The sequence below is a fragment of the Rutilus rutilus genome, assembly GCF_951802725.1.
Source record: "Rutilus rutilus genome assembly, chromosome: 7".
Lineage (NCBI taxonomy): Eukaryota > Metazoa > Chordata > Actinopteri > Cypriniformes > Leuciscidae > Rutilus > Rutilus rutilus.
Window position 1 is genome coordinate 28987636 of NC_140221.1, and position 144179 is coordinate 29131814.

The following is a 144179-nucleotide window of genomic DNA, read 5'->3' on the forward strand; positions in this document are numbered from 1 at the left end:
ACAAGAAATGTATGGACAGACTAGCAGACATCCTACCTAATGAAATCAGTTATAAGTCAAACCTTTATTGCTTTAAAATATATGGGTCACAGCTTCCATCTCAAAGTGCATGTGTATTATAATTATTTATTTTTAGTCTATTAATATCTTACTTTGACATATGACACACACTGGAGTAAATAAATCCTTTTTTGGGGTAAGGGTACATTCAGTCACCCCCAACCCCCCCCCCCCCCCCCCCCCCCATCACCACCACCACCACCCCACCCCACCCCACCCCCACCCCCTTTTTTGAATCAGAAAACATTTCACCTTTTCACCCATGGAAGTTCTTGTAGAAGGCTAATATGGCAGCAATTGGGCTAAACAATAAAATATGTTACAGACCTGATAAGATATATTGTTCAAGAATATAGAAAAACACTGTAAAATATGTCTAATACAGTGAAAACACACAACAAGTGTCAGGTTTTCTTTGTAGAAGAAAGCCAGTAGTGATAAAAATGGCACATTCCCATCCTGCAAAAATCCCTTTGTTATAATTTCTGCAAACATTCAAAGATTGTAGACATTTCTTGGTCTTCAACAGCTACTGTCTAAGCCTCAGCCACATGGAGACTAAAATGATTCAAAACCACATGTTCACCCTTGAGTGGTCAAAGCCAGCAAACAATGCTAATTACCATGCTGTAAACAGAATATCTCATCTGCTGTCTCTCATATCTCTCGTTGTACGTCACTAGATGTTCAGTTTTTGTAAAAATTTTGTAAATGCAGTTGTCACTGCCTTAAATTACTAAACTGTGTTTGTACAGAACAGGATTAAGCATTAAAAGGTGAACTGACAGCTGAATTTAGCTCCAGTGCTTAGATGGCCTTAAAGCTTCCTTCTAGAGGTATAAAGCTACATCCACCAAACTCGGCTCAGACCTTCAGACTGTTCTGACTTGGGTTGCTATATCTTTTCTAACTGATTGGACTTTCGGTTTTCCTAAAATGATGATCAATACTCAGAAAAATCCCATAGACTTACATTGATGGAATGTTCAAGTGAGCCATGGCTGATAAAATTATAATTTAAACACCCGGAAGCCCACTAGACTCAATTAAAAGTACCAAGGGTCAGAGGGTGACCACAACCATCCTCTCACTGGCAACACTCTTTGCCTTCCTCTGTGACTACTAATTACGTAGTTCTGGCATGAAAGTCTGAATTGTACAGGCTAATAGGTCTTTAACTTATTGGTAGCAATCATGTCGTTATTTACATAGCACAGCTGATTGGTTGCTGTTGCATCAGCGGCCAAAGAGCTTGCTGCTCAAACATTAAAATAGTTGGCTATAGCCGGTTCTCAATATGTGTTCTTGTCTGTACTTGTGTTCTTGTGGACTTGTGAAACGTCATCAGTCGCTGCCCAAGTACTGTTCCAATTCAAAGTTCACATCTAGCCAAGTCCAGTTCAAATCCCCGGATGTGTTCTTGATCCGCCCCTTTTACCGAGGATGCATCGAGAGGTGACTTGTACGGATTTGAGACAGCCAGGTATCCCAGAATGCATCTCACACCAACCAGCAAGCCTCAATAGCGGAAATGTAGTTTTAAGAGTATTTCAGGCGAGAATGTAGTTGTTTAAAGCTCAAATCTTTGGTTTATTTATAAAGATAGCGCCTATTTGAAAATTTGATCTGACGTTTTCGGAGTTGTGAGAACCAGGCAATCGGACGCTCGGCGCTCATGTACCCCGCCGAGAACAGCCTTTCCTCGGCTAGTGCTGCTGGCGTTTGCCGCTGGCTCGGATGTCTCTAGTCTAGTGGTTTAACATGAGATATAAATCGTCTTGTGTATATCTAACGGGCGATTTATTTATTTATTTATTTGATTTGTCTCATTAATCTATAATTTGTTCCCTGGCAAAACGTTTTGGCTGAGGGCAAAGTGAAGTTTCATAGCTTTATATATTTAGTCTATTGAACTTTAACGTTGTAGCCTAGAGCAGTGGTTCCCAATTCCAGTCCTCTTGACCCACTGCTCTGCACATTTTGTAGGTCTCTCTTATCTGACACACTCAGTTCAGTTCATGGAGTCTCTCCTAATGAGCTGATGATCTGGTTCAGGTGTGTTAAATAAGGGAGACATACAAAATGTGCAGAGCAGTGGGTCACGAGGACTGGAATTGGGAACCACTGGCCTAGAGAGCTGACTTATGTTTGACTGAATCGTTTGCTAGCTTCTTATACCTTTTAGGCTACTTATACTTTTATAATGGCTATTATTGATCATTAAAACTGACATTTAACAAAAAAGGTTATGTCATTTTATTTTATATATATAAAACATATAAAATATTTTATTATACATATACATTCTCTTCACTGTATGTATATATAAAATAAAATGACACAACCCTGTCTGTTTTTGCTAAATGTCAGTTTTAATGATGATATTATAATGTTTTTTATGTATCATATTTTTTTAAATGAAAACAAAAAGAGTCAGGGTTGTGTTTTATATTTCGTGTTGTTATACATATCAGTGAAGATAATCAATTGCATTGCCTGAACCACATTTGTGTGGCCATTAATATGTTTAAGATTTTTTTTAATGAAAATGAAAAGAGGCAGAGTGGTGGTTTATAACATATTTTGTTTTATTGTAGCCTAAATATATATAAAGAGATAACCGGAGTAGCCAGAGCGAGTTGAGTGACGCTATCAAGTAGGGCCTAATAGTCCAGGCAAAGTAACTCATTTTGGAGCCAAAAATAGAATTAATTGTAAAAGAATTTTTTTCAGCATAGATCTTTTCTATGAGGTGTCCAGAACAACATACTAAAAGTCCTAAGAAATCCTAGTTGAGGAAATATGTTAAATTCTCATCAATCCGAGATGTGTGCCAATAAGGCCAGGCAACAATACACCCCAATGGGGCGCCCAATTTTCAAAAAATAAAATAAAATTTGTAGACTTTGGTCACCAATGAAGTCCATTGTTAGAAAAATTCTTTTACAATTAGTCTGTCCTAAAACGCTACTTTGCCTGGACTACTACGCCGCTGTTCCATTTGCAGAATTATCGGACTTGCGTCCTCGATCCCGTCCTCGGGAGTTCGTTCTCCTGAGTCGAACTTGTCAAGTCCGAAGTTTGCGTAGGCTACTTGGTATTGAGAAACGGCCTATCTCAGCTCTCAGATTCTGTCAATTTTATTACGAAATTCAAACAATAAATACCGTTTTGGCGCTTGTAAATGTGACGTGACAGATCCCTAGCTAGTAAATAAACACTAATGAACAATGTTGAAAGATACAGTTCAACTTACCGAAATGTATATTCCTCATAGCCTACATAATATATCGATCAATCAGTGTTTTTCAACCGTGGAAGGAATCAATAAAACAGCTGGAGAACAAAATGTCACAACATTTACCTCAGGAAAGCCATTTAATGACCATAATATAGCTAGCACGTTAGTTGGCTAGAAAAAAATAACTATTGAGAGTATTTTGCTAAATATGTGTTGCCTACTATATTACATATTTATTAGCCTATATTTTTAATTATATCATTAAAGTTGTTATTTAAAAACGCATTATATTTAATTTGAGTTATTTTTAACCTTAAATAATACTACCAGCTGATAGGGCTCTCAGTATGTTTACAGCATTAGGTGAGGTGTTTTTTTGTTTGTTTTTTTTCTTGAGAAAAATTAACGCCTATCTTGTATACCTAATATTTACCCTAATATTTTATAATTGTACCATGTAAACATTGTAACATGTTGTCACTAAACCTAATCAAATTCATTTTAGGTACTAAAATGTTTTGACAATCACAATACACTTATTGTGATGCAAGATTTTACATAAAAAAAATAACACTCATAACACTCTATACCAACAGATACCTTCCCCTGATCCTGCTGGAAAGCTTACCTCATGCAAGTATACTCAGAGTCATTCCCCTTAGCCTGACCTTTCAGTTAACCAAGCTGTAATTTCAGCCTCCTCAATATGCTTTTCCACATCTTAAGATTCATATCTGGTATTTATATATTTTTAGTTATTTTCTATTAGGACTTTCTTAAATGGAAACATGAGTTTAGATGCTGGAAAATCCCATTTCTATTCCAGCCAGTGAAACACACATGGTCCTTTTGGACTGCTTTAACCCATAGTATGCCCTTTAACCTAATAACAAATGTATGTGTTCTGCTTTAATGTGTTATCAGCTGTTTTTACACCCCCAAGTTTCATCATTTAACCTGAAGTTTAATGTTGAGTAACTGTGTATACGGAAAGTATTTATGAGCAAAGACAAGGGATGGTTGTACTGCTCTGGGTGTCATCAAGACAAACAAGTAGTAAGCTAGTTAGGGAAAGGTTGGTGCCAGTGAGAAGTAGTTTTGTTGACATTTTCTCTTTGGCGGTTCTCTTGAGTGTAATAAGTATTGTCTTTCATGTGTGTCTAGGTCATGGGCTGATAATCATCCCTTTTAAGGTGGAGACAGAAGCTGCGTTTACATGGACCCTAATAATCCGATTGTATTTAAACTAGTCCAAATCCTTCACTGTGGTGCACTTGCGTTTCTCTCTAAAAGCCCAAACTTAACATCCGGATTAGGCAAATAAGTGTGTGTTGTAAAATGTAGTCTACTCTTAAACTGCGGTACATGTTTGATATTAAACAGTGTTATTAAAAGCACATTAAAAAGCGCATTAAAAGCAGATTAAAAAGCACATTTCAGTGTGCGTGTTTCGAGTTGGAGCCCAAATGGATAAGCAAATTGGCTTCGGATACGAGCATACATGCATACACAAAAATGTATTTCAGGAGACTATTCAAGGAAACACAGGTGGTTATGTCTTAAGTAAACTTTCACAGCTGAAAAAGAAAATGTGTATCATTATATTAGATCCCTACATTAGCTCTTAATATGACAGCAGCCTAATATACCTGCTGCAGTCTGTCATTAATGATAATCAAACAACAAATGACAAAGGAAAATAAATCTCTGATCTTGACTGAATAATTTAATAAGGCTCAATCTATATTTGAAGAGTTTGGTTCCAAAACGTGACAAATCCATTTTGATTAATTTGAGTAAAAATGTGTTTTCTTTACCAAGAAAGTGGCAAGATGAAAACCACTATTTATGTTTCAAACTTTCACATAGCATCTTTAGATTATAACAACAATTCAAATCCAGATTTTGATTTTCAAAGATTTATTATAAAAACGGATTCTTTTTTCCCAAAAATGCAATAAATCCATGACACTTTTTTTTTTTTCAAAATGCAATTAATCCATTGAATCAATATAAAAGTTATTTTTCATATTGAAACTGTTAAAAATACACAAAGTAAGTTGATCCACATATGACAGCCTCTGAACTTGGTCAATATAAAAATAAATGTGGAATAAAATATAATTATACATAAATAAGGAATTAAAAGTATCAATAGTAATTTATTTTTGTTTTTTTACATTTCTTCGCATATTTATTTATTTATTTATTTATTTATTTATTTATTTATTTATTTATTTATTTATTATTAAGTCTGATTTGGCATTCCAAACTTATCACATTTATGTATCTATTTATTCATTTATCTATCTATTTATTTATTTATTTATTTATTTATTTATTTATTCATTTTTAATTTCTGCAGGTTTGGTCCTCCATAAAAACAAGCTTTAGTAGACTTGTTATTCATATCAAAGTCCGTTCAGTTGTGTATAAAATCTTCGTTAATACATAGTATCCCTCAGTAAATCAATCTCTAAAATGGCAGGACATTTTGAAACACTGTCTGGAAGCTGAAAACTCTTCTCTTAAAAAATATCCTTGGTTTTATTATAGTAAAATTGTAGTAACCACGTTTTTGGCAGATTTATTACCATTTTAATAACCACAGTTTTACTACAAATAGGCCTTTCATGTTTTTGTCTAGTTTTTTTCTTTGTAGTTAAACCATGGTTATTTTCGTAAGGGTTAACGTGGCTAACTCTATCAAGACCATTAAAGGTACAATATGTAAGATTTTTGTAATAAAATATCCAAAAATCACTTGCACAGTGTGATTTATTTCCTGCAGTTGTGTACTCACAATATCCCAAAAGTTCCCAAAGATGATTAATTTCAGAGAAATCCCAATTTTAAATAATGGCTGTACCTGTCAATGACGTAATATCCGCGTTATCCCTGGTTTCCGCTTGTACTGCCATAGTAACTATGGCGACAGACGTGGACAACTGCATAACGTCTAGCGGCACACTCACGCTGTTGTTGTTTCATTCCAACTTTATGGATCATGGCAAGCAGACTTTGGGACAAAAGGAGAAATAAAACGAGGATCAATATTGGCATGGCGTTTTCGAGATGCAGAGAGCTCCACGTGCGAGACTAACTTCGACTTCACAGAGACGACGCTCTTGCATGTACTTTATTGGACAGGTGAAATGTCCTTATTCCTAGTGATGGCAATTTCAAAACAAAAAGCTTTGAAGCCTTTACAAATCTTTTGTTCTTAACCAATGGTTCGGAGCGTGTATCAAACTGCCAGAGTCACATGATTTCAGTAAATGAGGCTTCATTACGTCATAACTGTTTCGAAACACTTGATGATCTCTGTCAACCCATAAATCAGGAGGAGTCACTGAGAACCAATGAACAAGTGTCTGTGGGTTTTACCTTTGTAGACGTTTTATACATTTGTAGACGTTTTATATATTTGTAGATGTTTTAATTAGACATTAGTATAATTAAAATGAATAATGGTATAGTTAATAGTCTTATTGGCCTGTTTTGCTGAGCCATTCATAGAAAAAAAACTATTTTGATTGTTAAACCCTGACAATTGATAAAATAATTAATTGATAAAAGAACCATCACCTTTTATAATTCTCTGCAGGTGTTTCACATTATGATTACCTCAAAGTCCCCCCCACAACCCGCTATAGTAGTACGGGCCTAGAGGCACGTCACAATATACACTTGATAATCTTATTAGATGATTAGATAATTGCATTTGAAAGATTTTACTTTCAATAAAAAATAGATTTGGAATATATTTGGAAAAGGTGTTTTTATGCATGTTTGGCACGGGTTTCTGTTGCATTTACACTGTTCTGACCACTAGGGGTCACCATGGAGACGGGTGTCGGATTGTTTCGAAGCCTCGGCACAATACGGTATATTTGCTTCAACTGTTTCAGTGTTCCACGAAGCCTCGATCTGCCCACCACTACTTATTCCTTTATATCCACGGGACTCGCGTGTGGTGCTGATATATGTCTCTCATTAACAATCGCAATCTGCTTCATACCACAGTCATGTTAAAAAACATCAATGTATTCACTCATCCATAAACATTATTAGATCCATCGGCATGACGACAAGTTTCATAATTCCGCTTATGCGTCATCAACCTACGCCTTTGTTATTGTAAGAGGTTAGCGACCCCTAGCGGTGAGCTTTAAGAAATCGGATTCAGTAAACTACTGTATTTGTTGATAATGATAGCCTAGAACATGAAGACTAGAACACAGCATGATGAATTGCATATTCTGGCCACATCTGCTTGCCAACACGTAGCTATATAATGCATATAGGTGCAAATTAGGCTTATAAAATAAAAATTTATAGAATGCTTGTGTTCTGATAAAGAAATTAACTTATCTACATTTTGGATGGCCTGGGGGTCATCATAGGCACCCTTTATAATAGGATACTTTTGATCATTGGTTATGAAAATTGCATTGATCCAGATAAACGGACACTGATGACCTAGGTGTAACTGATGCAGCTAAGTCACAGTAAATCATATACATTTACTTTCTAGCCTCTAGTTAGCCTTTCCTGCTCAGCTTCCAGATCATAGTCAGTTGAGGTTTTGCATTGTCCCAGTGGAACATATTCTGAAATGTGTAAATGTAATACTGAGTTAAAAAAAAAAAAAAAAAAAAAATTGTTTTGTGATTTCAGGTCATGTGGAAAGCAGGTGATCATGGCAAACAAGGTATGGGAAGAAGTAACTTAAAAAATTCGTAATGGCCGAGTCTTCTGATTATATGATTGCACTAAAAGTGGCAAAAAAGTTAATCCGTTTATAATGTATATTTTCCCATATTCATTTGATCCTTGTGAGGCCACTGTGGCTGCACAAAGTTTGGTTTTGCTACAGTAAGACCATGATTGTGTTAGATTCCACCCATCTATTGTTTTTTTTTGTTTGTTTTTTTTTTGCTCTGTTTTAAAAACTTTTGATCTGACTCAGCATATACATGGACCCACACACAATCGTGGACACACTCTAGATTTACTCATCAGTAAGGGTCTAAACATTTCATTGATTGTTATTAAGGATGTAGCACTGTCTGATCATTTCTGTATTTTCTTTGATATATTGATCTCTCCTGCCACTGAAGCTAGATCTGTGTCTGTCAAGAAGAGATGCTTAAATGAGAACACTAGTGTACTATTTATGAAGGCTATATCCTTAACACCAAGCATATCTGCAGACTCTGTTGATTTTCTCCTTGATTCTTTTAACTCAAAAGTTAAAAGTGTATTTGATGATATTGCTCCTGTTAAAGTCAGGAAGAAGAGTGGCAGACAAAAAGCACCTTGGAGAAACTCAACAGCAGTGCAAAATCTGAGAAGACAATGCAGAAAAGTAGAGCGCATGTGGCGAAAGACAAAACTTGTAGTCCATTATAACATCTACAAAGACAGCATCCATGCTTTCAATATGGAACTAGGCAAAGCTAGACAGACTTTCTTCTCAAATATTATAAACAGCAATTTAAACAACACACGCACTGTAGAGCACTGTTTGCTACTGTAGAGAGACTGACAAACCCCCCAAGCCAGATTCCCAGTGAAATGCTCTCAGAGAACAAGTGCAGTGAGTTTGCTTCTTTCTTCTCTGAGAAAATCAATTATATCAGAAAGGTGATCAGCACATCCTTGAGTTGCACTGAGGTCAGACAGATCAGACCACCTGAGAAAGTAGTTACTATGTCTGACTTCAAAGAAATTGATGGCAACATTTTGGAAGAAACCGTACAGCACCTTAAAACATCAACCTGCGCTCTTGACACACTTCCCACATCATTTTTCAAAAGTGTGTTAAACAGTTTAGAAGCAGATCTTCTAGAAGTGGTAAATGCTTCACTTCTCTCTGGGAGTTTTCCAAACTCCCTGAAAACTGCAGTTGTCAAGCCCCTCCTGAAAAAGAACAATCTGGATAAGACCATATTAAGCAACTATAGGCCGATCTCAAATCTTCCTTTCTTAGGCAAGATCATTGAAAAAGTTGTCTTCAATCAGCTGAACAAATTCTTATGCTCGAATGGATACTTTGACAATTTTCAATCTGGTTTCCGACCGCACCACAGCACAGAGACAGCGCTCATAAAGATAATAAACGATATTCGCTTAAATACTGATTCAGGCAAATTATCGGTGCTGGTACTACTCGACCTCAGTGCTGCATTTGACACTGTCGATCACAACATACTTCTTGACAGGCTGGAAAACTGGGTGGGGCTTTCTGGGATAGTCCTAAAATGGTTCAGGTCATACTTAGATGGGAGAGGTTATTATGTGAGTATAGGAGACCATAAGTCTGAGTGGACATCCATGACATGCGGAGTCCCTCAAGGCTCAATTCTTGCGCCACTCCTGTTCAACCTGTATATGCTCCCAATGAGCCAAATAATGAGAAAGAACCAAATTGCTTACCACAGCTATGCAGACGACACACAGCTCTACTTAGCCCTATCGCCTAATGACTATAGCCCCATTGACTCCCTGTGCCAATGCATTGATGAAGTCAACAGTTGGATGTGTCAAAACTTTCTTCAGTTAAACAAAGACAAAACTGAAGTCATTGCGTTTGGAAACAAAGATGAAGTTCTCAAGGTGAACACATACCTTCACTCTAGGGGTCAAACAACTAAAAATCAAGTCAGGAATCTTGGTGTGTCACTAGAGTCAGACCTTAGTTTCAGTAGTCATGTCAAAGCAATAACTAAATCAGCATACTATCATCTGAAAAATATTGCAAGAATTAGATGCTTTGTTTCCAGACAAGACTTAGAGAAACTTGTGCATGCTTTCATCACCAGCAGGGTGGATTATTGTAATGGACTCCTCACTGGCCTTCCCAAAAAGACCATAAGACAGTTGCAGCTCATACAGAACGCTGCTGCCAGGATTCTGAGCAGAACCAGAAAATATGAACATATCACACCAGTCCTCAGGTCTTTACACTGGCTCCCAGTTAAATTTAGGATTGATTTTAAAGTATTATTAATGGTATATAAATCATTCAATGGCCTAGGACCTCAATACATTGCAGATATGCTCACTGAATATAAACCCAACAGATCACTCAGATCATTAGGATCATATCAGCTAGAAATACCAAGGGTTCACTCAAAGCATGGCGAGTCCGCTTTTAGCTATTATGCCAGCCGCAGCTGGAACCAGCTTCCAGAGGAGATTAGATGTGCTCCTACAGTAGTCACTTTCAAATCCAGACTCAAAACACATCTGTTTAGCTATGCATTTAATGAATGAGCACTGTGCCAATGTTCGTCCGACTGTTTGTACTGTACTGTATTTTATTTTTTATTTTTTAATTATTTTTATTTCTTTTTATTATTTTAATTTCTTCAATGTAAAGCACTTTGAATTGCCATTGTGTATGTGTGCTATATAAATAAACTTGCCTTGCCTTGCCTCTGTCATTTAGAAACATGGCTTTTCCTATCACTACTATCCTAATGACACATCTCTACCTTTCATTCCAGCCAGATGATCTGACGGTAGCTGCTCGCATCTCAGCCTACCTGATGAAAAATTCTTGCTGGATGAATGACCTTCACCTTCAACTCAACCTTGCCAAGACAGAACTGCTTATGGTTTCAGCCAAACCATCCTTGCTGTGTGATCCTGCTGATTTGCCTTATACAACATCAGAAAGATCCGGCCCCTCCTATCGGAGCTACACATCTCCTTGTCTAAGCTCTTGTTCTATCCAGACTAGACTATTTTAATGTTCTCTTGGCAGGCCTTCCAGCATCAGTCAAACCTCTGCAACTGATCCAGATGCTGCAGCAAAAGTGGTCTTTAAAGGTAGCCCTATATACCTAAACTCACTACTTCAGATCTATGTGTCCTCCAGAAGCTTGTGTTCTGCAAGTGGACGGTGCCTTGTGGTGCCATCATCCCAAAGAGACACAAAATCACTTTCACTGACCTTTACTTTGACTGTTTCCTGCATTTTCAAGAAACTGCTAAAGATCCATCTTTTTCGTAAACACTTGATCCAATGATACTAAATCTTTGTTTTAATAAAAAAAAAAAAACATGCTATGTGTAGGCTACTGTGCTAGACTAACTGGGACTTGTCACTGCACTTGTTGTTGCTATTGTTCTCTTAATTGGTAAGTCACTTTGGAATCCATCTGGAAACTCTGCTGCCAGACTTTTACCATTTTTGAATGTGACATGGAATAGGCATGAAATAACTCTGCACACAGACCCTTAGTGAGTTTGCACTGAACTTCAAGGCTAAAGGTCCTTGCACACTGAGTATTTGTGATTCGGTGGCTCTGAATTGTCAAAACACTATTCAAAATGCTTGCTACGGATGCGAAAAACGCAGAAAATCTAACCTGATCCGGATTTTTTTATGACGGATGAAAGTTTCGGAGGCAGTGTGTAAATGTGATTGACACAACGTGAGGTCGTATTTATTTTTTATGTGCGAAAATTTCTGACTAAATTTAATACAACTAACAATATAATGGGACCCACACAAAAAAAAAGTATTTTAATATCAATTCTAAGTTATTGTTCGTAATTACAATATCAAGGGTCATGTATATATTCAAGGGGTCTTCAAGCTAAATCAACAATGTGAAAGAAATGTAATCAGTAGGACTTAAGAGGACATTGGACTTGCATGATGATGGACTTTGCATGATGGTAAAAATGACCTGATGTTACTTGAGGCCAGGGTAAATGGTAAAGGGGGGTAAAGTGTTTTTAGCTCATCTACCACTTTAGCAAAAACATGTGCTTGGAAAACACTTTTGTTTCTTTAGACATACAGGAAGATACTCATGTTGGTGTTTCGTTTTCTTATATATTGTTTTAATTCATTCATTGTTTTATAAGGCAAAAGAATGGTTTAGGTACTTTATGTACATTGTTGAAAAAACTTCAGCTTATACAACCAATAGTGTGTTATTCACACACACTGTGAATATGATCAGGGAAATGAATTAGCTTGCCTAAATTAAAAGTTTAGTTATGATTTGGATGGAATGACACAATGATAATTTGTAATCCGTTTATTTTGTTGTGTATTTTTGTGATCTGACTGGGTACTGCAGTGACTAGGAACTCTCCAGTGGACTTTCTGTCTGTCTACCAGGTACAGTATAAATACAGCTTGAATATATCTACTTGTGTTATAATGGTGAAGTTACAAATAATGAAAACCATTAACGCACACTTTCATTGGAAGTGTAAGTGAGTAGGGTTCGCCTTTATTCATTTTTGTGGGTGGGAAAATTACAATGTTGTAGCAGCAAAACTTCACAAAAAGAAGACATCAAAAATGTTTTGCATGCAAGCCTGGAAAATGTACACTTGACCAGAATTATATGGACATCCTCTTATAAAAAATGGGTTTGGCTATTATAGAAATAAAAAAACATACTACAGCATTACATTCCAGAGAATTTTGGGCTTTCAACATTGAGGCAACTGTTTGGGATATTTCAGCATGAAGGGTTCACATACTGTCATTTTACAATTGCTTCTTCTGGCTATCATAACAATAACTGCTCAATGGAAAAAAAAACAGGTGTATTTCTACCCAGAGAGATGACCAACAACCTTATCATCTGCACTCACTTATACCAAAATACACACATAATGATGTAAAGACATTATTGAGGATTTTGAAGATATCAAAACATTATCAATAAATAATAATAATAATATAAATAAATGATCAAGTATTATTCAAATGGTTATTTGCAAAATGGATAGTTCCAGTCCTTGATTAATATAATTTGTTGAGCCATGTTTAAAGCCGTTGTAAATTAATCTACAAACATACCTGTGGCCTCATTACATCAGTATTACTGCACCACTGTCTTGTGTTGTGCTGCAGCGTCTGTCCGTTGTTTGGCAACCATTCCACTTCTGAAGAACTACATTGCATGGCGGAAGAATATTTTGTTTATCAATAGCTTTACATTTTTGTGTCTGCTTGTTTATTTTATGAAACCTTGCCAGGTATGCAAAATAACCATTTTATAAAGGCAATAAGCCCAGTGAAGCTGTGATTTACAGTGAATTTAGAACAAAGTGTTTTAGTTGATTTAACAACGACCCTTAGCTGTTCTAAATTCACTGTAAACCATGGCTTCTTGGGGCTTATTGCTTATAACAATGTATTGCTTATTACACCATTACCATTAATGTCCTTTATAGCACAGTTCAAAACATAATTCTTTATGGGGAAAAAAAGAGTTGCAAAAATAGTTCTGCTATTGTTACAAGCCAAGGGACCCTAATCGGGTACTGTTTAAAACCATTTTCCTTAAGAATGAACATACTAATGGCTACTAGTGGAGCACTTACCCTCTTAAAAAAAAAAAAATCCTTTCCTTTTCCCTTAATCCTCCCTTGTCTGGCTTATGCTATTCTGAGCAATGCCTGCACTTTGTATTTTGAGCACTTCTTGCATTGTTTTTGCCTCTTCACGATGACTCACTTAATTTAGTCCTAATTTGTAAGTCGCTTTGGATAAAAGCGTCTGCTAAATGACTAAATGTAAAATGTAAATGTAAATGTAGTGGATGCATGTGTGTGTATTCCTATGGCAGAGGTTAGTTGTCACAGAGGCTATGCACCTTTTTCCTAATAAGCCTACTACTTTTTAGATTATGGGAGGCACTTATGGTTTGGAGAAGTTCACTCAAAAACACTGAAACAAATAATTTCAAATCATAAGGTTGTGCTACAAATAATATTTATCTGTCAGTTGAGGATGACATGGTGTAACAAGAATATCTATGGCAAGAGCGCTTTTACCTTTTTTTCTTTTGTATTCCACTGTAACAGTATGAATAAAGACAACATGTACTGCACATTTGTGGTCTGCTCCCCCGATTTTTTATAAATTTTTTTGCTCTAAGAATCTCTTGATTTTCTCCACAAATCCTCACATCTCCTTCCAGGTTTGTTTTCACAGATGTGTTAAAATATAATCGTCTCCCTTTTCACTTCTGATTTTATGAGCAGTGTTTACTGGAATGCTTCTAAAGCAGGAAACACAATATTTATTGTCTGTCAAAATTACAGAAATCACTGAAATATGATCACTTAATGTTCCAGTTAATGAACATTTTTGATTAAGGCAACATATTTTACAAAATACATAGATATATTACTACAGTTAAATATTTTAAAAATATTTTTAATGTTCGATGGTTGAAGGGTCAGTAGAATAATATCATCTTATTGTACCCAGTTTTTGAAAATGCATATTGCATTCACAGAGCAAACTTTTCACTGATTGTTTACAGTTTAACAGAAGTTACTCCCACAATTTGAGCAGAGTCATGGGACAGAGGACAAGCCCTTCTGCATAAAAGCTTTTTGTCTAGCAATGTTATCTATGTTGGTCTCAAACACCTTTTTGCCACATTTAAACATCTCTTTATTTAAATGTTTTTTTTTTTTTTTTTTTTTTTTGTATCATTCATTGAGTAAACTTGCCTAAAGGCCAGGCAACTTAAGACAATGCTTAACTATATCACTGACCTGAAAAGTTTAACATAAAATTTGTTCTTACATGTCACATTGATTTCTCATACTAACACATAAACACACAGACAAACTTTTCTCATTTGTTTCTTTTGTACAGTACATGTTGTAATTTTATACAAATCAATAACTACAATTTTTGAAGTCCAAAACAACGGCTCATATTTCAAACTTTTCAAAATAAATAAAACAGTACAATATACCCCATAAACTTGTATTGAAGGAGGGGCCAGAGCCAGATCTAATGAATCACTTTGGCCTGGGCTCATTTGACTTGGGCCAGTACTTAATCACATAGCAATCACCCAGCACACTCTAGAAACAGCATAGCAATATGCTAACAACCACTGAAGACACCTTAGCAACTGGATAGTAACACTATTGCAAGCACCCAGAACAAGTTTCAATGCACCACTGACATTTTCTTTGTAGATTTTCCTGAAATTCTAGTTATGTTACTTTTTCCATTTTTGAGCTTTTACTAAATATATTTCCACAATAGACTTACTTGCTTAAATATTGCTAAAACCTTTCATAAATAAAAAACATTAAAAAAAAGTTTGCTGTGTCAACATTCCCCATACACCACTTAAAGGCATTACTCATAAATGGTATATTTTTTCCTGCATGGGCAATAATGATGTTTGTATTCAATAAATGTCATGTTTCTATAAAGAAATTGAAAAAAAACTATATATATATTTTTTTTTTTTTTTAGTACAGTTAGATAAATGTTCAATATTTACTGCCAATTAGTAGTAAAAAAAATATTCTTTTGTAATATTTTTTTTTTCCATCATGCATTCAATACTAATTGGCTTTGAGTAATAAATAAAATAAATGTCATTCCATGCAAAAGTCGGATGTTATTGAAGAAATTAAATCTGCTATGCTTTAAGGTCTTTACCGCATTCAGAGCCATTTCCTTAATGTTTCAAAACTTGCTTGGCATCCTATTTGCACGTTCCTGCAAATGTTGCCAAATGCCAACTGTGACGACTGCCCTGTTGTGCCCTGCAGCTCAGTCTTGTCCGAGCCAAACAGTCTACAGAAACATGTACTATATATATATATACTTGCTCTCTTGGTCATTTCTCTTACAGGACGTGTTATATATGCCTGTGCGATGTAAGTGGCTCAAAGGGAATTCAGAGGGTGGGGTCAAAACTTGTTCAATTATGGTAAATAATCCTATAGAAAAATACAAGGGAAAACATACGTTTAAAAATTAAACGCTATTCTGAATGCTGTCGATGTCAGTAATGGTTACAACCCTGCCTAAAACTAAATTAATATATGGTCACTTTTTTTCTTTATCTCATGAGACAAAAAGTGGAGAAATATATGAGACATTCTCAATGTATGGTAGTGGCAAGATGTTTGTAAGGGACAGTATTTTGAATGACCTGTACATAGTTGAGTATGTAAAGTATATTCAGGCCTACATTGCAATGCCCTCAGAGTGAATGAACTGTATGAAAGTACTGTCAGTAATGTGCCAAAACATTAGAGAAGTATGCAGTAAGGCAGCTTGGCTTCATAGACTCTTTAACATTTAAAACACATTAAGATGAGAGGTTGACAGCTTCACACCTGCTGTGTTTTAAACTGTTTTGGAATAGCTCTCATTGTGTAAATAGTCTGAGTTCAGCAGCTCATAAAGGCTTCTCTACAGCAATAATTGATAGCCACAAACAGCCAACAACTATCAAGCGTCTCATCACTCACAGCCGTAAATACCTTCAGGGGATATAGTGTTTAGCTCAGAAATAAACAGATAAAACAGAACATGATTTACACACAGCATATATTGTTTTGAGTTCTAAAAAATACATTTTACAAATTAAAGAAAAGTGCATTCAATGTTTTAACACGTGAAATGTCAAAACTCATTGATCTGCCCTCATTTAGAGTTGATAAATATAAATAATTTTGCTTTGTTATAATTTCTAACTTTTTAAATCAAAGTTAATATTTTAAATCATCCACAAACTGAATAATTCAGCTGCATAAGGTTGCAATAGAAAGAACAATCTTTTCAATCTACATTTTCTTTAAGCCATAAATGTTTGATTACTTTGTTTATCATGTTTGAAGGAAAAATGTTTAATACTTTTTTTTTTATCAAGACAGCCATCAAGACATCCGTTTGCTTATATTGGTCGTGTTCCATACAAGGTCCTGAATTATGACACTTGGCTGCAGTGACCCCAATCAAACGACTCCTGTCCTGACACGTGAAAAGCGTCTAAACCGGACACCCACATTCCTCTGTCTGGTTTCCGCTGTCAAAGCTACATTTATTTCTGACCATGCCAACTGCTAACATGGACCATAAGGGGAGTTCGAAAAAACAGCTGCAAGCTTAGATCAGCATCAGCACCAACTAATTACCTGGCATAATTTAGTTAACTGCAGTCTTGAGCTTTGTATATTTGTATATTCAATAATTTATTTCAAATAAATTATTAATAGCAAGACGTGTTATGTGACAAATTAGGTCTGAGGCCCTTCACAAATTCACTTTCTTGATAACCAAACTAAAGGTAACGTATAGTTTAATTTAATGGTAGCTTCTTTTTTGTGTATTGAATTAATCAGTTTAAAGATTACTCTTCTTTTCATAGTTTCTAAACTGCTGCAGTTTAAATAATTTACTTTTTATCGACTCATGGGTCATTTAATTTTTTAAATAACAAGGGTGCATGAATTCCGAACAACTGTCTATATTTTAGACTATTATTCTGAATTTTGAATGCAATTTTTATTTGTTCACTTTAACATGAAAATGTTAAAGAAAGTTTAAGGTAGACCCAAAGGGGAAACAAAGACCAGTCATCCTGTTGACTGATACATTTAGATGGCATTTTAGAATAATAGTAAAGACAAAACAAATTGAAGTATGGCTATTATGCAGTGGATTAAAATCACAAAACTAGACTATTTTAAGTAATGGGTCCTTTATGGGTGCTTTTTCTTCACTCTTGTCCAATTAATTATTTAATTATTTATTAAATTAATTTTATATTTGTAATAAGTCTAAATTTCAAGCACTTACTGTAAGTATAAATCTTTAGATCAAAGGGTCATATTATTAGAAACGTGCAGTGTATCAGAACTTTTGGCTGGAACTGTAAAAGAGAATCAAATACAACCTTTCTTTATTTAGAAATCTTAGCGTGATCCCTCGTGTGGTCAACAGGTGTATCTCGATGGCGAATGTTACTCGCTAGCAACCATTTCTAATGGGGAGTAGTCTTCTGCCAAGGGGCGTAATGGGAGCTTAAATAGCAACATTCTCGATCCAAATATGAGGAGGTTGTTTGTCTCATTGGAAACATTACTACACGGAATTGTAATACCTTTAATCCTATAATAAGAATATAACACCCCTCCCTCCCATTTTAACCCATCGTAGACCTACCTGGTTTATGTGTAAAAACTTCCAGACCGCTAAACTTCTGAGGTAAGCCTAGCTCTTAAGCCAAGTTAAGACTTTCTCCAGATGGAGTTGTCCCATATGTTCAAGTTAACATCAAGATATTGATTTGGATTTGAGTAGTGAAAAGGAAATATACAATAGGCCTACACTTCTAATTACATGTATTTGTTAATAATACGTTTCAGTAATATTTTCTTTGAAAAAGGTTTGAATACTTAGTAGAATATTACCAAGTTCTGATCTCCTTGTCGGTGTTTCTGTAAGGAATGTCACCATCTTGTGGTCAATGGAGGGACTGCAAATTTGAATTTATTGTTTTATATTGTGTGAATGTGCGAATGAATTGTTTTATATTGAATGAATTTGCTATCTGCTTTATTAGGGGCCAAGCACCGAAGATGCGTAGGCACCTATTGTATCCGTTCCCGTTCCTATTATTATTATTATTCTGCTCTGGAAGTCTATGGCAGCCCATAGACCCGCTTGCAGGAAACTTATGAAACTTGGCACACTGACAGTCTGATCTGTCAACATAGCAAATTTGGAGTCTCAAAATCAGTCCCTCTAGCGCCACCAACTGTCCAAATTTGCAATCATGTTTATGCTAATAACTTATGCTAAAAAAAAAATTTTCCCCTGATTCCTTTCCTCAAGACGATTCGATTGCACCTTTGACGTCATTTTCCGTCACTCCTCCTAGGCCGTTGCTCCGATTGTCACGAAAATTTAATCAGATCTTCTTCAGACCATGCCGACAAACATTTATGGAATTCATGTTGATTCGTTTTAACCGTTCTCGAATACCGCGCAAACTAATTTTACGTAGCACTTGTGAAAACAGACGTAAGGCTGTATGTCATCACAACCATGACCTGAGGCAACATGGTGCGTTTTGGCGCAGCGCCACCTACTCATCTCCTTAGGTTCCTGAATCCTTGCCAAGTCCAACGTTACCAAATATGCTTGGTTTCACCTTACGGTTTGTGTAGCGTTGTGATTTAGCGCTTAAAACATTTGCCAATATCTTCGAAACCATTAGACCGATCGAGACGAAACCACCGTAGGAAGTTTGGAAACATAGGTTGTTGGCTAAGTACTAATGCCCAAATGTCAAATATCAATAGTAAGTGACAAGAAAATGCAAACAAAGTCAGGTGTGGGTCATTTTTTATGTGTTTATACATATAAATGTCTATAATTCCAAAACGAAATGAGATATTTTCATATGTGACATGTGATATAAAATGCTATACTTTATAAACGTATTAGCTTATCGTTACGAAACTCGGTATGAGTCATCGGTACCATGCCTTGAAGGTACTCAAAAAGTTCCCGGGGCAGCGCCACCTTGTGGTAAAAAAAGTTATAACAAAATGTCTAAAAATGCTAATAACTTTTGAAAGAATTTGCCTTTTATAATGGCACTGGTCTTAATAGATTCCTTGGGTTATGCCGAAAACATAGATACCAATTGCCATAGTCAGCCAAACTTCCTGTCCGCCATCTTTATTTTCTTTTAAAACCTACTTTTTCTAACTTATCCTAGACCGTTTGTCCGATTTTCACCAAAATCTAATCGTATCATCTCCAGACCGTGCCGACTAAAATTTTTGGATTTCGTGTCAATAGACAAAACCGTTTTTGTATACCGCTGCAAGAATTTGAGGCCAAAATGACTATTCAGGCTTTATCTCTGCAATGCCTTGACATATTGACACCAAACTTTGTATGTTTTGCCAGCAGCCATGTCACCCTGTAGCCCAAGACTGGTTGCCCACTGAAGCTAAGCAGGGCTGAGCCTGGTTAGTACCTGGATGGGAGACCTCCTGAGAAAACCAGGTTGCTGCTGGAAGAGGTGTTAGTGAGGCCAGCAGGGGGCGCTCACCCTGTGGTCTGTGTGGGTCCTAATGCCCCAGTATAGTGACGGGGACACTATACTGTCAAAGAGTACCGTCCTTCGGATGAGACGTAAAACCGAGGTCCTGACTCTCTGTGGTCATTAAAAATCCAAGGATTTCTTTCGAAAGAGTAGGGGTGTAACCCCGGCATCCTGGCCAAATTTGCCCAGTGGCCTCTGTCCATCATGGCCTCCTAATCATCCCTATATACTGATTGGCTTCATCACTGTCTCCTCTCCACCAGTAAGCTGGTGTGTGGTGGGCGTTCTGGCGCAATATGGCTGCCATCGCATCATCCAAGTGGATGCTGCACATTGGTGGTGGTTGTTGAGGAGATCCCCCCCTTCTATGTAAAGCGCTTTGAGTGCTGAGAAAAGCGCTATATAAATGTAATGAATTATTATTATTATTATTATTATGTGTCATTATAACGTCACTTTGACCACACCACATACATTTCGTAATTGCGCCACCTATTGGTCGAAAGTGATAATCCATTAAATCATATTTTTAGTTACGTTATATATGATTATTTAGCTATTTTGCCTTAAAACATCTTAAAATGTCTTTAATTGCTCCTTGCTGCAGTTGGTCTGACACTCCCAGCCATGTTGGCATGTCTTATCATCTTCTTGCACTTGGCCCCGATAATTGCTGCTTGCAGCTATATTTATTATTATTATCATTACTGTTGTTATTATTATGTACAATCTTTATTATTAAAGTGATCTTCTGAGCAAGCCATACAAGAACTGAGATTGAGATTTACACAATGTTTTTTTTTTAAATCCTACTTATACATGTTGAAGGGCATAATGAGGTCAGATATCGAACTGTACGCACGTGAAGATGCACAGAAATGCAGATCTTTTGCTGTGTTAATATCAGCAACCAAAATAAATTAATGAATTATTAAAATTCATTCTTATCACTTTTAAGAAACAAATCAATATTTCCCAGCATGCTGTTAGCCAGTCAAAACTTCATAGCATGCTACTAGCCAATCAAAACTTCATTGTGTTTATTTGTTAAAACATCACTTCATTTGTGCAATGGCTTTGTTGGAGAAGAAGCCCTAAAAGACAGTAGGAAAGCATCTCAATGATCACTGATAAAACATTATGAGACACTCATGAATAATAAGGGGAAAGGTCAGAGTTTATAAAAGATAGTAGTTGGTCAGGCCCAAAGAATCTTTTATTACACACCACAAATCTGCCTATACAGTACATGTTTTTGTGAATTAAGAATCAACTGAACCCCTTCTACTAGTTGCTGGAGTGGTGTCTTTCTTAAATGACAGCAAGCCATGAACTCTGTTACACAGAGGTGTTCACATTATAGCTCCACCAGACATGAAGGCTGTCACATGATGCATGAGAATATAAGTTACTTTCTATTTTACTTACAAAAATAAGTTTGCATTCCTCTGCCTTCACTGAACAAGAGTTCCATAGGTCTTTGTTGGCAATGATTGATCAATACATATGTAAACCCTATTTAGGTTATCATATACAAATATTTATATAAAAATTTTACAACACAAATTGCAACATTTTCCCTGTACAAGAGCAGTGATAAGTCCACATTGAATGAATCACAATTCAACAAATTGTGCAAAATAAGGAAAACAAAAACATTCATCAACAGAACTTAAAGGCATTTGGCAATTTGGCGGGTATTTATATCAAAGATAAAGCTTATGTTCAGTATCAATAGCCATGAAAACAAAACTGTATGACCACTTTTATTTGTACACGGCTAAAATCTCGGACAGATTCATGCTCCACTTCACAACCTGAATTTGTCTTTTAAAGTGCATGCAATAATACCAGTAACTCTGACAGAACTGATTCAATGTAATAAGTCCACATCCTGATAAAACTAATGCCAATTAATTTAGGATACTGAACGATGGATACATTTTTTTTTTTTTTTTTTTTTTCTTTCTTCTTTTTCTAAGTAAAAAGAAATAAAGCGTGGGTTCCACAATATGAAATTAATTAAAAGCTCTTAATGTATTCACCATATTTTAAAATCAGACACTGCTTCAAAATCTGCTTCTGCGTAAAGTTTTCATCAACAGTTGTCACATTCTCTGTGATACATACAAAACAGCTAATAGCCACGGTGAAGACGCAGGACACATTCTACAGTCGCAATGTCCTTTGATGACACCAAAGGCATTTCACACTTCATTTCCACCTAACATGATGGGATCGTACTCAACATATCAAAGTGCTTACTTGTACTAAAATATCCTGAATTACTAATTTAATACCAAAAGTGGGACAATGGCATGGAGAAAAGGTCAGTTTGTCTAGATATTTCTTCTTGGTTTATGAGCTCAATGATGCACCACCAAACCACTTTTGAGTTTGTAGCTGTTTAGTTTCTCCTTTTAGAAATACAGTGAAGTTCTCACAGCCGATATGAGTTAAAAGATATTGATCCAGCATGGTCACTGTTTGGATAATCTTGGTAAATCCAACAATCAGGGACAGTGCAGGCACAATGTGTCCAAAGACATCAGTGTTGAACAGTCCCTTTTACCTCTGTTGTATCATCTGGCCTCATCCTTGAGAAAGTCAAACGAGGCCAAGCTTCCGAATCCTAGCCGCGCACTCTCTGAATCAAACATCTCCAGTTCTCGCTCCTGACGCTCAAATAAATGCTTGATTTTTTCGGTCCGTTCCTTATGAAGTGAGGCCAGCTCTTCTTCAATCTGTGAACAGTGTGGGCAGTATTTCAGACAAGATTCCTTCCATTTCATTACTACCAGTTCACAGTTTGACCAGTTATGGCAAAATCTATCCTATATGCATTACAGAGGTTAATAAAAAATAAAAAATAAAATAAAAAAGCAGCTCACCTTCTGTTCCAAGTGAGCCCGGCGCAAAAACGCCTTCTGTTCCAACTTCTGCAACTCACGCTCATGTTGGGCCTCCATCTGTGCCTTGGTTTTGTTCTGGTAGGCATCAAGGAGCTCCATCTCCTGGTGTAGCTGCTGCCTTAAAGCCTGACATTCAGCCTCCTGCTCTTCATCTAAACGTAACTGAGAGAATGATATGCTCCAATTATATATATATATATATATATATATATATATATATATATATATATATATATATATATAAAACACTGAGATTTTCTATACTATTCCATATTGAATAAAAGCAATATTGCAAATAAGCTGCAAAATTACACTTAACAGTGTTCATTTGGACAAATGGTGTAAGTAGGAACTTTGGCTTGGTTTTGGAAATTCAATTTGTAAATCGTATTTTAGCAGTTCCTAGCAGAGCCACTAGAGGGAAACCTCTCAAACGGTTTTAGCCAGAAGCTATAAGGGGAATATTAAAAAAGCATATTTTGACTGCATATGAAAACAGCATTTGTTTAAGAACAATTAAACACTCCATTTCTGTTTCAACAGGTTTTCTCTAATTCCAAAGAAAAAAAATGCATTCCAATTTTTGACACACTCAGTGAAGTCCTGTAGCCTACTGTTTCAAAGTTGTAAATAAAAAAAGATTATTATAATACAATTCTATTTCAGTCTTTCAACTTCAAAATGTTGTATTTAATTCAATGTGTTACATGCTGTTTCTTTGTAATTATTAGTGAAATTTATAATTAAATTTATAAATAGAAAGTAAATCATACACCCTTTTTTTTTGGAAGTATATGTTTCAATACATTTATCAGGTGAAGTTTATAACCTAGGCCACAAACTGACTTCACATTCTGAGGACAAATTGTGTGGTTTGACGTCATTTTCTTCTGCTGCTTGTGTACTTTACCGATTGAGAGGCCATCATCTCATTAATGCTTTGCTCATATTGTTCTGCCAGCTGTGCAAGCTTGCGGGTCTGCTCCTCCTTCAGTGACTTCAGGATGGCTTTGTGGTCACTCTTCGGGGAGACTTCCAGCTGATGGTTCCTCAGAGCTTTGTACTGCTTGTTTTGCACCTTACATGTATCTTGGAATTGCTTTTTGATCTGCATCTCCAATGTCTATAATGAGATGAGATTATTTAGGTATAATTTTTGTTATATAGCACATTTAGTTCTACCCACCATTACAAAATGTTTACCTTAAGGTTCCTGGGCTGCTGTCGGCGTTCCAGTGCATGCTTTCTGTGTAGCTCCCTCTGCCGGCGACTGTTGTACTCCTCCTGGTTCTCCAACTCAGTTTGATGCTGGTGGCGCATCAGCTCAAAGCGTAGCCTTTGTAAGGTATGTAGATGCCGCTGTTCCAGCTCTTGGGTGGACTCATCCTGCCTGATCATCAACGCATGCTCCATTTCTTTTTGTGTCTTTTTCTTGTTAAGTTCCTTTAACACAAAGAGCAAGTCATGTATGAATAATATTTCATTAGTTTGTGTGACATCAACAAAAAAGGATAACGTGTAACAGGTTTCTGATTTGAAATAGCACAAATGCTCTGATCAACACTAAATATCACTATATAAAATCTACACACACACATGCTACCTTTCAAAACTTTGTGGTCAGTTTAAAAAAAAATAAAAAAATAATACTTTTATTCAGCAAAGATGTATTAAATTGATTGTAAATACATTTAAAAGTGACAGTAAAGACTTTTACATTGTTACAAAAGATTTCTGTTCTATTTATCAAAGAATCCTGAAAAAAATTATCATGGTTTCCACAAAAATATTGAGCAACGCAATTCTTTTAAACATTATTAATTAGAAATGTTCCTTAAGCGCCAAATCAGCATAATAGAATGATTTGTGAAGGGTCATTTGACACTGAAGACTGGAGTAATGATGCTGAAAATTCAGCTTTGCCATCACAGGAATAAATTACATTTTAAAATATATTAAAACAGAAAACTGTTATTTTCAAATAAATACCGCCTTGGTGAGGTGAACATAAGAGACTGTAAAACATTAATCTTAAACTTAAACAAGCTTAAACTTTTTTATTTTTTAAATTTAATGTTTAAATGAAACCTCAAAATTCACAAGAGCAAAAGAATGTGCTTGAGACATTCTTTGTGGTGATTCATATTATTTCTTGCCTCCCGCATTTGCTCTTGTTCAAACTCATGCTTCTTGATAAGGCTTCTTCTTTTTAGAGCACGGCAGCTCCTTTCATAAACCAGTCTTTGCTGGTTCAACAGCTGGGCCTCCTCCTCAGCCTGGGAGCGCTGCATTGTTTCCTTATGCCGTGACAAGCGCTCTTGTTTCTCCTCTTTTGGTGTATCAGAGTCTTCATTCATTTCCTAATGTATACAGAAAAAAACAAAAATCTTACTGTATATTTTACAGCAAAATCATGGTAATCGAATATAAGGGCATAAGGGGCAATGGAATTATATACTTGGCTTACACCTATTACAGGTAATATGAAACAATTAGTCTGACATTGTTCAGGGCCCTGTGACAAAGGGACTAACATTGTCTATGGCAGTGGTTCCCAAGCTTTTTAGAGTGGTGTACCCCCTGAGGCATTTAACATCCTTCTGTGTAGCCCCTCTGTTCCACTTAGGCTGGAGTCACACCTTTTCCATTTCACGAGTTCACACTTGCATATAATCAGACAGAAAAAAAGACTATTTGGCGTGCTGTCCGAGGGGAGGTCCCCGACCTCGAATTTGGCCCGAACCCAGAGTGCTCCCCCGTATCCCTGGCTGGGATAGGAACCAGCAAATAGTAAGGAGTGGCGGAGTGATGCATGAAAACTATTGTTTTTTTTAATGAAAATTTTGTATTAGACCACCCCCCAATGTAAGGTTTGTGCCACAGCTGCCCTAAACTAAAATTATTGGTGATTACCGAAATCATTTTTTATTTCTGTAATGGTTAATCCACCAGTATGTGTAAGCTCTTTAGTCACAGTTGGCCAAGTCAAAGTCCGGACTTGAATCCTACAGTGAGGAAAATAAGTATTTGAACACCCTGCTATTTTGCAAGTTCTCCCACTTAGAAATCATGGAGGGGTCTGAAATTGTCATCGTAGGTGCATGTCCAGTGTGAGAGACATAATCTAAAAAAAAAAATCCAGAAATCACAATATATACATATACATACATTCCAATACTAAATAGTAACCGATGCAATAACTATTAACAGTCAGAGATATACGAACTGCCGTTAGGTGGCGTCACGTGAAACGTGAGTGGCAATAATACACGTGTAACAGATTATATTGAATATAAATTGTTCAACTTAATGAAGTACTTAAAGGTGCCTTATGTAAAAATTGAGGTAAAAATATCCAAAAAATGAGCTACATGCATCAAAAGAATGAGAAGAAATAAGGGCGATGATGTCATTAAAAAAATGTCAAGTTATAGTGCTGCAGAGATATCAACCTCAATTAGCATTAGCATTAATAGCCACGGCCCGACAGGTGTCGTAATACCAGTTTCGGCCATGGGAGGCGGTATGCCGGCAACATAACCACCAGCCAAACATGCAATACACGAATAACTCGCACGGCTTGTGGGCGTACTTGAACCTGATGTCAATCGTGTGGAAAGTAGCCTACTGCCCACTACTACATTCAAATAAAATATGATAAAAAAGGAACAGAACCAGAGTAAACATTGGCACTGCTTTCCATCGCTGGAGACAACTAATGGACATGAAAAAAATGAGGTTTGACTTCGAACTTGCAACATTTCGTTTGGATTGGTAAGTAAGATGCTGTTAGTATTTCGTTAGAAGTTTGTTTTATATGTTTGTGTAGATTTTCGGGAAGTTATAACATAGAAATGTATCGAAGGCTGTTCGATAAACGTATATAACGTTCATAAATACAGTATTGTAATATAGTACACATAGCACAATCTCTATTGCTCTTTTTTTCTTGCCAACTACGTGACCTATATTATGTTTATTAAATGGCTTTCCTGAGGTAAATCTGACATAATTGTTCTCCAGCTGTGTTATTGACCTCTTCACGATGATAAAAAACACTGATTGGTCGATATTATGTATGAGGAATACATTTTGGTAAGTTGTAGCCTAACGTTACTGTATCTTTCAGTGTTCGTGATTTTTTTACTATTAGCTAGTAGAGATGATCGGTTCACATGCGCTAGGGATCTGTCGTGTAACATTTACAAGCGCCAAAACGGTATTTAATTGACAGAATCTGAGAGCTGAGATTTTTTTATATCATAACTAACCTGCTCTGTCTAGTCTGTCGGTCTCCGTGTCCTCTTTGCTTCGCGATTTTTCTGTGCGTGAGAAAATTGATGTGTGGGGTGAGAGCGTGTGAAAAGTGTTTGCGTGTGTCTCACGGTGAATGCGTGAGAGTTGGAAGCTCTGGTTATGTTGGCGCTAGCTTGGTCAACATCAGCGAATGCTGTCTGTCAAATTAATGTAATTCAAACTAACAATAAAAATGTAATATGAACAAAACGAATATGAACATATTCACTGGTAAAGGTGAAGGGGAGTAGCTTGAAGATATTCATACTCTAGAGTAGACCAACTCACTTTCTGGAGGTATACTGCCCCCATCTGGTATGGAATGTGGAGTATGAATTTATTTATTTTTACATAAGGCACCTTTAAAGGATTCAAAGTATCAAACGATATAATCCACAATATAGATAAATAATATCAGCACTGGATGCATAACATGTAAATATACATGGAGAGTAATGAAAATAAACAAGGTGATTAGCACAATAACTCTAGCATCGCGTCAGTCAGACATTAGTGATAAATATCAAATATATAACACACAAACACGATCATCTTAATCACTAAATAGCAGATGAAGACAGAAACACTTACTATTCAGCAGTGACGCACCGTCACACACTTGCTTCACCATCGTTCTGTGAATCTGCATAGAGCAGAGCGCTGCTCGTTGCGTGCGCTCAGGGTGTGTTGGAGCGCATCAATATGCGCCAGAGGTGCTTAGACACGATTATACAGTTATCTGCGCTGCCTTTCTTACAGCTGTCCCCAAATGTGTGCAGCACATTTGTTTCTGAATAGGTGATCAGTTCAGTATCCGGGAACAGGCATAAGGGCTTAATCCTCATCTTCATCTGGAACCTCTGGTAGAACAATCAGTCTGGCTACAGGTCTAGTGTAAGTTCTATTGGTTATCCTTACATCCACTGTCCTTATGTGTCCGTCTGCACTGGGGTAAACTTTGGTGACAACACCAACTGACCAGCATGCTCTGGGCAGTTGAGGGTCCATCATCAGTACCACTGATCCTAGGGTCATATCTGTAGGAATGGCATTCCATTTCTGGCGGGTTTGCAGGTTCGGGAGATAGTTCTTAATGAAACTAGACCAAAACTGGTCAGCCAGAATTTGGGAATGTCTCCAGCGGCGTCTGCTCAGGAGTTCAGATTTAGGATAGATCACTTGGGGCAGGGACCCATCCCGCCGCCCCATCAGGAGAACATTGGGCGTCACCGGATCAAGGTCCTTAGGGTTGGACGACACATATCCCAATGGTTTAGCATTCAACATACCTTCTACTTCCAGGAGAACAGTATGTAGCACTTCCTCTGTAATGGCTTGACTGCCGACTACCCGGTACAGCACAGCTTTCACTGAGCGGATTTCCCTCTCCCAAGCTCCGCCGAAGTGGGGTGCACCAGGTGGGTTGAAGTGAAACTCTATCTTGTGTTTGGCAAGCTGGAGTCGGAGTTCTAGGGATAATTCTGCAAGGGCTTCCGCATCTCTCTTTCTCCTCCACGGAAGTTTGTTCCCTGGTCAGAGAACAACTCGGCTGGTGTCCCTCACCTGGGCGATGAATCTCCTCAAGGCCATCAAGAAGGAGTCGGTATCCAGATTGGTGAGGGTCTCTAGATGTACACATCTTGTTGTAAGGCACTTGAAGATAATTCTCCACCTCTTCTCGGTTCGCCTGCCTACCTTCACTACAAAGGGCCCAAAGCAGTCCATGCCTGTCGAGTAGAATGCTGGCTTATACATGCGTAGGCATGCTAGAGGTAAGTCTTGCTTTTCCATCTTGAAGGGCTTGCTTTCCATCTACGAAACTCTGTGCAAGCATGTTGATACTGTCGAACTGCTTCTCGGCCTCGTAAGATCCAAAACTTGCGGCGGATCTCTGCAAACACTCTCTCAGGGCCTGGGTGGCAGAGTCGGGTATCATAGTCTTGAATCAGAAGCTTAGTGGTAGGATGGCAATGATCCAAGATGATGGGATGCACAGAAGCCAGGTCTAAGTCTTCGGATCGGCACAATCTGCCCCCGACCCTAATGAGATCCTCTGTCTCGTCCAGCTCTGGAGACAGGCTAAGTAAACGGCTACTTCGTTGGACTGGTTTCCCATTTCGCAGTAGTCTGAACTCCTCTGCAAAGCTATCCTGTTGTGCCCCTCTCAGGATAAGAATCTCGGCTGTACGGTAGTTGTCAGCATTAGGGTTCTCGCTCTGACCTGCCGCCCTGTGAAGCACCTGCACTGTGGCCTCTAGAAGTTCCTTCCAAGTGGTGTACTGATGCGCATCGGGTATGTGAGGCTCTTCATCAGGTATGGTCGCGACTCCACAGAATACAGACTTGCGAATTTCTGAATGGCACTCCTCCACTACTGTTGCTGGCAGGGTTGGCCATTTATCGGAGCTTTGGAGGAGAAAGGATGGGTAATCTGGAGGGTAATCTGGCTGATTGGCAGAGTAAGTTCTTGCTCCATCCACCTACTGAGTTGGGCTCCTGTGAGGGCAGCACAAAGCTCCAATCTGGGCATTGAATGCAGTCGTTTATGTGCAATTCTTGAACGGGCCACAACAAAGGAGAGAGAAGGGTGACTTTGACTGTCTACTGTCCTCAGGTAAGCGGCAGCTTCATATGCTTGCTCCGAAGCATCGCAGAACACATGTATCTCGTGAGTAATGCTTCTCTCATCCATGGCAGGAGGTCCATATTCTCTGGGAAAGGTGATTCTCGGCAGGACTTGTAACTCTTCCTCCCAGTCTCTCCAGGCTTGTAGCAAATCATGGGGCAGTAGAGGATCGTCCCAGTCTCTGTGTTTGTCCCAAAGCTGTCTCACTAGTATTTTGGCACGGGTGGTATACGGCAGGATAAACCCGAGGGGGTCGTACTGACTGGCTAAGACCCTGTAGATGTTCCGCATGGTAGGAGTATCATAATTTACTGGTCGATGTACTGTACCTCAGTGTGTCTGTGGAACAGAGCCAGCTGAGGCCCAGAGCGGATTCAGGATTATCTATTCGGGCAGGAGTGAACCGAGGAGGAGTTCTAGACTGTCTGATCGGGCTTCTTTCGGTAGATGGCTGATGACCTCTGGCTTATTACTGGCCATTGGCGGAGTTCAAATCCACCAGAGGCTAGAATCTCCCTTAGCTTATCTACCAGTGCTCGGGCTTGGTCAGGGGAGGAGAGGCTTTGCAGACAATTATCGACGTAGAAGCATCTCTCAATGGAAAACGACTGATAACGTGGTGCTGCATGGCATAAGTGGCACACCACAGGCTACACGTGATACCGAAGGGCAGGACTTGCCACTCAAACACTGATGGACTTCGTTCTACTTCCATGTCATGCCAGACAAATCTCAGAAGGGGACGATCTTCAGGGAGCAGGCGGACCTGGTGGAACATGAGTTTCACATCACCACTTATAGCTACAGTGTGTTCCCGGAACCGTAACAGGTCCTAATGTGGGGCCAGGTAACAGCCACTCATTTAGCTTCAGACCTCGGTACTGATAAGAACAGTTGAACACAATGCGGTTCTTATTGTTGTGGGTCACCATGTGATGTGGAATATACCATGATTCCCCTGACTGTGTCAACTCGTGGGAACTCAACTTTTTGACCGTTCCTGCCTGGGTCAGTTTCTGAATTTCGGCATTGTACGCCGTGGCTCGATCTGGGTGTTTAGCGAGGCACTGTTCAGTGTTCCTGGGGCTGGGAATTACCATTTCCTTTGGGGCTTGGAAATGCGGCATATCTTTACGCCTAAGCAGAGGGGTGGCATAACGTAAGACTCCGTTCACTTCAACTTGGGTAGTCTTTGGTTCAAGCATATGAACAGCATATTGGTCTTGTCGGGACCTGGTGACCTCCTTCTCGTTCCTGAAGGGAAGTACGTCAACTTGCCACAGTTTCTCGACGTTCCTGAAGAGCTCTGCCATTTGGGTAAGGGTGGAGGTCAACAAACACTGCTGCGGGTGAATGGACTGCTCGACAAGTCTAGTGGGACCTTGTAATGTCCATCCTAAACGTGTTTTAAGAGCTGCAGGTCCTCCTGGGGGTCCTAAACGTACTGGCTTAATGGGAGTAATTAAATGAGGGTGGTCAGCTCCAATGAGCAGCAAGGGCTGCGCCTGCTCAAATGCCTGTATTGGAAGGCCCACAAGGTGCTTGTACCTCTTCTGCAATTTGTCCATGGGGTAAGAATGAAGTGCAAGACCCAGTTGTTCTGCGGTGAAGGCACCAGTGATGAGGAAGCTGTGCTGAGGCTTATCGGCAGGTGAAATACGGAATGACACCATGGACCCATGAAGGATTTGAATGTCATGTCGTATAGTCCGCAGGGCAAGGTCTTCTGGCTCTCCTCGGAGGCCCAGGTGGCGTACTGCAGCTGGTAAGAGCATAGTCTGTTCTGAGCCATCGTCCAGGATGGCATATGTGCTCAGTGTGTGCTTGCCATGGTGGAGTAGTACTTTAACAACCTTTAATAGCACACGACTGCCATCTACTGGTCTGTCCACATAGAGCACTTCTGAAGGTGTATTCACCAGACAGCTCTCCTCTTTGGTTGGCTTGATCACAGTCTTAGGTGTCATGGAATTAACTTTGTGCAGCACTGGTAAGTGCTTACCTTGACAAATGCTGCAGGGTTTCCGCAGGTTGCACTGCGCAGCTTGGTGGGTTCTAGCACATCGCCAGCACCTTTTATTGGTACGGATCCAATTCCAACTTCAACTCCGATCTAGTCTATCAGATCTCTGCTAAGGTGGCACTAAACAGCTCTTCGCTGCTATGCAAAGGGTCTGCTTGGGAAGCTGGAGGCAGATTTTGCAGTGTCGTAGACCAGACGCGTGGAGCTGATTCTCTACTCCTTTCAGGATGTGTTCTTTTTGGGTACTGTTCAGCTAGCTGAATCCCAGGACCATGTCTGTAAGTGCACGATTCAGCATATGGGTCTTCTTCTGTATAGCCAACATCCCTCAGTGTCTGATGGTCGCTGAAAGGAGAGGGTGTCATCTAGGCTGCTCCCTCCTCATGCGAACATAACTTCTCTTCTTGCCCATGCCTACTGATTCTTGATTCAGATGAATGTTGTGGCGGCAGCAAGTACCCCATCTCATATTCATCATAATGGCGTGGCGGATAAGTTTGACGCTTAGGTCTGGTTGAAACTCTGTCATCCATCTTTTAGAGAGAAATTATCACAGATCCGGCTCGAAGGACCATTTGTTGGGGAGACTTAATAGGACTGTATTCTATTTCTATTGCTGGAACTACTTTTGTGTGGTAATCACTCTCGGGTGTCGGTCAGAACACATGAACCAGACCAATAACTGATTGGATGGTGTTCAATAAACTGTTGCAGTAGGCATGGGCATACAGTCTTCCAATATGTATATTTCAGATGTGAGTGGTTCTAAATGAAAACAAATAAGAATAACATCATTATGAATAAAACAAAATATATACATATACTGTATAACGGCATACAAAAGTCTGAGACCACTAGTGAAAATCCTTTCGCATAATAATTTATTACAGTTTATTTTGATTACAAATTATACAAAAATTTGAACTGCATAGTATGTTCACCTTTTGTTTTAATCACAGCAGCCTCGAGCTGCTTGAACTCCACAAGTTTGTTGATTTGAGATGATACAAAGAGATTCTTGAGCTTCAATGGAAGCAAGAACATCTGATCACCTGTACAAAGGAGTTCAAGTGATCAATGTCACAAATGTGCTTATTTGATAATACTGAAAATACTGAAAAACTTAAGTATTTCCAATTAATTTTTCATCATAATCTTTATTTGTTTTACATTTTTCAAAATTCTAAAACGTTCTGTTAATTTCCAGGTTCAAATGAGATTTTCCATTCCAAATTTTTACTGTGGTCTTCAACTTTTGGACCCCACTGCATGTTCACAGTAGCAACTTACAGAAAAAAATGGACATCTTGTAAACTTTGCATAACCCTCTCTACTATGTGTAAAGTACAGTAGGAGCAAGCACCTCCTTGTCCAGTTGTGCAGCTTGCTTCTTGGCCAGCCGCTCCAGTTCAATGTAAGTGTTATTGGCCTGGGTCTCCACTTCCTTCTGTAGCCGGAGCTTGTGCTCATCCATCTCAGCCTTTAGCCTGTTCTCCAGGGCGATCAGCTGCTTCTGGTGCTGCCGCCGCATGCGCTTATACCCTGACATCTGCTCACGCCGCACAGCTTCCTGCTCATGCTCCTGGATCTGCTCACTGACCTGCAAACACAGTGTGTTGGGGGTCAAAGGTCACGTAAGCCAAGCAAGATTATTTTCTCTTTGCACCTTTTAAACCACAAGGTGTAAGATATTATTTTAAGATAAAGATGTTCATTGTTACCATTTAAGTTACCAATTACTATAGTAGTGCCTTATTAACTGAATTGATCAGTTAAAATTAAGAACTTATAGGCTTCCCCTTACGAATAGTTTATTCAAGTGTTCTATTAGTACACTTCTTTTCAACTAAAAAGAAAGCATACTTTTAGTCTACATTTTATATACTTCTCAAAAATATACTTTACTTCTCAGAAATATACTTAATTACACTTAAGTGTACTTGACTTATACTGAGAGAAAAGTCCAATATTTGGCCTATACTTGTACTCAATCTTTTGATCGAGATATACTTAAAAGTTTAATTATTCAAATTATACTTGACTTGTAGTTGTGTTAACTCTTTTGATTGAGTAGCCTATTAGATATACTTTTTTTTACATAGTTTTTCATATACAGTCTTATGAAACTTACATTGTTTGAAAATATTGATTAAAATATTGATATAAAACAGATATGTTTCTAATTCTGCGTAGGCCTATCTGAATTTTTGGCTAGGCTAGTCCACTGGTAGTGCACATAGGAATTTACTTTAATTATACTTTACTCTTTCTGTAAAAAGAACAGAAAGTTTCCCCATTGACTGAATTTTCCAGCTATCCATGTTTTCACTGTCAAGCTAGGTTTATACTCGACGCGTCCGCACGAGCGCCAAATTACGTCAAATGTTGCGGTGTGGGCGGTCGTGCGCGTTGGGTGCGCAAGACCCTATTTCGCTTGGCATGTGTGCAGCTTTTTTTGTAACAGCGTGGCTCCGCATCCGAAGATGAACGACTTCGAGCCGAATCTGGCCGAGCTCGAACTTTTCACCACACTGGGACCCAGTTTGCACGTCTAAATTAGTTGCTTACAATAGCATAAAAAGTATTTTTAATGAACATAAAGGTCCATGTTTAATAAAAATGTTCACCAAACTTAATGAAATGTTAAGTGAAATTAGAAAATATGTAAGAGATTGTTAATTTAGTTATATTGTATACACATTCTCATATCCATATATTTTGTTTTATTGTCACTAGTAATAATCTCAGGGTTTACTGGGTTTTCCTACACGATTATTTTTGTAGTGTGGTATTGGTGTACTAAAATAAACATTGGCTGCGTTCGAAACCGCATACTCAATGAGTAGGTACTTAATTACAATAAGTACTTACTTAACGAGCGCTAAAAGAGTAGGTACTTTATAGCCTGATCTCATTAAGTATGAATGCGAACAGGACCGGACATCTGCCATGTTGACGTTATCATGTGACCTACGACGCGTTAACACATGCGCAACAACTTATAAGATTTGAAAGACACGTTTAATTAATCTATCTGTAAATATCTTGTTATTTATTAAACTTGCTCATTTTGTGGTCTTTTTGAAGAAACTGCTGCCCATTTATTTTGTGAATACATTTAGGGTTAAGTTCTTATATTTAACCCTACTAATGTGACCCACCGTTTTATCCTTAACGATATTTATTTTTATTGTGAAATAATTGTTTTTATAGTTAATTTCTTTATTTTATATCCAAACATTTTCATCCACAAGCAAAAGTGGCTTACTGCTTTATGTTTTCCTCTTTTTCTTGTTGAATGAATTTAACTCTGGTTTCATCCCTCAGGCCTGGGCCTATAAATAACAAAAAAAGCATTTTTTAAATGTATTATAATCAATTATTTAAGAAAATATATATTAAGATATTCAACCTTGTAGGTTCTTTTTTCCTGTGTATAAAATCTCATATTATGTATGCAAACCCCTGAGATTGATATATATATATATATATATACACACACCTCATAACATCAGTAACTCGACAGCCCTACTTAGAACGGTTTTCCTCAGCGTTTGTAATGTCTACACAGGGGGGCGAAGATTCGTCTTTGGAGAAAACTGTTGACTTTATACTCGAAAAATTTAAGTATCATTAATATTAAAAATTAATATTAACCAAGAATGAATTGCATTGCTATCCCACCCCAAAACATACAATAATAACAACGATAAATGCTGACCAATACTTAATTATATTACTTTTTACTGAAAATGACATAATTCAATAAAACAAACAAAATGTAATGCATGTCATGTGACATAGCTATGCCTGAATAACCTCTACATGTATTGTGTATATAGTGAACATATCTTCATTTTCATTCAAACAATTAATTCAAGCATTAATTAAAACTGAATTATTGAACCCCACATCCTTCTGCCATCTCAACACAGCGGTTCCCATTCTGCGGCTTTATTCTGATGAATCAGCTGACCGCCAGAGGTGAGCCGTTCCTTCGTGCCAGAGGTTGTTGCGTGATGTGTTGTGCTTTACAGTCTGAGGCAATGTGGAGTGCAGGTGGAGTGCAGGTGGAGTGATGGAGGGTCTCGTAAGGACAGGTGGAGTGATTGAGGGCCTCATAAGGGCAGGTGGAGTGATGGAGGGCCTCATAAGGGCAGGTGGAGTGATGGAGGGTCTTGTAAGGGCAGGTGGAGTGATGGTGGGTCTCGTAAGGGCTGGTGGAGTGATGGAGGGTCTCATCCATGGCACCATCTCCAGGATTCAGCTCTGGGCTCTTCATCCTCAGTGCTCACACCAGCCTGCTGACATTTCAGATCCTACAAAAATGCACAAACATAACACAAAAGCAGTAATTTTAACCGCACAATGTCATTTGATTTCAGTATTATTTAGAAGACAAAAATGTTTTTTTTTTCACTCCACCACAAAGCTGTGCAGCAAATGCACAGAAATCAAGAATCAGAAAAGTGCTGTAATAGCTCTGTTTGAAATTACAATAATTAAAATAAACTACAACTTAATATTTAAATAGTTGTTGTTATTCATTTCTGTAGTGTCACTCAAAGCCTTTGATCATGGCAGCATTCAAGCTTCATGTGCCACTCTTCACCGGATAAACACACATCTGTTCATCTGTCCCTGTAACATCCAGACAAGATTCACATTACCTCTGTGATTTATGAGCTCAACACTACATTTACATGTTGAGGTTGTTTTAACTTTTTATCCAACATAAATGTTCCTCAATTTATCAACTACTAATGGACAAATAAAATCGATAACTTATGTTTAGTTACTTTATAGATTTGTTCTACATAATAGCACATCTATTTCATGTTGTGATGTGCTCTTCTGCAATACTTCTTGAAGATTTTCCTGTCAGATGTAAATAGACATTTAAAATAAGCGTCTTTAAGATGTATATGGTTTATGTCAGGGGTCGGCAACTGGCGGCCCGCGGGTCAAAACTGGCCCGCCAGCAGGGCCGTGCACAGGGGGGTGGCCCGGTGGCTAGAGCCACTGCCCCTCTGCCCTCATCAACTGAGGTGCCCCTCTTCCCCACCCCCACCGCTCCGCTCAACGCATTCCTCTGATTCCGCTAATCCGCTCCAGGTTTTCCAGCTCGCTCCGCAGCATCACTCACAGTATATGTGTCTGCGGCGCTCTCTTGAAACTGAGAGTGAACACGACAGGTCACGAAAGCTGTCGCATTAAAAGGCAGGCTATGCAAGCAATTTTTTATTTATGTCGGTAATGTTTTGCTCTTGGTCTTCTACTAGTGCTAACAACTTGTACAACATATCCACGTTCTTAGAATTAGCTGCTTGTCTAATCAAATGATTGTACTCTCGATCAGATTTAATACAAATAACAACATTTTCTGTTGTTGGCACACTTTGTAGACAAGGTAAACTGGGTAAACCAAGCCCTGGGTATTTTTGAGAAAATGAAAGCTCAGACGGGCGAATCTAGAAATCTTCCCCTTATGTCGTCATAAGGGGAAAGGTTACCTCCCCTTTCTCTTCTTTGCTTTGGCCCGCCCATGAGAAAATGAGCTGCGCGAGCGCGATATTGGTTTTTCCTCAAGAGACATCATGGCTTGCAAACGAGCGAAGCATGGCAGTTGCTCAGTGTTTGGATGTACAAATGAACACAAAAGTATTTTTTTAGTTCCTTCATCCGAGCCTCTAAAGAACCAGTGGGTTATGTGAATTTCTGATGTGTTATTGTTCAAGTTCAGACAGATAATCTTTCTCTCAAAGTCGTTCAATACTGTTTATGCATCAGTAAATCAAGCCAGTGACTAAACGATCAACTTCACATCATTTCTCTTAGTAGGGTGAAAATAATCTTATTTAAACTGTGATTAAAATATATACAGAAAGGTGATATTAAAAGACATAAACCGTGATATAAGATTTTGGCCATATTGCCCATCTCTAAGTCATTTATTCCCTGCGTGCGTGACGCGTGACCTGTAAAGTCACGTCCACAAACCTCTTTTGTATTTTTTGGTCACACCACAAAGTGTCACTGTGGCCTCAATCAAAGCTTCAGCACTGCCACTCTTGAGCTTGATTGCTATGTCTGAGGTAAAACACGCCCCCCTCATTAACATACAGAGCAATAAATGTATAAATAACTATATAAATAAATAAGTGTATAAATAAATAAATGTGGAAATGAATAAATGTATAGACATAAATACATATAGGCTGTACATAAATAAATGTGAAAATACATAAACGTGGAAATAAATAAATGCATAAATAAATAAATAAATAAATGAAAAAATAAATAAATGTGGAAAAAATATAATTATACATAAATAAGGAAATAAAAGTATAAATAGTCATTTAATTTAGTTTTTTTACATTTCTTCGCATATTTATTTATTTATGTATGTATTTATTTATTATTAAGTCAGGTTTGGCATTCCATACTTATCACATTTATTTATTTATCTATTTATTTATTCATTTATTCATTTATTTTAGGGCTGGGAATCGATAATTATTTTGTAATAATTAATTGCACAATTTGCTGTAATTAATTGCAATTAATTGCATTTCCCCCAAGCTTGTAATCATCAATATTTTAACTTAGAATCACCTAATTAAATTAAACAACACAGGGAAAAAAAAAAGGAACAGAAAATAGCCCTATATTAAAATAATATTAAACATCAATATCAATAGGCTATATTATTCTTTTTCAATAATCAATCAACATAATCAATTTAACAGATTTAGTTTTTTTTTTTTTTTTTTACTACACTCTAAAAACTGCTGGGTTAAAAAATAACCCAACCTTAACCACACCGCTGGGTCACTATTGGACAGAACACGCGCTGGGTTGGTTTGACCCAAGTGCTTGGTTTTACTATTTAACCCATATTTCTGGGTCATTCATTTGACCCAACCAGTGGGTGAAATTAACCCTCTTGCTGGGTTAAGTCTTACTCATGTGCTGGGTTATTTCTTGTCTCATTGCCTTAATAAAATTAGTAACAAATATTTGTTATATTACGAATGTAAAATAATTATCTCTGTAATACAATAAACCAGAGAGGCCACTGTATATGTGATTTCAATCTCATTTTTATTTGTATTTATTTTATACATTTCTTTAATACTTTTCTTTATCAAATACAAATGTTAATCAATGTCAAAGGTCTGACATGTCCCCCTCGTCTCATCCCTGAGGCACAGAATGTGCAGCAATTCACCAGTCATCTCATTTTGTAAATATTCAACCATGTTGGTCCTCACCTGTTGATTACACAAGTCAAGTCAAGTCATCTTTATTTATATAGCGCTTTTTACAATACAGATTGTATCAAAGCAGCTTCACAGTGATACTGTAACATGAAAATAATACAACAAAGTTTGTTTCTAGAAGAAAATTGCGTCATCATCCACCTTAAGGCAAATCAATAATATTGTTGAATATTAAATGTCCCCAACTAAGCAAGCCAAAAGCCAAGGCGACAGTGGCAAGGAACAAAAACTCCATCAGTGAAAGAACGGAGAAAAAAACCTTGGGAGAAGGCTCAGTCGTTCAGTTCTCCTCTGGCCATCGAGCGAACGGTGTATAATTATGATTCAGGCAGCATTACAGGTCAGAGGTCAGATTGAATAAGAACATTCAGAATATTTATCCAGTTCCGTCTGGTTGGAAGTCGGAGTCATCACACCGGTATGGAGACGAGTTTGTTGAGGATCAGTCGTGTCGATGAGGCCTTCACAGGGCTGATGAGGCTGGCACTTCAGGGATGCGTCATGGATGGGTCCAGGCGCAGGTCCACCTTCTGATCTGGATACGGCCCGGATCCGGCTGACTTCAGTAAACTTTAGAATGAACAGAAAGACAAACATTAGCATAGATGCCATTCTTCTTATTAAATATGAGTACATCAGGTGTTATAGGAAAGTGTCCCTGGTTCCGGCTGACCTATGCAGCCTAATAATCATTTAACTGATTTGAATAATAGAAATGTATAATGTTCTATATGAATGCCAGGTAAAATAGATGCGTTTTAGTCTAGATTTAAACTGATAGAGTGTGTCTGCTTCCCGGACAATCACTTAGAGTGTTGCAATAAAACTGACATGCAAGTTAAGCTTTTTTTGTGGAAGTATCAATTTATTATTGAATATGCAATTAAAATTATTGCAAACATTACCAAATGACCAAATGTGAAAAATAAACAAAATGTGTGTTCAGTATTTGCAAACTGAATTATAGTAATAGTAATAAAAGAGTAATTTGGACAAATATTATCAACATTAAGGCATTAAAATAAAACATTACTTTATTAAAAGTAAAATATTACTGTAATGTTGATAGTGTCTTTAACATTAAAACTCACAAACCCACAAAGTTGCTCGTTAATCTCCTGACTGGCAGCGCTGATGATCGCCTCGTTTAGATGTTACACAATAAAATGAAAGATGACATGCATGGTGGTAGGGTAGGCTATCATGTAAGTGTACATTTTTTAATTCGTTTTAAATATTGACGATCATTCGTTCAACTAAACGGGTATAATTTTCTTCTCAAAACCTGTCCATTTATTTCTCCTTTCCTCAGTCGCTGTTTATAAAGATTGCAAGTCATACATTTACAAAAAAAAAACTAGGCTATATCAAGCTCTTGAAAGACTTTTTTGGCAGAAACGATGGTTCGAGACATTACAGAAGACACACGCAGACTGTGCTGGAACTTACCTCAGTCACTTCATCTGACAAGTATTACTAAAACTACGCCAGCAGACTTTTCACTCACAACTCACTAGCTAGCCTACATTAGAGACTCATTTCCCGCTGATTTTACGTGCGAGCCCTGTGAGGGAAACTGCGCGTATGGATTTCATACAAAACGCTTTTCTCACTTTTAAATACGCAACGTCCACAATGAATAGGCCTACGATAATTACATGATGAATTTAGAATTTAAACGAATTTAAACTAAAAAAGGCTGCATATATAGCTGGTTTAATTTCAACTAAGGATTTAACGATGCGGCATTTTGTCAAAAATTCTAACTGGCTAGCTGTGGCTATTTAATGTTTCACAGAATACGTTACCCCTCACACTTCCACATCAAAGACTGTATGTTGAACAGTGAAATTAGCTTGCTGCTACCACCACAACTTATTAACAATATAGGTAAACATTCATATTAACTTACCATAAAACACTGCGTGCTCCGAGTGGCTTGCTCCTCGAGTCAGAAGTGAAGAATCCAGAAAGTTCTGCAAAGAATGAAAAAAGTAACCAGTTGCTGGGTCAAAATAACCCAACCAGCGGTTTATTTGTGAATGACCCCCTTACAACTCATTTGACCCAGCATGAGCAACCCAATAATGTGTTTACAGTACCCCAAACAACCCAACTTTTTGACCCAGCACAATCAACCCAACAATTTGTTTACAGAAACAACCCAGCATTTTTTTGAGTGTAATTATCAAAATAAAATATAGTCCTACAAAGCTATTATTTCCAGAGCATGTGATCAGAGCAGGTCATTTTACCATTGTTGCCCAGCATGACTATACCAGCTCAGTAGGGCTATTGCAAACAGAAGTCTACTACTGAGAAATTTCATGTTATTTGAGCAGACTTTGCTTTTCCAGTGATCGGTAGGCTACATGATTCGAGCGTTTGGGCCGTTAACGACAGAGCAGAACGCTCAGCGCAAAGACAAAGCGGAACACTGAACAGAGTAGTATGGGCAGCGCGCCAACACACACACACACACACACACAACGGAGAACGCGGCGCACACACGGAGCGGAAAAGACCCGCTCATGAAAGCTGCACAAGAATGAAACCTGATCGCCGAACACGGAGGGGCGGGACGGCATTTTTTCGGCCTTTTCAATAGCAGCCGCAAAATCATTAAAACGAGGCAAAACCAAAAAAGTGCTGCGTTAATTGCGTTTTTTTTTTAAGGCGTTAAACATCTCAAATTAATCGCAAAGATTAACGCGTTAATTCCCCCAGGTTTGGTCTTCCATTAATGCACACTAAACCCACACTAATGCTGCGTCTCAATTCGCCTACTTTTACTACACCCTAAAAGTATGTAGGCTACTATTTTTGTTAAAAAAAAAAAAAAAAAAAAAAGTAAATACTTTTGAGTGTGTAGCAGAAGAGTAGACAAGCTTGGGACTATCTCGTCATAAAATAGCGTCTTTAACAGTTGTTATACAGTCTCTGTCACTTAGTTACACGCATCCTGTCATGTAATCTGACCTGTCAATCATATTGTCAAAGATAAAATACTCCACATTTAATTTAATTTAATTTCCTACTGTATCGGAGAGAAATGCAGTAGCACGTTGATCTGCAGTCCCGGGTCTTTCATGCGGAGACTCTCCTAGTCATAATGCATCTAAAAGTTAATGGCCAAATAACGGATCTTTATAAAAGTTCACGTTGTTGTTGCAGATGAAATAACACGGATAACATTACATAAATAGTTTTTATCAGCTTAACCCTATGGGGTCGACATACGCGTCAGCGCGTTTTGCTGGATTTTTTTTTTTTTTTTTTTTTTTACATAGCAGCAAAATAGACTTTAAATAGGCCTACTCCGTCATTTATGGTCATACAGACTTAATAAATGTGAAAAAATAAACTGTAAAATTACTACTTTTGTACCGAAACAAAACATTGTGTTTCTGTAAAATAAAGAGAATAAACAGGGTATGCTTTCTGCCTCTCGGTCTCGTGAACTTTTTTTCTGGAGCACATCTCTAAACTTAAACAAAATTCAGCGAATACTAGTGACACTAGTCACACAGACATGAGCAATATATCTTTGTGAGCATTTAACTTTCTGCTATTAAATTATCTATTTCAAAACGAAAACAAATATTCTGTTTATGTAATCTGTATGAAAAGAGAGAGATGTCATTCTGATGGCAACTCATTATCTGCTAATGTGAATGTAACCGTGCTACACTCTAAACGTGAACTAACACTGTGCTAGGTTCGAAAGGAGCTAAGTGATATAAACTGTACCCATAAAAGGAAGTAGCAGACCAGGTAAGTAGTAACCAGTAACTTTTACTCACATTAAGTTGCAAATAACAGTTGAAACACAATTGCATAACATGTATATGAAAAATAAAAAAATGGGCCCTTTAAAACAAATGAGTCTCTGGTTTTGTCCTTTTGTAGTCGTTAAAGTCTGTTTTGTGATCACTTTCTGTATTAGTCAGTCCTGTCAATAGTTCGATGTCAAAAGTGTGTGTCACCAGTTCTGTGACAGTTTCTCTTTTTAAAAGGAAATTTGCACTTGGATGAAAGAGTGGGTACCAGCTCAGGCGACTGATACTTTCCTACCACCAGGGGAAACGTTCGATGAGTTGGTCTGCGACTCTGCGTCTCTTCACGATCACACTGGGAGGCTCGCCATCGATAGAAAAGGATCTTCCAAGTAGTTTCACTCTGTCCATAAGACCTGACCTGTTTTTTTTTAAACAGGAAATTTAAAATAATGTTCTATATATGTTGTACAACAGTCATACTAAAGCATAACAACCACGTAACATTAAGCATCACATGCTGCATAATACTAAATGATCACCTGTTCAGGTCTATTTATCACACTTTAGTTCAACTTCAAATCTCAACTCAATATCTAGAATATAACATGCACAACCTTATACTTAATAACAGTTGATAATAAATCAACAAAAATGGCATACTCTTAACTCCCTGGATTAGAGAAAAACTGTAAACAATACAGGTGCTACATAAGTTAAGTTGCAACACATAGCTGTAGTTGCAACATTAATACTCTAATTAGAGTACCCTTTTTTAGAACAAAAATGTTTTATCTACTCACAGCAGAATTTAAACATTAAAGTTTAACATTTCCACTCACAACATTAAAATAAAATCATCATAGAAACATATAGTATTTTTTATAACATTCCCTTCAATAGAAATGCTGTGTAATTCACTCAACTATTCCTTAAAACAAAACAAATGAACATAAAAACAGCTGTGTTCAGGTAACTTAAATATCAGCTTACTATTTCTGTACTCTTTGTATCACAGTTAGCAAGCAATATCAACATCATGCAGTTCACTAGCTTACCGAGACAAATACAGGTGGAAAACGGGGTTTTCCAAACTCTCGGTTGCTCCTCCTTATTCTGTCTTCTGTGTTGATTCTTTAGCTTGCTAATACACTCACTTTTATCACTCTGTTATCTTTAAATCTGTAAATTTCCTCTCGTTTCCCGTCGCCATCAATCGTGTTCGTCTTCTCTCTTTCTTTCACATACTCGCGCGCATGGTCGAATCACGCAATTTGCCTCGTGACCTGTCAATCATGGTCAGCTAGGGGAGGAACTATCACTCCTGATTGGCTGATTTCTTCCTAATGAGATATTACACTATTTTGGCTGTTTTTTTCTTAAAGGGATATTAAGCTATTTTGGCAGATTTTTTCCTAAAGAGATATTACACTATTTTAATTCCATTTTAAAGTAATTTTAACCCTGTATTGCCACTGGGTTACACACTCCCCTCCTTAACTGACATGAGTCCCTTCATGTTCTCTTTTTTTCTAATGATTACTTTCAAACGTTTCAACTAAAGCTCGATTAAATCCCTCTAAAATGGTCTGGGCAAAAGAAATCAAGGGACTGCCAAGTTGAGGGTAAGTAAATTTCCTAGGTGCTCTTCTGGAACGTTCTGACCTACGAGGAGGTTCACTGGCTATCTCATTGATGTCATTGTCTGTTTCAACAGTAGAACTTGGGTCACTGGTTGTATCTGTTTGGGGGCCATTCTTTTGAGACTGACATTGCGAATCCTCTCTTCCCATTGCAAGTTGCTCATGTAGGTACTCCTCTAGATGTTGTACTGATAGTTCCTTTTCCATTTGGGATGTGTTGATCTCATTTACTCTCTCTGTTTCCATATCTCCATCCATTTTTTCAGTTCTTTCCTCAGGTTCAACTGCAACAGGTAAGTTCTCTTCAGGTTCAACTGCAACAGGTAAGTTTTCCTCAGGTTCAACTGCAACAGGTAAGTTTTCCTCAGGCTCCAAATACATGGAACTTCTCTCCACAGAATTAGGACCGTTTCCAGCAGAGGACACGTCAGGTAAGGTTCCAGGTAAGGTTTGTTGTTCCATGCCAGGTAGGGTTTCAGAATCAACAGGTAAGTATTCAGCTCCAGCACGTGTGCTTCTCCTGCGAGCTGCCTCACCATTTTCCTTAAGCATATCCATGACTTTAAACAGTGTTGTCTCTACCTCAGAGACTTTGATGGGGTAAAATTGAGGCTCAATATCATCATCATCATCCTCTGAACAGATAAGTTGTTCACTTGGTTGGGGAAGTATCTGCTTTGTTCTGAGCCTACGTGCTGGTTTTGGCTCAACTACTTCTTCCTCTTCTTCGGAAAGGAAACCACAAGGTAGGAGCAGATCACGATGTAATGTGCGTGTTGGCCCATCCTGACCTTCAGGACACACTACATAGACGGGTAAGTCTCCTGCTCTCTTTTGCACAATATAGACTTTTGACTCCCACCGGTCAGCCAGTTTGTGCTTTTGGCGAAGTCGAAGATTTCGCACAAGAACTCTGTCTCCTGCCTCAAGTGTGGATTCTCTTACTCGCACATCAAACCTCTGTTTGTTCTTATCAGCCACTTTTTTCGCGTTTTTAGTTGCAAGCTGATAACTTTCCCTCAATTGAGACTTGAGATTTTTCACATACTGGGAATGTGAAGTAGATGAACTGTCTTTGACTGGTAACCCAAATGCGATGTCTATGGGTAATCTGGGCTGCCGCCCAAACATCAATTCATAAGGTGAAAACCCTGTGGCATCGTTTCTCGTGCAATTGTATGCATGAGTGAGTGGTTTGACATGCTCACGCCACTTCGTCTTCTCCTTTTCCTGCAAGGTTCCCAGCATGCTCAGCAATGTGCGATTAAATCGCTCTACTGGGTTTCCTCTGGGATGATACGGACTTGTCCTCACTTTACGGATGCCGGCCAAAGCACAGAGCTCTTTGATGGTTCGCGACTCGAAATCACGCCCCTGATCGCTATGGAGACGTTCTGGGAACCCATAGTGACTGAGGAACTGCTCCCATAGACATTTGGCGACTGTGCTAGCCTTTTGATCTCTCGTTGGAATGGCTACTGCATACCGTGTAAAGTGGTCGGTGATGACCAGGATATCTTTGGTGTTATGACTATCCGGTTCCAAAGACAAAAAGTCCATACAAACCAGTTCCATTGGCCTGCTGGTGTGGATATTGACCAGAGGTGCAGCTTTCTCTGGCTGACTTTTCCTCTTGACACATCTCTCACAGTTTTTGATCTTTGTTTCAATATCAGAAGCCATTTTTGGCCAATAGAACCTTGACCTAACCAGCTCAAAAGTACGTTCAATACCCATATGTCCCATCTGGTTATGGAGACTGGTAAGTACTGATGACCTTAACACATGTGGCAGAACAAGTTGGAAAACTGGTCTATTGTCACACTGTCGTCTCCTGTACAATAGTTCATCCTTCAATTCAAGACGACTCATCTCCCTGAGCATCAGCTGAAACTCTGGTGACTCAGTCTTGCGACTGGTAGGTACAGGTTCTTGGGACTTAATTAATTTTATGATGTTACTGATAACTGGGTCTTCTCTTTGTAGTGTTGCAAGCTCGTCTGTGCTGTACTTTGGGACTGTAAGAAAACCTTGGAATCCCTCCTCCTCAAACTCAGTAGGAATGGCCTCTGAGTGGATAGCTAGAGACTCCACTAAGCAAGGATTAGTGGAGTCTTCCTCACCACAAGCAAAAAGATGGCACTGGCAGACCGCTCTGACGGTTTCTGTGCAGCAGAAATCATTTCTCTCCGGATTCAGATGATGAGAAGTGAACTCATGTATCCTCTGACTTTCGCCCTGAGACTGATTGTCATTTATTAAATCACCATGAGGCCTCCTTGACAACCCGTCAGCATCCTGGTTCTGCTTGCCTGCTCGATATGTGATGTCAAACGTAAAAGTGGACAGTGAAGCTAGCCAACGATAGCTAGTGGCATCTAGTTTAGCAGTGGTAAGTATATACCTCAGCGGATTATTGTCAGTGACAACTCGGAAGTAGTTACCATACAAGTAGTCGTGGAATTTTTCAGTGATAGCCCACTTTAAGGCTAAAAATTCCAACTTATGCGCTGGGTATCTTGCCTCACTGCGTGATAATCCTCTACTTGCGTAGGCAATGACACGGCTCTGTCCATCCTGTTCCTGATACAATGCCGCTCCAAGTCCAGTCGTTCTGGCATCTGTGTGGAGGGTATATGGTAATTTAGGATTTGCAAATCCTAGCACAGGGGACGATGTGAGCTTGTCTATGATGTTCTCGAAAGCCTGCTGGCAAGCAGAGGTCCATATCTCCTGAAAAGGCTCCTTGGGGTGGAAGTATTTGCCAGGTGGTTGGGTTGGCTTGCTTCTCCTTTGAGTTGGTGGATAACCAGCAGTCAGGTTGGTCAAAGGCTTCACAATCTTGGCATAATCTTGTACAAATCTCCGATAGTAACCAGAGAAACCCAGGAAGGATTTTAATTCTTTCAGGGTCTGAGGTCTCGGCCAGGTCTTGAGTGCTTTAACCTTTTCTGGATCCGTCTCAACTCCGTTCCTTGATACAATGTGCCCTAAGTAACGTACTGATGTTTGGAAGAAACAGCACTTTTCTGGTGATAGCTTAAGGCCACTATCTCTTAGTCGGTTCAAGACACTGATCAGTCGTTTTTCATGTTCTTCCAAAGACTTGGAGAAAACAATCAAGTCATCAAGGAAAACGAGCACTTCCCTCAGATGCATATCACCCATGCACTTTTCCATCAACCGCTGGAATGTGGAGGGTGCATTCGTTATCCCTTGTGGCATGCGGTTCCATTCCCAAAACCCTAGAGGGCAGACAAAGGCTGTTTTTTGTTTGTCGCTTTCCTCCATCTCGATCTGGTAGTATCCAGATTTTAGATCCATTACAGAAAACCATTGAGACCCACTGAGTGCAGAAAATGACTCCTCCAAATTGGGCAAGGCATATGCGTCCTTGATAGTTTGGAGGTTTAGTTTCCTGTAGTCTACACACAGTCTGATATCACCATTCTTCTTTTTGACGACTACAATTGGTGATGAAAAGGGGGACTCAGATTCCCTGATAACTCCAGCATCGAGAAGGGTTTTGAGATGGCGGCGCACTGCTTCAAAATCTTGTGGATGTATTGGGCGAGGTCGCTGTTTGAATGGCGTTTCATCTTTCAGACGAATGTGATGTTTGACTTTTGTTGTGTGACCGAAGTCAAGGTCATGATGAGCGAAAACATCAGAGTAGTTATTTAGCTTCTCGGTTATTCTTGTCTTCCACTCCTCAGAAAGTGGTGAATCACCAAAGTCAAGCTTCAGTTTTTTCTCTTGTCGACTAGAGGTGGCTGCATCTCGCTGATTATCAGAAGGAAATGATTCTTCATCTGGGTTAGTAGGTTTTTGATAAGGATGAGTATCTTGCAAAATGTCTTGAACTACTGCTAGCTCAGCAATGATACAGTTAGTTGGTAGTGTTATATCATGTTCCGTTTCGTTTCTCAGTATTACAGGTACCTTGTAAGGATGTTGAGTTGGCATGGTGATAAGACAACAGTCTGTGAAGATTCCACCAGGTAAGGATGACATCGATGGAGGCTCCAACAACACCCATGACTCATTGGTAACGGTTCTTGCACCAGCAACTCCTTGTAGTATGACCTTCTCACCAGCAGGGATTGTGGTAAGTGTACTGTCTAGTCCAAGTCTACCACCCAAGCGTTGCTGGTGTCGTAGCTGCAGGGTTCTGAGTACTTGGGCATAACCACAAAATGTGGTAGATCTGAGAGGGTTGTCATCACAGTACTCCTCATAGAGAGGGTCCAGAGTGTTCGTCCCAATGAGTACTGGTATACTGCTGTTTGAGCGAGTGTCTGGTACTATCAAAGCTAGAGTTTCTACTTCCGGTTCTGAAGCGATAAACTCTTTAGGAAACTTCAGACTTATCTCCACATATCCAGCATAAGGGACAGGTTCGCCATTAGCTCCTTCAACCTCTAATATGTCACTCACAGGTTTGATTATGTACTCTGACAGATGGTCATTGTAGAACGACTGGGATATGGTGGTAACCTGCGAACCTGTATCGAGTAAGCAGCTGCACCCGACTCCACCAACTTCAACATTAGCTGTGCTCTTTCGTCCAACAAGTCCTTTTGGGACACTTCCGGCTTGTTTTACTTTCTGTTCTTTCAATATTGCTTTGGTCTTAAGCTTTTCTTGAGGACTTTTCTGTTTTTCGGTTCCTGATCGTCCTTCCACAGGAACCGCTTCTAGTTTAAAGTGGAGGGGTTGCTTGATGCAGTCTTCTCATCCCAAGCCTGTTGCTTTTCTTTTAGCTCTTTTCTTTTAGCGTCAACCAGCACAGGATTAGCAGGGTTACTGCAGCTGCTAATTATGTGACCATCTTCCCCACATTTAAAACAGTACCAGGGCCGTGGTCTCCTAGTGGTCACAAACTGAGCTGAGGACTGCTTCTGAGACACAGGCTGGCTCTCTTTTGGCTTAGCCCTCTGAGCATTAGGCACTTTATTTCTCACTTTCTCTCCCTTGGAAACTGTGAAGGCAGCAATCTGAGCTTGGAGGTCAGCTATCTGTTTTTGAATCTGTTTCATGGTCGAAGGTATACTGTTATCTTGGAGTTTCATGTCATAATCAGGGATTCCATCGACACACACAGCTTGTGCATTAGCCTGGGCTTTTGTTTTTGTGAATCCGAGGTGCTGCTTCATTCGACTTGCCTTGGCGGCTCGCTTATCCTCTTCAGTCCGCAACAACAACAAAAACTCTGAGAAGGTGGGTGGTTTATTTTGTCTCTGTTCCAGCTGGAGAGTTGCGATCACTGTATTGTCCCAACACCCTCTACAGAACTGTTTGAGAAGCTGTCTGTCTGCATCACTGGCACTTACAGCCCTCCTTTTCACAACGGCACTCAGGGATGACTGCAGTCTATGAAGGTAGGTAGATGGTTTCTCACCTGAATTCTGGTGAGTGTTAAGAAATTTTGCAAATAACTCATCACCATCCTCTACAGTTGCATATGCAGAGTCAAGCAAGCTCAGGTAATCTCGTGGAGTAGCATGACGATCTAAAGGCTTCACTACATTAGCAGCAGGGGGTAAAAGGCTATCAACAATTCTTCGCACCAACTGTGAATGAGACACAGTGGGATCAGTCAAGTAGAAGTCAACACTGGTTCGCCAGGTTTCATAATCCACTTCATAATTGGGGCAAGGGACTTTGCCTGAGAAAATCCTCAATTTGGCAGGCGAATGCAATTGAGATGAAATTTCTGCGCTTTTCACAATGTGTTCGACCACTACTCGCTGAACTTCAGGTGTGCTGAGGTGATCGGAAGATAAGGTAAAGTTAGGCATGGGATCCCTCATAACAGATGGAGTGAATGTAGCTGTTGGTTCAATGTAAGACTGTGTTTCACCAACAGTTTGACTTAATTCACCAGTGGAGTGAGGGTTAAGTGGAGTTTCAGTGGCGTTATGATGTTGTCCCAGTTGAGCTGGTGTGGGTCTGGGCTGAGCTTGAGTCGTAGGTAAGATGGGCTCTATCCTTTCACTCACTGGCGGAGTAGGAGTTGGCTCATGAACTGTCTCTACTTCTTCCACTGGGGCCTGTGCTCCAATAGTTTCTGTAATCCTTGTCAACTCCCCTCGCAACATGTCCTCAAATGACACACCACTTAATCTGGCTATGTTTCTAAGTTCAGACAGAAAAGTGTGAGTGACTTCAGTGCCTAGTTTGCTGCTATGAACACTAGCTAGTGTTTTTACGTGGTGTATGACATTGGAGTCCTCAGAACTGGGTCTATCTAGCGGCAGTATAGTTTCAAGTGACTGCAGTGTTGCACCTGATTTAAACTCAATGATGGCTTGTTTGTGGTATTCAGACTCAGGATTCTCAATCTTAAAGATTCTATTGATTGACCCCCATTGCTTTAGGTAATCGAAAATCTCCTCATCTACAGGGGTATAGGATAACCCACTTACTATGACTGAATTTGGTACTTTGATATTTTCGTTCTCAACAATCTCCATTTTACAGGTGTAACACTCAACCCTGAAATTTTCAAACTTTTACCACAAAAAAAAAATGCAATTCAAAGTGTTATCTGCAGGTGGCGCTATAACTGGCTTTCCTGTATGGCAACAGTCTATTCACAAAGCTCCTGGCTGGCTCGCCAAGTTTTATGTAACCGTGCTACACTCTAAACGTGAACTAACACTGTGCTAGGTTCGAAAGGAGCTAAGTGATATAAACTGTACCCATAAAAGGAAGTAGCAGACCAGGTAAGTAGTAACCAGTAACTTTTACTCACATTAAGTTGCAAATAACAGTTGAAACACAATTGCATAACATGTATATGAAAAATAAAAAAATGGGCCCTTTAAAACAAATGAGTCTCTGGTTTTGTCCTTTTGTAGTCATTAAAGTCTGTTTTGTGATCACTTTCTGTATTAGTCAGTCCTGTCAATAGTTCGATGTCAAAAGTGTGTGTCACCAGTTCTGTGACAGTTTCTCTTTTTAAAAGGAAATTTGCACTTGGATGAAAGAGTGGGTACCAGCTCAGGCGACTGATACTTTCCTACCACCAGGGGAAACGTTCGATGAGTTGGTCTGCGACTCTGCGTCTCTTCACGATCACACTGGGAGGCTCGCCATCGATAGAAAAGGATCTTCCAAGTAGTTTCACTCTGTCCATAAGACCTGACCTGTTTTTTTTTAAACAGGAAATTTAAAATAATGTTCTATATATGTTGTACAACAGTCATACTAAAGCATAACAACCACGTAACATTAAGCATCACATGCTGCATAATACTAAATGATCACCTGTTCAGGTCTATTTATCACACTTTAGTTCAACTTCAAATCTCAACTCAATATCTAGAATATAACATGCACAACCTTATACTTAATAACAGTTGATAATAAATCAACAAAAATGGCATACTCTTAACTCCCTGGATTAGAGAAAAACTGTAAACAATACAGGTGCTACATAAGTTAAGTTGCAACACATAGCTGTAGTTGCAACATTAATACTCTAATTAGAGTACCCTTTTTTAGAACAAAAATGTTTTATCTACTCACAGCAGAATTTAAACATTAAAGTTTAACATTTCCACTCACAACATTAAAATAAAATCATCATAGAAACATATAGTATTTTTTATAACATTCCCTTCAATAGAAATGCTGTGTAATTCACTCAACTATTCCTTAAAACAAAACAAATGAACATAAAAACAGCTGTGTTCAGGTAACTTAAATATCAGCTTACTATTTCTGTACTCTTTGTATCACAGTTAGCAAGCAATATCAACATCATGCAGTTCACTAGCTTACCGAGACAAATACAGGTGGAAAACGGGGTTTTCCAAACTCTCGGTTGCTCCTCCTTATTCTGTCTTCTGTGTTGATTCTTTAGCTTGCTAATACACTCACTTTTATCACTCTGTTATCTTTAAATCTGTAAATTTCCTCTCGTTTCCCGTCGCCATCAATCGTGTTCGTCTTCTCTCTTTCTTTCACATACTCGCGCGCATGGTCGAATCACGCAATTTGCCTCGTGACCTGTCAATCATGGTCAGCTAGGGGAGGAACTATCACTCCTGATTGGCTGATTTCTTCCTAATGAGATATTACACTATTTTGGCTGTTTTTTTCTTAAAGGGATATTAAGCTATTTTGGCAGATTTTTTCCTAAAGAGATATTACACTATTTTAATTCCATTTTAAAGTAATTGTAACCCTGTATTGCCACTGGGTTACATGAACACGCCTACGGAGAGCGCACGCTATTGAAACGCAAATGATCTGAGGCAATTCATGCAAACCTGTCAACGCCCACATCAGCTCGATAAAACACATCAAGTTTTATCAGATGAATGTACTTTATGTCGTCTTGCAACACTGTAAGGAATAATAATAGCGCAATCGTAATATAATCCTGGAAGAAATTTACCTCAGAAGTGCTGGTTTCGGTTTCATTTCGAGGAGCAACGGATCCAACAGAGGATTGTGAATAGTTAGTTATTTATTCTTAAGTGCTTTGCTCTAATCGCAATATAGTGTATATAAACCACAAAAAGACAGCCGCCAGACTAAAAGAACCCCCAAAAACGAGCGTCAAAATTTGCCGTGCTGGTGATTCGTGAAAAAGTCTAATCTAAAAAAGTCTAATTTCTTAACCAGTTCTAATTAGGATATTTGGGCCTGATGGGTAAGGAGTAAGATTTGGTTTCTGATGGTTGTATTACGTCATAAACAGCTTGAACAACTGACTTTTTATTCTGACTGTGGTTTTTGTTTTTTTCTGTTTCTGTTTTTGTTTTGTTTATTAATATTGGTACACACTGTGTTTGTCTATACTTTTTGTCACTGTTTACACTTTTATTTGTGTTTATAATCAATAAAAAAAACCTGGGAGAAAAAAAATTAAAATTAAAATAAAACAGGTGGTGTGACAAAGTTGTAGGCTGTGGGGGTAGTTGTGGGTGGAGTGGCGATTCCACGTGTAGGTGAATTTATGTCTACACTTCTGTGAAGCCCTGACTCTGCCCCAGTACAGTTTGTGTTAAGCCTGCAAGTCTGGTTGTTTGATGAGAAAGAGATGAAATGTAGTTGAAATGTAGTTGAAATAAACGCGTTAAGAATCCGAACAGCTGTTGCAGCGGAGGAGGACTATTATTCTGTTGAGAAGAACCATAGAGAGGAACTGATGAACAACTGACGGCATGGTTTGATGTCTGGTTGACCAATCAGCGGAAAAAGGGGTGTTTCACTCCCGCCCACACGTGGAGATGAATATTCAAGCTGATTATTTGTTTTCAACCCCAGAACGTAAAATGAAATATCAAGCCAAAATCTTTTTATTTTTTTTAAATGATAAATGAAAAAGGCGCAGTGTTCTATATTTCTTTCAATATTAAGTAAAAAAGTTAATGTTCGGAAGATATCGTGTTATTCCTGACAAAGCTATTATGTACTTTTATAACTTTAGAAATATTTCAGTACTTAAGTGATAATGTCATTATTTTGATCAATTTCATTATTTTTTATTTATTTGTGAGTAACATTCCTCTAAAGATCACTCCAAAACAAATGTTTGCACATGGTAAGGACAGATTTATTTCAAAAAGAATTTTAAAAGTAATTCTACAGAACAATCATATTATATGACTTCAGTAGAGGCTCCCTTTGGGTTTGGGGGTTTCACTCTTCTTTGGCCTAAAACAAAATGAAGCACATTCATAAGTCATGTAAATAATCAGAACATTTTCAAGAATAAGCTGAATACTACATATGTTTCTACTCTGTAAATGTGAGAACGAATCTACTGAGTACAGACTCTGAAATTATGCAACTGACCTTTCCAGCATCACGGCTCTTGGCTCTGAGCTTGTTGACCTGAGACTCAGAAATGTCAGCACGCTCCTCAGCTTCCTCAAGCTCATGCTGCACCTTCCTCAACTTGGACAAGTGAGTGTTGGCTTGCTCCTCCTAAAGAGTAACATTTTTACCATGCTTGTTAACTAAGCTGTGGAGCAGCAGTGGTATCTCACCAGTAAATAAATTACTAATTAATTAATAATCAATGTGCAAAAATATATACATACCGCCTCCTCAGACTGCCTCTTGTAGACTTTGACCTTCAGCTGCAGCTTATCAACCAGATCCTGAAGTCTGTTGATGTTCTTCTTGTCCTCCTCAGTCTAAAAATAATTTCATAGATTTATTCTAAATATTTGACTATAAATGCATGTATGAATGACTCAATGGATTTAGTCAGACATGGTCGTACCTGATAAGAGAGCTCTTTCACTCTCCTCTCATATTTGCGGACACCCTTAACAGCATCAGCTCCACGTCTCTGCTCTGCTTCAACTTCAGCCTCAAGCTCACGGACCTTTGATAGCACATAAAAATTCTCAGACAAGTACAAGTGTAGTCATTGGGAACCTGAGATAATGCTTTAATTTTAAAATGATGTTTGTTGTGATCCCTTAAAAGTTCTCACCCTGCTCTCCAACTTCTGGAGTTGTTTCTTTCCTCCTTTCATGGCCAGACTCTCAGCCTCATCCAGACGGTGCTGCAGGTCCTTCACTGTGACCTCCAGATTCTTCTTCATCCTCTCAAGGTGAGAACTGGTGTCCTGCTCCTTCTTCAGCTCTTCTGCCATCATTGCAGCCTTTTGCATTAATACAGAAAGTCATTAGATCCACATTTTTCAAGTATGGAAACTTCTTTTGAAACATTTGGCAGCTACTGTTGCTCACATCAGTGATGGCCTTCTTGGCTTTCTCCTCTGCATTTCTGGCTTCCTGTACAGTGTCATCAACTTCACTCTGGACCTGAACAAGGTCAGCCTCAAGCTTCTTCTTGGTGTTCAGGAGACTTGTGTTCTACAAAATGGAAAGCAACAGTTTGAACATTTTGAATGATGCTCTCAATTCCCTTAATTTCAGGGAAATCAATTATCAAAAGTCCAAAAACCTCTCCAAGCAAGTGATCTGAGTGTTTTACTGAACATAAAAACTACTTACATGTGTAAATGCCACAAAGCATAAAAATATTTATAATAACATAGAATAAGTAACAAGCAATAAGATCCCGAATGATGAGTGATGATCTTCCAGCGCTGTTTCAGCTGTGCGCTCCAATTCTATGGCACACAGTAAATCTCCTGTCAATCTGAGCAATCAAACCAGTCAAAGTGCGCTCCACATCATCTCTACCTATCACCCAAGATTCAGTTTCCATTTTTTTAACTTTCAAATGACATTGGAAAAACTGCGTCATTATTGCGACACGATCAGATCCTGGAAGTCCTATAGCTTTAGCCAAGCAGCATGTCATGTTACTCCATGAGGATTTTCTTAAGAGCTACGCATCATGTTATGTTGTGTGGGCTCATTTGAATCGAGACAGCCTGTTCTCAATAAAGATGTGTGATTTACTATGTTTTACTGATGTTTCGCGAAGTTGCAAAACAAAACGTGGCACAAAAGCCTCATCTGTATACTGTTTACATGTTTACAACATTACTGTTTACCATTTTTATTATGTCAATAAATTGCGATCGGTTTGTGAAATCGGCCAAATTTAGTGACTACCGATAGACTATCGGCCGATACCGATCTGCGGCTGATCGATCAATGCATCCCTAATTATAAGAAACAAAATGCCCTTACCTGAGAATGCAGCAGCCCAACACGCTCACTGGCGTCCACCAGCTCTTGTTCAGCCACTTTGCGGCCTCTCTCTGTCTGCTCCAGAGCCGCTCTCAGCTCCTCAATCTCAGACTGCATCAGAGTGTTTCTGCGCTCCACCATGGCCACTTGCTCCTTCATGTCTTCCTGTCCTCTCTGGGCATCATCAAGGTGCAGTTGGGCATCCTGAACATAACATTAGCTTTAGAATGAGCTTTCAATATGCTTCCTGGTGACCTTAACCTAACAAAAGTTAGATTATACAAACATATTACTACATTCCAAGGTCGAACAGAAGTCAAATACCTTGAGTTGTCCCTGAACGTTCCTGAGCTGTTTCTGGGCCTCAGCAGCCTGGCGATTGGCGTGGCTCAGCTGAATCTCCATCTCATTAAGGTCTCCCTCCATCTTCTTCTTGATTCTCAGGGCATCATTCCTGCTCCTGACTTCAGAGTCCAGAGTGCCTTGCATGGATTCAATGACTCTCTGGCTGTTCCTCTTGATCTGCTCCATCTCCTCATCCTTCTCTGCAAGCTTCCTGTCAATCTCACTTTTGACCTGATTTAGCTCAAGCTGGACACGAAGAATCTTGGACTCCTCATGCTCCAGGGTGCCCTATGAAATTTAAAAACAACATGTAATTTCAGAATTAAAATAATATTTAACAACACAGTAAAATGGTTTGAGCAAGAATGACATATTAATCTCCAGATACTCACTTCAGCCTCTTCCAGGGCAGTCTGAATCTCTGACTTCTCAGTCTCCACTGTCTTCTTGGCCTTTTCCAGTTCATGGATGCTCTTACCAGTCTCACCTAACTGCTCTGTCAGATCTGAAATCTCCTCTACAAGTTATAAAGAAAATATTATCAACATAAATATATTGTGAATCACTACAGATTTAACACCGTAACACATTGAATCTTACGCTGCAGATTCTTGTTCTCTCTCTTGAGGGTCTCCAGCTGATCCAGACTCTCCTCATAGGAGTTCTTCATCTTGAACAGTTCAGTGCTGAGTGAACGAGCCTCTTTCTGGGCACCTTCCAGCTCTGCCTGACCTTCCTCATATTTCTGCTTCCATTCTGCCAGGACCTTTGGTCCAGATATTTCAGGGTCAGGTTTCATATGTAACATGTTGAACAAAGCCCATTCTGGCCATGCTTTTCAAAGATAAATTGATTGTACCTTGTCAAAGTTTCTCTGCTTCTTGTCAAGGTTAGCAGCCAAACCATTGGCTCTCTCCACATCAATCATGAGGTCCTCCACCTCACCCTGGAGTCTCTGTTTGGTCTTCTCCAGAGATGCACATTTAGAGTTTACTGCCTCAACTTGTTCCTCTGCCTCTTGCAGACGCTGAGCCAGCTTCTTTCTGTTATATTTTTTGTAACATTTAGTCAGAAGATGCATGCAATTGCACAAATTATTAACACATATCACTTCTTTTGATGTTCATACTTGGACTCTTCAAGCTCCTCAGTGCGCTGGATGGCATCAGTTTCATATTTGGTTCTCCACTGAGCAACCTCACTGTTGGCCTTTGACATTCCCCGCTGCAGCTCAGCCTTTGCCTCCTGCTCTTCCTCAAACTGCTCACGGAGCAGGTCGCAGTCATGACGGGCTGATTGCACAGCATGGGCCAGTGCGTTCTTAGCCTAAAGGACAAAGTCACATAATATTTACATTAATTCATTTAGCAGACACTTTTATCCAAAGTGACTTACAAATTAGCAATACAAAATATGATATTAGCTTTATTGTATTACATTAACTTTGTTGTATAGTGTTGTATTAATTTTTTTGCATTATATTAGCTTTGTTGTGTAGTAAGTGGAAATTATGTATTTGTTTTCATTATGCTATATTACCTTAACCTCCTCTTCAATATGCCTCTTAAGCTCCTCGATTTGCTGAGTGAAAGCTTGTTTGCCTCTGGTGAGCTGAGAAACCAGAGCCTCCTTCTCCTCCAGCTGACGGCCAAACTCACCTGTATAGATTTAGATTCACTGTGTCAGATTGTGCTTTCTCTATCAGTTACTATCAAAACAAACTCTTTGAAAGCAAAATGTAAATAAGTGTGTTTTCTTCTGATAATCTTAATACACCACACTCGGTTACTGTTGGAATACTATTAATTTATTCATGATTGTCATTAGTTACCATTTTCAGTTTGAAGTCTTGCTCTTTGAGCACTGAGGTCATTTATCTGGCGAATGTTCTCATCATTCTTGGATTTTATTTCACTAAGTTGGTCCTCAAGTGTGCGGCACATCTTCTCAAGATTAGCCTGCAAATACAAAAGTCATTAGATAATTGAAAACCTTCAACATGTTATGTATTCTTTAAACATAAAATTTCCTACTTTTCCTTTGGCAACAGCTTCCATGTTGCTGGAAAGATCGTCAATCTCCATTTTGTATTCACTCTTCTCTTTCTCAAGCTTCTGCTTGACACGCTGCAGGTTGTCGATTTGCTCTCCCAGCTCGGCCACACTGTCTGCCTGCTTCTTGCGGAGGGCACCAGCAGTAGCTTCATGCTGGAGGGTGGACTCTTCAAGATCACGACGCAGCTTCTGGAATTCAGCTTCACGCTTCTTATTCATCTCGATCTGAGCAGCAGTGGCTCCTCCAGCCTCCTCAAGCCTCTCACTGATCTCCTCAAGTTCCCTGGAGAGATCAGCTCTCTGCTTCTCAACCTTGGCACGAGCAGCGCGCTCAGCCTCGATCTCTTCCTCAAGTTCCTCAATGCGGGCCTATGGTGGAAAGTAGTTAATTTGATTTTTATTGTTCAGCATTTAATTATATTGTTCGTAATGTTGAAAAAATATCAAAATACCTGAAGCTCCTTGATCTTCTTTTGGAGTTGCGCACCCAGAGATTGTTCATCTTCTATCTTGCTAAGCAGCTGGCTTGTTTCAAAGTCTTTCCTGTGGGTGTTAAACAATAAGTGGTTTGCAAAACAAAAACAAAACTTAACAATAATGTTTTCAAAGATTTTATGCTTTAATTACTTTTTTATTTTCTCGTCAGATTGCTGCTTTTCATTCTCCAGGTCCATGATGGACTCTTGGGCTAATTTCAGGTCTCCTTCAAGCTTTCTCTTGGCTCTTTCCAGGTCCATGCGGAGCTTCTTCTCTTGTTCAAGGGAACCCTCAAGCTACAGGACAATGATAAATAAAATATGTTCACAGCAAAAAAAACAAAGCTAATTTGCTGAATTAATAACATGTTTACATTATCAACTCACATCATCAACTTGCTGCTCAAGCTTTGTCTTGGATTTGGTCAGGGTGTTGACTTTGTCCTCCTCGGCCTGAAGATCATCCAGTGTCTGCTGATGTGACTCTTGGAGGGCTTTCTTCTCCTTCGTAAGCTTGGCAATGCTCTCATCCTGAGCTGCCATTTCCTCTGTCAAGTTCTTGACCTGTAGGATTTTTGTTGCAAATAAGCTTATATTTTACACTTCATTTTCTATATCAACACATAAAACAGAGATTAAATCTAATCTTAAACCAACTCAATCTCCAACCTTATTCTCAGTGGCATGTTTCTCCTTCTCCACTTTAGCCAAGGTGAGCTCCAGGTCATCAATGTCTTTCTTCAGCTCAGAGCACTCATCCTCCAGTTTTCTCTTCTTGGCTGTCAGTTCAGCATTGATTTCTTCCTCATCCTCCAGTCTCTCAGTTGTCTCTTTGAGTTTAGCTTCAAGCTGGATTTTGCTTTTGATCAGACCCTCACACCTCTCCTCAGCATCTGAGAGATTCTCAGCTTCCTGTTAAGAAAATAGGTTGCTATATCATTGGAAACCACATTGCTCATTTTAACGTGTCAGACTGCAACTCATACTTTGTGTGATGAAAATCTCTCTTTTGTGTTAAATTTAGGGCAAGTTAACGCGACAATAACGCTTTAACAGTTCAAAAAAAATAGTGACGTTAATGTAGGCTTTATTTGACGCTATGAATCACCCGTAGGTCATGCCAGGGTTTCCAGATCTACGGTTTTTCCCTACATCAAACATTATTTGTAGCTCCTCCCGTCCAATAGTAGACCAAATAAGTATATTCTTTCACTTTAATATATCTCGAAAAACATGCATGAATCTCAGAAGGTATTCTGATTTAATATATATATATATATATGAAAGATACAGTATACAACTTACCGAAATCCATATCATGACTCATAATCACTCAATCTGTGTTTCAACCGTGGAAAGACGTCAATAAAACAGCTTGTGAACAATATCACTTAATGTTACATTTACCTCAGGAAAGTTATCAAGTTGTCACTCACAGTTTGTTAGTTAGCTATAAAAACACTAGAGAAGAGCTTATTTACTGTTAATTATATATGTATGTTTGAATAAATTCGCCATGAAGTGTTTATGAAAACTACCTTATAACTGAGTTGTACAAACATTTCAGCTTTTATTTGAGTTTAAATAGCCTATCTGGATATAAATAGCAGTTGAATATAATAGCTCTGTTGTTAATTTAAAATTATAATATTATAGTGTACCAAATGAGAAGGTTCCCTGTATTGTTTGCAGCATTATTTGGGAGAGATTTTTTTTCCTTAAAGGGACACTCCACCCATTTGCATTAAGCTTTGCATTGTTAGAAACCCAGTCATACTATTGAATGGTCGTGCAACACTCTCTCATTTTCCCCTGAGACGGGAGAAATCCGTTATTTACCTTTTACACTTCCTCCTACAATGACGCAAAAATCGTCATTTTGCTTCATTGTAGGAGGAAGTGTAAGAGGGGGGGATTCCTCATCTTTCCCAGGGGGCGGGACCCGCTCACGCTACAGACCTATTACAGATCAGTGGGTGGGACTTTACTCTCTGAAACTGAAAGCAATATCCTCCATCTTGTTTGAAGCTAAGCTAACAGGCGCTGTGGAGACAGATGTAAAGTTATGACAATAGCGGAGGAGAGTGCTCAATATGATATAGAAGAAGAGGATTTCGGAAGTCTGATGCTTGAATCAGGTGTTTGTGGCTACCTTTACAAGCCGCATTATAGCGAAGAGCAGCCGAGGCAGAAGACCTGCCTGCCGCGGACGAGGAGCCCGGACTGGCTCGGGTTAGGGCGGACTGGTGGCGCCGGTGATCTCACTATGCAACTCATAGACTGTAAGATGCAACTATACGAACACAGAGATAGAGTCCGTCTGCGGCAAAGAATTTCAACGATGACAATTTCTCCTGGACGAAATCTCTGAATCAGACGAGGACACGGACGTTTGTGTTGAGAACTATCCTAGTTTCGCACCGCATATGTTCTGACTGAACATCCAGGTACCATGCAATAATTCACCTTTTCGAAAGAAATACAAACGAGGAGTAATGAGTTCGCCAACTAACTAGACATTTTGTGTGAATGTGAAATGAATTTCAAGCTCTGGTGGTAGCTATCCTTGTAGACGGAAGAGTGATTTCTCTTATAGGCAGATATGCGCTTTCTGGATTAGTGGGAGTGGCTTGCGGAGCTGTGCAATGTGGTGCATTGTGGGAGTTGTTGTCTTTCATACAAATGCGTCCTGAAGTTATTTTTTGTCTTTCCTCGGTCACGAAGGCACCTAATTCAAAATTTATTGTACATTTCGACTACATATATGACCCACTTTAAATAAAAAACAATGTTCAAATGGGTGGAATGCCCCTTTAAGAAAAATCAAATTATTGGTATCAGTATTGGCATCGGCCGATATCATTCTGAATAATCAGCTATCGGTATCAGCAGAGAAATTTATTATCGGTGCATCTCAAAAAATACTCACAGATGCTACTTGTAGCTGTAGATCATTTTTCTCTTGCAGCAGTGCTACCATCTTCTCTTCAAGTTCCTTCTTTTTGGCTTCAGCCTTGGCAAGATCTTCTTTGCATTTTACAAAGTCCTCTTTCATGTTTGCCAGCTCTTTCTCAGTTTCGGCACTCTTCAGTAGAGGCTTAACCTTGTAGTAAACCTTCATCCATGGCCAGTGTTTGACATTCATGAATGAACGGATGTTGTATTGGATGGTGTAAATGGACTCCCTGTGAAAGATTCATCATTAAATGCCATAATCATTATAATTATATCAATTATAATTTGTTTCCACAGTTATTGTTGATGTCATCTTTACTAATGACAATACTCACCTCCTTTCCATCATCTTCACAAATTCCCTCCTCATCACGTAGCCACGACAGAGAGCCTGAGTCATTGTGACCAGAGCAGCCAATTTCTCATCACGCATCTCCTCAAGAGTACCCAGAAGACCAGCTTTGAAGAACACCTGAATTTATGTAAAACAGTAAATCAAAAAATACTGATTTAACCTGTATAAGCTAAATGACCATGATCACCGAATCTTTGAAATTTGTAAAGCTAAATATGAACCTTTGTGGTTCCAAATCTGTACTCGTCATGATTAACGTCGATGGATCCCAGGAGTTTCTCACTGGCCTTCTTGTTATCCATAAACTGTCCCTCTGGGATAACACTGGCATTCAGCACCTTGTATCTATGGAAGATGGGAAGATTTATCAAAATGCTTCTAATAAAGAGTCTCCAACAGGAAATTGTATTTTCATATGGTGTCATTTATACCTCTGTTTGAAGTCACCATAGAGGATTCTGCTGGGGAAGCCCTTTCTGCAGATTCTGATACCCTCCAATACACCGTTACACCTCAGCTGGTGGATAACCAGGAAGTTCTCCATGAGACCTATAACGAAGTTTACACCATTAACTTGGTAAATTAATTTCATCATATAAATTGAGTGGCAGAATATCTGTAAACTTTTTAATACTTTACCTGGAGTCTTGGACTCATTGGGAATCAGGCAACGCACAAAGTGAGGGTGAGTGCTCCTCAAGTTGGTCATGAGTTTGCCCAAGTTCTCCTGTGAAGAATAGAAAGGGGTTGCCATGCTTTGTGTTTCTTTTTTTCTTCAAATACAGAAATATTGCTGTGAGGTCATCTCTATACATACCCTGAACTGGGAGGACACAGTCTGCATGGAGCCACCCTTCTTCTTGCCTCCTTTTTTACCAATCTCTATTGAGATAAATATACAAAAGAACATGTATAAATGCAAAAACAAGAAAGAAAGTGCAAAGCTAAATCAAAGTTTGGTTAAATAGATTTTTTTCTTTACCCTCAACAACAGGTGGGTAGAGAGTAGCCAGTAGTTTGACAGAAGACTTCTGGTACAGCTGCACAGCAGACTCATTCAGTGGATCCTTGTTCTTGTCCAACCAGCCAGAAATGTTGTAGTCCACAGTTCCAGCGTAGTGAACCAGGGAGAAGTGGGCTTCAGCCTTGCCTTTGACAGGCTTTGGTTTCTGGAAAGCATTGTTCTTGCCAAGATGCTGATCATATAACTTGTTCTTGAAAGAAGTGTCTGAAGCCTTGGGGAACATGCACTCCTCTTCAAGGATGGAGAAGATACCCATGGGCTGTTTATAAAAGAATGTTGTTGAAGTATTACAATTTTAAGATTTCAAGCATAGAAATTGGAAATGAATAAGTTCATAAACCAGTAAAAACCTTCTCAATGAGCTCAATGCAAGCAGCCAAGTCCATGCCGAAGTCAATGAACTCCCAAACAATGCCCTCCTTCTTGTACTCCTCTTGCTCCAGCACAAACATGTGGTGGTTGAAAAACTGTTGCAGTTTCTCATTGGTGAAGTTGATACACAGCTGCTCCATGCTGTTGAACTGGATGAAGAAACAGAACCATTTACTGACTTCTGAATATCACTCAATGTGCCATTAAAAAAGAGATAAAAGAATCATTCTTACATCAAAGATCTCAAAGCCAGCAATATCCAGCACACCAATGAAGAAGTTTCTTTGTTGTTTTGTGTCCAACATCTGGTTGATACGAATGACCATCCACAAGAACATCCTCTCATAGATAGATTTGGCCAAGGCGCTAACAGAGTTGTACACCTGTAAGTAGAATAGAGTGGATATTATTCTGCTTCTGCAGTAATTAGCCAGAATTTGAGGTTAAACACATGGCATGCTAGAAATGTTATTATACCTGTGGCACGGTCTGGCCTTTGGTCACAAACTCATTTCCGACCTTGACTCTGGGGTAGCACAAAGCCTTCAGCATATCAGCAGAGTTCAAACCCAGAAGATAGGCAACTTTGTCAGCCTCTGCAATTAAAAAAGTTGCACAAAAATCCATCCCTTTTCTTGCCTTGAAAACTAAATGAAACCACCCTTTTCTTTGTGAAAATAGAAATAAGGATCTCTCCATTCAAAGCACTGCATGTTATGACACATATTAGTACAATTTAGTCTCACCTTCTGTGCCATCAGGCTCAGCCTGCTCCTCACGCTGCTTCTGCTTGAACTTCATGTTGCCATGATGAAGCACAGCTCCAGTGAACTTGTAGATCCCCATTTTCTCCTCATTAGTAAAGCCCAGAATGTCAATAGCAGTCTGAAAATTACAGAGAAGGATGAGTTCTAGGATCTTTTCTGCCATAAGCATACAGTATGTCAATATTCAAATAGCAATGACTCACATCAGTAGCAACCAGCTCCTCTTTATCATCAATGCTGGCCACTGTGATCTGACCCATACTGCACATAGGGTAGTCATAGGGGTTGGTGGTGATTAGCGTCATTTCTGTAAAATACACAGATTTTTTGAAACAGTGTCTTACAATATTATCTGGCATTTAACACTGAATGTAATGTGTGCACCTACCAAGCAGCTCAGGCTTATGGTTGGTCATCATCTGGTAGAAGATGTGGTAGCCTCTCTCATCTGGAAGCTGGAATGTCACTCTAGACTTCTCCAGCAGATCTGTTGAGAGAATGTACTTGAGTCACAATCATCTGAAGAGTGACAGATCAAGACAAATGTTCAGGATGGATCAATGAAATCGTGTCCACCTACATGTCTCAATGTCAGCACTAGCCAGTTTTCCAGTGGTGCCGAAGTGAATTCTGATAAATTTACCCTGTTTGAAACAAAATAGCACAATACATAAATAATCTCTTTATATAAAATTCTGTATAGAAAAATCCAACACAATTGACTAACTATATTGTAAATAAAAAGTGGTTTACTTACAAAACGAGAGGAGTTGTCATTTCTCACAGTCTTGGCATTACCATAAGCCTCAAGCAGAGGGTTGGCAGCAATGATCTGGTCCTCAAGAGAGCCCTGTGATGTTTGAAGGGTTTTCAGTTATTTTCATTTATTTTCTTATTTCATGACTAAACACTATTTATAGGCACTTCACAAATTCACATATCATGTGAGATGAGTGTAAATCACCATCATTAAAAATAAAATGTAGTTTTATATCTCATACCTGCATTTTGCCAGGAGTAGCTTCTTTCTTCTTGTCACCACCTGCCACTGCAACTGTGGCAAAGTACTGGATGACACGTTTGGTGTTCACAGTCTTTCCAGCACCAGATTCTCCACTGGTTTATGAGAGATTATAGAAAAAAGAAGTTTAAAAGACATGTAGACTTTTCAAAGTATATTCAGAAGTTCATTCTTAAATTCTGTTTTATAAATATCTCCATATAGATTTTCCATTTACATTATACTTTAATTTTTGTCATGGTCTGAGATTAAATGAAAATACTTACGTAATCAGGACAGACTGGTTTTCTCTATCTGTTGATTGTAATGTGTAAAATATCCGATAAATATTTCATATATTAACATCATCAAATTCACCTTAATGAATTCTATAGAATTAAATTCCATGTCTTACCAGTCAGCATGAACTGATATGCGTTGTCAGAGACAGAGAAGATGTGGGGTGGGGCCTCCATACGCTTTTTGCCTCTGTAGGCAGACACCACTTCTGCATCATACACTGGGAGCCACTTGTAGGGGTTCACAGTTGCGCAGAAGAGTCCGGAGTAGGTCTGAAATGAGCAGAGACATGGTCAGATTGCAACAACACAGACAAAATTAACTTAAATGCTTTTTTTATGTTGTTTCAGAACTTACGTAGATCATCCATGCAGCATAACGCTCTTTGAGGTTATACAGCACAGAGGCTTCATTGAGATGGGTCATCATGGCCATGTCCTCAATCTTGTCATACTTGGGAGGATTCATTGGGTAGACGTCATCCTCCTTTACTGTTCTCTCCTTTAAATTTGATAAATTAGATATTAGATATAAAAGAAAACAATGTAATAAGTAATTTAATGAGCATCTACATTAAGTAGAAATTAAAACTCGCCTCCTTAGTGTCAAGCAAAATAACTGTGGCTTTGCCACCCTCTTTGCTCTTGACTGTTCCCTTGAGGTACAATTCTTTGGCATCAGCCACATAGCAGGCAGTCTTGGCATCAAACGGTTTGTTCTGAGCCTCAATTCTCTCTTTCTCAGGCTTACGAAGGTAAATGGCAGCCTTGCCATAAACGGCCATCTCAGCGTCCGTACTCATGGTGGCGGCTTACTAAAATTTGGATAAGAAACATTGACATGCTTTTTGAATCAATAAAATAAGTATTGATAATCAAACACACTGTCCACAAACAGTATTCATAGAGGGTCTCATGTAGTTAAGGTCTTTATAGAATATTAAAGTGAAAAGGCCTATTCAAATGTAAAAAGTGTGAACACAATAGTCCTTAATTTATGGCGTCTCTAATTAAATCATCTGTCACAATATGCATTTTGTTGATACATTATAATACATAAAAAACTGCATTAACAAATGAAACTAGAGTCTACATGCATCTGAAAACATGCTAATATTTAACCATGTCTTTTTAATGCAGTAATGCAGTGTGTTGCTACCACCTACCTTCCTCCTCTTGAAGACCAGATGAAATTTTAACACCCTATAAAGGAATTCAGTTGAAAAAAATAATACATTTAGGCATATATGGTAATAATATCTTTTTAAAGACTTCTTCTGTCATATCAATTCACTTAGTATAATCTCATACTAATAACAACATCAAATGCAAAGTATTTCAGCTTCTTACCACAAGCAGGAACTCCTCTAGGCTCCTATGAGACTGGCTGTGCTCTCCTCAAAACTTATATTGAGGTCAATTTGCACACTAAGCAGAGGCTATAAATGGATAAGCTTTAGAGTCCTAATTTATGGTAAGAAGCTACACCTATTCTCAGTCATCAACAGATATAACATCATTTTACACATCAGTTATAGGTATCACATACATTTGACAATGCAATAGTTTGATAATGTGTCCGTATTTTGAATAAATTACATGATAGTCATAGTCATAATCATATTATGTGTTTTTTATTTACATATTTTTAAATATCTTTTTACATTTATACTTCATAAATATTTCATTTTTAATTGACTGACAAGAAATTTTTTTTTGATTTTAATTTGTGGGGAATTATTTTCAGTTGCAGATTAAATTGGAATAATATTAAAACAAACATATAAAGACACATTTGATATCTATTTTTCACAAAGACAAGCACGTATAACAGAAATGGCCATATAAGTGATTGACTGCATGGAAGATTGCCATCCAAGCTGTCTCAGAAAAAAATACCATAATAGTTCACTCCCAGTGTATGAGTCTAGTGTCTATTTATACCTAATGCTTTTTATGATTGGGATGGGTAGACTATATTACTTGATGAGGGGAAAGATTCAGTGATTTTTCCATTTGCTTTGTCGTGAACACTGCTGTGTTTCCATTTTTATTTGTGTTTATTGCAATGTTTCCATATTTTAATGTTAGACATCTTTAAACTTAATTAGAAGTGATACAACGATTTGGACTTATTCAAAGTTTATACTTTAACATAAATTTTAAGTTAACATGGAACAAATGACAAAGTATTGTAGCAATTAGTCATCACAACAGTAAAGAACGTCTAACCTCAAATGCCAAAGTTATTGTCGTGTATGAACAAAAGGAACTAAAGGATTTTTTTTTAATCATTGCTCATTTCAAGGTTTTAAAGACTCACTTATATTTGATTAAAAACACTGAATTAATCTATTCAATCTTACATTTCCAGCATCACAGCCAGAGGCATTGCTTGTAGGGTGAAAGTTGGGAATGAGTACAAGGGGCCCAGAGCTTTACATAATATTGACTAGGGATGCACCGATCCACATTTTTCCCCTTCCGATCCGATACCGATACTATTCCGATACCAGAGCTGTGTTTGCTTTAATATTATTATTATCATTATTGTTTATTTTATATGATGCTGAAATAAACATCTCTCAACAGGCAAGTATGATATGTACGTATGTATGCATGTATGTCCCAAAAGGCAACTTGAGGTAAGTATAAGGTCAAAAAAGGAAGTCAGAAAAACAGAAAATCCTGTTAAAAGGAAAAATACCATTCTGAAAACAAATATGCAACTGTAATGGTTTCAAATTGATTGTCATGTCAATATTTATTACATTCCCAAAATGTCAAATACTTGAGTCTTGAAATAAGTGCAAGTGTAAACATCTTACACACACACTATCTGAAGGGTGATCCTCGCTCAGAAGCGGTAACTCGAGATAAATGCTCGATCAACATCACCCATCATGCAAATAGACAAGCGGATTTCGCCTCAAACGCGCGTCAATTTCGCTTCAAACTTTTGCTTTTTACGCGCGTCAATTTCGCTCTGGACGCGCGAATGGATTCAAAATATTCAAGCGGTACACGATCCGTTCCACCTGCACGATCCGTTTCACGCATGCGCGTAATTACGTAGTAGAAAACGTCACGGTTTTCCTACACTATCGGTACCACGCATGCGATGAAACATTTGAAGGTCAGGCGGCATAACTTGCGGCAAATTTGTGTAACGTTAGTTGTATTGTGTTTAACATTTCACAGCGGGTCTATTTTGATGCTTTTAAATGTAGCTTACGCTATGCATTACGATGTGTTTACGTGGTTGCCAATCCAAAATAATAAAGGAGTTGTGAGTTGTTACATGAACATAATGATCAGTTTCCTCCATACTCTCCTTTGCGATTCATTGCTGTATGGTATTAGGCTTAACTTACTTAACTTGCCGTGTTTTGGTCTGAGGTCAGTAGTATTGTCAAAGACGGTTTGTGTCGTTTTTGTTTTATTAAAAGCTGCTAATATTAGTTAACTTTTAAGTTGAGTAATTTTGTATTAGTATGGGTCTATATAGGCTAATATCTATATAATCTAAATGAGGAAAATAATCCCTTCAATGTTGTTTATAGAAGACAATAAGGAACATAATATGCATTTCTGCCTAGACTATCTGCACTTACATGAAGAAAGAACTACAAACAAGTGGGGAAACGTCTAGAACGTATTTCAAACTGACAATGGAAATGACTTGAAAGAAGCATGTGTGCACACAGAAGTGACATGAGACCAGCGGTGGACAGTAGTGAAGTACACTTTTGAGTATCTTTATTTAAGAGTAAAAATGCGCTTTATCATTTGCGTATGTGCGTTTTCTACTGCGTCTACTACGCATGCGTGAAACGGATCGTGTACCTACACGTCCAACTAGACGCGGTCACGCGGTAGATGCGAATTTGACGCGCTATTCGCGTTTGGTGTGAACGCACAGTAACGTGGTGCTTTTTTAAATGTTTGATTGTGTTCGTTGTGTTGTACGACGCGAGGGAGCTTCAAAGAGCTCTGAATTACGGCTTTGCAAACATTGCATTTTGCTGTCTTGCTCTGCAGTGTTTCCAGTGTGAACTATTTCAACACAGCGGACTTTGTTGGCTAGCCGCAAACTGCGGAATGGATTTCCTGAGCGGGGGCGTGTCTCATAACTCTGTGTCTCATTGAGCCGCGCCTCCGTTCAGGCAATCCATTCTGCAGTTTGCAGTCAGCTAGCAGACTAGCCGGCAGAAATCACTTTTGGAGTCATTTCAGCAGACAAAGTTAAAGCGCAGACATGACTCATGGATATCGGATATCTCAGCAGGTTGGATCGTGAAAATCCGATACGTGAATTAAGCTGGTATCGGTCTGATAACGATACTGGATCGGATCGGCCCCATCCCTAATATTGACAGTAACAAATATACAATTAGGATAATAACATGAACAGGCAGACAGACAGTGATTATATCACTGTATAAAAAAAAAGAAAAAAAAAGAAAAGTAAGGCATGCATGCAGATCTGGCACCAGCTAAGCGCTGATGAGGGGGCGTCTGAAATACTGAGAGGGGGCGATCACCAGATATGCAGTGTATAAGGCCTACACAATCACGTTACCACGGCACGACAACACCACCAAAATCAATGTATGCCTGCTTAACCCACATGCTCAGCTCATTGCGACCCGTTTAACGGAATATTATGATTAAAACAACCTGAACCCCTACCAAGACAATATAATGCTGAAAACTGCAACTAATTATCAAACATTTTAAATCACAAGCAAAATATTTAATTGTACCTTTAGCCTCAGTAGATGCAATCTTCTCTTCGATGATTGAAACCTCTTCAGCAGTAACTCTTTCCATTCGTTTCTGAATTTTCTACTTAGGTCATTTTCAAATGCCAGCTGGATCAGATGTGCTTTTCGTCTATGCAACATGCTGCATCTGTGCTCAGAAAATACATTCTTCAGCATTGAGAGAGTTCTCGCACATAGCAGTCGAGGCCCCAAATTTTAGTGCGTGTTTTAAGGCAGTCAGCACCACTGGCATGGCTTGGAAAACGCTGGAGTAATTTGAAAGAACTTTGAACAACGTCACTTTCTCATTCTGGCCTGTGCACAGTGTTTGCCAACACTTACGTGCAACGGTGAACTGAGACTCCACCATTTTGGTGTTCGTTAAATCCAGTAGTAGTTGCACTTTCCCCGCATTCAAAAGTTCTCACTACCAGGGTCCAGTGCATCCAAAGCTGCCATGTAGGTTGCTATTACATTCGCTGAAACGCACGGACATTTCTCCCAAAACGGAGTCAATAATGCTACAAAAACGGCCGCTTGCACTCCTGTTCAATGTTCACTTCACGCTGACCAACACTTTCATCCACAGTGTAGTCTTGCAGAGTCTTACTGGGCTGTCGCTGCCATTTCGGAGGAGCAGGAACCGCATCATCTGCACCTATACTTTCAGCCCACAGTTTCACAAACTCTGCATCTGATCGTAGACTTTCAATGCAAGATGCACTGCCAATGAGCCGAATTGCCGTCAATAGATCCGTTTGTTCAGCTTGCTGCATCCTATTCGGTGGATCCATCAGGCCCAAAACTTTGTACATCACACAGGCAAGAAATTAGAAATTTGGTTCTGTGATGGCCTTGTGAAGTCCAACAGTTTACATTTTTATGTCAGCACCTTTTCTTGTGGTTGTGATTTCATTCAGAAAATCCACAAGCGTGTCGTGCGATTTCAGCACCACGGACACCGTCTCAAGGTGTCCAGTCCATCGTTGATCCAGCAGCCTTTTAAGCTTCTCTCCCTTTTACTGTGCATCTACAGTTGGCTTTCTCAGAAATTTGTAAAATGCACTGCAAATGGCAAAAAAATCTCCAACAGCGCTCTTGGATGAAACTGCATGCACTATAACCAAATGTAATTGATGATCAACAATGAATGTAGCAAACTTCTCTGTTTAATTTGTTTTGAATGTTTCTGCATGCCTCCTCCTCTTCCAGACATAACGCTGGCCCCGTCATAACACTGACTTAGTATTTTATTTGTTTCGAGACCAACATTTGACAGCTCTTCGAGCATGATGTTGGTGAGTGACAGGGCATTGCACTTGTCTGTGGTCAATACTGACAACAGCCTCTCTTTCACTGTGCAGTTCTGGTCAACATATCTAAGAACAATAGCGATATTCTCATTGCCCGTCGGGTCCTTGGTTCCATCAACTTTAATTGTAAACCATGACTCCCCAACATCTTTAACAATGTGCTCTGTCACGATTGTACTCATCAGTTCAATTAAATCATTTTGAACATCGTGTGATATGTACATAGCATTTTTGGGAATTGTACTGAAGGCCTGCGCTAGCTTTTTTTTTTTCTCAGCGTGTAATCAAATAGAGACAGGAACAGTCCACTGCCCGCGTGACCTCTGTCATCAACTGAATCAATAGTACCCCTCAATGGGAGTTCGTTTGATACCAGGAATTCAATAATGTATATTATTGCTTACACATAAAGGCGGTTTCGAGAAAGCTGATCTGAATTAACTAGGGTTGAAATCTATTTTCCTGTGGAACATCGCAATTGCTGCTCTTTCCAAATAGCCATGCATGCCAGATGCTCTTTACAGTTAGCATGTCTGTAAAATCCTTTCGCATAATCTGTTGCATGCTTCCAATTGCTAAAACCAGTGCTTGTAAACACAGAGTCACTCCTGCCAAATTTCGGACAGGGAAAACAAAATACCTAATCTGCTTGCTCTGAATATTCTTGCCATTCCCTATCATTGTACCAATTTTGCGCAAATGCTTAGTCATTTTTATGTTGTTGTTTCTTTGGAAACTGCTTGAGACAAACCTGGGCTGGCTTGTCTTTACCGAGGTCCTCTGGTACACTATACGGTGACGGCGTCGGCGAGTCCTTGCTTTTGGCGGGCTGAGTGACTGGTAGTGGCGTAAGCGGGCCAATCAAAATTCGACTTTGCTTAACAGACTGTCCTTAATAAAAATATTGCTATTTTAGCTTAATATTCACTCTAGGAAGAATATGCAATTGGTAAACGTGATTTTTAAATAGCATATTTTATCATTAAAATCCCTTTAACATTCATGGTGATCTGAGGGGGTGGGAGAGTGCCGTGGAGAGTTATGGCCACTGTTCGGCAGAGAGATGCTCGCCCCACCCACACACCACGCATGTGCTCGTGTGGCTTATGGATTTAAGCTAAATATTTTTTGCTGATTCTTTGGTGATGCCCTCACACGTATAGTGGAGGAAGATGATGATGAAGATGAGGATTTATACCCTCATCTAGACAATGATGAAGAGGAGGATGTAAGAAATTGACTCAGATTCTACTCCAAGATAGATGGTTGATCATGCTTATTCCCCAAAATGGCTTAATTATCATAGACAAGAACAAAGTCAGCAGTTTTGTTGTTTCTTCACAATTTAAGTGGATCACATCTTGAGCAAATGGTCATCAATTGTAGAATGGGAGCAGGTGAAGGGACCCTGAGAATCATCTCAAACAATGGGGTGTCTCAACTTTATTAACATACAGATCACAGCTGTTACAACAGGAGCAGTTTCATTTTCATTAGAGGTGGTAAAGAGGTACTTTTGTACTTTTCCAACTTTGGCGAGCCAGCCAGGAGGGATTTTTCAAAAAGGCTGGGAAAGGTAAGAAAATTTGTTTTTTGTTTTTTTTTATGCTGGTTTTTGTCAGGGACCCCCCTCCTTTAAATAATCCAGAAAAGAAATCAAGGACAGAAGAGAACATCTTATGACTGTAACCTCTGTTCCCTGAGAAAATGGGGGGAACGCCCTCCACGTGAACCGTTGTCTGAAAAGCTATCCAATCACGGCAATCGATATTGATGGGCGACAGCCTATGACGTCACTACTAGTGCGACCCGGAAGTATAATAGGGCGCTTAGAGAACATGTCATCCACTTATCGTCTGAAGCGACTGTTCAGCAGGCATCCCGAGGCATGGCAAACGACACAGTGTCTCATTCAATGTTCTCAGGAAACAGAGGTTACAGTCGTAACCTAGACGTTCCCTTTCGAAAGGGAACTCGTACTGCGTCGATGACGCTATGGTGAATGATATACAATCCCAATTTAGGGGGATTTACAGTTAAAGACCCAGAACCAGATATGATGGATGAAGACCCGGAGTCAGAATTATAAAAATTGAAGAAAAGTTTTACTGAAGATAGTTTGCCGTTTCATCAGCAGTAGGCCACCCCGCTTACAGTTACAAAGATAACAGCAATTATACCCTTCACCAAGGTCTAAGCTACGTCATTGCTTCAAGTTGAATTATTCTCATTGGCTAAGAAATAGATAAACATAGTAATTTTCCACACATAAACAGATAGACTGATCTCCATCGATTATGCAGCTGACACTCGGACCCTGAATTTAGGCACGTTATGACCTTCCAGTTCGCAGATTTGGGTTGCTGGGCGCCAGCATGTCCAGAACAACAACTCAGCCAATCTCCAATAATGCAGTTGTTCCTTAACCTGTAACCAAGAAGACTAACACACACCGACACACAGCTTTTCCAAGGTTGGATTTGGCCAGGCTCTAACTATAAACAGGAGAGTCCTCTCCAAACATCAAGATAATATGTTCTTTCTCTCAAGGAGAGCTACAATTTAGTCTAACTGGAAAGTAAGGCTTTAACTACGAAATGGTCACTCAAACTACTGGTTCCAATGACCCTTGTGACCTAGTTGTCAGGGTACCCCAGAAAAGCAGATGGATATATTGACATGTTAAAGAAGTCCATAATTCATTTCTGGAAACCAGGCTAAATGAGCAAGCACTGTTAAAGCCAAGAAACACTCCCCCTTCGGGTCACATACATTATTCCCTACAGTCACTGCCCAAGCTATAAGCCTCAAAGTGGCCTCCGAACAACGAAAGGCCTACCAAAGCCACTCAAAGGCTTGGAACCAACAGCTTCTATGGAAGGGGTTCCTTTAAGGGAATATGGCCAGGGGGTCCGAAAGAATTCCCGTCCAGTCACTTTCTGAGGGGAACATAAAGTCAGCCCTACAGGCTGACCCGGTCAAATTTACTGACCAATTAATGGCAGTAGTTCACTCACAAACCGGATCATAGAGACGGGCATCCTGGAGAATAGCACTCAGCGCTTTATAACCCTTGCAAACGAGGGGAGTAACTCTACTCGATCCTGGATCTACACAGTGCCTCAAATCCCTGTGGAGGCTGGGCACTCTGGGGACCCTAATAAGGGGGCGCCTCCAGCTCTTGGGCTGATCTAACAGGGAGGCCTCGTGAGAGTCCTTCAACCTTTCGACCAGACTTAGGGAGTTAAGTATTCAAACAGAGTGATCCTCAGATAGATTCTGGAACACTATGCTCAACCTGATAATTACTGACCAGGTTCTGGGCTAAAATCAGGGAGGCCCCATGGGGCCTGCAACATGATACTTAATGCCTTTGCAATGCTAAGCATCCAACTCGTTGGTGAGCCGTCTTCAAGGAGGCCTGTTAAGGCCTAACTACTTGATAGTGAGGATGTTAGCAGAGCCAGCTTTCAGAAGCCTAGGTGCTCTCACAGACATTTCTGTGGGCCTGGTTATACTCATTTAACATTGCCAACAGGCAGTGTACTCAGCAGAAGTGCTTTTGATTCTTTAAAGCAAGGAAAGTACAATCTTACGCTACCGGAGTATCAAGGAGGCCTACTGTAAGGCCTACAGCTTCGAATGTCACGGGCGCCAGCCCGGGCAGTGCTTTGGCTCTAAGGGAGCATACTCAACCATCCCAAGTGGGAGGGAGTAACTAATCTGTTTCTACCTGAGCCTGGGTGGTGAAAGGTGATAACATATGAGCTATGGGTAGCAAAGTACTCTAATTAATGACCCTAAAAAGGGGAGCACTATCAACATGACCCTGAAGGATGTATTAGGGTCGAGGCCTATTATGTTGTTATTTTACAAGACAGATTTTATATTCTCTACTAGTCAAGTCACCTTCATTTATATAGCGCTTTTAACAATATAGACTGTTTCAAAGCAGCTTTACAGTGATAAAAGGAAATTAAAGTAACAGAGATTGTTTTAGCTTTACAGCAGCTCTAGAATAAAGTTATTGTCCAGCTAAAGTTAGTTTTGATTGATTCACTTCCATTGCAAAGACCATTTGTTACTAACTTAAGGGCCGCTTACACGACACTGTTCTAACAGAAAACCCTTAACGCGCTCCGGCCCGCTCATTCGCACAACAACAGTGCCTGGTGGCTCGAGAACGCAAACCTTAAAATAGGTTCCTAGGTGCAAGCCTTGAAATTTATTTTATTTTTTATCTCTGCGCAATCTTTAGAAACGCAAATCTGTGAAAATGCTGACGGCGTGCACATGCATATTACGTGTTTAGTCTATAGGTATGCGCGTTTGAATAAGTGCACAGGCGTGTAGTCTTTCTTTACAAATTGACCTCAGCAAATTACTTGTCTGGCCTTAAAAAAATTTAATACAGAATTATTTATCATTTCCGCGTAGCCATGTGAACCGGAACTATTTTGACAATGTTTTAATCTGTACAGAGGTAAAGGGAAGGAGAAGGGGGCCTTCACAGGGGAGAGACTAGTTGGGACCTAGTTAACCTCGGGATAAACAGAGAGACTAATATTAGCGTAGATGCCATTCTTCTTATGATGTAACGAGTGCATAAGGATTTATGGGTACAAATTGGGTCATAATCAGGTCTTGTGTAAAGTTCCAAATAGCACCAGTACAAACAAGACAGACTGAAAGTGCAAATAAGAGGGTTATTGATCAAAGAACTGAAAATGGCCATGTTGTTTGACAGCTTACTTTTATGGACATTCAAAGTCTTGTTACAGCAGTGGGTGCTTTTGACCCTGATATAATGGACCCTGTAGAATTCTTGCCACAGTGTTTTTCTTCCCAAGGTGCTGCATGTACTTTTTCATTCCTAAGCTGCAGTGTTAATTCTGTTAACGAAAACTATGACGGAAAATGTTCGTTGAAGACAAGACGATGAGAGACGACACCCATGTAATTAAACGATAATTGTTCCTATATCAACACATGCAATATCGATGACGAAAAAAGACAGGAAACGGTTTCAAAAAGACTGAAACAAACAAACAAAAAGACTGAAATGTGTTTAAAAAAAAAAAAAACTTGACCAAAACTACTTGTTTTTGTCATATAAAGGAGACGACAACATATTGACTGTTTTTACAAGCTTCATGCTTACGGTTGCCAGATTTCAATCATTTAAACCCCCAGTCAGAGCTTTTCTGTTAAAAGAACACGTTTTGTACCCGGTCTTTTCAAAAGTATCTGGCAACCATGCACGCATGCTCTCTCTACACTAATGAAGAAGTGTGGATGATCTGAAAACACAGTACGTCTCGTCGCCATGCCTCCAGGCTGCCTGCACAGTCCCTTCAGACGAAGAAATGGATGACATGTTCTCTAAGCACCCTTTTAAACTTCCTGGTCACACTAGTAGTGACGTCATGGCTGTCGCCGGCCAATACGATTGCAGTGATTATACTGAACTTCAGTCATCAGTCACGCTGAGGCGTTCCCCAAAGTGTCTCAGGGAACAAGAGTTACAGTCGTAACCCGAGACGTTTTTGAACGATGGTGCGCAGAGAGACGAATCCTTTCATTCGTTCTCACATATGCTCTGTATCAGATGTTCTCTGCTTTCTGCAGGAACTATTAGAAAAAGATAGAGCCTTTTCAACAGTAAAAGTTAATCTCAGTTTGTCACGTGGGGCTGGATTCAGAAACAATAAGCCAGCACCCTTTAATACAGTATGACAATTTATGAGGGGGTGAGACGGTTACTTCTGGTCACTAAGTCTCTTATCCCATCCTGGGATTTATCTGTGATTCTGGATGTGTTCTTCCAGCCCCCTATTGAACCATTAAAGAGTATTGATTTACAGTGTCTTTCTTTCAAGACAGCTTTACTGCTTGCTCTCACTACATCAAAGCGGGTGAGTGAATTACACGCTTTGTCTGTAGATTCTCAATGTATGCGGGTTTCAGTGGGTGGATCGAAAGTTACACTGAAAACTAATCCGGAGTTTGTTCCTAAAGTCAATGAGACATCAGAAGCACACCTTTTTCTACATCAGAAGAAGAGCGGTTAAACTATCTGTGCCCGCATTTACGTGCAGAGGATGAGTTTGTTACAAAAGAGCAGTCCGCTCTTCGTCTCTTGTGCTGCCAATTATAAGGGGGGACCCATTTCGTTTTACCACTATCTTACTGAGTGGTAAACGCAATTGTAATGTGTTACAAAGACGCAACAATTTACAATATTTATCAGGGCTTCGAGCTCACTCCAGGAATAGTTACCTCTTGGGCACTGTTCAGGGGTGTTTCTATTTAGGACATTTGGAGCTGGGCATCACCGCAAACATTTGCGAGATATTAAATACTGAATGTGACTGAGCCATCTCTGGCTCATTCAGTGCTTAGTGTGGGAGCGTTGTGTGATACATCATAGTACTCCACACGTGTCAGTCACTCATATTTTTGTATTTCAGAAAAACACCTTGTTGCTTGTTCATTATAGGGTATTATATTATAAATGCATGCATTATATTATAAATTAATTAAATTATATTACATTACATTATATTAAATATAATAATTATAATAAATATATATATATAAAATTTATATTATAATATAATATAATATAATTTAATGAAAATTATAAATGTGACTTTTTCCAGGTATTATATTTACTTTTTAGATCTCTGGATCATCTGTAGAGGCTTAATTGTGCTAACTGGAAGGCTAGTTCACAGAATATTGCAATAGTCAATGACATCAGTCCAGGGTGGAAACTTTATAGCAGAAATGTTTGAGCGAATGCATTCAGTAAACATGAGAAATCAATTTTATAAAACCTTTTGAACTTTTATGGAACCTTTAAAAGTTCAAATTTGGATTCAAGACACTCCTGATACTCAGCACACTTGTGATGTGAATAATAAGGTTTAATGTAATCATACAGATCAGATATTAGTGTTGTAATAGTGTATCTTGTTGAAAAATCACACAAAGGCTAATTATTTGCTGAAATAAACAGGTTTATTAAGAAAGGTACTTTTACATTAAACATTCATATTATATGACTTCAGTAAATGCTCCTTTCAAGTGTTAAAGATTCATTCTTCTTTGACCTGGGAAAGAAGGAAGAGTTAAACATTAGTCTTATTAACAAAAATGTTCTTCACTTTACATAATGAAGAGAATACAGATGTGCAAATGTCAGACAGGATATGTAACATCAGCAAAATGCAATTATTATAGTTCCAGGTAGTTCATGTATTTGGATAAACAAGTTGAATAAATAATGCAAAAAAAAACTCATCTATTTAGTCTAACCTTTCCAGAATCACGGCTCTTTACTCTGAGCTTGTTGACCTGAGACTCAGAAATGTCAGCACGCTCCTCAGCCTCCTCAAGCTCATGCTGCACCTTCCTCAACTTGGACAGGTGAGCATTGCCTTGCTCCTCCTAAAGTTTTTTTTTATATGGTTCATGTATCACGTTTCATCAAATTAGCATTCCAATATAAATAATTACAGTGTCAAAATGTTCTATTCGATTTTACATACCGCCTCTTCAGACTGCCTCTTGTAGACTTTGACCTTCAGCTGCAGTTTGTCAACCAAATCCTGGAGTCTGGTGATGTTCTTCTTGTCCTCATCAGTCTTCAAAAAATACACATTTACAAAATTAAGCATTGATCCTTTACTAAAAATAGGCATTGTCAGTACATACACTGTTATACAGACTCTTTTGTCTGAACAAACTTGTGAGGAATATGGTCATACCTGATAAGTGAGCTCTTTCACTCTCCTCTCATATTTGCGGACACCTTTAACAGCATCAGCTCCACGTCTCTGCTCAGCTTCAACTTCAGCCTCAAGCTCACGGACCTAAAGAACATATTATTTTTATTCAAATAAATAAAAATATAACATACTTCACTTTGCCCATATCTTAACTATAAAGAGGCTTACTCTGGACTCCAACTTCTGGAGTTGTTTCTTTCCTCCTTTCATGGCCAGATTCTCAGCCTCATCCAGACGGTGCTGCAGGTCCTTCACTGTGACCTCCAGATTCTTCTTCATCCTCTCAAGGTGAGAACTGGTGTCCTGCTCCTTCTTCAGCTCTTCTGCCATCATTGCAGCCTTTTGCATTAATACAGAAAGTCATTAGTCATTTTTGACGTAAAATGTACGTAAGCGTCTTATGAAACATTTGGCAGCTACTGTTGCTCACATCAGTGATGGCCTTCTTGGCCTTCTCCTCTGCATTTCTGGCTTCCTGTACAGTGTCATCAACTTCACTCTGGACATGAACAAGGTCAGCCTCAAGCTTCTTCTTGGTGTTTAGGAGACTTGTGTTCTACAAAAGGGAAAGCAACAGTTTGAACATTTTGAAAGATGCTCTCAATTCCCTTAATTTCAGGGAAACAATATGCCCTTACCTGAGAGTGCAGCAGCCCAACACGCTCACTGATATCCACCAGCTCTTGTTCAGCCACTTTGCGGCCTCTCTCTGTCTGCTCCAGAGCAGCTCTCAGCTCCTCAATCTCAGACTGCATCAGAGTGTTTCTGCGCTCCACCATGGCCACCTGCTCCTTCATGTCTTCCTGTCCTCTCTGGGCATCATCAAGGTGCAGCTGGGCATCCTGAACATAACAATAGCTTTAGAATGAGCTTTCGATGTGATTTCTGCTAGGCTGTACTTACCATATGTTAGATTATTTAAAAAAAATATGAATGCATCCTGAAGTCAAAAAGAAGAATTCCTATGCATACCTTGAGTTGTCCCTGAACGTTCCTGAGCTGCTTCTGGGCCTCAGCAGCCTGGCGATTGGAGTGGCTCAGCTGAATCTCCATCTCATTAAGGTCTCCCTCCATCTTTTTCTTGATTCTCAGGGCATCATTCCTGCTCCTGACTTCAGAGTCCAGAGTGCCCTGCATGGATTCAATGACTCTCTGGCTGTTCCTCTTGATCTGCTCCATCTCCTCATCCTTCTCTGCAAGCTTCCTGTCAACCTCTCCCTTGATCTGGTTTAGCTCAAGCTGGACACGAAGAATCTTGGACTCCTCATGCTCCAGTGTACCCTATGAAAAATAAAACAACATTTAAATATAAGAATGAAAATACACACAGTGTATTGATGAATACAACAACACTGTATGATGGTTCTAGCAAGAATTCCATATTGATCTCCAGATACTCACTTCAGCCTCTTCCAGGGCGGTCTGAATCTCTGACTTCTCAGTCTCCACTGTCTTCTTGGCCTTTTCCAGCTCATGGATGCTCTTACCAGTCTCACCTAACTGCTCTGTCAGATCTGAAATTTCCTCTATAGAGAGAAAAACATATAATATGTATCATAATGCACACGTGCTTACTTTTTAATGTTCACTGAGAATTAGAACATTTAAAGGGATAGTTCACCCAAAAATGAAAATGTTATCATTAATTAATTACTCACCCTCATGTCATTACAAACCCGTAAGACTTTCGTTCATCTTTGGAACACAAATGAAGATCTTTTTGATGAAATTTGAAAGCTTTCTGTCCCTCCATAGACAGCTACATTGATTCTTTGACACTTACAAAAATGTTATAAAGAGATCATAAAACTAATCCATATGAATTGAGCTCTCAGATTTCATCAAAAAGATCTTAATTTGTGTTCCAAAGATGAACAAAAGTCTCACGAGTTTGGAACGACATGAGGGTCAGTAGTTAGTAAAAGAATTTTCATTTTGGGTGAACAATCCCTTTACGTTTTTTTTTCTAATTTAACGGTTTCATTCTTACGCTGCAGATTCTTGTTCTCTCTCTTGAGGGTCTCCAGCTGATCCAGGCTCTCCTCATAGGAGTTCTTCATCTTGAACAGTTCAGTGCTGAGTGAACGAGCCTCTTTCTGGGCACCTTCCAGCTCTGCCTGACCTTCCTCATATTTCTGCTTCCATTCTGCCAGGACCTTGGGTGGAGATATTTTAGGATAGAGTTTGTTTAAAAACTGTTGAACAAAGCCAATTCCAGCAATACTTTACAAAGAGAATATAATATGACTAAAACTGTTTACCTTGTCGAAGTTCTTCTGCTTCTTGTCAAGGTTGGCAGCCAAACCATTGGCTCTCTCCACATCGATCATGAGGTCCTCCACCTCACCCTGGAGTCTCTGTTTGGTCTTCTCCAGAGATGCACATTTGGAGTTTACGGCCTCAACTTGTTCCTCTGCCTCTTGCAGACGCTGAGCCAGCTTCTTCCTGTTAAGTAATAGACATTATTTTGAATTCTTATCTATAAAATAGCTGTGAGAGTTAGGAATATTATACAATAATATACATACTTGGACTCTTCAAGCTCCTCAGTGCGCTGGATGGCATCAGTTTCATATTTGGTTCTCCACTGAGCAACCTCACTGTTGGCCTTTGACATTCCCCGCTGCAGCTCAGCCTTTGCCTCCTGCTCTTCCTCAAACTGCTCACGGAGCAGGTCGCAGTCATGACGGGCTGATTGCACAGCATGGGCCAGTGCGTTCTTAGCCTAAGGGACAAAGTCGCATAATATTATTGTATTATTGTCTCTTCAGTAAAGTAACTGACAAGTATGTGCATGAATTGATTATGCTGTATTACCTTAACCTCCTCTTCAATATGCCTCTTAAGCTCCTCAATTTGCTGAGTGGAAGCTTGTTTGCCTCTGGTGAGCTGAGAAACCAGAGCCTCCTTCTCCTCCAGCTGACGGCCAAACTCACCTGTATAGATTTAGATTCACTGTGTCAGACTTTTCTATGTATCTCTCAGTTTATTTAAAAACAAATAGATGTAAGATTGCATCATTGTTACAGTCAGAAATTTACAGCTGAACAATCTTAATACACTATTATTTTTTAATAAGTATTTTTGATAATTATTGTTAATTATTATTACATATAATTAGTACAATAAGTGTATGCGTATTTGGCGTGCTGTCCGGGGAGAGGGCTCCGAGCTCGGAGTTAGGCCCGAACCCAGAGTACTCCCCCCAGTTGGTAAGTGTAGATGGAACTGGAAGTGAGGAGATGGGGTGGAGGAGGGATGCTGACAAACTTTCAATGAACAGAGATAGGTCTGCTGTGAATTTATACTCTGTCATTGAGTTGATTACTGATTAATCTCCAGCTGTGCATAATTTGGTTAATTATCTGAACCTGCTCCTCCCGAACTTTGTTAATAAAACATCATTTAATTTCTTTTGATATAATATTAATTTAAAAGTTATAAGTTAATATTCATGAGTTACCATTTTCAGTTTGAAATCTTGCACTTTGAGTACTGAGATCATTTAACTGACGAATGTTCTCGTCATTCTTCGACTTAATTTCACTAAGTTGGTCCTCAAGTGTGCGGCACATCTTCTCAAGATTGCCCTGCAAATACAAAAGTCATTAGATATTTTAAATAACTTCAAGACCTGTTGTATGTGACCCGTGCTGGCAAAATGAGTCACAATGAGCACATTTTCAAAAATGAGTAATTGTTATTTACTTTTATTCTTATAAAAAATCCTTCATGTATGATGTATGATTTGTTGGAATCAGACAAAAAAGGACTACGCTACACCTATTTGAAGTCAGCAAAGTATATTTTGAGAAAAATCTAGTTAAAGTTTTCTGAAGGATCCAAAACAAAATCACCTAGCAACCATACCTTAAAATCCATGGTAATACCACCAAATTTGGCACACACCAAATCAAAACCAAATATCTATAGGAAAAATATATATTAAAAATGTTTCCATGATACCACAATTGTTTGAATAACATTAATGAGACAGCAGCCTGTATATTGAGACCTACTGTAGAGCACGTATCTAATATAATGTTACATAGCAGATGTTTTTCCCCAACAGTTAACCAAACGTTCACTTAAGGCATAACATATAAGGTTTGCGTTAATATTCGCCAAGACAGATATTTTGAAATACTGCAATTCTGTGGACATGTGTATTTTGGGATTGCGTGCTGTCTGAGAGGCGTCTTTCTGCTTTGTGTTGATCTGTCAGTCAGTGCAAGTAAGATCATTTTGTTTACATCAGCATGAGTTTAAAAATCATATTTCATTGGTTCAGACTTAAGTCATCGAGAATTCACTATGAATATTAAAACTTGTGCTGAGGGGAAGCACCAGTCGTTGAGAAGCGAGTAAAGAAAAATGGCAATTTTTCATGGATTATTAGAACAAAGGAAAGATTTAGGAAGGTACACCTCTCAGAAAACATAAAAATAAAGATCATTTTAGATGTTTAATTACTATTTGGAGCATTGGGATCTAAATTTACATATGCCCGTAGCTCGAAATTAGCACATGCGTATTCCGACTCATTTTGCCAGCATGGGTCACATATATTCTTTAGAATATTTCCCAACCTTTGCTTTGGCAACAGCCTCCATGTTGCTGGAAAGATCATCGATCTCCATTTTGAATTCGCTCTTCTCTTTCTCAAGCTTCTGCTTGACACGCTGCAGGTTGTCGATTTGCTCTCCCAGCTCAGCCACACTGTCTGCCTGCTTCTTGCGGAGGGCACCAGCAGTAGCTTCATGCTGGAGGGTGGACTCTTCAAGATCACGACGCAGCTTCTGGAATTCAGCTTCACGCTTCTTATTCATCTCAATCTGAGCAGAAGTGGCTCCTCCAGCCTCCTCAAGCCTCTCACTGATCTCCTCAAGTTCCCTGGAGAGATCAGCTCTCTGCTTCTCAACCTTGGCACGAGCAGCGCGCTCAGCCTCGATCTCTTCCTCCAGTTCCTCAATGCGGGCCTATGGTGGTAAGTAGTTAATTTGATTTTTGGTTATCTGTATTTGATCATAATGATGTAAAGTTTTAAACAAATCTCAAAATACCTGAAGCTCCTTGATTTTCTTCTGGAGTTGAGCACCTAGAGATTGTTCATCTTCAATCTTGCTGAGCAGCTGACTTGTTTCAAAGTCTTTCCTGTTCAACAATAAGTAGTTGTAAAAAAAAAAAACATAACACAACAATACAAATTTTCAATGTTTTCAAAGATTTCCTGCTTAAATTACTTTTTTATTTTCTCATCAGATTGCTGCTTGTCATTCTCCAGGTCCATGACGGACTCTTGGGATAATTTCAGGTCTCCTTCAAGCTTTCTCTTGGTTCTCTCCAGGTCCATGCGGAGCTTCTTCTCTTGTTCAAGGGAACCCTCAAGCTACAGGACAATGATATATAAATATGTTCACAGCAGAAAACAGTTGATTTGATGAATTAATATAATTAATTTACATAATCAACTCACATCATCAACTTGCTGCTCAAGCTTTGTCTTGGATTTGGTCAGGGTGTTGACTTTGTCCTCCTCAGCCTGAAGATCATCCAGTGTCTGCTGATGTGCCTCTTGGAGGGCTTTCTTCTCCTTCGTAACCTTAGCAATGCTCTCATCCTGAGCTGCCATTTCCTCAGTCAAGTTCTTGACCTGTAGGATTTTTTGTTCCAAGTAAACTTAAATATTACAATTCATATTCTATATCAATATATAAAATAGAGATTAAATCTAATCTTAAACCAACTCAATCTCTAACCTTATTCTCAGTGGCATGTTTCTCCTTCTCCACTTTAGCCAAGGTGAGCTCCAGGTCATCAATGTCTTTCTTCAGCTCAGAGCACTCATCCTCCAGTTTCCTCTTCTTGGCTGTCAGTTCAGCATTGATTTCTTCCTCATCCTCCAGTCTCTCAGTTGTCTCCTTGAGTTTAGCTTCAAGCTGGATTTTGCTTTTAATCAGACCCTCACACCTCTCCTCAGCATCTGAGAGACCCTCAGATTCCTGTTAGTAAAATAGATTGCTATTTCATTGGAAACAACCTTGCTCATTTTTAATGTAGCCAAAATTCAGTTCATTATAAAATATACTCACAGATGCTACTTGCAGCTGCAGATCATTTTTCTCTTGCAGCAGTGCTACCATCTTCTCTTCAAGCTCCTTCTTTCTGGCTTCAGCCTTAACCAAAGCCTCTTTGCATTTTGTATAGTCCTCTTTCATGTTTGCCAGCTCCTTCTCAGTCTCTGCACTCTGAAGAAGAGGCTTAATCTTGTAATAAACCTTCATCCATGGCCAGTGTTTGACATTCATGAATGAACGGATGTTGTATTGGATGGTGTAAATCGACTCCCTGTGAATAATTCATCATTAAATGGCATAATCATCATTAAGTTTGCACAGTTATCATTGATGTCATCTTTACTCATGACAATAATCACCTCCTCTCCGTCATTTTCACATACTCCCTCCTCATCACGTAGCCACGACAGAGAGCCTGAGTCATTGTGACCAGAGCAGCCAGTTTCTCATCACGCATCTCCTCAAGAACACCCAGAAGACCAGCTTTGAAGAACACCTGAATTTATGTAAAACAGTAAATCAAAATATATTGATTTAAACTCTATAAGCTAAATGACCATGATTACTGAATCTTTGAAATTTGTAAAGCTAAATAATGAACCTTTGTATGTCCAAATCTGTAGTCGTCATGATTAATGTCGATGGATCCCAGGAGTTTCTCACAGGCCTTCTTGTTATCCATAAACTGTCCCTCTGGGATAACAGCGGCATTCAGCACCTTGTATCTGTGGAAAATGTATCAAAATTCTTCATATCTTTTGATTAGGAGCCTCCTAGGAAATGTTGTTTTCATGTGGTCCCATTACCTCTGCTTAAAGTCACCATACTGGATTCTGCTGGGGAAGCCCTTTGTGCAGATTCTGATACCCTCCAGAACACCGTTACACCTCAGCTGGTGGATAACCAGGAAGTTCTCCATGAGACCTATAACGAACAGTTTACATCATGAACTTGGTAAATTAACTTCATCATATATATTGAGAACCAAAATATCTGTAAAAAAATTTGTTTTAATACTTTACCTGGAGTCTTGGACTCATTAGGAATCAGGCAACGCACAAAGTGAGGGTGAGTGGCCCTCAAGTTGGTCATGAGTTTGCCCAAGTTCTCCTGTGGAGAAAAGAAAAAGGTTGGCATGCTTTGTAGTTCTTTTTTTTTTTTTTTTAAATAAAGCAATATTGCTGTGATGTCATCTCTATACATACCCTGAACTGGGAGGACACAGTCTGCATGGAGCCACCCTTCTTCTTGCCTCCTTTTTTAGTAGTATCTATTGAGATAAAAATACAAAGGAACATGTATAAATGCAAAAACAAAAAAGAAAGTTCAAAACTGAATCAAAGTCTTGTTAAATAGATTTGTTCTTTACCCTCAACAACAGGTGGGTAGAGAGTAGCCAGCAGTTTGACAGAAGACTTCTGGTACAGCAGCAGAACAGAATCATTCAGTGGATCCTTGTTCTTGTCCAGCCAGCCAGTGACATTGTAGTCCACAGTTCCAGCGTAGTGAACCAGGGAGAAGTGGGCTTCAGCCTTGCCTTTGGCAGGCTTTGGTTTCTCGAAAGCTTTGTTCTTGCCAAGATGCTGATCATATAGCTTGTTCTTGAAGGAAGCGTCTGAAGCCTTGGGGAACATGCACTCCTCTTCAAGGATGGAGAAGATACCCATGGGCTGTTTATAAAAGAATGTTGTTTATTATCAAAAATAGGAGATTTTGAGAATAGGATCAATGGAAATTAATAAATTCATAAACCATTGTTAACCTTCTCAATGAGCTCAATGCAAGAAGCCAAGTCCATGCCGAAGTCAATGAACTCCCAAACAATGCCCTCCTTCTTGTACTCCTCTTGCTCCAGCACAAACATGGTGTGGTTGAAAAACTGTTGCAGTTTCTCATTGGTGAAGTTGATACACAGCTGCTCCATGCTGTTGTACTAGAGGACAAAAAATGACTGAAACATTTACTACCTTCTGAATATCATTCATTTTGACATAAAAAGAGATAAAATAATCATTCTTACATCAAAGATCTCAAAGCCTGCAATATCCAACACGCCAATGTAGAAATTTCTTTGTTGTTTTGTGTCCAACATCTGGTTGATACGAATGACCATCCACAAGAACATCCTCTCATAGATAGATTTGGCCAAGGCGCTAACAGAGTTGTACACCTGTACGTAGAATAGAGTGGATATTTTATTCTGCTTCTGCAGTAATTAGCCAGAACTTTACATGGCATGCTGGAAATGTTACTATACCTGTTGCACGGTCTGGCCTTTGGTCACATACTCATTTCCGACCTTGACTCTGGGGTAGCACAAACCCTTCAGCATGTCAGCAGAGTTCAAACCCAGAAGGTAGGCGATTTTGTCAGCCTCTGTTAAATACATTTTTAAATAAATTATCTTTGCTCTATAGAGTCTTTTGTGTAAAATTATAATAAATCAGGCACTAGGTACTTTCCCTTTCCCTTTCGTTTTTAGATTTATTGATATGCACACAACTTCTAGTTTATATTTATACTAAACATTTTATACACAGTTTCTGTTATCAGCAAAGTCAGTGCAATGGTTACTATTTTAAAGCCCAGGATAACACAAGTCTCACCCTCTGTGCCATCAGGCTCAGCCTGCTCCTCACGCTGCTTCTGCTTGAACTTCATGTTGCCATGATGCAGCACAGCTCCAGTGAACTTGTAGATGCCCACTTTATCCTCACTTGTGAAACCAAGAATGTCAATAGCGTCCTGTAAATTACAGAGAATAATAAAATATATGATTTGCCATATTTATATAGAATATGTCAATATTCAAATAGCAATGACTCACATCAGTAGCATCCAGCTCAACTTTATCATCAATGCTGGCCACTGTGATCTGACCCTGACTGCACATGGGGAAGTCATAGGGGTTGGTGGTGATGAGCGCCATTTCTGTAAAATACACAGCATTTATGAAAGAGCATCTTACAATATTATCTGAAACACTGAATGAATGAAATATGTGCATTTACCAACAATCTCAGGCTTATGGTTGGTCATCATCTGGAAGAAGATATGGTAGCCTCTCTCATCTGGAAGCTGGAATGACACTCTAGACTTCTCCAGCAGATCTGTTGAGAGAATGTACTTGAGTCACAAGCATCTGAAGAGTGACAGACAAAGACAACTGTTCAGGATGGATCAATTAAATCATGTCCACCTACATGTCTCAATGTCAGCACTAGCCAGTTTTCCAGTGGTGCCGAAATGAATTCTGATGAATTTACCCTGTTTAAATCATAATAGCATAATACATAAATAATAATTATTATAATCTCTTTATAACTCTGTACAGTCAAATTTAACACAACTGACCATCTGTACTGTAAATAAACAGTGGTTAACTTACAAAACGAGAGGAGTTGTCATTTCTCACAGTCTTGGCATTACCATAAGACTCAAGCAGAGGGTTGGCAGCAATGATCTGGTCCTCAAGAGAGCCCTGTGATGTTTGAAGGGTTTTCATTTATTTTCAATTGTTTTTCTATTTCATGACTAAACACAATTTATAGGCATTTCACAAATTCACATATCGTTTAGTTTGTGAGATGAGTGTAAATCATCATCTTTTAAAATAATATATATGACATAGTTTTGTATCTCGTACCTTTATTTTACTGGCCTCTTTCTTGACACCTGACACTGCAACTGTGGCAAAGTACTGGATGACACGTTTGGTGTTCACAGTCTTTCCAGCACCAGATTCTCCACTGGTTCATAAGAGATTAGAAGACAGAAGATTGAAAGACATGTAGACTTTTCAAAGTATATTCAATCTTTGTTCAGTCTTAAATTCTATTTTGTAAATATCTCCATAAAATTTCCGTCTATGTTATACTTTTCATTTTTGTCATGGTCTGAAATTAAATTAAAATACTTACGTAATTAGGACAGACTGGTTTTCTCTATCTGTTGATTGAAATGTTTTAAATATCCGGTAAATATTTATTATATTAACAGCAACATCTAATTCATCTTAATGAATTATATAGCATTCAATTCCATAATGTCCTACCACACTGCATGAACTGATATGCGTTGTCAGAGACAGAGAAGATGTGGGGTGGGGCCTCCATACGCTTTTTGCCTCTGTAGGCAGACACCACTTCTGAATCATACACTGGGAGCCACTTGTAGGGGTTCACAGTTGCGCAGAAGAGTCCGGAGTAGGTCTGAAATGAGCAGAGACATGGTCAGATTGCAACAACACAGACAAAATTAACTTAAATGCTTTTTTTATGTTGTTTCAGAACTTACGTAGATCATCCATGCAGCATAACGCTCTTTGAGGTTATACAGCACAGAGGCTTCATTGAGATGGGTCATCATGGCCATGTCCTCAATCTTGTCATACTTGGGAGGATTCATTGGGTAGACATCTTCTTCCTTAGCAACTCTCTCCTATAAATTTGATAAATTAGATATTAGATATAAAAGAAAACAATGTAATAAGTAATTTAATGAGCATCTACATGAAATGGAAATTCAAATTTACCTCCTTAGTGTCAAGCAAAACAACTGTGACTTTGCCACCGTCTTTGCTCTTGATTGTTCCCTTGAGGTACAACTCTTTGACATCAACCACATAGCAGGCAGCCTTGGCATCAAACGGTTTGGCCTGAGCCTCCATTCTCTCCCTCTCAGGCTTACGAAGGTAAATGGCAGCTTTGCCATAAGCGGCCATCTCCGCGTCTGTACTCATGGTGACGGCTTACTAAAGAGAGACTTATCCATTACAAATTTCATAAATATTCAACAAAGGCAAGACACATAAAATATAAAACACAGGAATTGTGTTAGGAAAGAGGCATATTCCTAAGTGTAGGCTTACACATGAATACAGACACATAAAACAATACTACGTTTAGACAGAAAGCAAGAAGCAGATAAGGGGCCCATTAATGGCAAAAATGTTGATTGAATATGTCTTTCTGGTGATGAAATTGAAATGCTGGTGTCAGGGGATGGCACATACAGTACAATACGAATTGTGGCATATATGAAGTTTCAGGACAATACAGAGATTTTCACTGCCGACTATGAGTCTCACTTGTGGTCTCTCTGCCTGAGTGCATCCTCCTGCTACGAGTATGTATGAAACAGACAAATATTTCCTGACAAATATTAAGAAATTTCTGTCACAGATTTGGTTTCATTATATTAACTTTTCTAATGATTTATATTTATGCAAATCTCATGATGGATTATGATAGCAACACTGCATCCCAAGTTTGAATTTAATCAGACAGACCATCAGTTCTGTAGTTTGAACCAATTTCATGTTTTGCTCTATTATAGCATCATCAATTGGACCTTTCCCGCTTCTTTTTCTGTTTCCTCAGTCTGAGTCTGCACAGAAATGTGTCAAATGTCCTCTGCATTTGGCCCAAATTTGTATAACTTTCCCACAAGGGGTTCTATGGGCTCTCATAGACTCAAAAGTGGAAGAAGAAAAACAGAATACAATACAACACAATAAAAGCGAATACAATAGGTGGTATATTTGGCACCAACATAAAGGGTCAATGGGACCCCTTCCTTAAATTAATCTTACTAATACATTTTAAACACATTTCTTTGTAAATAAATTACAGGTTTTTAAAAACAGCATGCTTCACCAGTTTTCATCTATAATACAGACTATAACAACTGTTTTCCTCTATCCTATCCACACACTGAATCATAAACTCACTTGCCTTTTGTCCTTGAGACCAGATGAAATGTTCACTACCCTTGGATAAAAAAAAAAAAAAAAAAAATCAATTTATTAAAATGTATTAATATAAATAAAAACACAATTACTTTGAGTACAGACACATAAGTGATGATGTTAAATTCCTTTCAGTCACAGTCAGCACAGGCTCTTACCACTTGATGGAACTTCTCTTCTCTGCATCTCTTCTCTTGGCTTTTATAGAAGTTGATCATGCACACTAAGCAGAATCTATACATGGGCAGCCTCATATATTTTGATATATGATGACCTTTCTTGACCCGTTTTTTTTTACCCATGAGCTTTCTTGACACAAGAAATGTATGGACAGACTAGCAGACATCCTACCTAATGAAATCAGTTATAAGTCAAACCTTTATTGCTTTAAAATATATGGGTCACAGCTTCCATCTCAAAGTGCATGTGTATTATAATTATTTATTTTTAGTCTATTAATATCTTACTTTGACATATGACACACACTGGAGTAAATAAATCCTTTTTTGGGGTAAGGGTACATTCAGTCACCCCCAACCCCCCCCCCCCCCCCCCCCCCCCCATCACCACCACCACCACCACCCCACCCCACCCCACCCCCACCCCCTTTTTTGAATCAGAAAACATTTCACCTTTTCACCCATGGAAGTTCTTGTAGAAGGCTAATATGGCAGCAATTGGGCTAAACAATAAAATATGTTACAGACCTGATAAGATATATTGTTCAAGAATATAGAAAAACACTGTAAAATATGTCTAATACAGTGAAAACACACAACAAGTGTCAGGTTTTCTTTGTAGAAGAAAGCCAGTAGTGATAAAAATGGCACATTCCCATCCTGCAAAAATCCCTTTGTTATAATTTCTGCAAACATTCAAAGATTGTAGACATTTCTTGGTCTTCAACAGCTACTGTCTAAGCCTCAGCCACATGGAGACTAAAATGATTCAAAACCACATGTTCACCCTTGAGTGGTCAAAGCCAGCAAACAATGCTAATTACCATGCTGTAAACAGAATATCTCATCTGCTGTCTCTCATATCTCTCGTTGTACGTCACTAGATGTTCAGTTTTTGTAAAAATTTTGTAAATGCAGTTGTCACTGCCTTAAATTACTAAACTGTGTTTGTACAGAACAGGATTAAGCATTAAAAGGTGAACTGACAGCTGAATTTAGCTCCAGTGCTTAGATGGCCTTAAAGCTTCCTTCTAGAGGTATAAAGCTACATCCACCAAACTCGGCTCAGACCTTCAGACTGTTCTGACTTGGGTTGCTATATCTTTTCTAACTGATTGGACTTTCGGTTTTCCTAAAATGATGATCAATACTCAGAAAAATCCCATAGACTTACATTGATGGAATGTTCAAGTGAGCCATGGCTGATAAAATTATAATTTAAACACCCGGAAGCCCACTAGACTCAATTAAAAGTACCAAGGGTCAGAGGGTGACCACAACCATCCTCTCACTGGCAACACTCTTTGCCTTCCTCTGTGACTACTAATTACGTAGTTCTGGCATGAAAGTCTGAATTGTACAGGCTAATAGGTCTTTAACTTATTGGTAGCAATCATGTCGTTATTTACATAGCACAGCTGATTGGTTGCTGTTGCATCAGCGGCCAAAGAGCTTGCTGCTCAAACATTAAAATAGTTGGCTATAGCCGGTTCTCAATATGTGTTCTTGTCTGTACTTGTGTTCTTGTGGACTTGTGAAACGTCATCAGTCGCTGCCCAAGTACTGTTCCAATTCAAAGTTCACATCTAGCCAAGTCCAGTTCAAATCCCCGGATGTGTTCTTGATCCGCCCCTTTTACCGAGGATGCATCGAGAGGTGACTTGTACGGATTTGAGACAGCCAGGTATCCCAGAATGCATCTCACACCAACCAGCAAGCCTCAATAGCGGAAATGTAGTTTTAAGAGTATTTCAGGCGAGAATGTAGTTGTTTAAAGCTCAAATCTTTGGTTTATTTATAAAGATAGCGCCTATTTGAAAATTTGATCTGACGTTTTCGGAGTTGTGAGAACCAGGCAATCGGACGCTCGGCGCTCATGTACCCCGCCGAGAACAGCCTTTCCTCGGCTAGTGCTGCTGGCGTTTGCCGCTGGCTCGGATGTCTCTAGTCTAGTGGTTTAACATGAGATATAAATCGTCTTGTGTATATCTAACGGGCGATTTATTTATTTATTTATTTGATTTGTCTCATTAATCTATAATTTGTTCCCTGGCAAAACGTTTTGGCTGAGGGCAAAGTGAAGTTTCATAGCTTTATATATTTAGTCTATTGAACTTTAACGTTGTAGCCTAGAGCAGTGGTTCCCAATTCCAGTCCTCTTGACCCACTGCTCTGCACATTTTGTAGGTCTCTCTTATCTGACACACTCAGTTCAGTTCATGGAGTCTCTCCTAATGAGCTGATGATCTGGTTCAGGTGTGTTAAATAAGGGAGACATACAAAATGTGCAGAGCAGTGGGTCACGAGGACTGGAATTGGGAACCACTGGCCTAGAGAGCTGACTTATGTTTGACTGAATCGTTTGCTAGCTTCTTATACCTTTTAGGCTACTTATACTTTTATAATGGCTATTATTGATCATTAAAACTGACATTTAACAAAAAAGGTTATGTCATTTTATTTTATATATATAAAACATATAAAATATTTTATTATACATATACATTCTCTTCACTGTATGTATATATACAATAAAATGACACAACCCTGTCTGTTTTTGCTAAATGTCAGTTTTAATGATGATATTATAATGTTTTTTATGTATCATATTTTTTTAAATGAAAACAAAAAGAGTCAGGGTTGTGTTTTATATTTCGTGTTGTTATACATATCAGTGAAGATAATCAATTGCATTGCCTGAACCACATTTGTGTGGCCATTAATATGTTTAAGATTTTTTTTTATGAAAATGAAAAGAGGCAGAGTGGTGGTTTATAACATATTTTGTTTTATTGTAGCCTAAATATATATAAAGAGATAACCGGAGTAGCCAGAGCGAGTTGAGTGACGCTATCAAGTAGGGCCTAATAGTCCAGGCAAAGTAACTCATTTTGGAGCCAAAAATAGAATTAATTGTAAAAGAATTTTTTTCAGCATAGATCTTTTCTATGAGGTGTCCAGAACAACATACTAAAAGTCCTAAGAAATCCTAGTTGAGGAAATATGTTAAATTCTCATCAATCCGAGATGTGTGCCAATAAGGCCAGGCAACAATACACCCCAATGGGGCGCCCAATTTTCAAAAAATAAAATAAAATTTGTAGACTTTGGTCACCAATGAAGTCCATTGTTAGAAAAATTCTTTTACAATTAGTCTGTCCTAAAACGCTACTTTGCCTGGACTACTACGCCGCTGTTCCATTTGCAGAATTATCGGACTTGCGTCCTCGATCCCGTCCTCGGGAGTTCGTTCTCCTGAGTCGAACTTGTCAAGTCCGAAGTTTGCGTAGGCTACTTGGTATTGAGAAACGGCCTATCTCAGCTCTCAGATTCTGTCAATTTTATTACGAAATTCAAACAATAAATACCGTTTTGGCGCTTGTAAATGTGACGTGACAGATCCCTAGCTAGTAAATAAACACTAATGAACAATGTTGAAAGATACAGTTCAACTTACCGAAATGTATATTCCTCATAGCCTACATAATATATCGATCAATCAGTGTTTTTCAACCGTGGAAGGAATCAATAAAACAGCTGGAGAACAAAATGTCACAACATTTACCTCAGGAAAGCCATTTAATGACCATAATATAGCTAGCACGTTAGTTGGCTAGAAAAAAATAACTATTGAGAGTATTTTGCTAAATATGTGTTGCCTACTATATTACATATTTATTAGCCTATATTTTTAATTATATCATTAAAGTTGTTATTTAAAAACGCATTATATTTAATTTGAGTTATTTTTAACCTTAAATAATACTACCAGCTGATAGGGCTCTCAGTATGTTTACAGCATTAGGTGAGGTGTTTTTTTGTTTGTTTTTTTTCTTGAGAAAAATTAACGCCTATCTTGTATACCTAATATTTACCCTAATATTTTATAATTGTACCATGTAAACATTGTAACATGTTGTCACTAAACCTAATCAAATTCATTTTAGGTACTAAAATGTTTTGACAATCACAATACACTTATTGTGATGCAAGATTTTACATAAAAAAAATAACACTCATAACACTCTATACCAACAGATACCTTCCCCTGATCCTGCTGGAAAGCTTACCTCATGCAAGTATACTCAGAGTCATTCCCCTTAGCCTGACCTTTCAGTTAACCAAGCTGTAATTTCAGCCTCCTCAATATGCTTTTCCACATCTTAAGATTCATATCTGGTATTTATATATTTTTAGTTATTTTCTATTAGGACTTTCTTAAATGGAAACATGAGTTTAGATGCTGGAAAATCCCATTTCTATTCCAGCCAGTGAAACACACATGGTCCTTTTGGACTGCTTTAACCCATAGTATGCCCTTTAACCTAATAACAAATGTATGTGTTCTGCTTTAATGTGTTATCAGCTGTTTTTACACCCCCAAGTTTCATCATTTAACCTGAAGTTTAATGTTGAGTAACTGTGTATACGGAAAGTATTTATGAGCAAAGACAAGGGATGGTTGTACTGCTCTGGGTGTCATCAAGACAAACAAGTAGTAAGCTAGTTAGGGAAAGGTTGGTGCCAGTGAGAAGTAGTTTTGTTGACATTTTCTCTTTGGCGGTTCTCTTGAGTGTAATAAGTATTGTCTTTCATGTGTGTCTAGGTCATGGGCTGATAATCATCCCTTTTAAGGTGGAGACAGAAGCTGCGTTTACATGGACCCTAATAATCCGATTGTATTTAAACTAGTCCAAATCCTTCACTGTGGTGCACTTGCGTTTCTCTCTAAAAGCCCAAACTTAACATCCGGATTAGGCAAATAAGTGTGTGTTGTAAAATGTAGTCTACTCTTAAACTGCGGTACATGTTTGATATTAAACAGTGTTATTAAAAGCACATTAAAAAGCGCATTAAAAGCAGATTAAAAAGCACATTTCAGTGTGCGTGTTTCGAGTTGGAGCCCAAATGGATAAGCAAATTGGCTTCGGATACGAGCATACATGCACACAAAAATGTATTTCAGGAGACTATTCAAGGAAACACAGGTGGTTATGTCTTAAGTAAACTTTCACAGCTGAAAAAGAAAATGTGTATCATTATATTAGATCCCTACATTAGCTCTTAATATGACAGCAGCCTAATATACCTGCTGCAGTCTGTCATTAATGATAATCAAACAACAAATGACAAAGGAAAATAAATCTCTGATCTTGACTGAATAATTTAATAAGGCTCAATCTATATTTGAAGAGTTTGGTTCCAAAACGTGACAAATCCATTTTGATTAATTTGAGTAAAAATGTGTTTTCTTTACCAAGAAAGTGGCAAGATGAAAACCACTATTTATGTTTCAAACTTTCACATAGCATCTTTAGATTATAACAACAATTCAAATCCAGATTTTGATTTTCAAAGATTTATTATAAAAACGGATTCTTTTTTCCCAAAAATGCAATAAATCCATGACACTTTTTTTTTTTTCAAAATGCAATTAATCCATTGAATCAATATAAAAGTTATTTTTCATATTGAAACTGTTAAAAATACACAAAGTAAGTTGATCCACATATGACAGCCTCTGAACTTGGTCAATATAAAAATAAATGTGGAATAAAATATAATTATACATAAATAAGGAATTAAAAGTATCAATAGTAATTTATTTTTGTTTTTTTACATTTCTTCGCATATTTATTTATTTATTTATTTATTTATTTATTTATTTATTTATTTATTTATTTATTTATTTATTTATTTATTTATTTATTTATTTATTTATTTATTATTAAGTCTGATTTGGCATTCCAAACTTATCACATTTATTTATCTATTTATTCATTTATCTATTTATTTATTTATTTATTTATTTATTTATTCATTTTTAATTTCTGCAGGTTTGGTCCTCCATAAAAACAAGCTTTAGTAGACTTGTTATTCATATCAAAGTCCGTTCAGTTGTGTATAAAATCTTCGTTAATACATAGTATCCCTCAGTAAATCAATCTCTAAAATGGCAGGACATTTTGAAACACTGTCTGGAAGCTGAAAACTCTTCTCTTAAAAAATATCCTTGGTTTTATTATAGTAAAATTGTAGTAACCACGTTTTTGGCAGATTTATTACCATTTTAATAACCACAGTTTTACTACAAATAGGCCTTTCATGTTTTTGTCTAGTTTTTTTCTTTGTAGTTAAACCATGGTTATTTTCGTAAGGGTTAACGTGGCTAACTCTATCAAGACCATTAAAGGTACAATATGTAAGATTTTTGTAATAAAATATCCAAAAATCACTTGCACAGTGTGATTTATTTCCTGCAGTTGTGTACTCACAATATCCCAAAAGTTCCCAAAGATGATTAATTTCAGAGAAATCCCAATTTTAAATAATGGCTGTACCTGTCAATGACGTAATATCCGCGTTATCCCTGGTTTCCGCTTGTACTGCCATAGTAACTATGGCGACAGACGTGGACAACTGCATAACGTCTAGCGGCACACTCACGCTGTTGTTGTTTCATTCCAACTTTATGGATCATGGCAAGCAGACTTTGGGACAAAAGGAGAAATAAAACGAGGATCAATATTGGCATGGCGTTTTCGAGATGCAGAGAGCTCCACGTGCGAGACTAACTTCGACTTCACAGAGACGACGCTCTTGCATGTACTTTATTGGACAGGTGAAATGTCCTTATTCCTAGTGATGGCAATTTCAAAACAAAAAGCTTTGAAGCCTTTACAAATCTTTTGTTCTTAACCAATGGTTCGGAGCGTGTATCAAACTGCCAGAGTCACATGATTTCAGTAAATGAGGCTTCATTACGTCATAACTGTTTCGAAACACTTGATGATCTCTGTCAACCCATAAATCAGGAGGAGTCACTGAGAACCAATGAACAAGTGTCTGTGGGTTTTACCTTTGTAGACGTTTTATACATTTGTAGACGTTTTATATATTTGTAGATGTTTTAATTAGACATTAGTATAATTAAAATGAATAATGGTATAGTTAATAGTCTTATTGGCCTGTTTTGCTGAGCCATTCATAGAAAAAAAACTATTTTGATTGTTAAACCCTGACAATTGATAAAATAATTAATTGATAAAAGAACCATCACCTTTTATAATTCTCTGCAGGTGTTTCACATTATGATTACCTCAAAGTCCCCCCCACAACCCGCTATAGTAGTACGGGCCTAGAGGCACGTCACAATACACTTGATAATCTTATTAGATGATTAGATAATTGCATTTGAAAGATTTTACTTTCAATAAAAAATAGATTTGGAATATATTTGGAAAAGGTGTTTTTATGCATGTTTGGCACGGGTTTCTGTTGCATTTACACTGTTCTGACCACTAGGGGTCACCATGGAGACGGGTGTCGGATTGTTTCGAAGCCTCGGCACAATACGGTATATTTGCTTCAACTGTTTCAGTGTTCCACGAAGCCTCGATCTGCCCACCACTACTTATTCCTTTATATCCACGGGACTCGCGTGTGGTGCTGATATATGTCTCTCATTAACAATCGCAATCTGCTTCATACCACAGTCATGTTAAAAAACATCAATGTATTCACTCATCCATAAACATTATTAGATCCATCGGCATGACGACAAGTTTCATAATTCCGCTTATGCGTCATCAACCTACGCCTTTGTTATTGTAAGAGGTTAGCGACCCCTAGCGGTGAGCTTTAAGAAATCGGATTCAGTAAACTACTGTATTTGTTGATAATGATAGCCTAGAACATGAAGACTAGAACACAGCATGATGAATTGCATATTCTGGCCACATCTGCTTGCCAACACGTAGCTATATAATGCATATAGGTGCAAATTAGGCTTATAAAATAAAAATTTATAGAATGCTTGTGTTCTGATAAAGAAATTAACTTATCTACATTTTGGATGGCCTGGGGGTCATCATAGGCACCCTTTATAATAGGATACTTTTGATCATTGGTTATGAAAATTGCATTGATCCAGATAAACGGACACTGATGACCTAGGTGTAACTGATGCAGCTAAGTCACAGTAAATCATATACATTTACTTTCTAGCCTCTAGTTAGCCTTTCCTGCTCAGCTTCCAGATCATAGTCAGTTGAGGTTTTGCATTGTCCCAGTGGAACATATTCTGAAATGTGTAAATGTAATACTGAGTTAAAAAAAAAAAAAAAAAAAAAAATTGTTTTGTGATTTCAGGTCATGTGGAAAGCAGGTGATCATGGCAAACAAGGTATGGGAAGAAGTAACTTAAAAAATTCGTAATGGCCGAGTCTTCTGATTATATGATTGCACTAAAAGTGGCAAAAAAGTTAATCCGTTTATAATGTATATTTTCCCATATTCATTTGATCCTTGTGAGGCCACTGTGGCTGCACAAAGTTTGGTTTTGCTACAGTAAGACCATGATTGTGTTAGATTCCACCCATCTATTGTTTTTTTTTTTGTTTGTTTTTTTTTTGCTCTGTTTTAAAAACTTTTGATCTGACTCAGCATATACATGGACCCACACACAATCGTGGACACACTCTAGATTTACTCATCAGTAAGGGTCTAAACATTTCATTGATTGTTATTAAGGATGTAGCACTGTCTGATCATTTCTGTATTTTCTTTGATATATTGATCTCTCCTGCCACTGAAGCTAGATCAGTGTCTGTCAAGAAGAGATGCTTAAATGAGAACACTAGTGTACTATTTATGAAGGCTATATCCTTAACACCAAGCATATCTGCAGACTCTGTTGATTTTCTCCTTGATTCTTTTAACTCAAAAGTTAAAAGTGTATTTGATGATATTGCTCCTGTTAAAGTCAGGAAGAAGAGTGGCAGACAAAAAGCACCTTGGAGAAACTCAACAGCAGTGCAAAATCTGAGAAGACAATGCAGAAAAGTAGAGCGCATGTGGCGAAAGACAAAACTTGTAGTCCATTATAACATCTACAAAGACAGCATCCATGCTTTCAATATGGAACTAGGCAAAGCTAGACAGACTTTCTTCTCAAATATTATAAACAGCAATTTAAACAACACACGCACTGTAGAGCACTGTTTGCTACTGTAGAGAGACTGACAAACCCCCCAAGCCAGATTCCCAGTGAAATGCTCTCAGAGAACAAGTGCAGTGAGTTTGCTTCTTTCTTCTCTGAGAAAATCAATTATATCAGAAAGGTGATCAGCACATCCTTGAGTTGCACTGAGGTCAGACAGATCAGACCACCTGAGAAAGTAGTTACTATGTCTGACTTCAAAGAAATTGATGGCAACATTTTGGAAGAAACCGTACAGCACCTTAAAACATCAACCTGCGCTCTTGACACACTTCCCACATCATTTTTCAAAAGTGTGTTAAACAGTTTAGAAGCAGATCTTCTAGAAGTGGTAAATGCTTCACTTCTCTCTGGGAGTTTTCCAAACTCCCTGAAAACTGCAGTTGTCAAGCCCCTCCTGAAAAAGAACAATCTGGATAAGACCATATTAAGCAACTATAGGCCGATCTCAAATCTTCCTTTCTTAGGCAAGATCATTGAAAAAGTTGTCTTCAATCAGCTGAACAAATTCTTATGCTCGAATGGATACTTTGACAATTTTCAATCTGGTTTCCGACCGCACCACAGCACAGAGACAGCGCTCATAAAGATAATAAACGATATTCGCTTAAATACTGATTCAGGCAAATTATCGGTGCTGGTACTACTCGACCTCAGTGCTGCATTTGACACTGTCGATCATAACATACTTCTTGACAGGCTGGAAAACTGGGTGGGGCTTTCTGGGATAGTCCTAAAATGGTTCAGGTCATACTTAGATGGGAGAGGTTATTATGTGAGTATAGGAGACCATAAGTCTGAGTGGACATCCATGACATGCGGAGTCCCTCAAGGCTCAATTCTTGCGCCACTCCTGTTCAACCTGTATATGCTCCCAATGAGCCAAATAATGAGAAAGAACCAAACTGCTTACCACAGCTATGCAGACGACACACAGCTCTACTTAGCCCTATCGCCTAATGACTATAGCCCCATTGACTCCCTGTGCCAATGCATTGATGAAGTCAACAGTTGGATGTGTCAAAACTTTCTTCAGTTAAACAAAGACAAAACTGAAGTCATTGCGTTTGGAAACAAAGATGAAGTTCTCAAGGTGAACACATACCTTCACTCTAGGGGTCAAACAACTAAAAATCAAGTCAGGAATCTTGGTGTGTCACTAGAGTCAGACCTTAGTTTCAGTAGTCATGTCAAAGCAATAACTAAATCAGCATACTATCATCTGAAAAATATTGCAAGAATTAGATGCTTTGTTTCCAGACAAGACTTAGAGAAACTTGTGCATGCTTTCATCACCAGCAGGGTGGATTATTGTAATGGACTCCTCACTGGCCTTCCCAAAAAGACCATAAGACAGTTGCAGCTCATACAGAACGCTGCTGCCAGGATTCTGAGCAGAACCAGAAAATATGAACATATCACACCAGTCCTCAGGTCTTTACACTGGCTCCCAGTTAAATTTAGGATTGATTTTAAAGTATTATTAATGGTATATAAATCATTCAATGGCCTAGGACCTCAATACATTGCAGATATGCTCACTGAATATAAACCCAACAGATCACTCAGATCATTAGGATCATATCAGCTAGAAATACCAAGGGTTCACTCAAAGCATGGCGAGTCCGCTTTTAGCTATTATGCCAGCCGCAGCTGGAACCAGCTTCCAGAGGAGATTAGATGTGCTCCTACAGTAGTCACTTTCAAATCCAGACTCAAAACACATCTGTTTAGCTATGCATTTAATGAATGAGCACTGTGCCAATGTTCGTCCGACTGTTTGTACTGTACTGTATTTTATTTTTTATTTTTTAATTATTTTTATTTCTTTTTATTATTTTAATTTCTTCAATGTAAAGCACTTTGAATTGCCATTGTGTATGTGTGCTATATAAATAAACTTGCCTTGCCTTGCCTCTGTCATTTAGAAACATGGCTTTTCCTATCACTACTATCCTAATGACACATCTCTACCTTTCATTCCAGCCAGATGATCTGACGGTAGCTGCTCGCATCTCAGCCTACCTGATGAAAAATTCTTGCTGGATGAATGACCTTCACCTTCAACTCAACCTTGCCAAGACAGAACTGCTTATGGTTTCAGCCAAACCATCCTTGCTGTGTGATCCTGCTGATTTGCCTTATACAACATCAGAAAGATCCGGCCCCTCCTATCGGAGCTACACATCTCCTTGTCTAAGCTCTTGTTCTATCCAGACTAGACTATTTTAATGTTCTCTTGGCAGGCCTTCCAGCATCAGTCAAACCTCTGCAACTGATCCAGATGCTGCAGCAAAAGTGGTCTTTAAAGGTAGCCCTATATACCTAAACTCACTACTTCAGATCTATGTGTCCTCCAGAAGCTTGTGTTCTGCAAGTGGACGGTGCCTTGTGGTGCCATCATCCCAAAGAGACACAAAATCACTTTCACTGACCTTTACTTTGACTGTTTCCTGCATTTTCAAGAAACTGCTAAAGATCCATCTTTTTCGTAAACACTTGATCCAATGATACTAAATCTTTGTTTTAATAAAAAAAAAAAAAACATGCTATGTGTAGGCTACTGTGCTAGACTAACTGGGACTTGTCACTGCACTTGTTGTTGCTATTGTTCTCTTAATTGGTAAGTCACTTTGGAATCCATCTGGAAACTCTGCTGCCAGACTTTTACCATTTTTGAATGTGACATGGAATAGGCATGAAATAACTCTGCACACAGACCCTTAGTGAGTTTGCACTGAACTTCAAGGCTAAAGGTCCTTGCACACTGAGTATTTGTGATTCGGTGGCTCTGAATTGTCAAAACACTATTCAAAATGCTTGCTACGGATGCGAAAAACGCAGAAAATCTAACCTGATCCGGATTTTTTTATGACGGATGAAAGTTTCGGAGGCAGTGTGTAAATGTGATTGACACAACGTGAGGTCGTATTTATTTTTTATGTGCGAAAATTTCTGACTAAATTTAATACAACTAACAATATAATGGGACCCACACAAAAAAAAGTATTTTAATATCAATTCTAAGTTATTGTTCGTAATTACAATATCAAGGGTCATGTATATATTCAAGGGGTCTTCAAGCTAAATCAACAATGTGAAAGAAATGTAATCAGTAGGACTTAAGAGGACATTGGACTTGCATGATGATGGACTTTGCATGATGGTAAAAATGACCTGATGTTACTTGAGGCCAGGGTAAATGGTAAAGGGGGGTAAAGTGTTTTTAGCTCATCTACCACTTTAGCAAAAACATGTGCTTGGAAAACACTTTTGTTTCTTTAGACATACAGGAAGATACTCATGTTGGTGTTTCGTTTTCTTATATATTGTTTTAATTCATTCATTGTTTTATAAGGCAAAAGAATGGTTTAGGTACTTTATGTACATTGTTGAAAAAACTTCAGCTTATACAACCAATAGTGTGTTATTCACACACACTGTGAATATGATCAGGGAAATGAATTAGCTTGCCTAAATTAAAAGTTTAGTTATGATTTGGATGGAATGACACAATGATAATTTGTAATCCGTTTATTTTGTTGTGTATTTTTGTGATCTGACTGGGTACTGCAGTGACTAGGAACTCTCCAGTGGACTTTCTGTCTGTCTACCAGGTACAGTATAAATACAGCTTGAATATATCTACTTGTGTTATAATGGTGAAGTTACAAATAATGAAAACCATTAACGCACACTTTCATTGGAAGTGTAAGTGAGTAGGGTTCGCCTTTATTCATTTTTGTGGGTGGGAAAATTACAATGTTGTAGCAGCAAAACTTCACAAAAAGAAGACATCAAAAATGTTTTGCATGCAAGCCTGGAAAATGTACACTTGACCAGAATTATATGGACATCCTCTTATAAAAAATGGGTTTGGCTATTATAGAAATAAAAAAACATACTACAGCATTACATTCCAGAGAATTTTGGGCTTTCAACATTGAGGCAACTGTTTGGGATATTTCAGCATGAAGGGTTCACATACTGTCATTTTACAATTGCTTCTTCTGGCTATCATAACAATAACTGCTCAATGGAAAAAAAAAACAGGTGTATTTCTACCCAGAGAGATGACCAACAACCTTATCATCTGCACTCACTTATACCAAAATACACACATAATGATGTAAAGACATTATTGAGGATTTTGAAGATATCAAAACATTATCAATAAATAATAATAATAATAATATAAATAAATGATCAAGTATTATTCAAAAGGTTATTTGCAAAATGGATAGTTCCAGTCCTTGATTAATATAATTTGTTGAGCCATGTTTAAAGCCGTTGTAAATTAATCTACAAACATACCTGTGGCCTCATTACATCAGTATTACTGCACCACTGTCTTGTGTTGTGCTGCAGCGTCTGTCCGTTGTTTGGCAACCATTCCACTTCTGAAGAACTACATTGCATGGCGGAAGAATATTTTGTTTATCAATAGCTTTACATTTTTGTGTCTGCTTGTTTATTTTATGAAACCTTGCCAGGTATGCAAAATAACCATTTTATAAAGGCAATAAGCCCAGTGAAGCTGTGATTTACAGTGAATTTAGAACAAAGTGTTTTAGTTGATTTAACAACGACCCTTAGCTGTTCTAAATTCACTGTAAACCATGGCTTCTTGGGGCTTATTGCTTATAACAATGTATTGCTTATTACACCATTACCATTAATGTCCTTTATAGCACAGTTCAAAACATAATTCTTTATGGGGAAAAAAAGAGTTGCAAAAATAGTTCTGCTATTGTTACAAGCCAAGGGACCCTAATCGGGTACTGTTTAAAACCATTTTCCTTAAGAATGAACATACTAATGGCTACTAGTGGAGCACTTACCCTCTTAAAAAAAAAAAAATCCTTTCCTTTTCCCTTAATCCTCCCTTGTCTGGCTTATGCTATTCTGAGCAATGCCTGCACTTTGTATTTTGAGCACTTCTTGCATTGTTTTTGCCTCTTCACGATGACTCACTTAATTTAGTCCTAATTTGTAAGTCGCTTTGGATAAAAGCGTCTGCTAAATGACTAAATGTAAAATGTAAATGTAAATGTAGTGGATGCATGTGTGTGTATTCCTATGGCAGAGGTTAGTTGTCACAGAGGCTATATGCACCTTTTTCCTAATAAGCCTACTACTTTTTAGATTATGGGAGGCACTTATGGTTTGGAGAAGTTCACTCAAAAACACTGAAACAAATAATTTCAAATCATAAGGTTGTGCTACAAATAATATTTATCTGTCAGTTGAGGATGACATGGTGTAACAAGAATATCTATGGCAAGAGCGCTTTTACCTTTTTTTCTTTTGTATTCCACTGTAACAGTATGAATAAAGACAACATGTACTGCACATTTGTGGTCTGCTCCCCCGATTTTTTATTTATCCATGAATAATTCACTGGAATGCACTAAGAATCTCTTGATTTTCTCCACAAATCCTCACATCTCCTTCCAGGTTTGTTTTCACAGATGTGTTAAAATATAATCGTCTCCCTTTTCACTTCTGATTTTATGAGCAGTGTTTACTGGAATGCTTCTAAAGCAGGAAACACAATATTTATTGTCTGTCAAAATTACAGAAATCACTGAAATATGATCACTTAATGTTCCAGTTAATGAACATTTTTGATTAAGGCAACATATTTTACAAAATACATAGATATATTACTACAGTTAAATATTTTAAAAATATTTTTAATGTTCGATGGTTGAAGGGTCAGTAGAATAATATCATCTTATTGTACCCAGTTTTTGAAAATGCATATTGCATTCACAGAGCAAACTTTTCACTGATTGTTTACAGTTTAACAGAAGTTACTCCCACAATTTGAGCAGAGTCATGGGACAGAGGACAAGCCCTTCTGCATAAAAGCTTTTTGTCTAGCAATGTTATCTATGTTGGTCTCAAACACCTTTTTGCCACATTTAAACATCTCTTTATTTAAATGTTTTTTTTTTTTTTTTTTTTTTTGTATCATTCATTGAGTAAACTTGCCTAAAGGCCAGGCAACTTAAGACAATGCTTAACTATATCACTGACCTGAAAAGTTTAACATAAAATTTGTTCTTACATGTCACATTGATTTCTCATACTAACACATAAACACACAGACAAACTTTTCTCATTTGTTTCTTTTGTACTGTACATGTTGTAATTTTATACAAATCAATAACTACAATTTTTGAAGTCCAAAACAACGGCTCATATTTCAAACTTTTCAAAATAAATAAAACAGTACAATATACCCCATAAACTTGTATTGAAGGAGGGGCCAGAGCCAGATCTAATGAATCACTTTGGCCTGGGCTCATTTGACTTGGGCCAGTACTTAATCACATAGCAATCACCCAGCACACTCTAGAAACAGCATAGCAATATGCTAACAACCACTGAAGACACCTTAGCAACTGGATAGTAACACTATTGCAAGCACCCAGAACAAGTTTCAATGCACCACTGACATTTTCTTTGTAGATTTTCCTGAAATTCTAGTTATGTTACTTTTTCCATTTTTGAGCTTTTACTAAATATATTTCCACAATAGACTTACTTGCTTAAATATTGCTAAAACCTTTCATAAATAAAAAACATTAAAAAAAAGTTTGCTGTGTCAACATTCCCCATACACCACTTAAAGGCATTACTCATAAATGGTATATTTTTTCCTGCATGGGCAATAATGATGTTTGTATTCAATAAATGTCATGTTTCTATAAAGAAATTGAAAAAAAATTATATATATATATATATATATATATATATATATATATTTTTTTTTTTAGTACAGTTAGATAAATGTTCAATATTTACTGCCAATTAGTAGTAAAAAAAATATTCTTTTGTAATATTTTTTTTTTCCATCATGCATTCAATACTAATTGGCTTTGAGTAATAAATAAAATAAATGTCATTCCATGCAAAAGTCGGATGTTATTGAAGAAATTAAATCTGCTATGCTTTAAGGTCTTTACCGCATTCAGAGCCATTTCCTTAATGTTTCAAAACTTGCTTGGCATCCTATTTGCACGTTCCTGCAAATGTTGCCAAATGCCAACTGTGACGACTGCCCTGTTGTGCCCTGCAGCTCAGTCTTGTCCGAGCCAAACAGTCTACAGAAACATGTACTATATATATATATACTTGCTCTCTTGGTCATTTCTCTTACAGGACGTGTTATATATGCCTGTGCGATGTAAGTGGCTCAAAGGGAATTCAGAGGGTGGGGTCAAAACTTGTTCAATTATGGTAAATAATCCTATAGAAAAATACAAGGGAAAACATACGTTTAAAAATTAAACGCTATTCTGAATGCTGTCGATGTCAGTAATGGTTACAACCCTGCCTAAAACTAAATTAATATATGGTCACTTTTTTTCTTTATCTCATGAGACAAAAAGTGGAGAAATATATGAGACATTCTCAATGTATGGTAGTGGCAAGATGTTTGTAAGGGACAGTATTTTGAATGACCTGTACATAGTTGAGTATGTAAAGTATATTCAGGCCTACATTGCAATGCCCTCAGAGTGAATGAACTGTATGAAAGTACTGTCAGTAACGTGCCAAAACATATTAGAGAAGAAAGCAGTAAGGCAGCTTGGCTTCATAGACTCTTTAACATTTAAAACACATTAAGATGAGAGGTTGACAGCTTCACACCTGCTGTGTTTTAAACTGTTTTGGAATAGCTCTCATTGTGTAAATAGTCTGAGTTCAGCAGCTCATAAAGGCTTCTCTACAGCAATAATTGATAGCCACAAACAGCCAACAACTATCAAGCTTCTCATCACTCACAGCCGTAAATACCTTCAGGGGATATAGTGTTTAGCTCAGAAATAAACAGATAAAACAGAACATGATTTACACACAGCATATATTGTTTTGAGTTCTAAAAAATACATTTTACAAATTAAAGAAAAGTGCATTCAATGTTTTAACACGTGAAATGTCAAAACTCATTGATCTGCCCTCATTTAGAGTTGATACATATAAATAATTTTGCTTTGTTATAATTTCTAACTTTTTAAATCAAAGTTAATATTTTAAATCATCCACAAACTGAATAATTCAGCTGCATAAGGTTGCAATAGAAAGAACAATCTTTTCAATCTACATTTTCTTTAAGCCATAAATGTTTGATTACTTTGTTTATCATGTTTGAAGGAAAAATGTTTAATACTTTTTTTTTTATCAAGACAGCCATCAAGACATCCGTTTGCTTATATTGGTCGTGTTCCATACAAGGTCCTGAATTATGACACTTGGCTGCAGTGACCCCAATCAAACGACTCCTGTCCTGACACGTGAAAAGCGTCTAAACCGGACACCCACATTCCTCTGTCTGGTTTCCGCTGTCAAAGCTACATTTATTTCTGACCATGCCAACTGCTAACATGGACCATAAGGGGAGTTCGAAAAAACAGCTGCAAGCTTAGATCAGCATCAGCACCAACTAATTACCTGGCATAATTTAGTTAACTGCAGTCTTGAGCTTTGTATATTTGTATATTCAATAATTTATTTCAAATAAATTATTAATAGCAAGACGTGTTATGTGACAAATTAGGTCTGAGGCCCTTCACAAATTCACTTTCTTGATAACCAAACTAAAGGTAACGTATAGTTTAATTTAATGGTAGCTTCTTTTTTGTGTATTGAATTAATCAGTTTAAAGATTACTCTTCTTTTCATAGTTTCTAAACTGCTGCAGTTTAAATTATTTACTTTTTATGACTCATGGGTCATTTAATTTTTTAAATAACAAGGGTGCATGAATTCCGAACAACTGTCTATATTTTAGACTATTATTCTGAATTTTGAATGCAATTTTTATTTGTTCACTTTAACATGAAAATGTTAAAGAAAGTTTAAGGTAGACCCAAAGGGGAAACAAAGACCAGTCATCCTGTTGACTGATACATTTAGATGGCATTTTAGAATAATAGTAAAGACAAAACAAATTGAAGTATGGCTATTATGCAGTGGATTAAAATCACAAAACTAGACTATTTTAAGTAATGGGTCCTTTATGGGTGCTTTTTCTTCACTCTTGTCCAATTAATTATTTAATTATTTATTAAATTAATTTTATATTTGTAATAAGTCTAAATTTCAAGCACTTACTGTAAGTATAAATCTTTAGATCAAAGGGTCATATTATTAGAAACGTGCAGTGTATCAGAACTTTTGGCTGGAACTGTAAAAGAGAATCAAATACAACCTTTCTTTATTTAGAAATCTTAGCGTGATCCCTCGTGTGGTCAACAGGTGTATCTCGATGGCGAATGTTACTCGCTAGCAACCATTTCTAATGGGGAGTAGTCTTCTGCCAAGGGGCGTAATGGGAGCTTAAATAGCAACATTCTCGATCCAAATATGAGGAGGTTGTTTGTCTCATTGGAAACATTACTACACGGAATTGTAATACCTTTAATCCTATAATAAGAATATAACACCCCTCCCTCCCATTTTAACCCATCGTAGGCCTACCTGGTTTATGTGTAAAAACTTCCAGACCGCTAAACTTCTGAGGTAAGCCTAGCTCTTAAGCCAAGTTAAGACTTTCTCCAGATGGAGTTGTCCCATATGTTCAAGTTAACATCAAGATATTGATTTGGATTTGAGTAGTGAAAAGGAAATATACAATAGGCCTACACTTCTAATTACATGTATTTGTTAATAATACGTTTCAGTAATATTTTCTTTGAAAAAGGTTTGAATACTTAGTAGAATATTACCAAGTTCTGATCTCCTTGTCGGTGTTTCTGTAAGGAATGTCACCATCTTGTGGTCAATGGAGGGACTGCAAATTTGAATTTATTGTTTTATATTGTGTGAATGTGCGAATGAATTGTTTTATATTGAATGAATTTGCCATCTGCTTTATTAGGGGCCAAGCACCGAAGATGCGTAGGCACCTATTGTATCCGTTCCCGTTCCTATTATTATTATTATTCTGCTCTGGAAGTCTATGGCAGCCCATAGACCCGCTTGCAGGAAACTTATGAAACTTGGCACACTGATAGAGGACAGTCTGATCTGTCAACATAGCAAATTTGGAGTCTCAAAATCAGTCCCTCTAGCGCCACCAACTGTCCAAATTTGCAATCATGTTTATGCTAATAACTTATGCTAAAAAAAAAATTTTCCCCTGATTCCTTTCCTCAAGACGATTCGATTGCACCTTTGACGTCATTTTCCGTCACTCCTCCTAGGCCGTTGCTCCGATTGTCACGAAAATTTAATCAGATCTTCTTCAGACCATGCCGACAAACATTTATGGAATTCATGTTGATTCGTTTTAACCGTTCTCGAATACCGCGCAAACTAATTTTACGTAGCACTTGTGAAAACAGACGTAAGGCTGTATGTCATCACAACCATGACCTGAGGCAACATGGTGCGTTTTGGCGCAGCGCCACCTACTCATCTCCTTAGGTTCCTGAATCCTTGCCAAGTCCAACGTTACCAAATATGCTTGGTTTCACCTTACGGTTTGTGTAGCGTTGTGATTTAGCGCTTAAAACATTTGCCAATATCTTCGAAACCATTAGACCGATCGAGACGAAACCACCGTAGGAAGTTTGGAAACATAGGTTGTTGGCTAAGTACTAATGCCCAAATGTCAAATATCAATAGTAAGTGACAAGAAAATGCAAACAAAGTCAGGTGTGGGTCATTTTTTATGTGTTTATACATATAAATGTCTATAATTCCAAAACGAAATGAGATATTTTCATATGTGACATGTGATATAAAATGCTATACTTTATAAACGTATTAGCTTATCGTTACGAAACTCGGTATGAGTCATCGGTACCATGCCTTGAAGGTACTCAAAAAGTTCCCGGGGCAGCGCCACCTTGTGGTAAAAAAAGTTATAACAAAATGTCTAAAAATGCTAATAACTTTTGAAAGAATTTGCCTTTTATAATGGCACTGGTCTTAATAGATTCCTTGGGTTATGCCGAAAACATAGATACCAATTGCCATAGTCAGCCAAACTTCCTGTCCGCCATCTTTATTTTCTTTTAAAACCTACTTTTTCTAACTTATCCTAGACCGTTTGTCCGATTTTCACCAAAATCTAATCGTATCATCTCCAGACCGTGCCGACTAAAATTTTTGGATTTCGTGTCAATAGACAAAACCGTTTTTGTATACCGCTGCAAGAATTTGAGGCCAAAATGACTATTCAGGCTTTATCTCTGCAATGCCTTGACATATTGACACCAAACTTTGTATGTTTTGCCAGCAGCCATGTCACCCTGTAGCCCAAGACTGGTTGCCCACTGAAGCTAAGCAGGGCTGAGCCTGGTTAGTACCTGGATGGGAGACCTCCTGAGAAAACCAGGTTGCTGCTGGAAGAGGTGTTAGTGAGGCCAGCAGGGGGCGCTCACCCTGTGGTCTGTGTGGGTCCTAATGCCCCAGTATAGTGACGGGGACACTATACTGTCAAAGAGTACCGTCCTTCGGATGAGACGTAAAACCGAGGTCCTGACTCTCTGTGGTCATTAAAAATCCAAGGATTTCTTTCGAAAGAGTAGGGGTGTAACCCCGGCATCCTGGCCAAATTTGCCCAGTGGCCTCTGTCCATCATGGCCTCCTAATCATCCCTATATACTGATTGGCTTCATCACTGTCTCCTCTCCACCAGTAAGCTGGTGTGTGGTGGGCGTTCTGGCGCAATATGGCTGCCATCGCATCATCCAAGTGGATGCTGCACATTGGTGGTGGTTGTTGAGGAGATCCCCCCCTTCTATGTAAAGCGCTTTGAGTGCTGAGAAAAGCGCTATATAAATGTAATGAATTATTATTATTATTATTATTATGTGTCATTATAACGTCACTTTGACCACACCACATACATTTCGTAATTGCGCCACCTATTGGTCGAAAGTGATAATCCATTAAATCATATTTTTAGTTACGTTATATATGATTATTTAGCTATTTTGCCTTAAAACATCTTAAAATGTCTTTAATTGCTCCTTGCTGCAGTTGGTCTGACACTCCCAGCCATGTTGGCATGTCTTATCATCTTCTTGCACTTGGCCCCGATAATTGCTGCTTGCAGCTATATTTATTATTATTATCATTACTGTTGTTATTATTATGTACAATCTTTATTATTAAAGTGATCTTCTGAGCAAGCCATACAAGAACTGAGATTGAGATTTACACAATGTTTTTTTTTTAAATCCTACTTATACATGTTGAAGGGCATAATGAGGTCAGATATCGAACTGTACGCACGTGAAGATGCACAGAAATGCAGATCTTTTGCTGTGTTAACATCAGCAACCAAAATAAATTAATGAATTATTAAAAGTAATTCTTATCACTTTTAAGAAACAAATCAATATTTCCCAGCATGCTGTTAGCCAGTCAAAACTTCATAGCATGCTACTAGCCAATCAAAACTTCATTGTGTTTATTTGTTAAAACATCACTTCATTTGTGCAATGGCTTTGTTGGAGAAGAAGCCCTAAAAGACAGTAGGAAAGCATCTCAATGATCACTGATAAAACATTATGAGACACTCATGAATAATAAGGGGAAAGGTCAGAGTTTATAAAAGATAGTAGTTGGTCAGGCCCAAAGAATCTTTTATTACACACCACAAATCTGCCTATACAGTACATGTTTTTGTGAATTAAGAATCAACTGAACCCCTTCTACTAGTTGCTGGAGTGGTGTCTTTCTTAAATGACAGCAAGCCATGAACTCTGTTACACAGAGGTGTTCACATTATAGCTCCACCAGACATGAAGGCTGTCACATGATGCATGAGAATATAAGTTACTTTCTATTTTACTTACAAAAATAAGTTTGCATTCCTCTGCCTTCACTGAACAAGAGTTCCATAGGTCTTTGTTGGCAATGATTGATCAATACATATGTAAACCCTATTTAGGTTATCATATACAAATATTTATATAAAAATTTTACAACACAAATTGCAACATTTTCCCTGTACAAGAGCAGTGATAAGTCCACATTGAATGAATCACAATTCAACAAATTGTGCAAAATAAGGAAAACAAAAACATTCATCAACAGAACTTAAAGGCATTTGGCAATTTGGCGGGTATTTATATCAAAGATAAAGCTTATGTTCAGTATCAATAGCCATGAAAACAAAACTGTATGACCACTTTTATTTGTACACGGCTAAAATCTCGGACAGATTCATGCTCCACTTCACAACCTGAATTTGTCTTTTAAAGTGCATGCAATAATATCAGTAACTCTGACAGAACTGATTCAATGTAATAAGTCCACATCCTGATAAAACTAATGCCAATTAATTTAGGATACTGAACGATGGATACATTTTTTTTCTTTCTTTTTTTTCTTTCTTCTTTTTCTAAGTAAAAAGAAATAAAGCGTGGGTTCCACAATATGAAATTAATTAAAAGCTCTTAATGTATTCACCATATTTTAAAATCAGACACTGCTTCAAAATCTGCTTCTGCGTAAAGTTTTCATCAACAGTTGTCACATTCTCTGTGATACATACAAAACAGCTAATAGCCACGGTGAAGACGCAGGACACATTCTACAGTCGCAATGTCCTTTGATGACACCAAAGGCATTTCACACTTCATTTCCACCTAACATGATGGGATCGTACTCAACATATCAAAGTGCTTACTTGTACTAAAATATCCTGAATTACTAATTTAATACCAAAAGTGGGACAATGGCATGGAGAAAAGGTCAGTTTGTCTAGATATTTCTTCTTGGTTTATGAGCTCAATGATGCACCACCAAACCACTTTTGAGTTTGTAGCTGTTTAGTTTCTCCTTTCAGAAATACAGTGAAGTTCTCACAGCCGATATGAGTTAAAAGATATTGATCCAGCATGGTCACTGTTTGGATAATCTTGGTAAATCCAACAATCAGGGACAGTGCAGGCACAATGTGTCCAAAGACATCAGTGTTGAACAGTCCCTTTTACCTCTGTTGGATCATCTGGCCTCATCCTTGAGAAAGTCAAACGAGGCCAAGCTTCCGAATCCTAGCCGCGCACTCTCTGAATCAAACATCTCCAGTTCTCGCTCCTGACGCTCAAATAAATGCTTGATTTTTTCGGTCCGTTCCTTATGAAGTGAGGCCAGCTCTTCTTCAATCTGTGAACAGTGTGGGCAGTATTTCAGACAAGATTCCTTCCATTTCATTACTACCAGTTCACAGTTTGACCAGTTATGGGCAAATCTATCCTATGAATTACAGAGGTAAAAAAAAAAAAAAACAGCTCACCTTCTGTTCCAAGTGAGCCCGGCGCAAAGACGCCTTCTGTTCCAACTTCTGCAACTCACGCTCATGTTGGGCCTCCATCTGTGCCTTGGTTTTGTTCTGGTAGGCATCAAGGAGCTCCATCTCCTGGTGTAGCTGCTGCCTTAAAGCCTGACATTCAGCCTCCTGCTCTTCATCTAAACGTAACTGAGAGAATTATATGCTCCAATTATATATATATATATATATATACAATATATATATATATATATATAACACTGAGATTTTCTATACTATTCCATATTGAATAAAAGCAATATTGCATATAAGCAGCAAAATTACACTTAACAGTGTAAGTAGGAGCTTTGGCTTGGTTTTGGAAATTCAATTTGTAAATCGTATTTTAGCAGTTCCTAGCAGAGCCACTAGAGGGAAACCTCTCAAACGGTTTTAGCCAGAAGCTATAAGGGGAATATTAAAAAAGCATATTTTGACTGCATATGAAAACAGCATTTGTTTAAGAACAATTAAACACTCCATTTCTGTTTCAACAGGTTTTCTCTAATTCCAAAGAAAAAAAATGCATTCCAGTTTTTGACACACTCAGTGAAGTCCTGTAGCCTACTGTTTCAAAGTTGTAAATAAAAAAAGATTATTAGAGTACATAATACAATTCTATTTCAGTCTTTCAACTTCAAAATGTTGTATTTAATTCAATGTGTTACATGCTGTTTCTTTGTAATTATTAGTGAAATTTATAATTAAATTTATAAATAGAAAGTAAATCATACACCCTTTTTTTTTGGAAGTATATGTTTCAATACATTTATCAGGTGAAGTTTATAACCTAGGCCACAAACTGACTTCACATTCTGAGGACAAATTGTGTGGTTTGACGTCATTTTCTTCTGCTGCTTGTGTACTTTACCGATTGAGAGGCCATCATCTCATTAATGCTTTGCTCATATTGTTCTGCCAGCTGTGCAAGCTTGCGGGTCTGCTCCTCCTTCAGTGACTTCAGGATGGCTTTGTGGTCACTCTTCGGGGAGACTTCCAGCTGATGGTTCCTCAGAGCTTTGTACTGCTTGTTTTGCACCTTACATGTATCTTGGAATTGCTTTTTGATCTGCATCTCCAATGTCTATAATGAGATGAGATTATTTAGGTATAATTTTTGTTATATAGCACATTTAGTTCTACCCACCATTACAAAATGTTTACCTTAAGGTTCCTGGGCTGCTGTCGGCGTTCCAGTGCATGCTTTCTGTGTAGCTCCCTCTGCCGGCGACTGTTGTACTCCTCCTGGTTCTCCAACTCAGTTTGATGCTGGTGGCGCATCAGCTCAAAGCGTAGCCTTTGTAAGGTATGTAGATGCCGCTGTTCCAGCTCTTGGGTGGACTCATCCTGCCTGATCATCAACGCATGCTCCATTTCTTTTTGTGTCTTTTTCTTGTTAAGTTCCTTTAACACAAAGAGCAAGTCATGTATGAATAATATTTCATTAGTTTGTGTGACATCAACAAAAAAGGATAACGTGTAACAGGTTTCTGATTTGAAATAGCACAAATGCTCTGATCAACACTAAATATCACTATATAAAATCTACACACACACATGCTACCTTTCAAAACTTTGTGGTCAGTTTAAAAAAAAATAAAAAAATAATACTTTTATTCAGCAAAGATGTATTAAATTGATTGTAAATACATTTAAAAGTGACAGTAAAGACTTTTACATTGTTACAAAAGATTTCTGTTCTATTTATCAAAGAATCCTGAAAAAAATTATCATGGTTTCCACAAAAATATTGAGCAACGCAATTCTTTTAAACATTATTAATTAGAAATGTTCCTTAAGCGCCAAATCAGCATAATAGAATGATTTGTGAAGGATCATTTGACACTGAAGACTGGAGTAATGATGCTGAAAATTCAGCTTTGCCATCACAGGAATAAATTACATTTTAAAATATATTAAAACAGAAAACTGTTATTTTCAAATAAATACCGCCTTGGTGAGGTGAACATAAGAGACTGTAAAACATTAATCTTAAACTTAAACAAGCTTAAACTTTTTTATTTTTTAAATTTAATGTTTAAATGAAACCTCAAAATTCACAAGAGCAAAAGAATGTGCTTGAGACATTCTTTGTGGTGATTCATATTATTTCTTGCCTCCCGCATTTGCTCTTGTTCAAACTCATGCTTCTTGATAAGGCTTCTTCTTTTTAGAGCACGGCAGCTCCTTTCATAAACCAGTCTTTGCTGGTTCAACAGCTGGGCCTCCTCCTCAGCCTGGGAGCGCTGCATTGTTTCCTTATGCCGTGACAAGCGCTCCTGTTTCTCCTCTTTTGGTGTATCAGAGTCTTCATTCATTTCCTAATGTATACAGAAAAAAACAAAAATCTTACTGTATATTTTACAGCAAAATCATGGTAATCGAATATAAGGGCATAAGGGGCAATGGAATTATATACTTGGCTTACACCTATTACAGGTAATATGAAACAATTAGTCTGACATTGTTCAGGGCCCTGTGACAAAGGGACTAACATTGTCTATGGCAGTGGTTCCCAAGCTTTTTAGAGTGGTGTACCCCCTGAGGCATTTAACATCCTTCTGTGTAGCCCCTCTGTTCCACTTAGGCTGGAGTCACACCTTTTCCATTTCACGAGTTCACACTTACATATAATCAGACAGAAAAAAAGACTATTTGGCGTGCTGTCCGAGGGGAGGTCCCCGACCTCGAATTTGGCCCGAACCCAGAGTGCTCCCCCGTATCCCTGGCTGGGATAGGAACCAGCAAATAGTAAGGAGTGGCGGAGTGATGCATGAAAACTATTGTTTTTTTTAATGAAAATTTTGTATTAGACCACCCCCCAATGTAAGGTTTGTGCCACAGCTGCCCTAAACTAAAATTATTGGTGATTACCGAAATCATTTTTTATTTCTGTAATGGTTAATCCACCAGTATGTGTAAGCTCTTTAGTCACAGTTGGCCAAGTCAAAGTCCGGACTTGAATCCTACAGTGAGGAAAATAAGTATTTGAACACCCTGCTATTTTGCAAGTTCTCCCACTTAGAAATCATGGAGGGGTCTGAAATTGTCATCGTAGGTGCATGTCCAGTGTGAGAGACATAATCTAAAAAAAAAAATCCAGAAATCACAATATATACATATACATACATTCCAATACTAAATAGTAACCGATGCAATAACTATTAACAGTCAGAGATATACGAACTGCCGTTAGGTGGCGTCACGTGAAACGTGAGTGGCAATAATACACGTGTAACAGATTATATTGAATATAAATTGTTCAACTTAATGAAGTACTTAAAGGTGCCTTATGTAAAAATTGAGGTAAAAATATCCAAAAAATGAGCTACATGCATCAAAAGAATGAGAAGAAATAAGGGCGATGATGTCATTAAAAAAATGTCAAGTTATAGTGCTGCAGAGATATCAACCTCAATTAGCATTAGCATTAATAGCCACGGCCCGACAGGTGTCGTAATACCAGTTTCGGCCATGGGAGGCGGTATGCCGGCAACATAACCACCAGCCAAACATGCAATACACGAATAACTCGCACGGCTTGTGGGCGTACTTGAACCTGATGTCAATCGTGTGGAAAGTAGCCTACTGCCCACTACTACATTCAAATAAAATATGATAAAAAAGGAACAGAACCAGAGTAAACATTGGCACTGCTTTCCATCGCTGGAGACAACTAATGGACATGAAAAAAATGAGGTTTGACTTCGAACTTGCAACATTTCGTTTGGATTGGTAAGTAAGATGCTGTTAGTATTTCGTTAGAAGTTTGTTTTATATGTTTGTGTAGATTTTCGGGAAGTTATAACATAGAAATGTATCGAAGGCTGTTCGATAAACGTATATAACGTTCATAAATACAGTATTGTAATATAGTACACATAGCACAATCTCTATTGCTCTTTTTTTCTTGCCAACTACGTGACCTATATTATGTTTATTAAATGGCTTTCCTGAGGTAAATCTGACATAATTGTTCTCCAGCTGTGTTATTGACCTCTTCACGATGATAAAAAACACTGATTGGTCGATATTATGTATGAGGAATACATTTTGGTAAGTTGTAGCCTAACGTTACTGTATCTTTCAGTGTTCGTGATTTTTTTACTATTAGCTAGTAGAGATGATCGGTTCACATGCGCTAGGGATCTGTCGTGTAACATTTACAAGCGCCAAAACGGTATTTAATTGACAGAATCTGAGAGCTGAGATTTTTTTATATCATAACTAACCTGCTCTGTCTAGTCTGTCGGTCTCCGTGTCCTCTTTGCTTCGCGATTTTTCTGTGCGTGAGAAAATTGATGTGTGGGGTGAGAGCGTGTGAAAAGTGTTTGCGTGTGTCTCACGGTGAATGCGTGAGAGTTGGAAGCTCTGGTTATGTTGGCGCTAGCTTGGTCAACATCAGCGAATGCTGTCTGTCAAATTAATGTAATTCAAACTAACAATAAAAATGTAATATGAACAAAACGAATATGAACATATTCACTGGTAAAGGTGAAGGGGAGTAGCTTGAAGATATTCATACTCTAGAGTAGACCAACTCACTTTCTGGAGGTATACTGCCCCCATCTGGTATGGAATGTGGAGTATGAATTTATTTATTTTTACATAAGGCACCTTTAAAGGATTCAAAGTATCAAACGATATAATCCACAATATAGATAAATAATATCAGCACTGGATGCATAACATGTAAATATACATGGAGAGTAATGAAAATAAACAAGGTGATTAGCACAATAACTCTAGCATCGCGTCAGTCAGACATTAGTGATAAATATCAAATATATAACACACAAACACGATCATCTTAATCACTAAATAGCAGATGAAGACAGAAACACTTACTATTCAGCAGTGACGCACCGTCACACACTTGCTTCACCATCGTTCTGTGAATCTGCATAGAGCAGAGCGCTGCTCGTTGCGTGCGCTCAGGGTGTGTTGGAGCGCATCAATATGCGCCAGAGGTGCTTAGACACGATTATACAGTTATCTGCGCTGCCTTTCTTACAGCTGTCCCCAAATGTGTGCAGCACATTTGTTTCTGAATAGGTGATCAGTTCAGTATCCGGGAACAGGCATAAGGGCTTAATCCTCATCTTCATCTGGAACCTCTGGTAGAACAATCAGTCTGGCTACAGGTCTAGTGTAAGTTCTATTGGTTATCCTTACATCCACTGTCCTTATGTGTCCGTCTGCACTGGGGTAAACTTTGGTGACAACACCAACTGACCAGCATGCTCTGGGCAGTTGAGGGTCCATCATCAGTACCACTGATCCTAGGGTCATATCTGTAGGAATGGCATTCCATTTCTGGCGGGTTTGCAGGTTCGGGAGATAGTTCTTAATGAAACTAGACCAAAACTGGTCAGCCAGAATTTGGGAATGTCTCCAGCGGCGTCTGCTCAGGAGTTCAGATTTAGGATAGATCACTTGGGGCAGGGACCCATCCCGCCGCCCCATCAGGAGAACATTGGGCGTCACCGGATCAAGGTCCTTAGGGTTGGACGACACATATCCCAATGGTTTAGCATTCAACATACCTTCTACTTCCAGGAGAACAGTATGTAGCACTTCCTCTGTAATGGCTTGACTGCCGACTACCCGGTACAGCACAGCTTTCACTGAGCGGATTTCCCTCTCCCAAGCTCCGCCGAAGTGGGGTGCACCAGGTGGGTTGAAGTGAAACTCTATCTTGTGTTTGGCAAGCTGGAGTCGGAGTTCTAGGGATAATTCTGCAAGGGCTTCCGCATCTCTCTTTCTCCTCCACGGAAGTTTGTTCCCTGGTCAGAGAACAACTCGGCTGGTGTCCCTCACCTGGGCGATGAATCTCCTCAAGGCCATCAAGAAGGAGTCGGTATCCAGATTGGTGAGGGTCTCTAGATGTACACATCTTGTTGTAAGGCACTTGAAGATAATTCTCCACCTCTTCTCGGTTCGCCTGCCTACCTTCACTACAAAGGGCCCAAAGCAGTCCATGCCTGTCGAGTAGAATGCTGGCTTATACATGCGTAGGCATGCTAGAGGTAAGTCTTGCTTTTCCATCTTGAAGGGCTTGCTTTCCATCTACGAAACTCTGTGCAAGCATGTTGATACTGTCGAACTGCTTCTCGGCCTCGTAAGATCCAAAACTTGCGGCGGATCTCTGCAAACACTCTCTCAGGGCCTGGGTGGCAGAGTCGGGTATCATAGTCTTGAATCAGAAGCTTAGTGGTAGGATGGCAATGATCCAAGATGATGGGATGCACAGAAGCCAGGTCTAAGTCTTCGGATCGGCACAATCTGCCCCCGACCCTAATGAGATCCTCTGTCTCGTCCAGCTCTGGAGACAGGCTAAGTAAACGGCTACTTCGTTGGACTGGTTTCCCATTTCGCAGTAGTCTGAACTCCTCTGCAAAGCTATCCTGTTGTGCCCCTCTCAGGATAAGAATCTCGGCTGTACGGTAGTTGTCAGCAATAGGGTTCTCGCTCTGACCTGCCGCCCTGTGAAGCACCTGCACTGTGGCCTCTAGAAGTTCCTTCCAAGTGGTGTACTGATGCGCATCGGGTATGTGAGGCTCTTCATCAGGTATGGTCGCGACTCCACAGAATACAGACTTGCGAATTTCTGAATGGCACTCCTCCACTACTGTTGCTGGCAGGGTTGGCCATTTATCGGAGCTTTGGAGGAGAAAGGATGGGTAATCTGGAGGGTAATCTGGCTGATTGGCAGAGTAAGTTCTTGCTCCATCCACCTACTGAGTTGGGCTCCTGTGAGGGCAGCACAAAGCTCCAATCTGGGCATTGAATGCAGTCGTTTATGTGCAATTCTTGAACGGGCCACAACAAAGGAGAGAGAAGGGTGACTTTGACTGTCTACTGTCCTCAGGTAAGCGGCAGCTTCATATGCTTGCTCCGAAGCATCGCAGAACACATGTATCTCGTGAGTAATGCTTCTCTCATCCATGGCAGGAGGTCCATATTCTCTGGGAAAGGTGATTCTCGGCAGGACTTGTAACTCTTCCTCCCAGTCTCTCCAGGCTTGTAGCAAATCATGGGGCAGTAGAGGATCGTCCCAGTCTCTGTGTTTGTCCCAAAGCTGTCTCACTAGTATTTTGGCACGGGTGGTATACGGCAGGATAAACCCGAGGGGGTCGTACTGACTGGCTAAGACCCTGTAGATGTTCCGCATGGTAGGAGTATCATAATTTACTGGTCGATGTACTGTACCTCAGTGTGTCTGTGGAACAGAGCCAGCTGAGGCCCAGAGCGGATTCAGGATTATCTATTCGGGCAGGAGTGAACCGAGGAGGAGTTCTAGACTGTCTGATCGGGCTTCTTTCGGTAGATGGCTGATGACCTCTGGCTTATTACTGGCCATTGGCGGAGTTCAAATCCACCAGAGGCTAGAATCTCCCTTAGCTTATCTACCAGTGCTCGGGCTTGGTCAGGGGAGGAGAGGCTTTGCAGACAATTATCGACGTAGAAGCATCTCTCAATGGAAAACGACTGATAACGTGGTGCTGCATGGCATAAGTGGCACACCACAGGCTACACGTGATACCGAAGGGCAGGACTTGCCACTCAAACACTGATGGACTTCGTTCTACTTCCATGTCATGCCAGACAAATCTCAGAAGGGGACGATCTTCAGGGAGCAGGCGGACCTGGTGGAACATGAGTTTCACATCACCACTTATAGCTACAGTGTGTTCCCGGAACCGTAACAGGTCCTAATGTGGGGCCAGGTAACAGCCACTCATTTAGCTTCAGACCTCGGTACTGATAAGAACAGTTGAACACAATGCGGTTCTTATTGTTGTGGGTCACCATGTGATGTGGAATATACCATGATTCCCCTGACTGTGTCAACTCGTGGGAACTCAACTTTTTGACCGTTCCTGCCTGGGTCAGTTTCTGAATTTCGGCATTGTACGCCGTGGCTCGATCTGGGTGTTTAGCGAGGCACTGTTCAGTGTTCCTGGGGCTGGGAATTACCATTTCCTTTGGGGCTTGGAAATGCGGCATATCTTTACGCCTAAGCAGAGGGGTGGCATAACGTAAGACTCCGTTCACTTCAACTTGGGTAGTCTTTGGTTCAAGCATATGAACAGCATATTGGTCTTGTCGGGACCTGGTGACCTCCTTCTCGTTCCTGAAGGGAAGTACGTCAACTTGCCACAGTTTCTCGACGTTCCTGAAGAGCTCTGCCATTTGGGTAAGTGTGGAGGTCAACAAACACTGCTGCGGGTGAATGGACTGCTCGACAAGTCTAGTGGGACCTTGTAATGTCCATCCTAAACGTGTTTTAAGAGCTGCAGGTCCTCCTGGGGGTCCTAAACGTACTGGCTTAATGGGAGTAATTAAATGAGGGTGGTCAGCTCCAATGAGCAGCAAGGGCTGCGCCTGCTCAAATGCCTGTATTGGAAGGCCCACAAGGTGCTTGTACCTCTTCTGCAATTTGTCCATGGGGTAAGAATGAAGTGCAAGACCCAGTTGTTCTGCGGTGAAGGCACCAGTGATGAGGAAGCTGTGCTGAGGCTTATCGGCAGGTGAAATACGGAATGACACCATGGACCCATGAAGGATTTGAATGTCATGTCGTATAGTCCGCAGGGCAAGGTCTTCTGGCTCTCCTCGGAGGCCCAGGTGGCGTACTGCAGCTGGTAAGAGCATAGTCCGTTCTGAGCCATCGTCCAGGATGGCATATGTGCTCAGTGTGTGCTTGCCATGGTGGAGTAGTACTTTAACAACCTTTAATAGCACACGACTGCCATCTACTGGTCTGTCCACATAGAGCACTTCTGAAGGTGTATTCACCAGACAGCTCTCCTCTTTGGTTGGCTTGATCACAGTCTTAGGTGTCATGGAATTAACTTTGTGCAGCACTGGTAAGTGCTTACCTTGACAAATGCTGCAGGGTTTCCGCAGGTTGCACTGCGCAGCTTGGTGGGTTCTAGCACATCGCCAGCACCTTTTATTGGTACGGATCCAATTCCAACTTCAACTCCGATCTAGTCTATCAGATCTCTGCTAAGGTGGCACTAAACAGCTCTTCGCTGCTATGCAAAGGGTCTGCTTGGGAAGCTGGAGGCAGATTTTGCAGTGTCGTAGACCAGACGCGTGGAGCTGATTCTCTACTCCTTTCAGGATGTGTTCTTTTTGGGTACTGTTCAGCTAGCTGAATCCCAGGACCATGTCTGTAAGTGCACGATTCAGCATATGGGTCTTCTTCTGTATAGCCAACATCCCTCAGTGTCTGATGGTCGCTGAAAGGAGAGGGTGTCATCTTGGCTGCTCCCTCCTCATGCGAACATAACTTCTCTTCTTGCCCATGCCTACTGATTCTTGATTCAGATGAATGTTGTGGCGGCAGCAAGTACCCCATCTCATATTCATCATAATGGCGTGGCGGATAAGTTTGACGCTTAGGTCTGGTTGAAACTCTGTCATCCATCTTTTAGAGAGAAATTATCACAGATCCGGCTCGAAGGACCATTTGTTGGGGAGACTTAATAGGACTGTATTCTATTTCTATTGCTGGAACTACTTTTGTGTGGTAATCACTCTCGGGTGTCGGTCAGAACACATGAACCAGACCAATAACTGATTGGATGGTGTTCAATAAACTGTTGCAGTAGGCATGGGCATACAGTCTTCCAATATGTATATTTCAGATGTGAGTGGTTCTAAATGAAAACAAATAAGAATAACATCATTATGAATAAAACAAAATATATACATATACTGTATAACGGCATACAAAAGTCTGAGACCACTAGTGAAAATCCTTTCGCATAATAATTTATTACAGTTTATTTTGATTACAAATTATACAAAAATTTGAACTGCATAGTATGTTCACCTTTTGTTTTAATCACAGCAGCCTCGAGCTGCTTGAACTCCACAAGTTTGTTGATTTGAGATGATACAAAGAGATTCTTGAGCTTCAATGGAAGCAAGAACATCTGATCACCTGTACAAAGGAGTTCAAGTGATCAATGTCACAAATGTGCTTATTTGATAATACTGAAAATACTGAAAAACTTAAGTATTTCCAATTAATTTTTCATCATAATCTTTATTTGTTTTACATTTTTCAAAATTCTAAAACGTTCTGTTAATTTCCAGGTTCAAATGAGATTTTCCATTCCAAATTTTTACTGTGGTCTTCAACTTTTGGACCCCACTGCATGTTCACAGTAGCAACTTACAGAAAAAAATGGACATCTTGTAAACTTTGCATAACCCTCTCTACTATGTGTAAAGTACAGTAGGAGCAAGCACCTCCTTGTCCAGTTGTGCAGCTTGCTTCTTGGCCAGCCGCTCCAGTTCAATGTAAGTGTTATTGGCCTGGGTCTCCACTTCCTTCTGTAGCCGGAGCTTGTGCTCATCCATCTCAGCCTTTAGCCTGTTCTCCAGGGCGATCAGCTGCTTCTGGTGCTGCCGCCGCATGCGCTTATACCCTGACATCTGCTCACGCCGCACAGCTTCCTGCTCATGCTCCTGGATCTGCTCACTGACCTGCAAACACAGTGTGTTGGGGGTCAAAGGTCACGTAAGCCAAGCAAGATTATTTTCTCTTTGCACCTTTTAAACCACAAGGTGTAAGATATTATTTTAAGATAAAGATGTTCATTGTTACCATTTAAGTTACCAATTACTATAGTAGTGCCTTATTAACTGAATTGATCAGTTAAAATTAAGAACTTATAGGCTTCCCCTTACGAATAGTTTATTCAAGTGTTCTATTAGTACACTTCTTTTCAACTAAAAAGAAAGCATACTTTTAGTCTACATTTTATATACTTCTCAAAAATATACTTTACTTCTCAGAAATATACTTAATTACACTTAAGTGTACTTGACTTATACTGAGAGAAAAGTCCAATATTTGGCCTATACTTGTACTCAATCTTTTGATCGAGATATACTTAAAAGTTTAATTATTCAAATTATACTTGACTTGTAGTTGTGTTAACTCTTTTGATTGAGTAGCCTATTAGATATACTTTTTTTTACATAGTTTTTCATATACAGTCTTATGAAACTTACATTGTTTGAAAATATTGATTAAAATATTGATATAAAACAGATATGTTTCTAATTCTGCGTAGGCCTATCTGAATTTTTGGCTAGGCTAGTCCACTGGTAGTGCACATAGGAATTTACTTTAATTATACTTTACTCTTTCTGTAAAAAGAACAGAAAGTTTCCCCATTGACTGAATTTTCCAGCTATCCATGTTTTCACTGTCAAGCTAGGTTTATACTCGACGCGTCCGCACGAGCGCCAAATTACGTCAAATGTTGCGGTGTGGGCGGTCGTGCGCGTTGGGTGCGCAAGACCCTATTTCGCTTGGCATGTGTGCAGCTTTTTTTGTAACAGCGTGGCTCCGCATCCGAAGATGAACGACTTCGAGCCGAATCTGGCCGAGCTCGAACTTTTCACCACACTGGGACCCAGTTTGCACGTCTAAATTAGTTGCTTACAATAGCATAAAAAGTATTTTTAATGAACATAAAGGTCCATGTTTAATAAAAATGTTCACCAAACTTAATGAAATGTTAAGTGAAATTAGAAAATATGTAAGAGATTGTTAATTTAGTTATATTGTATACACATTCTCATATCCATATATTTTGTTTTATTGTCACTAGTAATAATCTCAGGGTTTACTGGGTTTTCCTACACGATTATTTTTGTAGTGTGGTATTGGTGTACTAAAATAAACATTGGCTGCGTTCGAAACCGCATACTCAATGAGTAGGTACTTAATTACAATAAGTACTTACTTAACGAGCGCTAAAAGAGTAGGTACTTTATAGCCTGATCTCATTAAGTATGAATGCGAACAGGACCGGACATCTGCCATGTTGACGTTATCATGTGACCTACGACGCGTTAACACATGCGCAACAACTTATAAGATTTGAAAGACACGTTTAATTAATCTATCTGTAAATATCTTGTTATTTATTAAACTTGCTCATTTTGTGGTCTTTTTGAAGAAACTGCTGCCCATTTATTTTGTGAATACATTTAGGGTTAAGTTCTTATATTTAACCCTACTAATGTGACCCACCGTTTTATCCTTAACGATATTTATTTTTATTGTGAAATAATTGTTTTTATAGTTAATTTCTTTATTTTATATCCAAACATTTTCATCCACAAGCAAAAGTGGCTTACTGCTTTATGTTTTCCTCTTTTTCTTGTTGAATGAATTTAACTCTGGTTTCATCCCTCAGGCCTGGGCCTATAAATAACAAAAAAAGCATTTTTTAAATGTATTATAATCAATTATTTAAGAAAATATATATTAAGATATTCAACCTTGTAGGTTCTTTTTTCCTGTGTATAAAATCTCATATTATGTATGCAAACCCCTGAGATTGATATATATATATATATATATACACACACCTCATAACATCAGTAACTCGACAGCCCTACTTAGAACGGTTTTCCTCAGCGTTTGTAATGTCTACACAGGGGGGCGAAGATTCGTCTTTGGAGAAAACTGTTGACTTTATACTCGAAAAATTTAAGTATCATTAATATTAAAAATTAATATTAACCAAGAATGAATTGCATTGCTATCCCACCCCAAAACATACAATAATAACAACGATAAATGCTGACCAATACTTAATTATATTACTTTTTACTGAAAATGACATAATTCAATAAAACAAACAAAATGTAATGCATGTCATGTGACATAGCTATGCCTGAATAACCTCTACATGTATTGTGTATATAGTGAACATATCTTCATTTTCATTCAAACAATTAATTCAAGCATTAATTAAAACTGAATTATTGAACCCCACATCCTTCTGCCATCTCAACACAGCGGTTCCCATTCTGCGGCTTTATTCTGATGAATCAGCTGACCGCCAGAGGTGAGCCGTTCCTTCGTGCCAGAGGTTGTTGCGTGATGTGTTGTGCTTTACAGTCTGAGGCAATGTGGAGTGCAGGTGGAGTGCAGGTGGAGTGATGGAGGGTCTCGTAAGGACAGGTGGAGTGATTGAGGGCCTCATAAGGGCAGGTGGAGTGATGATTAGATTAGATTAGATTAGATTCAACTTTATTGTCATTACACAAGTACAGGTACAAGGCAACGAAATGCAGTTTAGGTCTAACCAGAAGTGCAATAGCAGCAAGTGCAGGATATACAGTGGTTCATAAGTGCAGAACATGGATATGTACTGAATAAATATAGAGTTGAATACTATTATAAACAAAAATTTACAGATAGATTGTCCTATGAATATAATATACAGATAACTATTACTGTGAACAGAATTTACAGCTAGATATGTACTGAATATAATAATATACAGATGGCTATTACTATAAACAGAATGTTTACAGATAGATATGTACTGAATATAATATACAGATGGCTGTTACTTATAAACAGAATTTTACAGATAGATATGTACTATGAATATATATACAGATGGCTATTACTATAAACAGAATGTTTACAGATAGATATGTACTGAATATAATATACAGATGGCTGTTACTATAAACATAATTTTACAGATAGATATGTACTATGAATATATATACAGATGGCTGTTACTATAAACAGAATGTGAGCATAATATACAGATGGATATTACTATAAACAGAATTTTACAAATAGATATATGTATAAGTTAGGCTAATGAGCAGTATAACAATGGATTTAAAGTAGTGCAAATAAAGTTTGGACAGAAGCTATCCGAGTGAGTGCAGTGGAAAGTAATTGCATATTACAGTTAAGGTACGATATTGCAATGTATATATAACAGTCGGTACTGTAAATAAACAGTCGGCAGTGCAAATGAGCATATTCCAGTCAAGGTAGTAGTGCAAGATGCATATGTAAACAGTTGTTACTGTAATAACAGTCAGCAGTGCAAATGAACATTATAGTATTGCAAATAACAAATAACAAAATGGAGGCAGGTGTGAGGAGGGAGAGGAGAGTCAATCAGTATATGAGGGGAGTGGGATCAATGAGGGTTAGAGTTTAATAAAGAGACAGCTCTGGGGAAAAAACTGTTCTTTAGTCTGCTGGTCCTGGTCCGGAGGCACCTGAAACGCCTGCCGGAAGGCAGGAGAGAAAACAGTCTGTGGGCTGGGTGAGAGGAGTCCTTAAGGATGCTGCGAGCTCGATGCAGACAGCGTTTCCTCTGGATGTGCTCGATGGCAGGTAGTGGAGTCCCAGTGATGCGCTGGGCGGTTTTCACCACCCGCTGCAGTGCCTTGCGCTCTGCAACAGAACAGCTCCCATACCACACTGTAGCACAGTTGGTCAGGATGCTTTCTATTGCACAGCGATAGAAGTTCACCAGGATAGTGGAGGAAAGCTGATTCTTCCTCAGTGTCCTCAGGAAGAAGAGGCGCTGGTGAGCCTTCTTGACCAGGCTGGAGGTGTTGGTTGTCCAGGTCATGTCCGCCGAGATGTGGGTCCCCAGGAACTTGAAACTGGAGACACGCTCAACAGCCATTCCATTGATGTGGATGGTGTCGTGTGTGCCTCTTGACACTTTCCTGAAGTCCACGATGAGCTCCTTCGTTTTGGTGGTGTTGAGGAGCTGGTTATTTTCGGTGCACCATGTGGCCAGGTGCTTGATGGAGGGCCTCATAAGGGCAGGTGGAGTGATGGAGGGTCTTGTAAGGGCAGGTGGAGTGATGGTGGGTCTCGTAAGGGCTGGTGGAGTGATGGAGGGTCTCATCCATGGCACCATCTCCAGGATTCAGCTCTGGGCTCTTCATCCTCAGTGCTCACACCAGCCTGCTGACATTTCAGATCCTACAAAAATGCACAAACATAACACAAAAGCAGTAATTTTAACCGCACAATGTCATTTGATTTCAGTATTATTTAGAAGACAAAAATGTTTTTTTTTTCACTCCACCACAAAGCTGTGCAGCAAATGCACAGAAATCAAGAATCAGAAAAGTGCTGTAATAGCTCTGTTTGAAATTACAATAATTAAAATAAACTACAACTTAATATTTAAATAGTTGTTGTTATTCATTTCTGTAGTGTCACTCAAAGCCTTTGATCATGGCAGCATTCAAGCTTCATGTGCCACTCTTCACCGGATAAACACACATCTGTTCATCTGTCCCTGTAACATCCAGAAAAGAGTCACATTACCTCTGTGATTTATGAGCTCAACACTACATTTACATGTTGAGGTTGTTTTAACTTTTTATCCAACATAAATGTTCCTCAATTTATCAACTACTAATGGACAAATAAAATCGATAACTTATGTTTAGTTACTTTATAGATTTGTTCTACATAATAGCACATCTATTTCATGTTGTGATGTGCTCTTCTGCAATACTTCTTGAAGATTTTCCTGTCAGATGTAAATAGACATTTAAAATAAGCGTCTTTAAGATGTATATGGTTTATGTCAGGGGTCGGCAACTGGCGGCCCGCGGGTCAAAACTGGCCCGCCAGCAGGGCCGTGCACAGGGGGGTGGCCCGGTGGCTAGAGCCACTGCCCCTCTGCCCTCATCAACTGAGGTGCCCCTCTTCCCCACCCCCACCGCTCCGCTCAACGCATTCCTCTGATTCCGCTAATCCGCTCCAGGTTTTCCAGCTCGCTCCGCAGCATCACTCACAGTATATGTGTCTGCGGCGCTCTCTTGAAACTGAGAGTGAACACGACAGGTCACGAAAGCTGTCGCATTAAAAGGCAGGCTATGCAAGCAATTTTTTATTTATGTCGGTAATGTTTTGCTCTTGGTCTTCTACTAGTGCTAACAACTTGTACAACATATCCACGTTCTTAGAATTAGCTGCTTGTCTAATCAAATGATTGTACTCTCGATCAGATTTAATACAAATAACAACATTTTCTGTTGTTGGCACACTTTGTAGACAAGGTAAACTGGGTAAACCAAGCCCTGGGTATTTTTGAGAAAATGAAAGCTCAGACGGGCGAATCTAGAAATCTTCCCCTTATGTCGTCATAAGGGGAAAGGTTACCTCCCCTTTCTCTTCTTTGCTTTGGCCCGCCCATGAGAAAATGAGCTGCGCGAGCGCGATATTGGTTTTTCCTCAAGAGACATCATAGCTTGCAAACGAGCGAAGCATGGCAGTTGCTCAGTGTTTGGATGTACAAATGAACACAAAAGTATTTTTTTAGTTCCTTCATCCGAGCCTCTAAAGAACCAGTGGGTTATGTGAATTTCTGATGTGTAATTGTTCAAGTTCAGACAGATAATCTTTCTCTCAAAGTCGTTCAATACTGTTTATGCATCAGTAAATCAAGCCAGTGACTAAACGATCAACTTCACATCATTTCTCTTAGTAGGGTGAAAATAATCTTATTTAAACTGTGATTAAAATATATACAGAAAGGTGATATTAAAAGACATAAACCGTGATATAAGATTTTGGCCATATTGCCCATCTCTAAGTCATTTATTCCCTGCGTGCGTGACGCGTGACCTGTAAAGTCACGTCCACAAACCTCTTTTGTATTTTTTGGTCACACCACAAAGTGTCACTGTGGCCTCAATCAAAGCTTCAGCACTGCCACTCTTGAGCTTGATTGCTATGTCTGAGGTAAAACACGCCCCCCTCATTAACATACAGAGCAATAAATGTATAAATAACTATATAAATAAATAAGTGTATAAATAAATAAATGTGGAAATGAATAAATGTATAGACATAAATACATATAGGCTGTACATAAATAAATGTGAAAATACATAAACGTGGAAATAAATAAATGCATAAATAAATAAATAAATAAATGAAAAAATAAATAAATGTGGAAAAAATATAATTATACATAAATAAGGAAATAAAAGTATAAATAGTCATTTAATTTAGTTTTTTTACATTTCTTCGCATATTTATTTATTTATGTATGTATTTATTTATTATTAAGTCAGGTTTGGCATTCCATACTTATCACATTTATTTATTTATCTATTTATTTATTCATTTATTCATTTATTTTAGGGCTGGGAATCGATAATTATTTTGTAATAATTAATTGCACAATTTGCTGTAATTAATTGCAATTAATTGCATTTCCCCCAAGCTTGTAATCATCAATATTTTAACTTAGAATCACCTAATTAAATTAAACAACACAGGGAAAAAAAAAAGGAACAGAAAATAGCCCTATATTAAAATAATATTAAACATCAATATCAATAGGCTATATTATTCTTTTTCAATAATCAATCAACATAATCAATTTAACAGATTTAGGTTTTTTTTTTTTTTTTTACTACACTCTAAAAACTGCTGGGTTAAAAAATAACCCAACCTTAACCACACCGCTGGGTCACTATTGGACAGAACACGCGCTGGGTTGGTTTGACCCAAGTGCTTGGTTTTACTATTTAACCCATATTTCTGGGTCATTCATTTGACCCAACCAGTGGGTGAAATTAACCCTCTTGCTGGGTTAAGTCTTACTCATGTGCTGGGTTATTTCTTGTCTCATTGCCTTAATAAAATTAGTAACAAATATTTGTTATATTACGAATGTAAAATAATTATCTCTGTAATACAATAAACCAGAGAGGCCACTGTATATGTGATTTCAATCTCATTTTTATTTGTATTTATTTTATACATTTCTTTAATACTTTTCTTTATCAAATACAAATGTTAATCAATGTCAAAGGTCTGACATGTCCCCCTCGTCTCATCCCTGAGGCACAGAATGTGCAGCAATTCACCAGTCATCTCATTTTGTAAATATTCAACCATGTTGGTCCTCACCTGTTGATTACACAAGTCAAGTCAAGTCATCTTTATTTATATAGCGCTTTTTACAATACAGATTGTATCAAAGCAGCTTCACAGTGATACTGTAACATGAAAATAATACAACAAAGTTTGTTTCTAGAAGAAAATTGCGTCATCATCCACCTTAAGGCAAATCAATAATATTGTTGAATATTAAATGTCCCCAACTAAGCAAGCCAAAAGCCAAGGCGACAGTGGCAAGGAACAAAAACTCCATCAGTGAAAGAACGGAGAAAAAAACCTTGGGAGAAGGCTCAGTCGTTCAGTTCTCCTCTGGCCATCGAGCGAACGGTGTATAATTATGATTCAGGCAGCATTACAGGTCAGAGGTCAGATTGAATAAGAACATTCAGAATATTTATCCAGTTCCGTCTGGTTGGAAGTCGGAGTCATCACACCGGTATGGAGACGAGTTTGTTGAGGATCAGTCGTGTCGATGAGGCCTTCACAGGGCTGATGAGGCTGGCACTTCAGGGATGCGTCATGGATGGGTCCAGGCGCAGGTCCACCTTCTGATCTGGATACGGCCCGGATCCGGCTGACTTCAGTAAACTTTAGAATGAACAGAAAGACAAACATTAGCATAGATGCCATTCTTCTTATTAAATATGAGTACATCAGGTGTTATAGGAAAGTGTCCCTGGTTCCGGCTGACCTATGCAGCCTAATAATCATTTAACTGATTTGAATAATAGAAATGTATAATGTTCTATATGAATGCCAGGTAAAATAGATGCGTTTTAGTCTAGATTTAAACTGATAGAGTGTGTCTGCTTCCCGGACAATCACTTAGAGTGTTGCAATAAAACTGACATGCAAGTTAAGCTTTTTTTGTGGAAGTATCAATTTATTATTGAATATGCAATTAAAATTATTGCAAACATTACCAAATGACCAAATGTGAAAAATAAACAAAATGTGTGTTCAGTATTTGCAAACTGAATTATAGTAATAGTAATAAAAGAGTAATTTGGACAAATATTATCAACATTAAGGCATTAAAATAAAACATTACTTTATTAAAAGTAAAATATTACTGTAATGTTGATAGTGTCTTTAACATTAAAACTCACAAACCCACAAAGTTGCTCGTTAATCTCCTGACTGGCAGCGCTGATGATCGCCTCGTTTAGATGTTACACAATAAAATGAAAGATGACATGCATGGTGGTAGGGTAGGCTATCATGTAAGTGTACATTTTTTAATTCGTTTTAAATATTGACGATCATTCGTTCAACTAAACGGGTATAATTTTCTTCTCAAAACCTGTCCATTTATTTCTCCTTTCCTCAGTCGCTGTTTATAAAGATTGCAAGTCATACATTTACAAAAAAAAAACTAGGCTATATCAAGCTCTTGAAAGACTTTTTTGGCAGAAACGATGGTTCGAGACATTACAGAAGACACACGCAGACTGTGCTGGAACTTACCTCAGTCACTTCATCTGACAAGTATTACTAAAACTACGCCAGCAGACTTTTCACTCACAACTCACTAGCTAGCCTACATTAGAGACTCATTTCCCGCTGATTTTACGTGCGAGCCCTGTGAGGGAAACTGCGCGTATGGATTTCATACAAAACGCTTTTCTCACTTTTAAATACGCAACGTCCACAATGAATAGGCCTACGATAATTACATGATGAATTTAGAATTTAAACGAATTTAAACTAAAAAAGGCTGCATATATAGCTGGTTTAATTTCAACTAAGGATTTAACGATGCGGCATTTTGTCAAAAATTCTAACTGGCTAGCTGTGGCTATTTAATGTTTCACAGAATACGTTACCCCTCACACTTCCACATCAAAGACTGTATGTTGAACAGTGAAATTAGCTTGCTGCTACCACCACAACTTATTAACAATATAGGTAAACATTCATATTAACTTACCATAAAACACTGCGTGCTCCGAGTGGCTTGCTCCTCGAGTCAGAAGTGAAGAATCCAGAAAGTTCCGCAAAGAATGAAAAAAGTAACCAGTTGCTGGGTCAAAATAACCCAACCAGCGGTTTATTTGTGAATGACCCCCTTACAACTCATTTGACCCAGCATGAGCAACCCAATAATGTGTTTACAGTACCCCAAACAACCCAACTTTTTGACCCAGCACAATCAACCCAACAATTTGTTTACAGAAACAACCCAGCATTTTTTTGAGTGTAATTATCAAAATAAAATATAGTCCTACAAAGCTATTATTTCCAGAGCATGTGATCAGAGCAGGTCATTTTACCATTGTTGCCCAGCATGACTATACCAGCTCAGTAGGGCTATTGCAAACAGAAGTCTACTACTGAGAAATTTCATGTTATTTGAGCAGACTTTGCTTTTCCAGTGCGTGATCGGTAGGCTACATGATTCGAGCGTTTGGGCCGTTAACGACAGAGCAGAACGCTCAGCGCAAAGACAAAGCGGAACACTGAACAGAGTAGTATGGGCAGCGCGCCAACACACACACACACACACACACAACGGAGAACGCGGCGCACACACGGAGCGGAAAAGACCCGCTCATGAAAGCTGCACAAGAATGAAACCTGATCGCCGAACACGGAGGGGCGGGACGGCATTTTTTCGGCCTTTTCAATAGCAGCCGCAAAATCATTAAAACGAGGCAAAACCAAAAAAGTGCTGCGTTAATTGCGTTTTTTTTTTAAGGCGTTAAACATCTCAAATTAATCGCAAAGATTAACGCGTTAATTCCCCCAGGTTTGGTCTTCCATTAATGCACACTAAACCCACACTAATGCTGCGTCTCAATTCGCCTACTTTTACTACACCCTAAAAGTATGTAGGCTACTATTTTTGTTAAAAAAAAAAAAAAAGTAAATACTTTTGAGTGTGTAGCAGAAGAGTAGACAAGCTTGGGACTATCTCGTCATAAAATAGCGTCTTTAACAGTTGTACAGTCTCTGTCACTTAGTTACACGCATCCTGTCATGTAATCTGACCTGTCAATCATATTGTCAAAGATAAAATACTCCACATTTAATTTAATTTAATTTCCTACTGTATCGGAGAGAAATGCAGTAGCACGTTGATCTGCAGTCCCGGGTCTTTCATGCGGAGACTCTCCTAGTCATAATGCATCTAAAAGTTAATGGCCAAATAACGGATCTTTATAAAAGTTCACGTTGTTGTTGCAGATGAAATAACACGGATAACATTACATAAATAGTTTTTATCAGCTTAACCCTATGGGGTCGACATACGCGTCAGCGCGTTTTGCTGGATTTTTTTTTTTTTTTTTTTTTTTTACATAGCAGCAAAATAGACTTTAAATAGGCCTACTCCGTCATTTATGGTCATACAGACTTAATAAATGTGAAAAAATAAACTGTAAAATTACTACTTTTGTACCGAAACAAAACATTGTGTTTCTGTAAAATAAAGAGAATAAACAGGGTATGCTTTCTGCCTCTCGGTCTCGTGAACTTTTTTTCTGGAGCACATCTCTAAACTTAAACAAAATTCAGCGAATACTAGTGACACTAGTCACACAGACATGAGCAATATATCTTTGTGAGCATTTAACTTTCTGCTATTAAATGATCTATTTCAAAACGAAAACAAATATTCTGTTTATGTAATCTGTATGAAAAGAGAGAGATGTCATTCTGATGGCAACTCATTATCTGCTAATGTGAATGTAACCGTGCTACACTCTAAACGTGAACTAACACTGTGCTAGGTTCGAAAGGAGCTAAGTGATATAAACTGTACCCATAAAAGGAAGTAGCAGACCAGGTAAGTAGTAACCAGTAACTTTTACTCACATTAAGTTGCAAATAACAGTTGAAACACAATTGCATAACATGTATATGAAAAATAAAAAAATGGGCCCTTTAAAACAAATGAGTCTCTGGTTTTGTCCTTTTGTAGTCGTTAAAGTCTGTTTTGTGATCACTTTCTGTATTAGTCAGTCCTGTCAATAGTTCGATGTCAAAAGTGTGTGTCACCAGTTCTGTGACAGTTTCTCTTTTTAAAAGGAAATTTGCACTTGGATGAAAGAGTGGGTACCAGCTCAGGCGACTGATACTTTCCTACCACCAGGGGAAACGTTCGATGAGTTGGTCTGCGACTCTGCGTCTCTTCACGATCACACTGGGAGGCTCGCCATCGATAGAAAAGGATCTTCCAAGTAGTTTCACTCTGTCCATAAGACCTGACCTGTTTTTTTTTAAACAGGAAATTTAAAATAATGTTCTATATATGTTGTACAACAGTCATACTAAAGCATAACAACCACGTAACATTAAGCATCACATGCTGCATAATACTAAATGATCACCTGTTCAGGTCTATTTATCACACTTTAGTTCAACTTCAAATCTCAACTCAATATCTAGAATATAACATGCACAACCTTATACTTAATAACAGTTGATAATAAATCAACAAAAATGGCATACTCTTAACTCCCTGGATTAGAGAAAAACTGTAAACAATACAGGTGCTACATAAGTTAAGTTGCAACACATAGCTGTAGTTGCAACATTAATACTCTAATTAGAGTACCCTTTTTTAGAACAAAAATGTTTTATCTACTCACAGCAGAATTTAAACATTAAAGTTTAACATTTCCACTCACAACATTAAAATAAAATCATCATAGAAACATATAGTATTTTTTATAACATTCCCTTCAATAGAAATGCTGTGTAATTCACTCAACTATTCCTTAAAACAAAACAAATGAACATAAAAACAGCTGTGTTCAGGTAACTTAAATATCAGCTTACTATTTCTGTACTCTTTGTATCACAGTTAGCAAGCAATATCAACATCATGCAGTTCACTAGCTTACCGAGACAAATACAGGTGGAAAACGGGGTTTTCCAAACTCTCGGTTGCTCCTCCTTATTCTGTCTTCTGTGTTGATTCTTTAGCTTGCTAATACACTCACTTTTATCACTCTGTTATCTTTAAATCTGTAAATTTCCTCTCGTTTCCCGTCGCCATCAATCGTGTTCGTCTTCTCTCTTTCTTTCACATACTCGCGCGCATGGTCGAATCACGCAATTTGCCTCGTGACCTGTCAATCATGGTCAGCTAGGGGAGGAACTATCACTCCTGATTGGCTGATTTCTTCCTAATGAGATATTACACTATTTTGGCTGTTTTTTTCTTAAAGGGATATTAAGCTATTTTGGCAGATTTTTTCCTAAAGAGATATTACACTATTTTAATTCCATTTTAAAGTAATTTTAACCCTGTATTGCCACTGGGTTACATGAACACGCCTACGGAGAGCGCACGCTATTGAAACGCAAATGATCTGAGGCAATTCATGCAAACCTGTCAACGCCCACATCAGCTCGATAAAACACATCAAGTTTTATCAGATGAATGTACTTTATGTCGTCTTGCAACACTGTAAGGAATAATAATAGCGCAATCGTAATATAATCCTGGAAGAAATTTACCTCAGAAGTGCTGGTTTCGGTTTCATTTCGAGGAGCAACGGATCCAACAGAGGATTGTGAATAGTTAGTTATTTATTCTTAAGTGCTTTGCTCTAATCGCAATATAGTGTATATAAACCACAAAAAGACAGCCGCCAGACTAAAAGAACCCCCAAAAACGAGCGTCAAAATTTGCCGTGCTGGTGATTCGTGAAAAAGTCTAATCTAAAAAAGTCTAATTTCTTAACCAGTTCTAATTAGGATATTTGGGCCTGATGGGTAAGGAGTAAGATTTGGTTTCTGATGGTTGTATTACGTCATAAACAGCTTGAACAACTGACTTTTTATTCTGACTGTGGTTTTTGTTTTTTTCTGTTTCTGTTTTTGTTTTGTTTATTAATATTGGTACACACTGTGTTTGTCTATACTTTTTGTCACTGTTTACACTTTTATTTGTGTTTATAATCAATAAAAAAAACCTGGGAGAAAAAAAATTAAAATTAAAATAAAACAGGTGGTGTGACAAAGTTGTAGGCTGTGGGGGTAGTTGTGGGTGGAGTGGCGATTCCACGTGTAGGTGAATTTATGTCTACACTTCTGTGAAGCCCTGACTCTGCCCCAGTACAGTTTGTGTTAAGCCTGCAAGTCTGGTTGTTTGATGAGAAAGAGATGAAATGTAGTTGAAATGTAGTTGAAATAAACGCGTTAAGAATCCGAACAGCTGTTGCAGCGGAGGAGGACTATTATTCTGTTGAGAAGAACCATAGAGAGGAACTGATGAACAACTGACGGCATGGTTTGATGTCTGGTTGACCAATCAGCGGAAAAAGGGGTGTTTCACTCCCGCCCACACGTGGAGATGAATATTCAAGCTGATTATTTGTTTTCAACCCCAGAACGTAAAATGAAATATCAAGCCAAAATCTTTTTATTTTTTTTAAATGATAAATGAAAAAGGCGCAGTGTTCTATATTTCTTTCAATATTAAGTAAAAAAGTTAATGTTCGGAAGATATCGTGTTATTCCTGACAAAGCTATTATGTACTTTTATAACTTTAGAAATATTTCAGTACTTAAGTGATAATGTCATTATTTTGATCAATTTCATTATTTTTTATTTATTTGTGAGTAACATTCCTCTAAAGATCACTCCAAAACAAATGTCTGCACATGGTAAGGACAGATTTATTTCAAAAAGAATTTTAAAAGTAATTCTACAGAACAATCATATTATATGACTTCAGTAGAGGCTCCCTTTGGGTTTGGGGGTTTCACTCTTCTTTGGCCTAAAACAAAATGAAGCACATTCATAAGTCATGTAAATAATCAGAACATTTTCAAGAATAAGCTGAATACTACATATGTTTCTACTCTGTAAATGTGAGAACGAATCTACTGAGTACAGACTCTGAAATTATGCAACTGACCTTTCCAGCATCACGGCTCTTGACTCTGAGCTTGTTGACCTGAGACTCAGAAATGTCAGCACGCTCCTCAGCTTCCTCAAGCTCATGCTGCACCTTCCTCAACTTGGACAAGTGAGTGTTGGCTTGCTCCTCCTAAAGAGTAACATTTTTACCATGCTTGTTAACTAAGCTGTGGAGCAGCAGTGGTATCTCACCAGTAAATAAATTACTAATTAATTAATAATCAATGTGCAAAAATATATACATACCGCCTCCTCAGACTGCCTCTTGTAGACTTTGACCTTCAGCTGCAGCTTATCAACCAGATCCTGAAGTCTGTTGATGTTCTTCTTGTCCTCCTCAGTCTAAAAACAATTTCATAGATTTATTCTAAATATTTTACTATAAATGCATGTATGAATGACTCAATGGATTTAGTCAGACATGGTCATACCTGATAAGAGAGCTCTTTCACTCTCCTCTCATATTTGCGGACACCTTTAACAGCATCAGCTCCACGTCTCTGCTCTGCTTCAACTTCAGCCTCAAGCTCACGGACCTTTGATAGCACATAAAAATTCTCAGACAAGTACAAGTGTAGTCATTGGGAACCTGAGATAATGCTTTAATTTTAAAATGATGTTTGTTGTGATCCCTTAAAAGTTCTCACCCTGCTCTCCAACTTCTGGAGTTGTTTCTTTCCTCCTTTCATGGCCAGACTCTCAGCCTCATCCAGACGGTGCTGCAGGTCCTTCACTGTGACCTCCAGATTCTTCTTCATCCTCTCAAGGTGAGAACTGGTGTCCTGCTCCTTCTTCAGCTCTTCTGCCATCATTGCAGCCTTTTGCATTAATACAGAAAGTCATTAGATCCACATTTTTCAAGTATGGAAACTTCTTTTGAAACATTTGGCAGCTACTGTTGCTCACATCAGTGATGGCCTTCTTGGCTTTCTCCTCTGCATTTCTGGCTTCCTGTACAGTGTCATCAACTTCACTCTGGACCTGAACAAGGTCAGCCTCAAGCTTCTTCTTGGTGTTCAGGAGACTTGTGTTCTACAAAATGGAAAGCAACAGTTTGAACATTTTGAATGATGCTCTCAATTCCCTTAATTTCAGGGAAATCAATTATCAAAAGTCCAAAAACCTCTCCAAGCAAGTGATCTGAGTGTTTTACTGAACATAAAAACTACTTACATGTGTAAATGCCACAAAGCATAAAAATATTTATAATAACATAGAATAAGTAACAAGCAATAAGATCCCGAATGATGAGTGATGATCTTCCAGCACTGTTTCAGCTGTGCGCTCCAATTCTATGGCACACAGTAAATCTCCTGTCAATCTGAGCAATCAAACCAGTCAAAGTGCGCTCCACATCATCTCTACCTATCACCCAAGATTCAGTTTCCATTTTTTTAACTTTCAAATGACATTGGAAAAACTGCGTCATTATTGCGACACGATCAGATCCTGGAAGTCCTATAGCTTTAGCCAAGCAGCATGTCATGTTACTCCATGAGGATTTTCTTAAGAGCTACGCATCATGTTATGTTGTGTGGGCTCATTTGAATCGAGACAGCCTGTTCTCAATAAAGATGTGTGATTTACTATGTTTTACTGATGTTTCGCGAAGTTGCAAAACAAAACGTGGGACAAAAGCCTCATCTGTATACTGTTTACATGTTTACAACATTACTGTTTACCATTTTTATTATGTCAATAAATTGCGATCGGTTTGTGAAATCGGCCAAATTTAGTGACTACCGATAGACTATCGGCCGATACCGATCTGCGGCTGATCGATCAATGCATCCCTAATTATAAGAAACAAAATGCCCTTACCTGAGAATGCAGCAGCCCAACACGCTCACTGGCGTCCACCAGCTCTTGTTCAGCCACTTTGCGGCCTCTCTCTGTCTGCTCCAGAGCAGCTCTCAGCTCCTCAATCTCAGACTGCATCAGAGTGTTTCTGCGCTCCACCATGGCCACTTGCTCCTTCATGTCTTCCTGTCCTCTCTGGGCATCATCAAGGTGCAGTTGGGCATCCTGAACATAACATTAGCTTTAGAATGAGCTTTCAATATGCTTCCTGGTGACCTTAACCTAACAAAAGTTAGATTATACAAACATATTACTACATTCCAAGGTCGAACAGAAGTCAAATACCTTGAGTTGTCCCTGAACGTTCCTGAGCTGTTTCTGGGCCTCAGCAGCCTGGCGATTGGCGTGGCTCAGCTGAATCTCCATCTCATTAAGGTCTCCCTCCATCTTCTTCTTGATTCTCAGGGCATCATTCCTGCTCCTGACTTCAGAGTCCAGAGTGCCTTGCATGGATTCAATGACTCTCTGGCTGTTCCTCTTGATCTGCTCCATCTCCTCATCCTTCTCTGCAAGCTTCCTGTCAATCTCACTTTTGACCTGATTTAGCTCAAGCTGGACACGAAGAATCTTGGACTCCTCATGCTCCAGGGTGCCCTATGAAATTTAAAAACAACATGTAATTTCAGAATTAAAATAATATTTAACAACACAGTAAAATGGTTTGAGCAAGAATGACATATTAATCTCCAGATACTCACTTCAGCCTCTTCCAGGGCAGTCTGAATCTCTGACTTCTCAGTCTCCACTGTCTTCTTGGCCTTTTCCAGTTCATGGATGCTCTTACCAGTCTCACCTAACTGCTCTGTCAGATCTGAAATCTCCTCTACAAGTTATAAAGAAAATATTATCAACATAAATATATTGTGAATCACTACAGATTTAACACCGTAACACATTGAATCTTACGCTGCAGATTCTTGTTCTCTCTCTTGAGGGTCTCCAGCTGATCCAGACTCTCCTCATAGGAGTTCTTCATCTTGAACAGTTCAGTGCTGAGTGAACGAGCCTCTTTCTGGGCACCTTCCAGCTCTGCCTGACCTTCCTCATATTTCTGCTTCCATTCTGCCAGGACCTTTGGTCCAGATATTTCAGGGTCAGGTTTCATATGTAACATGTTGAACAAAGCCCATTCTGGCCATGCTTTTCAAAGATAAATTGATTGTACCTTGTCAAAGTTTCTCTGCTTCTTGTCAAGGTTAGCAGCCAAACCATTGGCTCTCTCCACATCAATCATGAGGTCCTCCACCTCACCCTGGAGTCTCTGTTTGGTCTTCTCCAGAGATGCACATTTAGAGTTTACTGCCTCAACTTGTTCCTCTGCCTCTTGCAGACGCTGAGCCAGCTTCTTTCTGTTATATTTTTTGTAACATTTAGTCAGAAGATGCATGCAATTGCACAAATTATTAACACATATCACTTCTTTTGATGTTCATACTTGGACTCTTCAAGCTCCTCAGTGCGCTGGATGGCATCAGTTTCATATTTGGTTCTCCACTGAGCAACCTCACTGTTGGCCTTTGACATTCCCCGCTGCAGCTCAGCCTTTGCCTCCTGCTCTTCCTCAAACTGCTCACGGAGCAGGTCGCAGTCATGACGGGCTGATTGCACAGCATGGGCCAGTGCGTTCTTAGCCTAAAGGACAAAGTCACATAATATTTACATTAATTCATTTAGCAGACACTTTTATCCAAAGTGACTTACAAATTAGCAATACAAAATATGATATTAGCTTTATTGTATTACATTAACTTTGTTGTATAGTGTTGTATTAATTTTTTTGCATTATATTAGCTTTGTTGTGTAGTAAGTGGAAATTATGTATTTGTTTTCATTATGCTATATTACCTTAACCTCCTCTTCAATATGCCTCTTAAGCTCCTCGATTTGCTGAGTGAAAGCTTGTTTGCCTCTGGTGAGCTGAGAAACCAGAGCCTCCTTCTCCTCCAGCTGACGGCCAAACTCACCTGTATAGATTTAGATTCACTGTGTCAGATTGTGCTTTCTCTATCAGTTACTATCAAAACAAACTCTTTGAAAGCAAAATGTAAATAAGTGTGTTTTCTTCTGATAATCTTAATACACCACACTCGGTTACTGTTGGAATACTATTAATTTATTCATGATTGTCATTAGTTACCATTTTCAGTTTGAAGTCTTGCTCTTTGAGCACTGAGGTCATTTATCTGGCGAATGTTCTCATCATTCTTGGATTTTATTTCACTAAGTTGGTCCTCAAGTGTGCGGCACATCTTCTCAAGATTAGCCTGCAAATACAAAAGTCATTAGATAATTGAAAACCTTCAACATGTTATGTATTCTTTAAACATAAAATTTCCTACTTTTCCTTTGGCAACAGCTTCCATGTTGCTGGAAAGATCGTCAATCTCCATTTTGTATTCACTCTTCTCTTTCTCAAGCTTCTGCTTGACACGCTGCAGGTTGTCGATTTGCTCTCCCAGCTCGGCCACACTGTCTGCCTGCTTCTTGCGGAGGGCACCAGCAGTA

The 144179-nt window shown here is 38.6% G+C and overlaps 5 protein-coding genes across 8 annotated transcripts in view; all 5 read right to left on the reverse strand.

The window, feature by feature from the left end:
• Nucleotides 1–22639: 22639 nt before the first annotated feature.
• On the reverse strand, nucleotides 22640–28075 carry LOC311294061 (serine/threonine-protein kinase TAO3-like). The gene is made up of 6 exons (XM_084414713.1): nucleotides 27975–28075; nucleotides 25244–25447; nucleotides 24291–24530; nucleotides 23998–24210; nucleotides 23067–23249; nucleotides 22640–22919 (listed from the first exon to the last, which is right to left on the reverse strand). The coding sequence occupies exons 2-6, from the start codon at nucleotides 25442–25444 to the stop codon at nucleotides 22758–22760; spliced, it is 999 nt and encodes a 332-aa protein (XP_084270839.1). The 5' UTR covers nucleotides 25445–25447; nucleotides 27975–28075; the 3' UTR covers nucleotides 22640–22757.
• A 26216-nt stretch (nucleotides 28076–54291) lies between these two features.
• LOC311294052 (myosin heavy chain, fast skeletal muscle-like) lies at nucleotides 54292–92088 on the reverse strand. 4 transcript variants are annotated; one of them, XM_084414700.1, is made up of 41 exons: nucleotides 67368–67396; nucleotides 67184–67220; nucleotides 66614–66832; nucleotides 66376–66519; nucleotides 66134–66290; nucleotides 66006–66033; nucleotides 65720–65834; nucleotides 65476–65568; nucleotides 65299–65362; nucleotides 65107–65205; nucleotides 64922–65025; nucleotides 64698–64836; nucleotides 64429–64547; nucleotides 64185–64334; nucleotides 63930–64100; nucleotides 63538–63838; nucleotides 63373–63437; nucleotides 63195–63282; nucleotides 62987–63104; nucleotides 62777–62900; nucleotides 62536–62672; nucleotides 62175–62430; nucleotides 59915–60157; nucleotides 59633–59809; nucleotides 59397–59542; nucleotides 59222–59312; nucleotides 58749–59138; nucleotides 58547–58673; nucleotides 58255–58373; nucleotides 57845–58041; nucleotides 57575–57758; nucleotides 57316–57481; nucleotides 57108–57232; nucleotides 56695–57003; nucleotides 56371–56574; nucleotides 55456–55581; nucleotides 55197–55367; nucleotides 54981–55085; nucleotides 54796–54891; nucleotides 54548–54679; nucleotides 54292–54406 (listed from the first exon to the last, which is right to left on the reverse strand). In XM_084414700.1, the coding sequence occupies exons 3-41, from the start codon at nucleotides 66818–66820 to the stop codon at nucleotides 54392–54394; spliced, it is 5802 nt and encodes a 1933-aa protein (XP_084270826.1). In that variant the 5' UTR covers nucleotides 66821–66832; nucleotides 67184–67220; nucleotides 67368–67396; the 3' UTR covers nucleotides 54292–54391. The 4 variants fall into 4 exon arrangements, with proteins under 4 accessions (XP_084270826.1, XP_084270829.1, XP_084270827.1 ...); XM_084414701.1 differs by lacking the exons at nucleotides 54292–54406; nucleotides 54548–54679; nucleotides 54796–54891; ... (36 more) ...; nucleotides 67184–67220; nucleotides 67368–67396 and adding exons at nucleotides 79098–79211; nucleotides 79417–79548; nucleotides 79650–79745; ... (36 more) ...; nucleotides 91702–91737; nucleotides 91874–92088; XM_084414702.1 differs by lacking the exons at nucleotides 54292–54406; nucleotides 54548–54679; nucleotides 54796–54891; ... (36 more) ...; nucleotides 67184–67220; nucleotides 67368–67396 and adding exons at nucleotides 79098–79211; nucleotides 79417–79548; nucleotides 79650–79745; ... (36 more) ...; nucleotides 91702–91737; nucleotides 91874–91892.
• A 21247-nt stretch (nucleotides 92089–113335) lies between these two features.
• LOC311293338 (serine/threonine-protein kinase TAO3-like) lies at nucleotides 113336–120196 on the reverse strand. Its single transcript, XM_084413531.1, has 6 exons — nucleotides 120046–120196; nucleotides 117315–117518; nucleotides 116362–116601; nucleotides 116069–116281; nucleotides 115165–115347; nucleotides 113336–115034 (listed from the first exon to the last, which is right to left on the reverse strand). Exons 2-6 carry the CDS (start codon nucleotides 117513–117515, stop codon nucleotides 114873–114875), a joined length of 999 nt encoding a protein of 332 aa, XP_084269657.1. The 5' UTR covers nucleotides 117516–117518; nucleotides 120046–120196; the 3' UTR covers nucleotides 113336–114872.
• Nucleotides 120197–128247: 8051 nt separating this feature from the next.
• Nucleotides 128248–130182, reverse strand: LOC311294446 (uncharacterized protein). Its single transcript, XM_084415335.1, has 2 exons — nucleotides 128599–130182; nucleotides 128248–128538 (listed from the first exon to the last, which is right to left on the reverse strand). The coding sequence occupies exon 1, from the start codon at nucleotides 129927–129929 to the stop codon at nucleotides 129192–129194; it is 738 nt and encodes a 245-aa protein (XP_084271461.1). The 5' UTR covers nucleotides 129930–130182; the 3' UTR covers nucleotides 128248–128538; nucleotides 128599–129191.
• A 9368-nt stretch (nucleotides 130183–139550) lies between these two features.
• The window catches only part of LOC311294063 (myosin heavy chain, fast skeletal muscle-like), a 13111-nt gene continuing 8482 nt past the window's right edge, over nucleotides 139551–144179 (reverse strand). Inside the window, exons 27-41 of the mRNA XM_084414715.1 lie at nucleotides 144014–144179; nucleotides 143812–143938; nucleotides 143520–143638; nucleotides 143110–143306; nucleotides 142840–143023; nucleotides 142581–142746; nucleotides 142373–142497; nucleotides 141960–142268; nucleotides 141636–141839; nucleotides 140721–140846; nucleotides 140462–140632; nucleotides 140246–140350; nucleotides 140061–140156; nucleotides 139813–139944; nucleotides 139551–139671 (exon numbers count right to left, since the gene is read on the reverse strand). The exon at nucleotides 144014–144179 is cut by the window's right edge and continues 224 nt beyond it. Coding sequence (XP_084270841.1) covers nucleotides 139657–139671; nucleotides 139813–139944; nucleotides 140061–140156; nucleotides 140246–140350; nucleotides 140462–140632; nucleotides 140721–140846; nucleotides 141636–141839; nucleotides 141960–142268; nucleotides 142373–142497; nucleotides 142581–142746; nucleotides 142840–143023; nucleotides 143110–143306; nucleotides 143520–143638; nucleotides 143812–143938; nucleotides 144014–144179 — 2242 coding nt within the window. The 3' untranslated portion in view covers nucleotides 139551–139656. The remainder of the gene's footprint in view (nucleotides 139672–139812; nucleotides 139945–140060; nucleotides 140157–140245; nucleotides 140351–140461; nucleotides 140633–140720; nucleotides 140847–141635; nucleotides 141840–141959; nucleotides 142269–142372; nucleotides 142498–142580; nucleotides 142747–142839; nucleotides 143024–143109; nucleotides 143307–143519; nucleotides 143639–143811; nucleotides 143939–144013) is intronic.

Excerpts from the sequence above, each read along its gene's own strand:
- LOC311294061 (XM_084414713.1), bottom strand. The coding sequence starts at position 25,444 with ATGAATGAAGACTCTGATACACCAAAAGAGGAGAAACAAGAGCGCTTG. Across the intron at positions 23,250-23,997 it reads AGATGATGGCCTCTCAATCG|TTACGTTTAGATGAAGAGCA; the intron begins GTAAAGTACACA and ends TCATTCTCTCAG. Across the intron at positions 22,920-23,066 it reads GGGCTCACTTGGAACAGAAG|ATTGAAGAAGAGCTGGCCTC; the intron begins GTGAGCTGCTTT and ends CACTGTTCACAG.
- LOC311294052 (XM_084414703.1), bottom strand. The coding sequence starts at position 90,707 with ATGAGTACAGACGCGGAGATGGCCGCTTATGGCAAAGCTGCCATTTAC. Across the intron at positions 62,901-62,986 it reads TATGGTGACTTCAAACAGAG|ATACAAGGTGCTGAATGCCA; the intron begins GTATAAATGACA and ends CATCTTCCATAG. Across the intron at positions 59,313-59,396 it reads TCTGACGAGAAAATAAAAAA|GAAAGACTTTGAAACAAGCC; the intron begins GTAATTAAAGCA and ends TAACACCCACAG.
- LOC311293338 (XM_084413531.1), bottom strand. The coding sequence starts at position 117,515 with ATGAATGAAGACTCTGATACACCAAAAGAGGAGAAACAGGAGCGCTTG. Across the intron at positions 116,282-116,361 it reads AGCAGCCCAGGAACCTTAAG|ACATTGGAGATGCAGATCAA; the intron begins GTAAACATTTTG and ends ATCTCATTATAG. Across the intron at positions 115,035-115,164 it reads GGGCTCACTTGGAACAGAAG|ATTGAAGAAGAGCTGGCCTC; the intron begins GTGAGCTGTTTT and ends CACTGTTCACAG.
- LOC311294446 (XM_084415335.1), bottom strand. The coding sequence starts at position 129,929 with ATGGTGCCATGGATGAGACCCTCCATCACTCCACCAGCCCTTACGAGA.